The 144,179-nt window shown below is 35.4% G+C and overlaps 7 protein-coding genes and 1 long non-coding RNA gene across 27 annotated transcripts; 3 read left to right on the top strand and 5 right to left on the bottom strand.

Annotated features, from left to right (window-relative positions):
* Nucleotides 1–16,687: 16,687 nt before the first annotated feature.
* Nucleotides 16,688–21,794, bottom strand: LOC138190820 (uncharacterized). The gene is made up of 3 exons (XR_011176915.1): nt 21,758–21,794; nt 17,679–17,877; nt 16,688–16,817 (listed from the first exon to the last, which is right to left on the bottom strand). It is a non-coding gene; the product is annotated as an uncharacterized lncRNA (long non-coding RNA).
* A 366-nt stretch (nt 21,795–22,160) lies between these two features.
* LOC124217606 (probable methyltransferase TARBP1) lies at nt 22,161–31,385 on the top strand. Of its 8 annotated transcripts, XM_046623464.2 has the most exons (12): nt 22,168–22,444; nt 23,751–24,759; nt 24,868–26,606; nt 26,691–26,920; nt 27,551–27,767; nt 28,521–28,673; nt 29,153–29,317; nt 29,423–29,611; nt 29,699–29,876; nt 30,282–30,619; nt 30,784–30,920; nt 31,018–31,385. In XM_046623464.2, exons 2-12 carry the CDS (start codon nt 23,835–23,837, stop codon nt 31,166–31,168), a joined length of 4,422 nt encoding a protein of 1,473 aa, XP_046479420.1. In that variant the 5' UTR covers nt 22,168–22,444; nt 23,751–23,834; the 3' UTR covers nt 31,169–31,385. The 8 variants fall into 8 exon arrangements, with proteins under 8 accessions (XP_046479424.1, XP_046479423.1, XP_046479419.1 ...); XM_046623463.2 differs by having other exon boundaries at nt 22,164–22,307; nt 23,751–26,606; XM_046623465.2 differs by having other exon boundaries at nt 22,167–22,444; nt 23,751–26,606; nt 29,561–29,611.
* A 4,811-nt stretch (nt 31,386–36,196) lies between these two features.
* Cisd2 (CDGSH iron sulfur domain 2) lies at nt 36,197–43,786 on the bottom strand. Of its 2 annotated transcripts, XR_006882859.2 has the most exons (5): nt 43,611–43,786; nt 43,347–43,441; nt 43,065–43,181; nt 36,572–36,713; nt 36,197–36,511 (listed from the first exon to the last, which is right to left on the bottom strand). XR_006882859.2 is itself a non-coding variant. In XM_046623497.2 (4 exons), exons 1-4 carry the CDS (start codon nt 43,705–43,707, stop codon nt 36,627–36,629), a joined length of 396 nt encoding a protein of 131 aa, XP_046479453.1. In that variant the 5' UTR covers nt 43,708–43,785; the 3' UTR covers nt 36,197–36,626. The 2 variants fall into 2 exon arrangements, 1 of the variants encoding a protein (XP_046479453.1); XM_046623497.2 differs by having other exon boundaries at nt 36,197–36,713; nt 43,611–43,785.
* A 2,893-nt stretch (nt 43,787–46,679) lies between these two features.
* Efa6 (Exchange factor for Arf 6) lies at nt 46,680–127,303 on the top strand. Of its 2 annotated transcripts, XR_011176980.1 has the most exons (15): nt 73,823–74,257; nt 80,825–80,891; nt 88,058–88,111; nt 91,468–91,819; nt 92,868–94,071; nt 95,991–96,235; nt 96,504–96,697; nt 96,907–97,099; nt 97,274–97,443; nt 97,523–97,739; nt 98,578–98,722; nt 99,227–99,370; nt 101,987–102,162; nt 111,184–117,425; nt 117,638–127,303. XR_011176980.1 is itself a non-coding variant. In XM_046623470.2 (13 exons), the coding sequence occupies exons 1-13, from the start codon at nt 47,046–47,048 to the stop codon at nt 102,233–102,235; spliced, it is 3,369 nt and encodes a 1,122-aa protein (XP_046479426.1). In that variant the 5' UTR covers nt 46,680–47,045; the 3' UTR covers nt 102,236–106,094. The 2 variants fall into 2 exon arrangements, 1 of the variants encoding a protein (XP_046479426.1); XM_046623470.2 differs by lacking the exons at nt 73,823–74,257; nt 111,184–117,425; nt 117,638–127,303 and adding an exon at nt 46,680–47,180 and having other exon boundaries at nt 101,987–106,094.
* On the bottom strand, nt 56,768–62,592 carry LOC138190747 (probable tubulin polyglutamylase TTLL9). Its single transcript, XM_069134982.1, has 3 exons — nt 62,419–62,592; nt 61,059–61,839; nt 56,768–57,252 (listed from the first exon to the last, which is right to left on the bottom strand). Exons 1-3 carry the CDS (start codon nt 62,590–62,592, stop codon nt 56,768–56,770), a joined length of 1,440 nt encoding a protein of 479 aa, XP_068991083.1.
* Nucleotides 124,033–137,054, bottom strand: LOC124217612 (STAM-binding protein-like A). 3 transcript variants are annotated; one of them, XM_046623479.2, is made up of 9 exons: nt 136,793–137,054; nt 132,748–132,898; nt 131,535–131,633; nt 131,192–131,413; nt 130,496–130,675; nt 129,970–130,270; nt 129,782–129,894; nt 129,566–129,668; nt 124,033–127,842 (listed from the first exon to the last, which is right to left on the bottom strand). In XM_046623479.2, exons 1-9 carry the CDS (start codon nt 136,812–136,814, stop codon nt 127,780–127,782), a joined length of 1,254 nt encoding a protein of 417 aa, XP_046479435.1. In that variant the 5' UTR covers nt 136,815–137,054; the 3' UTR covers nt 124,033–127,779. The 3 variants fall into 3 exon arrangements, with proteins under 3 accessions (XP_046479435.1, XP_046479438.1, XP_046479436.1); XM_046623482.2 differs by lacking the exon at nt 136,793–137,054 and adding an exon at nt 133,678–133,835; XM_046623480.2 differs by lacking the exon at nt 136,793–137,054 and adding an exon at nt 132,989–133,226.
* On the top strand, nt 136,446–140,953 carry LOC124217613 (major facilitator superfamily domain-containing protein 9-like). Of its 5 annotated transcripts, none has more exons than XM_069135566.1 (6): nt 136,448–136,666; nt 136,898–137,029; nt 137,508–137,639; nt 137,903–138,032; nt 138,137–138,346; nt 139,055–140,953. In XM_069135566.1, the coding sequence occupies exons 2-6, from the start codon at nt 136,988–136,990 to the stop codon at nt 139,771–139,773; spliced, it is 1,233 nt and encodes a 410-aa protein (XP_068991667.1). In that variant the 5' UTR covers nt 136,448–136,666; nt 136,898–136,987; the 3' UTR covers nt 139,774–140,953. The 5 variants fall into 5 exon arrangements, with proteins under 5 accessions (XP_046479440.1, XP_068991667.1, XP_068991666.1 ...); XM_069135565.1 differs by having other exon boundaries at nt 136,448–136,742; XM_069135564.1 differs by having other exon boundaries at nt 136,448–136,835.
* On the bottom strand, nt 140,813–143,115 carry LOC124217617 (protein PET100 homolog, mitochondrial). 5 transcript variants are annotated; one of them, XR_006882856.2, is made up of 4 exons: nt 143,038–143,114; nt 142,411–142,660; nt 142,226–142,309; nt 140,813–141,280 (listed from the first exon to the last, which is right to left on the bottom strand). XR_006882856.2 is itself a non-coding variant. In XM_046623495.2 (3 exons), the coding sequence occupies exon 2, from the start codon at nt 142,648–142,650 to the stop codon at nt 142,411–142,413; it is 240 nt and encodes a 79-aa protein (XP_046479451.1). In that variant the 5' UTR covers nt 142,651–142,660; nt 143,038–143,115; the 3' UTR covers nt 140,813–141,278. The 5 variants fall into 5 exon arrangements, 2 of the variants coding, with proteins under 2 accessions (XP_046479451.1, XP_046479450.1); XM_046623495.2 differs by lacking the exon at nt 142,226–142,309 and having other exon boundaries at nt 140,813–141,278; nt 143,038–143,115; XR_006882857.2 differs by having other exon boundaries at nt 141,037–141,280; nt 142,226–142,660; nt 142,791–143,102.
* Nucleotides 143,116–144,179: the final 1,064 nt, after the last annotated feature.

The raw sequence follows: 144,179 nt of genomic DNA, 5'->3' as shown, positions 1-144,179 counted from the left end.
TAAAGGCGCTATCAACGAAACTGGAAGTCAAGTTACAAAAAGGCACGTCTGCTATGATTGGTAACTGAACGTAGAGTGACGAGATGAGCGATGATCCTGATTTTCGTCGAGCTGCTGTCACGTGATTCTTCCTCAAATTTGCGGTATTCTAATTGGACCAGCAGGTCGCGTGGCCTGGTCCACGGGTAGGCGGCGATAATCCCTCGCCGCTTGTTTTTCTTTTCCCTCGACGACAGTTATCGAGGTATCGGGACGTCGGAAGGTGGTTAGAGATGTTTTCCTTCAGCTATGCGGTATCGTTGGTGAGAGGGGGGTTCGTACTGCTCATGTGTTTCGATATTGAGGTGTGCGGCAATATTACGTCACCGGTCCTTTGGACTTGCGATCGACTGTAACTCACTCCTTGCTTTACTGGTACTCCCCGTTGTAGCTATTTCGTCGGCGCTGCATCCCGGCCCTCGCTCATCGAAGCCCTCATGCCGGAACGATCTGGTGGTGATGGCCCTCAACCCGGATCCCCACACTAGATCCACCAGATCCACGTGGTCAGCATATCATTAGCCTATTCCACGCCGCAGTCTTTCGATAAGACGGTTCGTGAAGAGAAAACCGTCTTCTATTGGATAGTCAACGACTTAGTAGATGTTAGGGTCGGTTCAGCTCCAGGCTGATAAGTATCGTCGACGGGAGGCTTTGTTGTGTTTTTGACGCACAGCCCTGTACGCCGCCTGACGATGCATCCGAGCGGTAGAAGCATTCGTTCGTGGTTCGGCTCCTGGCCGATAAGTCTCAAATAGTTGGAGGTGCTGTTTGTGCATCACGCACGACCCTGTTCGACAACTAGATAGGCATCCATCGGGAGTGGTTTCAGCGGTATTCGTTCGTCTGTAGTCGGTTGTGGTCGATGTTGAGCTGGTACGTGACCCCTGTCAGGCAGTGTCCTGGTATCTTGACGCGAAGGTCTCGCGGATGGTTCTCGAAGAGCATTACAGAATTAGAAAATAGCATACAATTAGCTTAGTAAAGAGAAATCAACTTAAAGATAATTAGTCGTTCATTTTTGGAGTATTGGCCTCAGACGTGCTTTCGTTATTTTTAGCGATATCTGCACCTAGGGGAATGCGATAATTAAATAAAGTGACGGGGTACGAAATACCACGTCACAATATATATATATATATATGTATATGTATATGTCAGATATACAAAGATAAATAAAGAGTATTACACAGTTTATTTAATTGAAAACCGCAGAGACCCGGAAAAACACAACTTTATTCAAATCGTTTTGAAAATAATTCTAAAAGAAGTAACTAAGTTAAACAAGAACAAAACAAATCCAACCAAAACAAGTTCCATCAACGTCATACAACCAGTGATCAAAATGTAACAATGACACAATATGGTGATGCGACACGGCCATACTGACTATCACGTGTCTCGAGTGCCAGTTTTTCATTCTTCTAATTCATTCCTGAAACAAAAAAAAAGTCATCGAAGAAACCTTCATTAAATCTCGTTCGGCTCTCCTGATCATACAAGCCTGGCATCTTTGCTTAGTCAAATCCCTTGTTATCTCTACATCATGTGTGCAACCATGTGCTTTGCTTTATTTGTTTCATGACTTCTCTCAAATTCCTTATCCAAGGCACCAATAGCTCTGCAGGCATGCCTTATGCATCCGTACACGTTCTAACTATTGCCTTCATCCACAATAGCTCTGCAGGCATGCCTTACACATCCGTACATGTTCTAACTATTGTTTTCATCCACAATAGCTCTGCAGGCATGCCTTACGCATCTGTACATGTTCCAACTATTGTGACTTGCCGAATCATTCTCAAGTTACATCAAGGCTTTGGGTTCAAGGATTCTGGGTGATCAAGTCCAGCGAGTCTCTAAAGCCAAAGTCACACTCTCGAAATGAAACAGCGATAGCCAACAAAGTCTCATGCTCTCTTCGGATTTCTTTAAGTAAATCCGGCTAAACCAATAAACAGAGTCCCCTGCTCTCTTCGGATTTCTACTTCTAAATCCGGCTCAACCAGAACCATGTTTCTGCAAATTATCGCTACATTTGTTTTCAACAACCGATTGTATTAACCCACAAGGGTTCATGGTTCATCTCAGCAAAACATGTTTGCACTCATGACTTTGTGCCTACAACAATTTTTTTTCTCTTTAAAACAAACAAGTCACTTCAGAACTTTGTTCTTACCTTCTTCACTTTCTGCGACACAGCTGTCCTGACTCGCGCCATGTCCAGGAGCTGCGATCAGTTTATCGTGAGACACCTTAATGCTATTACGACCTCTAAATCCGGAAGAGCCCATTTTTTTAACTAAATACCTATCATTCGGAAGCTCCATGACAACTTCCAAAGGACCGCGATATTTTGCATCTAACTTTGTCTTAATTATATCGTTGTTTCTAACCATAACAAAATCCCCAATTTTAAATGGTTTAACTGGTTTGTTCTTTCTATCAAACCGTTCTTTGTCTTTCATGGCTTTTGCTGTAATGCTACTTGTAGCCTCTGACCTGAGCTGAGTTAAATCTACATTGTCAGTCTTTACGCACCTATGCTTCACACGTCCTATATCTATTGAATTTATTTTTGTGCCAAGCAAAATTTGTTCAACAAGGTTGAATTTATTGCAAGCTGTACTTTACCTAACTCGGACTGCCATTGTTTCCCCTGAGCTTTGCATACTGATAACATATTCCTGATGGTTGACATAACTCTTTCAACTTGACCGTTAGCTCTAGGCGTTCCTGAAGCTATGAAGTGAACCACAATATTCTTTTCATCGCAGTATTTCTTAAACCGTGCATTTGTAAATCCTGAACCTTGGTCACAAATGATTCGTCTAGGAACTCCAAAAATAAACGAGTGTTTTTCCAACTGATTGATTGATGTTTCTGTATCCAAACAAATTATCAAATTTAGCGTTACAAATTTCGTAAATCCATCTATAATTACAAAACATACTCTTTCTTGTCAGAAGGACCTGATAATTTTCCGGATATATCTGTGTGGATCGTATACCACGGAATATCTTGTTTTTCTATAGGATGCAGCTGAGCTTGTGTCGGTCTTGACACTGATTTACAAGTTTGGCACAAAATACAATTTTCAACGAATCTCTTAACACGCTTTGACATTAGAGGAAACCAATACAGCTCGTACAACTTATCTAAAGTCTTTTCCCAGCCCAAATGGCAGATATTCTCATGTACGTGATGTATCAGTGACCACACCATCAGTCTCGGCACTACAGGTAACGTTATCTGTTTCGATTTTCTGTTTATCGTCCGCATCAAAATTTTGTCTCTAATTGAATATGTTTTTGCTCTCTCTGATCCTTCTATTACCTCACGGTGCAAAGTTTTTATTTCGTCATCTTTCTGCTGAGCTACCATCAACCAGTCATCAGCTAATTCAATTATTTTATTCAAATCTTTCTTAACTATTTTGAGTACACTTTTTTTTGTAACTGGATTTCTTGACAAAAAGTCCGCATGCTTCATTCGTTCACCCGCGCGATATTCTATTGCAAATTCAAATGACTGCAAATATGCCCACCAACGATAAACTCGTGGAGTAAGATCTTTTTTAAGGCTTGCGGCTTTAAGCGAATTACAGTCAGTCACAACTAAAAATTTATGTCCTACTAAATATTGTCTAAAATGTTTTATTGCGTTAACAACAGCAAGAGTCTCAAGTTCGTAAGAATGGTAACGTGTTTCAGCGTCTATGGTACGTTTGCTATAATGAGCGACGGAATGTTTTTCTTTTTCAACACATTGTAACAATACGGCACCATACCCGAGAGCACTAGCATCGGTATGTAGTTCGATTGGAAGATTAGGGTCGAAAATTCTCAGTAACGGTTCTGATGTTAAGTAACTGACAAGCTTGGCCCTGGCGTCAGTGTGTTCGTCTGTCCATGTAATCGTTTTGGTACTACCTGCAGTAAGTTTGTATAAAGGAGCAGCCACTTGTGAAAATCTCGGTATAAATCTACGAAAATAGGATGCTAACCCTAACAATTGCCTTACCTGGGTCCGTGTCCGAGGAATAGGTGATTGCACCAGGGCTTTGATTTTTCGAAGGTTGGGCCTCAACTCTCCATGTGACACAGTGTACCCCAGATAATTAATTTTTGTTTTCAAAAATTAAAATTTTTTTAAATTGAATGAAAATCCTTTCTCCGCAAGTTTTGCCATCACGACTGCCAACCTATCCAAAGCTTCCTGTGCAGTTCTACCGGGTTTAAGAACATCATCCAAATAAACAATCACAAAAGAATATCTCAATTCACCCAAAGCGTTATTGATTGCTCTCTGATATACGGCAGGTGCATTCATTAGCCCGAATGGCATTGTTAAATATTCAAACTGTCCGTCCGGTGTAATAAAAGCAAGCTTTTCTATTGAATTCTCTTTTACAGGTATCTGATGATAGCCTGCCGTCATATCTGATGACGAGAAATAGTACGCACCGCACAATCGATCTAATTGATCTTGAATCAACGCTAGCGGATAACGATCTGCTACTGTGTTGGCGTTCAACTCCCGAAAATCCACACACAATCTATCTGATCCATCCTTTTTCTTAACTAAGATAATTGGACTAGAAAACGGACTCCTGCTTTCTCGAACGATTCCTGCCTCGAGCATTTTATTTACCATATGTCTAACACTCTCACGCTCTAAAATTCCTAGCTTATAAGGTCTTCGCTGTACAGTTTTGTTTTCATCTTTCAGTCTAATCTCAAAGCTGCCAGATGTTACACGAATCTTAGGAGTATCAACACTCATATGTTCCACGTGCAGTCTTAACAATTTTATAAGTGATTCTCTCATCTCATCCACATCGCAATCTACAGTGTCAAAATTAGTTGTTGCAACACACGCACCAACAAATTTGTGTAATTTTGCAAATTTAACTATGGTTCCATCTAATGTAACCGAGATACCATTAGCTAACAATTCTTTACTCAGAATTATTTTTGTGGACAAACTTTCGTCCGGTACTACATATAAATCAATTTCAACATTGATGCTATTCAACTCTGCACACACTGAGATCATCTCACGGCAATCCACATACCCATTTCCTAAGCCCCTCAAACGCATACAAACGACTTGTCTTTTACCAGGCAGCCAAACTCTCTGTTACAAGAGAACAGTCTGAACCAGAGTCCAAGATGAACGTCAACGCCTTACCGTCAGCAAGCTTCAGAGTATTCTCAGTGGAGGTAGAATTAGAAAGCCTCACTACCTTCTCGTTCTTCTTAGGGCAACTCGGGGCAATGTGTCCCTCTTCCTTACAGTTGTAGCAGGTTATCGGCTTCTTTGACCCCAAACCTCTACTGTCCAGTTCCTTAATGACCCGTGAGTAGCTGCCACGCTGTGTCTGCAGAGCTGATCGACATTCGGCCTTCCGATGTCCTTTTCTTCCACAATTGTAGCACTCGATGTCAAAACGATGGAGGTTGCACGCGGTTGATGGAAGTCGGTCGTTCGTCCATCAAGGTACGCCATCGCTTCTTGTAGACTTTTAGGTGATTCACGCACAAAGATGTTGCGAACGAATCTATTTTGCGCCGAATAGGATAATCCCGTAAGTTGAGCTGCAGTCTCGTCCACCGTTTTTCTCTCATTCTTCATAAAATTTTCAAGTGTAAACTCTGCGTCTTCCATCCAAATCGTGTGCAGCTCCGACGCAACGTTCTTATTTTTTGCATACGCACTTAAAAACTCAGGACGTATTTCTACCCAGCTTTTTCCTGAGGGATCCATACCTGTGAACCACTGTGCCGCTTCGCCCTTAAATGCTTTCGCTAAGTGCTGGACAATTTCATATTCATCAGGATTATAACGGCGAATCCACTCGTCAACCATTTTCACCCAACCAGTCGCGTCAGTCGTTTTCGGATCAAATTTGATGAGATCCATCGGAACACGTTCTGGTCTGGAAAGCAGTGCAAGAAGTCGCAGATTTTCCTCCTCCAATCTTGCCTGACGTTTACTGTGCCTACGTCTTCCGTGCTTCCTTCTTTGCAAATCATCAGAATGTTCAGATTCCGATGTCGTCGGGGATCGGTGATTTCTTTTTCGTTTTCGAGAAGTTTCTACTCTGCCTGTGTCACTCTTTGCACTTCTCCTCACACTTTCTTCTACATCTTCTGCCACATTGAAATCTTCTTCGTTTCGTTCCATCTCTATCTCGAAAATTTACTTTTTTTTTACTTCTACACGCTTAAACGTTCTTTATCCCACTTCTGATGTCAGATATACAAAGATAAATAAAGAGTATTACACAGTTTATTTAATTGAAAACCGCAGAGACACGGAAAAACACAACTTTATTCAAATCGTTTTGCAAATAATTCTAAAAGAAGTAACTAAGTTAAACAAGAACAAAACAAATCCAACCAAAACAAGTTCCATCAACGTCATACAACATATATATATATGTCGCATCACCATATTGTGTCAGTGTTACATTTTGATCACCGGTTGTATGACGTTGATGAAACTTGTTTTGGTTGGATTTGTTTTGTTCTTATATATACATATATATGTATGTCGGGGTGAAGCCTCGGAAAGGCGGCGAGGATGTAGGATTTGCATTTCGTGGATTGCTCATTGTAAAAAGCGCGATGATCCCAACATGTCCGGTCAATTCGCTTGCTTTTCCGTGACTGTCGATTTCATCCAAGCGTTGTTATAAACAAACCATTCGTTTGTTACTAAGATTCCGTCATTCAGCTATATTCATAGCTTGCAAATAACGCTTGACGCTTGATACGGTGAACTCATCGAGAGTTCAATTCCAAATGAAATATCCTTTTATTCTTAAAAGACTAAATACATTTTTAAATGGAATTATTGAACAAAAATTAAAGATTTGTCATACTCCGACACGGCAATTCTGACCTATCACACGTCCTCGTGTGATTCATTTGCAAGAAACAAAACAAAAAAAAATATCAATAATTATTCGTCTCGGCCACCCTGGCCTTCCCATTCACCTTTTAAATTTTAATGGGAAAAACTGTGTATTCTGAAATTAATAACATAGTTCGGGCCATTCAAATGAGAAACATACTTTCACCCAGTTTCTCATATGAACTCAGATCACTTTAATTTAGTGATGAGACCTCCCGCTCTTAACCAGTAGCAGGGTACACGATACGTCAAATCACTTAAATCCAGTGATGAGACCTCCCGCTCTTAACCAGTAGCAGGGTACACGATTCCTCTGTCACTTCCATCCAGTGACAGGTACTCATTTATCATGCCTTTATCACGGCGCGGCGGCGCACTCTTTTTAATACAGTTTCATACCGCGTATTCCCTTCCCGCGTCCTTGAGGCGGATTTTTACGGGTTCAACATCCGCACGACCTTTCGGAGTACCATACACAAATTGATTCTTGAATTTGTTCAAGATGGATACTAATTTTAATTAAAATTCCAAAGGAATATCGGTGTCCACACTGTCGAGATTGAACTCATGAAGCGTTACATTTTACGTATTAACAACATGTGTTTTGGTTAACTTCTATGTGTCAACTGTCATTAGTACAGATAAACCCTGATCTAAGATTCCCGCATCTATCATAACGTCGTGACGTGATCATGCAGAACATGAAAAAGTATTTCATTAGTGATATTGTTAATGTTTACAATCGACAAAATTTGCAAAATGCTATTAACGCTTGTTTGCCCAATACCAGTCATAGTAACGACATTATTTAATCTCTTTCCACGAATTTTGCAAGAAATTGACTGCTTGATAAGAGAACATTGAGATCCTGACAATGAGTCATAGTAAAGTGAAAATCGCTCACCGGCTTGTTGTAAAACTACAGCAGGCGTGTTAATTACGCACATGTCGACACGGCGCTCTATAACTTTGCCATTGCCGTTATCAAATCCCTCCTTTGCAACTTTCTCAGGACAACGCGAAGCATAATGACCCATCTTCTGATATTTGAAACATTTAATGGAATCTGTAGATCGAACTGCAGAATTTTCCTTCCATAATTCCTCTTGAATACTAGTTTGTCTCTTCTTTCCATGATTTTCCTCCCTCGACCGACACGTTGATACTTTGTGGCCCATTTTTCTTGATACGAACAATTCTTTAAATTCGTTCCACGTTATCCCGGCATATGATACTTGCGACAGCCATGCCAAAGCCTGTCCCCTTAAGGCACGACTCAGCTCAATCATTAAAGATGCACCTTGCAATGGTTGATCAGATATACAAATATCCGCGGTTGTTATCCATGATCTCGCGTTCACTTCCGGCTTTAAGATCAAACTCCGGTAGACGCACATTATTATTATTATTCACCGAAGGAGTATTCATCACTTGTATTAACGCGAGAAAATTACGATTCTGTTCTTCGAGAAGTAATCACCATTTTTCTTCGTTATCCTCACTTGCTCCTTGTGGGGTAACAGATCCAGATCCCATTTCTGATGTCGGGGTGAAGCCTCGGAAAGGCAGAGAGGATGTAGGATTTACATTTCACGGATTGCTCATTGTAAAAAGCGCGATAATCCCAACACGTACGGTCAATTCGCTTGCTTTACCGTGACTGTCGATTTCGTCCAAGCGTTGTTATAAACAAACCATTTGCTTGTTGCTAAAATCCCGTCATTAAGCTGTATTCATAGCTTGCAAATTAACACTTGACGCTTGATACAGTGGACTCATCGAGAGTTCAAATTCAAATTAATTCGATGAAATATCCTTTTTATTCTTTTCTGACAAAAGACTCAATACATTTTAAATTGCTTATTTTTAATTAATTTAATAGAGTAAATGAACAAAGATTTGTCATACTCGGACAAATGTTAAATATATATGTGTTGATTGATGGTCAAATTGTCATAATCAGTCTAGATGCTACGACACGTCACGAGAATTTTGTTTCCAATAACAACTCATCATGTTGAATAATATTATTCTTGGATATGAAGGTCGAGACATCAAAACACTTTTTTATTGTGTTAACGTTTCAGCCCTGATGGGGGCCCTCCTCAGAACAATTTTATTTAAAACATCTGTCACGAACAGAAATAAAAAAATAATGTACAACTCCGTTATAACAAAATTAAACATAAGTGGTTTAGATAATAACCAGGAATGTTTATGCAGATATAAATGAGAGGAATTACCTAGTGTGGGATGACACTTTCAATTCCCGAAGAACAGGAACCACTAGTATGTAGTGAATGCGTTAGAATAATAGAATAAGAACAAAAAAACACTGCGATCGCGATACGTAACTCCCAAACATTCATCATTATTGTTCATTTAATAAAAACACACAGCGACCGTTTTAGGTTTGAGTCTGGAGCACTTTTGGACATGTGGAACGTCCAGTGTGTAGTGGGGGGAGATCGATATCGATCATTATCAAAGCAAACACAGAGTCAACGGGTTAAATGGAAACCAGAATTTGTTAAGAAGGTAAAATCGAGAGCAAGCTCAGTCGGTGATGGATAGTTACGTTGGGTGTATCACAGAGGTGTAAATAGTACTCAGATGTTCAATATCTTGTCTTCGATTGACGGAATTGGGATGTGCAACAATATTGCACATTTCTAACAATAACCTATTGTAATACAATGGTTCAACGTCAATAATGTTGGCTTGAGAATAATTGAATGAATGGTCGAAATCGATGGCATGCCTCGTCAGTGCAGTATAATTATCCTCGTGTTCATGGATATTGCGTTTATGTTCGGTTATCCTGGTGTGTAGTTGTCTACTTGTTTGACCTATGTAGGACATGTTGCATTGGTTGCAGGGAATTTTGTAGACTACACCAGAACGCATACCCGGGGGTAAGGGGTCCTTACCAGAATCAAACATAGAGGATAGATCATGTGCACATTTACCCACAAATTGGATTTTATACTTAAAGAATATTCTGTTGAGTGACTCAAACAAACCCGCAACGTATGGGATGGAAATAAAGTTTTTTTGATTGACTTGTGCAACAGATGCATCATTATTGTTGTTGGAACTGATCGATGACAAGATGGAATCATATTTGACACGTATATGTTTGTTGAGCAGACGAGTTGGATAGTCATTTTTTCGTAGTACCTGATGAATCAGGGACATATTTTTGTTATGAAATTCCATACTTTAAAGTCGAATCGCTCTATCAACCAAGCAATAAATCGTTCCAATTTTGTAAGATCTGGGATGATGAGAATGGAAATTTAAATACCTTTGTGACCAGGTAGTCTTATGGAACCAATCTGTTTTGATGAGCTGGTTATCATTAATGATCAGAACATCCAAAAAGCTGATTCGATGATTAAACTCTATTTCAGAGGTGAATTGTAATCTCGGATGGAATTGGTTGAAGACCGATAGCATTTTTTTTTTTCAGATAGTTTTAAATAAAATTGTTCTGAGGAGGGCCCCCATCAGGGCTGAAACGTTAACACAATAAAAAAGTGTTTTGATGTCTCGACCTTCATATCCAAGAATAATATTATTCAACAATTCACCAAGGTCAAGAAAAAAATCGTCTTCAACAACTCATCATATTTGTGAATCATGTTTGATTCCATGCAATTCTTCTGATACCTCTAATTTGCAGGTTCGGCGATCGAATTTCGTTGAGATGCTGTAAGACGGCTACGTGAAGTAGGCATCTCATTTTCCGAAAATGCTTTTCTTCCGGCAAATTCAACGGAACTTTCGCTCAAACCTGTATAAACCTGTAGAACTATTCGGGATACTTTCAGCAAGAAGATCTAGAATCCGATTTCAAAACCTTATCAAAAAGAGAATGAAAGAAAAATGCAAATACATGGCTTCGATCTTTTACACTTGCAAGAAAAAAACGGAATTCCCATTTCAAAATCCTACAAGGAAGAGAATGTCAGAAAAAAACAAACTTGCAAGTAATGGTACGGGGATTAGGCCTACTGTGGATGCGACGTCAAAAATAAAAGAACGCGCCTGAAACCTTACCCCGGTGGGGGTGTAGAAAAGGGTTATTTGAATTAAAATAATGTGAATTTTATCCCACAGAAGCATTCAGTTGGTAAATGGATCGTGAAAATATATTTTGACGGTTCCCTTTCTGTTTGTCGTTAGCGTACGACCTTGAATATGAACTGTCCTAAAAAATACAGAAATGCAGCAACCAAAACTGTTGAAAATTTAATTTCCTACAAATTACTCGATGTTGATTCATGCCCTAAGATTGAAAATATAATTTTACTTCGCCGCTTTTTTCAGGTTTAATCCAAAAAATATCGAGCTTTGGAAGAAACATGTACGGATAAAAGTTGTGGGAAATTAACTTTCTTACAACTACTGGTACTATAATTTTTTGTTCAAATTGAATATGGCCGAGTTATTCGAGAAAAACAGTTCTTCATAAAATTCAGAATGGTGGACGTAAGCAAAAGCCGGATTTGGTAGCCATTTTGAATTGAGACTGCCAGTCAACCCTCCCCATCGATTCAATTAATAAAGAGCGACAACAGAATTATCGCAAGGTTCCAATTACATAGTGACTGGGCTAAGTCCGCAATTCGGAAGGAAAACACATGGTGGTAGTAGATGTTACCGAAAAAAAGGATTGGCTCGATGCCTCGCGTAATAGAGCACTTGATTGCCCTATGCATGCTATGGTCATTTTCTTTTGGCACTGATTCCAAGAACTCCAAGTTTTATTGTTGTCCGAATCTTATACCTGGTTTTCGGGTATGTTTTTACCGTATCTGTGCGATAAGTGAATCGAATATACATATATCCACTGAATGATGGGCGAAAAATATTGAATTTTGTATGAATGGTGTATCACAGCAAAACTGCAAAAAATATTTTGAAAAATAAACAAAACGTGCGAGACAATTAGGTGTATCGGTAATATTTTCCACGTTTGTTAAGCACGCGTTGCAATCGTGAAAATTAGCTGTGTACTTTGTAGAAAATAGTTTTTTGCGTAAAATAAGCCATCGTCAAGTGAAACTGAACGAATCTACTAGATCTTAAACATTTTGAAGCGATTTCAAATTGGTCAGATTTGAATATTTGACTCTAAGCGGATTAGAAGTTTGAAATAAGTAAACATAACTCTCTTCCCCTCTGTTCGGAGGTCGCAATTTAAACGCGACAAATATGTTGCTTATAGTCTAGTCGAAACCGCTACAGCGGGAAGACCGTCTCAATACAGCCGCAACAGCAATTTACACCAGATAAATTCCTTGCATTATTGTAACTCAGCGTCGTATTCCACGTGATCCGCGACACCGCTATTTGTTTAGTAAATTACCTCAACAACCGAAGTGTTTCGAAGAGTTATTTTGATACCAGTGTAGTTTCCCACTTTTCCTCTTCTCCCGCGTTACGAACCGGCAAAATTGAAAAAAAAAAATCATATTAAATATAGTTCCCCGCATTTCGAAGGGCGAGCACGAACACAAATACAGCATTGAAATATGCACTTTTGTATTTCTCTACCTTTCGTTTTCACGTTTTCAAAGATGTATGCGCACAGCTTGTCAATATAACTATCTAAGAAATATGTACTTAGTTTACAATAATCTTGAAATAGTTGTTGGATTTATTTCACCAAAAGGCACACAATGGAATTTGTGATTTGTCGAAGAGGTTTATTAATATCAAATTTATCGGTTTGCTAGATTTAACGGTGTACATAGAATGTAAACAGGCGTATAGAGTATTAAGCCTCGCTTTTGAGCAGCGTTCGGTTTTAATGTACACAAGCGACTGACTTACTAGAGCAACTTTTGTTTTGCTCTATATTCGTTCTAGAACCTTCCAGAAGGTAGGGGAATTATTAACGTTATATTTTGGTAGCTCCAGTACACGCGCACTTTTGCTGTGCTTAACATTGTAGTAGTTTATTTGTTTTTACTTCAATTTGCCGTTCTTGTTCCTACGGATGTGCATGACTTTATTGGATCAATTCTTATTACAGTCGATAATATTCACGATACGTTAAGAACCTTACTTCACAGACAAATTTGGATTACCCAAGTACACGTTATTAGAAGTCCGCCGCGTCGACTGCAAATAGCTTCTGTGGCTCAAATTGTCGCTTTTTCTATTTCATTTTAATTGCACGAGCTGCTGAGTCTTACAATTGATCAATGAATTTTTCTAAACACCGGGTATCGAGAATTCCATCTCTTTATTCTAAACATTTAGAATTGAATCGTTTTTTGCAATCTCTGGATCTATGAATTTTTCGTTACACCGGCGATTTGGAATTCCAGCCCTTCCTTCTACTTTTGAATCAAATCGATTTTTTTTCAAACCTTTACTGTACCTATGAGGTTCGATTCACCCCAACTATGCTATTTCGTCAGGATGTGAATTTTGAAATTCGCGGGATCGTTTTCCTAAAAATGACGAAGCCAATCAATACGAAGTACGCGTTTGGGCCACACTGTTCCTAGACCTTAGAGCATGTACATTAGAGTGTCCCAAAAAAACCGACTATTTTTTTTTTTTCAAAGAACATTGAAAAATCGTCAGAGTATCTTTAGAAAATGACCCTGTGAAAATATAAGCTCTTAATATTAATATTTAGAGGTGGCGATTTGTAATTTTCTATTTCCCATTTAAATAACATGGGAAAATTTTTTTTTGAACTTTGGAATTTTGTGATGGGATAACGAGCTACTTCATAAGTATGACAAAATTAGGTCTCATAGGAAATTTGATGCTCTACAAAAAAGGTCTGATTGACATTTTGCGTAAATCCAGCCGTTTCAAAAATATCGAGCCTCAAACTTCGGACTGTTTAAAATTATGCTTTTTTTTCGTAAATACAACAAAAATTAATTTATATGTATTATAAACCCAGAATTATCAACTGAACAATAAATATATGCATATATTTGACGGAATGCAGATCCGAAATTATTAATAATTTGACAAATGATAATTTTTATTGATTTTTAGCGAAAAATATTTACTTACCTATTAATAAATAAACTGTCAAGTTAAACAATTATCACAATAAAATGTAATCAGTAGCGTAATGATACGAGAAGAAACGTATAATAGTACAAAAGCTTGGAAGGCAATTATGTACAATAGTTGGTAGAGGACGCAAATAACAATTGTATTATTAATCCTACCGAAATTGGGATTACTAATCCACTTAACTTAGCAGATAACAGAAGAAAATTGATATGAAGTGAAATAGACTATAAACATATGACTATGCAAATAGTAAATATATTATTAATACATAATACAAATAAATTTATAATAAACTTCTACGAATTTTTTTAGGTAAGTAAATATTTTTCGCTAAAAATCAATAAAAATTATCATTTGTCAAATTATTAATAATTTCGGATCTGCATTCCGTCAAATATATGCATATATTTATTGTTCAGTTGATAATTCTGGGTTTATAATACATATAAATTAATTTTTGTTGTATTTACGAAAAAAAAGCATAATTTTAAACAGTCCGAAGTTTGAGGCTCGATATTTTTGAAACGGCTGGATTTACGCAAAATGTCAATCAGACCTTTTTTGTAGAGCATCAAATTTCCTATGAGACCTGATTTTGTCATACTTATGAAGTAGCTCGTTATCCCATCACAAAATTCCAAAGTTCAAAAAAAAATTTTCCCATGTTATTTAAATGGGAAATAGAAAATTACAAATCGCCACCTCTAAATATTAATATTAAGAGCTTATATTTTCACAGGGTCATTTTCTAGAGATACTCTGACGATTTTTCAATGTTCTTTGAAAAAAAAAAAATACTCGGTTTTTTTGGGACACTCTAATGTACATTCGTGTAAGTGATAAACGGTACAGAGAGGGGAACAGTAAAACGAGTACCTTTCTCTGTCTCGTACGCTCGCGATTAGTTGACTGACGCCAGCGCGACAGTGGGGCAGAATCCCAAAAAGCTGGCCAAAAATCAGAAAGTGGCGTAAATGATGTTAAATTCTTTCCCCGGGGATTTTCGGGGTCGCTGATTACGAATCTGTTATCATAATCACGATTTTCAAAATGGCGGACCCAAAATGGCAGACATAACTCAACTAATTAGTCAAATTATTCAGTAAAAAATACCCAATCGTATTTCTTAAGGGTTTTTGGGATCGCTGATTATGAATTTGTTATTGAAATGTTAATTTTTAAAATAGCAGATGCGATATATGGTCGATTCCGTAAAAATTTTCAATTTTTAATAATTTTAAATAGAAAATATTTCATGATTTTTTTAGGTTTGAATGAGTAAAAAATCTCTTGAGCAATGTATTTATTTATCAAAAGTTTTTTGAGTACAAAGTTTGCAACAAATTAAATAACTCTTTATTTATTTCTAGTAACAAAAATCTTGAATGTCACTTTCGATGTTCGAATCATTCGATTCCGATTCTGATGTTGACCCGCTTGTATCTAAATCGGAATCGTTCCTTGTCTCTTGTCCGATGACTTCAGGTTGTTTAAACATCTCTCTAGCTTCTTTATATAGAGATTTCGCCGGTCTCTGGGGCAATTTCCTGATGCTTGAGAGAAATGGATCTTATGTTACGAGAAGCCTATTGAAAATGTCTCTTATATTCGATTCTCTGGAGCATTTTCTTGAATGATGTAATCTGTAGTTCTTAAAATTAAAATCTTGAGAAGTGGCTTTGCACAGGAAGCAGCGTTCTGCAGAAGTGGTACCGGTTACAGCGTTACAGACTTTGCCGTCGACATTAATCATCGTAAATGACGTACAATAGGTTACTGAAATTGATTTATCATTTTTGTCAGCAGTGTATGGTTCAAGACCCTCAATCTGCTGTTCTATGTCTGTAACTTCTTTCAGTGTTGATTGTACATCTTCATGTACAAACTGCAATCGTATTGGTCTGCAAAATCGAGGAGATGAAGGTCTAGGATTTTTCCACACAATAGTTGCTTCATCCGTTTCGTGATTGTTGTAGATTAATTGTAAAGGTACCAGAGAAGTATAAAAAATGCTTTCATCAGATTTTCCATCCTCAGCAAATTACTGCTTATAAACACTTTGACCGCTGCTTCCGTCACACCCCCATTTACAGCGAAGAACTAATTTTTGCAGAATTTCCGAATTAAGAGTATCGATGACATCAGCCTGAAGTTGCATAATTCTATACGTGGTACGATCAAGTAAAGCCTGTAGTTTTATTTGTGCGCACAACTCACTAACACTAGTGTACACAACTGATGGATAACAATGATATTTTGCTTTTTCTACTTCATGATACGATGGGTATAATTTGCATTTATGTGCTCTATCTGCATTCCTTGATAGCCGATACGAGCGCTTTGATTCTCCTTTCTCGATCATTAAGTAGAGTGCTTCGTCGGGGGTTAAAGGTGCTTCATTTTGTGACCGAGTAGCAGCTATATATTTTGAAGCTCTTGTTGGGCTTGTCGATGTGACATCTTGAAGAACTTAAGCAGCATGCACTTGACCAGAACTCCTTAAACTCATTTGAGCAGCATACGTTAATTCTTCTGTAGATAAAGTAGATCGTACTTTTTCAGTCTTTCTCCTCTTAGATCTATCGCTGGATAAGGCAAAAGATTGCGAAGGTCGCCCACGTGTTCCTTTTTCATCACTAATGACTTCTCATCCCCGTCTACTTGTATCACATCTTCGGTTTTCTTGAAAATTGCATCTTTCAAAACGTCAATAACGTCTTTTTGTTCGTTTTTTAAACTGTCTTTCACCATAAAAAAAATATCTTTTCTTGTCAATTCCATACTTGAAGATTTGGAAGACTCTGTAAAATACCAATATAAACATGTACAAAATTAAATGAGATTATTCTGAAATTATTTTATGCTTATGATTGTATATTTATAAAGAAAACGAATATTTTTAATATGAATGATGCATGTTAGATTGCTAACCGGTGTCCACAAAAAATATGATTAATTTTCTGAAGATACATCGTTTAGCGACAAAAAACGCATAACAAATATACTTACATACATTCCGTACGAAAAGAAAATACCGAACTCTCATGGATATCTGTCTTTATAAGCGTCACCTCTGTGTCCGTATAGAAAAGGTATAATAAAGTCTGAACAGCAGGCGGCTACATTTTTCATATATGGCTGCTCTGGGAGCCCCTCGTCAGCCTTGTCGAATCGCCGTCTACGTATACACTAATGCACCTTTACTGGCAAAGACCCTACAGTGCAGTCGAAGGGTGCTACCTACCGTTCTGCCTTACAAAGATGTGGGAAATACAGTTCTAACTACTAAGAGTTCTTTTAGAAATATTTTATAAAATTTTGAGATCATTTTCAAAATATACCAACGCGCTGTAACGTAATAATCAATGCATTACATTCACACGTCCGTTAATGTCACGCCACGTATTTCTCCCGAAAAATCGGTCTAACTATTCGTTGAGCACTCCTGAGCAGCCAGTTTTTTACTATATTATACTTTATACTATACACTATTAATTCCTTGTCGAAACGAGGCCGAGACTCGCGAAGACGTTTTTAAAACTCTATTAGAAAATCGATTTTAGAAAAAAAAAGTTCAATTTTTTATGTTTACTTGTTGCAAAATTTAAATATTTCTAACATACAATACGCAATAACTGTGCATAACTATATATTCTACATACCTTCAGAAAGTGATTCCATTTTGCAGAATCCAAATTGCGATAGTTTCGTTCGTTTCACAGCACTTTGAAACAGACAAGAATTTTTTGACGCGTATACTTGTTTAGTGCGTACCGAACGACGGCTGAATGTCGACTGATGCCGAGGCGACCCTAGAGCAGGTGTATACCTGCTAGGTCCGGAATTTCATGCTAAGACTACCTGTAAACCAGATGTTAACGTATATAGACGAATACATACAATTCAAAAATTTGATTTTCGGCCAGCTTTTTGGGATTCTACCTCACTGCGCATCGGTTCTGTTAATAATTCCGGTATTTTCTATGTTTGTATTTATGAAATGATCTTTGTACCTGACAAATCTTATAATTTAACAAAGGGTTTTACGTATACTTATAACTTTATACGGATCCCACTAACAATTGACGAGTTGAAAGCATCGCTTGAAACAATTAAGAATAACTTGTAGGGCAACTTCTTAAATTTTGCTAAATCTTTTTCCAGGACTAGATGGCTCTCTGACTATCAGGGACGTCTTTGAACGGCATCGAACCATCCATCAGGTGCAACGTATTTGTTGACTTGGTAGTCGAGCTAGACTTCGTAGTTGTAAACATCAGTTCCCAGCTGGTGCTTCATGCCTCATTGGAACATATGCAAGTGTAATTTCGTTAATAAAAATCTATCACGTGGACTTGTAACACTAAATATTCCGAAAAAATATTTTTATGTAATAAGGATCATTATGGTTTATGACAAAGTGATTTGTACATCCAATTCATAAATACGTGCAAATGGCGTCTCGGGTTATCTTCTTGCTATACTTATACTTTCGATTACCGTTTTCGGCACGCTTTTTACTTTAGGTGGCTACAAACCACATGACTCTTTTTAAACAGCCTCTCCAACTCTTTCAACTGCACCTTTCGGACACGTAACAATATAGTAAATTCTCATCTCTTGAAATTAAACAAATGTGCAACACTGCAAAATATAACTATATAACAGATTATAACTATGAGTATCTTTTGATTACGGTAGTATGTACAGCCGACAGGATAAAAATTGACTTTACGGATAATGTTGCGTTAGAAATAGGATCTAATAATCTGATAGGTATCAGATGATTTCTCTTGAAAATCAGTTATTGACAAACAGCCGTTGATTTTTCAATAATGTTATTAATATAATTCTGAACATTAGAAAATTTGCCTTGCGAAAGTCAGATTTTTCCCGTTCTTTTTAGCACTTTGAGAACTATGAATGGACAATCATGGATATTTAGCATTTCAACAATTGAAAAGAACAATATGGTTTCATAAATACGTTAATATTATACTGAAATTAAAATGTGTTTATTAGCTATCTTTCGTCACGTTTTCAAAATGTTGTATTACTGAACGACGATGTTAACAGCTTATCAAAATATTGTAACACTTTATTCAACCTGAACAACTAAGAACCATAAATAAATAAATTATAAATAAAATAGTCGACAAAATTGTAAAGATAAAACCGTAGAAATAAAACAGTTCAAATAAAAAGATTGCAAGAAAAGGTAGAAATAAAAGTGTACAGATAAAAAAAAAACAAAAGCTATACATTCATTCAAACATTCACACATACACACCATTTAAAAAATACGCCTTCGATACACCATATGTTAAAATCAACTGGTTCCTTGTCTTTGTCGTTGAATACAGTTGAAACAGATAAGTCTCTTGCCAATCCAGATATTCTTCTCTTTTTCACTCTCGTTCGATGGATAATTAGAGCTCTGGTGTTCACCTTTAGGTTTCGTCGTTTACCCACAATGAGATGGGGGATGGGAGCAGCTTGGATCGCGACGACATCGAAGATTCGGTGAACTTACTATGGTGTCTACGTGACTTTGTAAATCTTATAACTGGCTAGATTTTCTACTTCTGCGGAGTATTATTATTGTAGGTCTGTACCGGTTGGCGTCTTTCCGCAGAGTCCTCTTCTTCTCTCCTCCGGATCTGTTGCCGGTTCCGCCAGACTGGTCAACCGCGCACTTTCCTTGCGTCCGGTCAAATCCGAAATATTGCCGCCCATATTCGAATGCATGTAATCGTTACATTACCCCCCTTTTTTCATGGACGTCGCTTCGTTTATGAAAAACGAACACTGTCATGGCACTTTGTTTTATGTCACTATCGTCACGTTTTCTCACTCATACGTTCACGCATACACACATTCCTCAGTCATTTATGGTATCTAAATCCTTATAATCTATTTAACAAAATTTTTCAATATATAATCTTACACTTAATTGTTTCTGGGTGAGACATGGAGGATCAATCGGACCTGTGCGACCGTGAAATTTATCTACTAATTTTTTAGAAACATCTTGCATACTAGGTGGATTGACGATACAACCTTAAATTCACTCTATTGTATACGCCTTTTACTTTACTTTCATCATCAATTTCAACTAACAGATAAGCATTTTTTCCAATGATACTTGATATTTTAAATGGCCCTTGAAATAAATGAAAAAATTTCTGTGTCACCTTATCCAATAGACTTGATTGCATTGGAACCCTTATCAGAACCAGGTCACCAATATTAAGTTCTATTTTCGATTTTTGTTTTTGATATTTACATCGCTGATTGAATGCTTTTTCAATTCTTCCTCTAGCTAACTCAATTTTCAATGGTTTGCTTATCAAATCTGTTGGCGGAAATTTTATAATTTGCTGTATCTTATCGGTATGATCTTTGTCAAATTGTAGCTGATATGGTGTGAAACCTGTACTCTGATGTACTGTTACATTTAAAATTTTTTGTATATTTGGTATGAACTTTGCCCATTTCGTATGCTGCTCTGCACAGTAGACTCTAAAGAATTTTCCTAATTCTCTCATAACCCTTTCGGTAGGATTTGATTGCGGGTGCCTTATTGACGAATAGCATACTTTAATACCCATTTTTTCTAACTCTCCTTTCCATTTCGCAGCGGTAAATTGGGTTCCATTGTCGGACAAAATTCTGTTTGGTTTTCCCAAAGTTGGAATATAGTGTTCGGTAATTTTCTTTAAACTTATTTGCGCTGTTGCCCTTTTTACTGGATATAGTGTAACATATTTTGAAAATGCATCTAAGGCCACTAAAATATACTGAACACCCCCTATTGACCTAGGCAATGGTCCATAGTAGTCTACTGTGACGAGATCTCCCTGTTTTTCAGATCTCACCATCTGATATGCTCCTTCCATACTGTAAGTTAGATGTTTTGTACGCTGACATAGATCACAAGCCAACGCAAAATGTTTGACGTCGCTACCCATATACTTCCAATAATAATATTCCCTTAAATATTGACTTGTTTTATATACACCTACATGACCTAATTTAGAATGCACTGAACCAATCAATTGTTTTATTAATCCAGTTGGAATTACAAGCTTCCACTTTTCGTCATATTTGCCATTAACGAATAACACGTCATTGTATACCTTATATCTAACATTGCCTTTTTTTGAATTGACTGAGTCGAACATTACTTTTATTGATTGGTCAGCTCTTTGGACCCTTCCAAATTGTTTAAAATGAACTGGAAGTATGGTATCCATGGTCAAAGATTTCATTAAACTTGATAACATTTGGTGATTATTTTTCTCGTTTGGTAAAAGATTCGATGTAATTGCTGAAATTATTCTGTAATTGGGATGATCCTCATGAAATTGACTATCAGGATTACGACTAAAAAAATCTGCGACAATGTTGTCACTGCCTTTACAATGTATCGTTTTGAAGTCATACTGCTGGAGTAACAAACTCCATCTTATTAAACGCGCATTTTGATAAATTGTAGTTTTCAAGAAAGTTGAAGCTTTATTATCTGTTATGATTTCAAATTGATTTTCAACTCGATATTAAGGTTCCTAAATTTTGTGACGAAGATAGTTAGAATCCATTGGAATTTTTGTCAGAATTGGAAAATTATTTTAACGTTAGTAGTATAAGTGATGGACAACGATTGAGAATTATTAATAGTACATTAATAGGTGGAGCAAAAATTTGGTTTGATATGAACAAAGATATGTGTGATACTTACGAAAACTTTAAAAGGCTGTTCAGGCAAGAATTTTACTCCGTACAATATCAGGTTAAGGTAAAAAGTAGATGTATACACAGCTGGTCACGTAAAAAACCTTGAAAAAATAAATTGAGCATCTTAGAGAATTAGAGATGCGACTGCCACCTCTAAAAGATTGGTTATTTTCAGGTAAATATAAACGATACAGAATCATGTATTTGATTGACATTTATTTTTTCGTCCCATAATTTCTGCATACATAATATTTCTTGTACGAGATTTTCACAACTTTTCAGTTTCACGATGACAACGGTACATTACCAACGTGTTGCACGCGATAGTTGTCGGTTATGAAGAACTTCTTTTACTGACGTGGTCAGCTGCTTGGTTGATAATACGTAAAACTGCTATTACCCCCAAACCCGGCCAGACCCGGCAAACTGTTACGAAAAGTAACCCAGGGTTATAAGTCTTGCTTATTGCGTGAGAAATTCATAATTTATGTCTAAATTATATACACGAGGTTGTGGTTAATCACCGTGAGGGGAAATCCAACTCGTATCTAATAGTGAGTTCCAAAAATAAATTCATGAGAGATAAAGCGTTGTAATTTATCCGGCAGCCAAAAGTGATAAACTGTCAGTTGAATATTGAATGACTTATATTCATTTGTTATCAGAATTTGGGAGGAGAACACGTGGTCTGGTAAGCTCCGATTGAGTTCAGCCTTCACAGTGACAGTGAATAAAAAATAATAGAATACCTACCTGTTTCGCTGTTAGTGTCCACACTCAGCCCTTTTAAAGAAAATTTCTATGAAAGATTTGAGTGTTCTTGATAAGCCGCCCAGCATAATCCATATTCGATTGTATTGGCCTATGAGTTTGGTGTCTCAGGTCCAAGTATGAGTGGAAACCTTTTTCTCTTCATTTTCTCATCGATATCATTCAAGAATAATTATTATTTGTTTTAAATAAAAAAAGGCTCCCATCTCGTAAATCTAGGAACTTGTAAATAGTCAAACAAAAAATGTACAGTCAGCTGGGTTACAAAGATTTTATTCATTATTATTCGTGCTATGATTTTTGTGATTGTTATTACCACTTTACAATTCTAATCCAAGTATATAAAATTTCATACCAATTACAGTAAATCGAAATTTGTCACATTCCGCTAGTTGGAGACTGTCATTAAAAACATTCATGTACGATGTCGAAGGAAAATAAGGAGAAAAAAAAGAAATTAACTACTAATACTCGAATGTTGGCTACTACATCCTGGCTGGTGACACTAGCGAATCGCCATTGGCTTGTTTCAATATAGAGCGCACACTGAAATCTTCGATAGCAATTTTCTTGGAAACTGCTGCGTGTTAACATTCAATCGAAACAAGTGTTTGCTTATTTTCATTCTCTTTTAACCTGTGAAGGCGCAATTTGATCAGAATATACCACAGCTGGTATTTTCCACATATGTGATACTAATAAATTATAAGAGCGAATGAAATTCATAATAACAATTTAAAGATCAATTGTGATGAAAAATCATTATTATACCATTTTAGAATCGTTGTTACTGAAATCCAAAAAAAGCTTACAGAGTCGAACACACTTATGTTTCGCAAGCTTAACTTATTCAGTTATACCATAGTTGCGAAATCTTACATCTACCCCATAACTTATTATATAAATTTTAGTCATGGAATAGAATAATGAATTCATCATCTCAGCTGTCGACTTGTATTTTAATTAGAGTTCTTACTCATATCGATAGGTCTTATGGAAACAGATGTATTTCAGTAAGCCATTTAGAACGTTTGTATTTCCTTGGGTGGCTAGAACGAATCCATCTCAGTCGGCGCTAAATTTGTGTACAGAGCTTTGTTTACACTTACTGTAGCATCTTTCAAGATACGTCTGTTGTAGCTGCCCGACGAATTACGAAATGCGTCTGTTTCCACATGACATTGAATTTCAAAACTGTAAATAAATGAAAGACATTTTGTTTTCAGATTTTTTAACGTTTCGTGAGCAAAGGGCTAAATTTTACTGAGCAAATACCAAATGATGATATAAATCCCTAACAATTTGATGAAATGGATGTACATGAACGATTTATGGCACACGACACAGGGCAAATCAAGTATCTGCTCTTTGCTTCTACAAATCATTCATATATCTTCGACTCTCTCTTGGTTTCGTTTTCCGGTATTGTACAAAATATTAACCAGCATCCAGACAGTCTGGAGACTTTGGAAACTTTAAAAAGAATCCTCTGCTTCGTATACCAGGAGACAAGGTCCTTAACCGAAAAGAATGCTGACCTTGTTAAGTTAGTACACAAATCCTATTTGACAGCTCATTCTATAGATGTCGATGTATTACAAAAATATTTATATCTTTACACCACGGATACCAAATGCTTATCTTTGATACTCGACATTTTTATGCTACATATGGTACTTCGTTACGACACATGTATGATCCTGAAGAATTTGCAACATCTGCAAGAGTCAATAGATGAATATTTTGACACAGAAAATAAGATAAACGTCTTGGACGTGAAATTGATGGCCTGTTACGTGAATAGTCTTCTTCTGCTTCCAGCCAGCTCTGAATTGAGCGAGCAATCGGATGTTGCAAATCTAACCATATGCTTCAAGCGTCATATACGCCAGTGGTTGGTATCAAAAAATGATAACGAATGCCCTGCGCTAATTTTGCTCCTACCAAAAGTCATAAGTGTCACAAATCGAAAAGAGATGCTCACAGAAATATGGGAAATGATTTTCGAACTGAAATGTGATACGGGTGATATCCTTTATATCATGTGCATGACAGCCGATGCTTGGTTTTCGATAAAACCTGAATACCACGAACAGCTGCTTGAAAAACTTATCACACAGTCATTTTGGCTCGTATTATTGAAAGGATTATCGAGTCCAATACCACACCAGCGTAAGCAAGCTTTATATCTTGCGAAAAGAGTAGTTGATTTTCTTGACAACTATAAAATTGAAGGTATAAGACTTGACCAATACAAAGAAATTAGACCGCTGGTATGCACTGGAAATGAATCTCAACGAACTTCTTTCAAGAATAACGTAAACAATTTGTTTTTGATATTAGAAGCATTGGAGGAAAAGCAGAAGCATTTCGTAATTCCAGTTTTCCCACTTCTGAAAACTTTGGTCGATGAAAAATTCGAGCAGGAATGTTGCAATGCAGCTGGTTTCCACTTCGCATGGGTACGTTGTGCTTTTTCACGTATTTTTCAGCACAGTAATAACACTGTAGTCAAATGGGGGTTATTAAATGTATTCGCTCTCGACCCAGGTTTATACAACGATGATTTTCTGATACTCATTCTTCATGTTTTGAACAATACTTACCTGTACGAAAACGATACAAACGACGAACCAATCATTGTAAAAGAGCTCATTAAACTTCTAAATTCTGCTGAAGTAAAATATAGTGACTTTGTTACAAGATTCCTAACACATGCCTCGAAGATGACTTGGGGTCCTGTAGCGTTGTTCTATATTATTCATGCTCTGTCCAAAGTAGCGAGAGTGGGCAGCATGTGGAAAGAAATTGAACTAGAAGCTGTGAAAACATTAGCAGAAATCAATCTTAATATGCACTGCCGAGTTCTTCGCATCGGTTCCCAGGTGGAACTACTAGAAACTCTCACCCACTTTGTTACAGAGCCTTTGAATTTGGTAGCGGTAGCAAATACGCTGTCAGCATTTTCTATCCACGAATCCCTAACTCGTGGTCAATTATCTTGGAAACGAATATCTACTTGGCTATCAAAAACAGTGAAACGGGATGAGGCTCTGCGATTTCTTGAAAAAATCTGCAGCCAATTCATCGATAAGAATTCACTCAGTGATGTCAGTATGAAATCTTTATCATTGATGCTTATGCTTTTTCATGATGGGCACATTATCCTTGATTCTAAGTCGTGTGCAGGATTTACTATGCTACGAAACTTACTTCATTGTCTCATTGGCGCAGATTCCAGGCCTTACGGAAATATTGAGTTGAGAAAGAGATGTATTGAACTTATTGGTTATCTCTTCGACTTTACTTCGTCAAAAGATTATATTATGCGAGAATTCATTGCTGATTATGTTGATATCACTTTACGAATCGCATTCAAATTTATGCGAAACATAACTGACGAAGCTACTATTGATGAGATTAATACTCTTGTATTGGTAACACAGAAATTTTTCACAGATGAGAACTCAATCATTTCAAAAAGAGACGTACAGAATCATATTGAAAGATTTGAAGTAGAATCATGGAATATGATTAACGATGGAGGATACAGTAATAATCTTCAAAAGATTTGTGGGGTTAAAATATTATACGCTTGTCTAAAAGCAACCAACGTGAAACTCAGAAATTATAAATTTATTGGTCCTTTATACAACATGTATAAGACTCTAGCCGTACGATCATCTGATCACACGAATGAAATTATAAGTGAAAATAGAAACCTGGAAGGAAAAATTGTAGCAGAGTATTATGAGTTTGTGGCTGAGCTATTTTACATATATCTACAAGATGAACCAGTTGATAAATGGATACCACATATTGATTGGATCGAAGCTGTATTACACCTAGTTCAAGTTGGTGGGAAAAAAATATTCGTTCCAACAATAGGTGTATTGTCGCAATTATTTTATAAAGGAGTCGTTAAGTCGAAAGATATTGATCGTTTCAAGTCGGTCACAAGATTGTGTTGGAAGTCGATGCTTGAAACTAATGAATGTCGATTGGCAATGGACAAAATAATGGAATTGATTTTCAGTTCAAAATTTCTTGAGTGTGAAGATATGAAAGAACTCACAATGGAGGTGAGTTGAATCGAATTGGAATTTCAATTGTTATTTTTCAAGCAGCACTTGAAATTTGATGTATGAACGATTCATCACTTGTAGTTCACTGAGGAAATGGTGGAAAAAGTCGAAAAAATTCCTGGACTAAGCGTGGTTTTGGTAAATGGATTGGAACATATTGAAGGTGTACATCTTGCTAATTTCTACGATGCCCTACTCACTTGTTTATTCCACGGTATTGTTCCACGTCGTGATAAAAAAATCGAGCTACAGGCCCGGTCTTATGTTTTTGAGTTATACCATAAAGCATATCCGAATTGCTTATCCAACATGTGAGTCAACAGAATTGTGATTAAAAATGTTACTAATAAGTTATGTTATGCAAGTTATTAATGTTATTTGAAAAGTTGAGATCACGATGCCTGAGGTACATCAAAGAAATGTACACGGAAAAAAAGTGCATGCATAGATTGTAATTCTACACTAGAACAGCCTAGACTTGTTACTTCTTTTTGTTTTTATGATAGTTGATATTCCTGTTCATATTTTTCAAAGGTTTGGCACATTCTGTACCCTTATTGCTAGTAAGCCGCAAACAAAATCTTTTAAAAATTCCTCATTATTTAATCAGTATCTCAGAAAATATAATGCTGAAAAAGTTAAGAAATTTTTTGTGTCTATTCATCACTTGATATCATTTCTAATCAGTTTGATGATTAATTTGAGTCTCTACATAGTATTCAACTGATAAAAAATTGTTATGGGAGATCATAGACAACAGTCCTTTGGATTTTCCCTGGTTAACACTTTTGTTACGATTCGATCACAATTATTACTGGCCTTTATTTTATTGGTATATTTCCGTTACACAAAAAATCTCGTCCTTGTTATTTTGAATGACCAGTAAAAATTTATGCTAGTTAAATAGGAATCTTTCCCAGTATAAAGATATATATTATCAGGTACGTGAACACTGATACAGCAACAAGAGCACATGCTGTTGCATTATTGCATAAACGGATAACTGACAACACTGAGCATGCAGCTAAATTATTACCAATGATTATTGCAAGACTGAATGAAAGTCAAAATAAGCGGTACTTTGGAGATTCACTGACACACCGCCACAAAAATCGTCTTATACAGGCTCTCTTTGTACTACAACCAGTATTGAAAAAAGTTAGTGAATTTACTAATTGTAAGAATTGTTACATATTATAATTTAATGATTTTTCATAGGCAAACCTATAAATTTTCTTATTGCACTGTATCGAAGATATTGCAGAGTTTTGTTTGTTGCAGAGGCGGGTGCTATTGAGTTCAAATATAGAAAACTCGCAAGGGTGATCATATTTTCAAAAAAGCATTATTCTTGATAATACAGTATTAGTAGACAGGACTCAATTACAAGTGTAGATGGTAATCGTATTTTCAATTTAGTTATTTTTTTTTTTTTTGTCACAATCTCTTACGTTTTGGTTACAGTAATTGGCCATCATCAGAACTGTAGAAGCACAAGTGAATTGACATGGAAATTCTACCAATACTGTATGTGAACAAAGCTATTAAAACCAGGTATATTCATTTCCATTTGTATATTGATTTTTTAATTCCTTACCCTGTAAATGTTTAATGTTGCACAAATAGCGAATACTAGAGTAGACAATGAAAAGTTTCTTTAAATGCCCATGGCAATCTACCTATGCTTCCACAGTTGTAAGTATGATCGACCATGTGTCAATCAAAATGTTGAAGAAAAATTGGAAAAAAAAAATAATAAACTGGAACTACAATGACAGTCTACACATGTGATTGCTTCCTATCTATTGATACTGTGAAGCACACAAGTAATGTAACTTGTATTCAGTATGGAGTTAATGAGGATAATTAGTAGTAGCTCTGTAATTTTAGAGTACTTCATTATTTTTACAGAATGATATGGTGCTATTAAATTCGTTAATGTGCGAAAATATACTTTCGGAAAGTAGTCAGCCCAGTGTCAGAATAATGCAAGAATGGCTGATCATTAAAATATATCTTGAAAGCGAAATCTTGCGTGGTGGAGTTTGGAATTTATTTCGACAGGTCAGTTATAGTAAGTCTCTGTATTAATTGAGGTACAATTTGATTACACTGGAAATACTATGCCTTTGACCTGCAAAAAATTTATTAGAATTTTTTTGATCTAGATGCTCAAATTCTTAAATTCATGGGATTGAAGTTACTAACGTTATTATAATAATGGATGTTAGGAGAATTCGTTAGTTCGCAGCTGAGGATAATCTGAAATTCAGTTAACCGTGATAAATCAGTTGTATGTTAATATTTTGAAAATTTAACTCCTTCAAAGTTAATGTATAATCGCACAATAATGATTATTCTCCGAATATATCTGGTGGTATGTCAACGTTAGTAACTTCAAACTCATTTAAATTTACCAGCCATATATGACTCACCAATTTTACAAATAAATAATGTCCTGTAATACTGAATCGTATGCAGTATTTGCATAAAATATATCTTATAGCCTTCAAGTCATATCTATCAACGTTTTTTGTATGCAGGCTCAAGAGAAACGAGTCGGTAGCTTATGTTCAATAATAAGCATTGTGTACCATGTAGCTCGGAGCTTAAAATCTAATTTACAATCAGAATTCATAGATCTAAGTTTGGAACACATGATGCCATGCTGTATGTTACAACAGTTTAACGTGCGATTATATGCCCAGGTAAGAAATTACAGCTTTGCAATTCTCAGTATTGTTAGATATGATTTTAATAAATTTAAAATTTTATCATCAGTATCAGTGAATAATCGATGTTTCTGGACACAGGTATTAGCATCCAAGCTTTATGATTTGGCAAAAAAAATGTCCTACCTAGCAGTAACCGAAAAGTACAAGGAACTTTACAATTCACTAACAAAAAGTTTGCAGCTAGGAAACCTATTGAAAAATTCTACTAAATTACAGGAGGATTTTTATTTTACCGTTTTTAATCCAATTGATGACTACAGCTTACAGGTACCTCTTACATTTATTATAAACATGCCATTTATTTTGAATTACTTTGATGCCTAATTTACAAACCGTATTGCTCTTTATTTATAGACTATATTTTATGAGTTACCAAGATTATCAAATGTCTCTTCGGATGAATATATTCTACCACAGATGTTTAATAAATTTGGTTTCAAAGAATCTAACAGTCATCCGCTGAAAATTTTTAATCTTAAAAGCGACTTGAGTGAAGCTTCAGTTTCTGCCAACATGTTAAAAACTTTTGGAAGTAAGTCAATATCAATAAATGAACTGTTCCGATGTATTAGATATTTTGAATCACAATAGAAGTATGCAGTGAAATGACAGTAGTTTTGTACTAGTCAAAACTACTATGTGATAAGAATTATGATGATGTGCTGCCATCGATGGCTTTTTTTTTAAAGGAATAAGTGTCTGTTTTTATGGCAATTGAAAGGGATTAGCATGCAGTGTATTGTGATCCATTGCCACCCCAATCCGCGCCAGTTACATACTTAACACAATACTTCATTATTTTTAACAAGATCAAAATAACCTACTTTTTAATTATATTTATATGTGAAAATTTGTATCCAGGCCTAGAACTGTTTTATTCTAAGACCTACCTGCTGTTTCGTATTTTTCTTGTAATCTGCGACTTTTAATTTTAAAGATGAAGGATCCACAACACGAGACGATACTAATAACATCAGTGATTATTCTACTGACATTCAAAAAAAATTCATTCCATGGAAATCAATGTTACCCAATGAAGATGAATTCAATGAAACTTCCGGATGTTTGAGATCACATCGAGAAGCTTCAATAGAAGGAAATAAAATTATACTTGTTGCATCACTCGTCGAGAAACTACCAAATCTTGGTGGCCTAAGTAGAACCTGTGAAATACTTGGAGTTGCAGAGTTTGTTATGGCATCCCTAAACCACATAGAAGAGAAAGACTTTCAGAGTCTCAGTGTTTCGGCCGAAAAGCTGATTACCCTTGTAGAAGTAAGTTGATATATGTTCCATGTTACTTTATACAGTCGAATGAATTTAATTGAATGCATTTCCAAAGAAAAAGCACTTGATCTCCACAAAATTGTAAATCAAGATGTAGTCAAGTCAATATCAAATCAAAACTTCTAAGGTTACAAAATTTGATATAATTTCAGGTAAAACCTCATCAATTACAACAGTATCTGTTGGAGAAAAAGAATATGGGCTACCGATTAGTTGGCGCTGAACAAACAGTCAATAGCACAAATCTGATGGAAGCAAAGTTTGAGAAAAAAACTGTACTAGTACTAGGGTGAGACAATAAGTTACTTCCATCAGTTGTTTCATAGCCTATTCGAACTAAACGATGTTTAATCTTTGAATGTTTTTTTTTTTTTTTGACTGTACAGTAACGAAAAAGCGGGTATTCCGGCCAATTTGATTCCATTACTAGATGAGTGTGTGGAAATACCTCAAGTTGGCGTTGTTCGATCACTTAACGTTCACGTAACTGGAGCCATCTGTTTGTGGGAATGTTTTAAGCAACATCACTCTGCATGATTTTATCCACTTCTAAAAATATCAATTACCATCATACCTTTCTTTACGTGCTGTACGAAACAAGAAACTGATATATCTTTTTAAACTTAAGTATAGGGTTAAGCTTATTTCATGTCAAGTTTGTAGTTAACATGTTATATTTAGTGATGTGTTGTAGGTAAGAGCAGAAACCGTTATTTTTGTAAACCTTGAAATAATACTACGTTAACAAAATCCAGTTAATCGGATATGTTAGCTGATTTTAAGATTTCTGATTTTATACCTAACTAGCCCTAAGGGACTGCCATAGTCGATTTCGTCGTTGTATATGGGTCATTCCATGTCAATTCAACGAAGTTGCGACGGTGACCCTCTTAGATTTTTATGATTTTTTAATATGTTTTTATACATATAGAAAGAAGTCCTCAGCTAAATTTTTAGCTCTTTATCTCTTCTCATCGATTTTTAAAGAAATTATCGAAAAAAATTCATGTTTCTGACAGAAATTGAAATAACCTAATTAAATACAAAAATTTTTAAGTATTTTTTGATGCTCTTTCTGAAAAAACGTACAAAAATTGAAAAAAAAAATTTCTTGATGCTTTTTTGGCCATTTTTAATCGAAAAATTGGATTTTCCTTCAATGGGACACTATCGATTTTATCCAAAAAAATTTACCAAATTCTCCGTTAAAAAACAAAACTTTTCAGCCATAATAGAAGATGGGCTTTCAATAACTTCTAGTGAAAATAATTTGAAACACACATTTTTTTCTATTTATTTTCCGAAAAAAAATTGTTTTTAAATTATTATCGCTCGAAGTTATTGAAAGCCCATCTTCTATTATGGCTCAAAATTTTCGTTTTTTAAAGCAGAATTTGGTAAATTTTTTTGGATAAAATCAAAAGTGTCCCATTGAAGGAAAATCCAATTTTTCGATTAAAAATGGCCAAAAAAGCATCAATAAATTTTTTTTTCAATTTTTGTATTTTTTTTCAGAAAGAGCATCAAAAAATACTTAAAAATTTTTGTATTTAATTAGGTTATTTCAATTGTTGCCAGAAACATGAATTTTTTTCGTTAATTTCTTCAAAAATCGATGGGAAGAGATAAAGAGCTAAAAATTGAGCTGAGGACTTCTTTCTATATGTATAAAAACATATTAAAAAATCATAAAAATCTAAGAGGGTCACCGTCGCAACGTCGTTGAATTGACATGGAATGACCCATATACTTCCAAATATCAAAGTCCACATATCTCAAACGCAAAAGAGGGCCTAACAGCCCCATTTTATGTATATGCAATTCTGAACAAGAACACTCCAACACATTAAAGTTGCGAAGCTCAGATGAAACTACAATTCTCATATTGTTTGTGACCAGAAGACAATGGCTGTAATCAAGGTGACACTGAAAGTGATGTCCGTTTCTCCATGCCCTGTTGAGATAGCCAATTTCCAACCAATGAACGCTCATTAAAGAAACATTCAAAGTGCATTTCAGATACGTACAGTGTGATACGTTGTTAATATGCTGCACGGTGCCTACTCATAACTAGTAATGAAGCAATGGTAGTGTTTCGATACTAAGGTCGGTCCGAGGCAATCTGATATTAAGGAGTTCCGCGCTCCGTTTATGCAAGCACGCGCGGTATCATTGTTATCAATTGGTTCAATCGACTAAAATTATACTCAGTCCCATGGCTACAATAACAACCTTGTTACAACCGAGCCCTATTCACTCAATTCCTCGTTTATTATCGTACACGAGCGCACGAGACCCGCTACGAACCATTTAAATTAGTAGTACTAAGTAAAAACTTGCGTTCCTACTCACAATTTCAGAAGTGCTAACTCAAGAATAACTGTGTAGCGATATTTTTTGGATATATTTCGCAGAGTATTATCATTTGCTTCCACTAGAAAAGGAAAAGTTTTTTTTATGTGAAACAAAGTATTTTTCCTCTTCAATTTCTTTTCCTTCAAGCAATAGCAGTGTAGGAGATGAACGACTGTGTGATTTGGTATGAGATAGCCGATAGAAATACGCATGCACGTCGAATGATTGATTCGAATAAGTACCCATTTGGAATGTTGAATAAATTTAGATTTATACCATTTTTATAGCTAACAAAATACAGCTATCGCAGATCTTTGGAAAATCAATCGAGCGTGTAACAGACCCAGATTGATAAAAGGTGTGACCTCAGAATAATTATGTATTAAGTGTGATGTGCATTTCGGTGATTTCGCGAAAAATGGTTCAGGGCTTAGACTTGACCCGGATTCGAACCCGGGAGATTTCGCTTTTCAGGTGACGGATCTGACCACCGGGCTACCCTGGCCGACAAACCTTTCTGGACAGTTACCCAACTATCTCGAGAAATGCTACGTTATATAATATAAGAGAATATGGTGTTTTGAAATATACATGATGTATAACATTTTATAGATTTACTCGTAACTGTTATTGTTTCGGATTTTGAAGTGTGCCACAATATATATCTGAAAGTCTGAACTTTCAAACCTGGTCTTGGAGAACCAATTCCTGAAGTTTAGATACGTCTAGTGAATATAATTTTCAATGAAAAAATATATCAGGGTGGCCACTAATTCTCCATCACGAAATTCCCTGACTTTTCCAGGTTTTCCAGACAAAAATTTTATAATTTTCCTTGAACAATTTGAATAAATTCGTCATAACAAATTGAAAAAAATATACGTATTTTCCAAACAATTTTTTTTTTTAACGAAAGTACGAACCGTCACTTGGGTCACACTGTCCCATCCAGCTGATGCGCACAGTCGTTTGTAAGGTAATATTTAGGAATATTCAAAGTTTGAAGAGAACCTTCCGGTGATGGTAAGAAAATTGGTATTCGATCTAATTAATCTAAAGCTTAAAAAATACTGTGGGAAATATTGGTATGAAAAAAGTATATAGTAAACGATTCCCTGACTATTCGAGAATTGCAGAATTCTATGACATTTCCAGGTTTTCCAGAATTCCCTGACCAGTAGTCAGCCTGAAAGAGAACCGTCCAGTGATGGTAAAAAAGAAATTGTATTCGATCTAATTTATCTACAAATAGCAAGAAGGGATTGTTTGCTTCTATTTCATACGTGAATTTTATGCGTGGATAATAAAGGTCGGATATTATCTTTATGCACACACGTAATTATATCATCCACGTATCTTTTATAAAAAAGTTAATTCGAACGGAAGCGCATCAATGACTGTTTGTTCTAATTGTTCCATTACTAAATTAGCTACACATGGACTAATTGGTGACCCCATACCTACTCCATAGATTTGTTTGTAAAAATTGTTATTACGTATAAAATATGTTGAGTTCACGCATATCTCAATAGCTTTCACGAATTCCATCTTAGCAATGGCTGTGTGTTTTGTTATTTAAGCCCAGTTTTTCTTTATGACCGCTGTGACTAAATTAGTAAGTATGTTCGTATACATGTATAGAGAAGACATATCTAACGATATCAGCATATGTTCTACTACATCTACTTTGTGCACTATTTTACTTTCTAATGCATTTAGTTTGTTGATTTTGTTCAATCTAATTTATGTGATTAATCTGAGTCCACAAGAACTTTTTAGATTTAACGCTGATATTAAGAGTTCAGAAAAAACTTTTCTAAACATTAAAATAAACAACATCAACAAATTTAATGCATCAGAAAGTAAAATACTGCACAAAGTAGATGTACAAAAAAGCTGGTGTATTAATTTTACTAAGCACGAGATACCAAATAATATCCACAATCTGCTAGCTCTCGGTCCAAAACATGGATTACTGTATAGTGAAAAAGACATTCCTGTAAACGAGTTAATATGTGCTGTTGAGGCGGTTTTGACAGGAAAAGATGTTATAACAAAGGACAGACTTTGGTCAAACATAGCTAGGCAAATTTCAAATCACATTCAAGTCACACATGAGCATAATGGTAATTCTAGAGAGCATAATACTAATTATAAAAAAGCCCAAGAATTCCTTAAATCACACAAGGACGTGGTTATCACTAAAGCGGATAAAGGCAACAGCACAGTCTATGTAGTTTTGATTTTTAGAACGCCATATTGAATCCGCGATTTTGTATTTTTTCAAAACTGACCTCAGATTCGTAATCAGCGACCCTGAAAACCCTAGGAACAAAGTTTTTGCGCCAAATAACGTTTTTTCAATGATTTCATCCGCCATCTTGAATCCACCGTTTTTAATTTTCAAAATTTCCATAATTTTCTAAATTCAAACACTGAATCAAGGTTATATCCGAAGTTGAACCCAAGATATAACAATTAGCTCGAGAAATCAAGCAAGAAACCATTATTTGATTTTTACGTAAAATTTCACCCTTTTCGAGCCGCCATTTTGAAAATAATCGATAAAAAAAAATTCCTAACCAATAGGTTTTTAAACTACAGATAAAAATTCCACAATTTTTGCAGAAAAGAGTCTGATTTGAGTATTATAGAGGTTCGATATAAATAGTTTTTCAAAAAAACTACACCGGAATTTCGCTGTTTTTTTTTAATTGCAAATTTTCCATAGAAAATCTAATTTTCATGGCTTCCAACCTCGATATTCTGAAAGAGCACCCTTGAAAATAGTCGGGTACCAATTTTTATTAAAATCCCATTGTCCTAGCGTTGTTGGCAATCGGTCAAACATGACTATATGAAAAGTGTCATTTCGGGCGTTAATGAGTTAAGTCAATGAATGATCAGCAACACATACGTATATCGTATGAATAGGGTGTAATTAAACCTTGTCCAATGTACTTGAAAACTGTTTGAGCACTAATATCAAGTCAGCATAGCTAAACAGCTGTTTTTACTATTTCCGAGATTTTCAACGATAATTATTCCAAGTAAATTATGTGCTCGGAATCTGAAAAACATCCTGTGTAAATATTAACATTCAATCATATCCATAATATTGTAATGTTAACAAATGATAAATATTATGAAATCAGATATCAAATGGGATATTTTTGTAACTCAGTATTCCACATTGTATAACCCATTACCTATTGAATATAATCTGATTTATTCATAAATTAATACAGCAGATATACAACTTTTCTAGGATACTTCGCAACAAAAATAGAAGACAACAATGAATATCAAAAAATTTACAAATTTCGCCCGTTCATTTCTTACGTGTACAGTTTTTCTGATGATACTATGACAACTAGTAAACTCAGTTGCGTAAAATGATAATTTCGAAGATTTCTCGCTGAATATAGTGAGTAAGTCTCTTCCCTGTATTTGGCAACTCTCTCTTTATAATTCTGGTTAATCTGATTGATCAGTTGCAATGACTTGTATGATGAGATATACTGTCTGTAAAGGGTAAGAGATATGACTCGATATATGTAATTAACTACTTATATGATAACATACTCGCATGTCCCTGTGCGTAATGGGCCTTGATTTTCAGTACTTTGTTAAAAAGTCCCTAATTCTTCTTTGTGATAACAAGAGGTCCTACATTGTCACAGGTTTCCTTATTGTGCCGTCCGTGAGCGCCGTCGCAGTACGGCCACTGTAAAAACAAATACACCTTTTAATCAATGAGTGTAAACAAAAAATATATGTAGAGTTTTGCTTATGTTAAGCCCAGATAAACGATTTCAATTTGCAGTCAGCCCGGGAAATTAAACTTTGCTAATACAACTATTACATAGATCTAGAAAGTTTTTTTGATGAGCGGAAAACATTTATTCGGTTACAGTAGTTTTTTTCAACTATCTAATTTCTACATATGACCACAAATATGAATTTTTTTGAACAATGGTATCTTTTGAAATATGTAGGAAGAAAAAGAGTCACAACATTTCGTGATTGCATGAATTCCGTACTATCAATTTTTAATAACCTCACAGGATCCTGGGTAAAACTAAACTCTGTTGTTATTAACTCTAGTCACCTGCACCTATAAAAACTTCTACATTACTTACACGGGGTCACTCAGGCCATAGTCAATAACATTACGTTGTGTAGTTACGATTTGAACAAACTTCTCATACAAAATTTAACAATTCAAAAATGGACTCCAATGTTAGTTTTAGCAAAAAACCGATGGGGGATGTAGAAGAAATTCTTGAAGGAAAAAGTGAAAAAATACACAATACATACATGGGATTTCTCAGACTAAAAGATTTTCAAAATCATTTTTATTATATTTGCATAAACAACCCTGATTCAAGCGCGCTGGCTAAGATTGTACGTTAAAGTCGGTGTTGGGTTCAACTGGACCCGATGTAAGTGACTAGGGTTAATTTTGTACAGTAGGGGAGAATCGAATAAGACGGAGACGTTAGTGGGAGAATCGATATAATTTGGCTATTTCGATTAATGGGACATCGTCTACTCGTGTCCGTCATCTGTCGGCCTTTACCTGGCTATTTAACAGGAACATTTCGAATGTTTTATCATTGGACCAAAAAAAATTATCTTATCGTCGATTGCAAGAATTCCCATTCTTCTAAGATGGGGATTATAGGAAAATGATCAAAACTGCTATTTATTTAAAGTTGGAATGAGATATTGGACAATCAAGTTACACTTAAAATCGAGAAAAAGTTACAAAAACGCTATTTATTTATATTGATCACGATAGTCACAAACATAGTCTATGGTATAAGCGTCATCAACACTAGAACAATCTTCGGACTAGGACTGCTGGTTCGACTTCCTTTTATAATTACTAGGCATCTGAAATCGATGAATAATCTATTTTGGTTCAATAACCTTTGTTCGTTTACAGCATTGATAGCGCAAAAATATACGTGGGCGAATATCCCCATTTTACTCTGCACCAAAGCTCCCAATTTTGCCTGATCCTATTAGGGAAATACATGCATTCAAAGGTATACTGTCTCTTTTTCATAATCCAAGCTTTCATGCTACCCGGCATCCTTACACAGAGGGCTAACCAAAACGCATAATGGCTCTCCACATACGTGTCTGGTGTTTATTTTCATTATGCATAGCTAAAAACAAACCAATGACTTTCAGAACAAGCCTGTAGAGTCGACCGATAGATAGCACTACTCTATTAGTATAAAAAACAGTACATCCCCGTTTTACGCAACTCTCCCTTACGTCATTAATATATTTCCATTTGAATTTTGTTGATTTCAAAAAATATTTGTAAGTATTGATTGAGAAAAAAATATTTATGATTCAAATATGTGAATTTCACATGTTTTTAAGACAAAATTAGTAATAGTAATGATTTTCAATGATCGGAAGTAATTAAAAATAGCCCCGAAGCTGAGCTAGCAACCATAATTGGCAGTCGAGCATGCTAATGTTGATTGAAATAAGGCAGTCAAATCAACTAAGTGAGCTAAAAAAAAAAAACTGTACCACGTTATCACATCGAGTTGTGAGATTATGAACAAGTATTATTTTCTTCCTATCATGTTAGTTATTAAAGATAAGATTTCTCAGTGTGCTCTGCAGCTTTGTTTAATGTTGTGACGTGCACATAATGCATTACGTATAAAAAATATCCCCATAACACTAATCTGGAACATTCTATTAAATAAACAATATCTTAATCGTATACGTAAGAGTCCATCGCAAAATTTTTCTGTTGAAAATGTATCAAATTACAATTTATGTAAAAAAAAAAAAAAAAACGCCGGTAATTTATCAAACAATATAAAAATCGGGTCTGTCTATTTCGAGTTTTTGAGTAAGTTCTAATATTCATCTTTATTATCCTTCTTGATTTTTCGATTTGGATGAAGCCGAAGTTAGCTAAACATGTTAATCTTTTTCAAATAGAAAAATGTAGTTCAGTTTTATCCTCATAATTGTATAATGATTTTAGCGGTTTTAACTGGTTAAAAGTATTTTTTCGCGAGAAAATAAACTTACTATCTTCAAAATTGAGTTGTCGATGCAGATATTAGAAAAATAAATGCTTTTTTACAGATTCGTCACAGATGTTTTAAATTTGTTCCAGACTTTTTATCAATATAAATATGTATTTTTCATTATATCTATATCAAGTAGTCCTTACCTAAACTATGCGTAATCTTTCTACAAGAGTGTAACAACTATTGCGTATTATTGGAGATGACTAAATCAGTTTTTTTTAGATTTTTATACCGAGCATTATTTACACTTTTACTAATCTTTATTAAAACGTGCTATTTTTTGCAATAAATATCGAAACATGCTAGTTTTCGCGATGAAAATCGAAAGGTGCTAGTCTTCGCGATAAAAACCACAACATGCTTTTATCACAACATGTTTTCGTAAGAAATCTGAATCATGCTACTTGTAAGAGGCGTCGAGTTATTCGTAAATGAAGAGCGCTTGGTCTAAAGTTTTGACTAACAATAAGTCGAAAAAGAATGTTATTTTCACACGTTTCAGTTACTTCGACATTTAGGTACCGCGATAATGTGTAACATATCAGAACTAGTCTACTGTAGTGACTATAATTGACGAATTATTATACTTACAATTATTTGGATTTTTGTAAAATTTCTCACGTGAACATCAAATCCGTAACAAACTTTTATTCGGGGAATATTTTTTATTAATTTGGAACTTTCACATAAAATGAAATTGGAGAAATAAAAAATTGTTAAAAAAATGTATTTCGACGAAACTATTTCTGAAAAATCTCGAGCAAATGAAGCGAAGCTAAAACGACGCAAATTCGATGTTACCAAATTGTTGTAAACTGTTAAAAAAAAAAAAAAACACCTTTCGACGGAACTGTTTCAGAAAAACCTCGGACACGATACAACTCCGCCGGAACTTATGAGAACTTGTGTAAATAAAAATACGGCGAGCCGGCATATAACGGTTATTTGGAGTGCGACACTATAAAATTCCTACGAGAGGTTGGTAAATAATTTTTCTATCGTCAACTTTTCTGCGTTAAATCGCCTGGACTATCACTATAATGTATCAGGAACTACAGAACTTGGCTGTATGCGAAAAGACCTCAGGTTTATTTTTGATGAACTTTTTTGGGTTTAATCTCTAGAACCATCATGAATATGTATCAGGAACTATAGAACTCGGTTGCATGCAAAAATAACACCGTTTTATTTTTATTTGACAGTTGATATGCTAACTTCACGTAAATTCAGGGCCGGTGTTATGTAATGTAACATTTGGTGCCAATTTCGCAGCACTTTGTGACTTGAAATCTCTCCAACTATTTCAAATGGAATCACGGACATTGTCAGCTTATTTAAAGTCGTTTCAATTATTTCAAATTCTATCCACTAATTTCATTTCGAAATAATTTCTTTAACAGAACAGTCATTAAAAAAACTTCGGTTTAATTCGGGATCTGGTCTCCGGTAAAGAGTTTGGTACCATAAATAAACATCTGTTATTTCAATGTGATACTTAGAAATTTCACGATCATGCTTCATATTGGGCAATGAAACATTCAACACCTCATATCGCCTCATTTGAAACCTTCGTTTACAATTTCTGATTATATTAGAACTTTTTAGAATGTCACAATGCTCATTGTCAGTAAGATTGAAAATAATCAGTTGATTTACAGTCGTGGAAATTATTCGAACATCTGATTAATCTCGGGATCAGTCTCTTTTTTAGAAAAGGATGATTCTGCCGAAAAGAGGTTGAATGTATTTTGCTGCAAAGTCGACCTGTTTTTTATCAAATCTCAATTTTCACGGAATTAGATGTTGGCAATAAAAGAAGTCGAATGATGTAATACATGTGAGTTGTTGGAAAATACTTGAATCATTGGAGTTCGTTTAAGATCTTATCTTTTGAAATGCAGTGAAGCCTCCAGGGTGTTGATACAGTAACGCCGCTGTTAAGAGATAACGCAAGTAATAGCCTCTAAATACGACCGGGTCCAACTGTTACATAGTAAACAACATTCTATGCTGCAAAGCTTATCAACCAGTAGGGTAATTGATCAAATAGCGCTACGTTATGTATTAATTCTATATTTTTCAGATTAAATCTAGTTTGGACAACTCCTAAAATGATAGTGCCTTATCGTAGGTAAATTTAGATTTGGCGTAATCAACATTTTTCCAACAAATCGAAAATTGGATGGTTTTGAATCCTTCTGTATTATATTAATGATTACCTTAATCTGTTCAAAGAAACTTGAATTGAAATGAATCATGCATGCTGTTTTTCAATTGATGATAAACAAGCATACCAGTAAATGTTTAAAAACTTTTTGAGATCATAATTTTAGTATAAATTTGTCAAAAGCTTGTCACAAAGATTATTTTTATGCGCTATCTAGACATCAAGCTAAAAATAGTACAAGAACTGAAGTTGGCGATGCAGTTCATGAAATACGTAACTTATCAAATTACAAACCAGACAATTGACAATCAAATATTCTCATACTGTTGAGATGATGATCCGGAGTTTGATTTGATCATTATAATCACACTCTTTTTACAATATAAATAAATTAATATTTAGGTACTGTAAATCACTGATTCTGTATTGAAAATTTCAGAAAACAATTTCGGAGATTGGATTAATTTTTAACCCTAGGGCCCTACACTATCTATATGAAACAAATAACCTACACATAGCTTACGCACGCCCCAGAACTTCAAATCAACCCTGCTAACGGACTGTTTGTCGTAGGAGGTTTTTTTTTCTCATTCGATACAACAGTATATGCAAGAAAAATCTAGTATGAATATTTCATTGTCAAAAATTCGATTGAACAAAGAAACATAAATGATTTTAGCAGGCTGCAAGAATTATGTGGGGTTAGGGTACCCATATGTAGGGTCCTAGGGTTATTTTGAGTTCAACAGGATAAACCTACCATTGTAAATTTTTCCACAGAACTCGCATTGTTCAAAGCACTTAACGATATAAAACAGTACCAAAAATTTTTCCACAAATATTCTCAGAAGTAAATTCAAACTGCAATTAACCAATTCTTTATAAAAATCTGTACCTATTTAGAAGTATACATCCAAGAGTAAATTTCATTAACGATCAAATGTTAACAGAGACAAGGTATACGACTGCCGGGGAAAAAACCAATTTCTTGAATATTTTCATTAAAAAGTGTAAGGCATCTCAATAATTTATCATTTCTAGAAGTGTCCAAGGAAAAGAAAAGTTATCATCATTGTGAAAAATTATAGACATAAGGTTTAGATTTTACAGACACAGGTAGTTCTTTAAACAGTGCTGCCACGTGACAAATTATCAAACAAATATTCTATTACCATGTACAAATAGAAGGTGTCCCAGAACTAAATGCAGAGATTCAAGAAAGTAATATAGGGGTCAAGGAGAGTAAATGTACCTTGAAAAACAATATGGTCTCTGAAGTAGCATTCACAAAACATGACTAGTGTAAAGTATCGCACTTGGCACCAGCATATTTAGTCAGCAGTCTGGTTGATAAGTGTACTTAATGGCTGATGCGAGTCTACATTCACAAATGTGAAATTTCCAAACAAAAGTACTCTCAATATCCAACTTTCTTACAAAAACCAGTACTTACAAGAAGTGTTTGAAATTACGTCCTCTGACTTTGATGCAGAATCGAGCTCAACAAACGCATCGAATCAAACATATGATTGGATTAATGCGACTCTTTAACCACCTGTATCTTGCAAATGGCGTTTCGGACACTACAAGTTGTGAAGGTTAATTAACTTAACTCGACCTATTTTATTATCCACTTACATTTCTGAATTCAGTTCTAGAACACCCTCTAGACTCCAGGTGATTTGAACATGTATCTTATCAGTATCCAAATTTTCTCCGTTTGAATTTTTGATTATCACAGCAATTTTTGGTACATGCTAATTGAATAATCATTGCCACAGAAAGCATAACTATAGCTTATATTCTTCTAAATTCTCAATTAACATAATCGACTCACATTCTCACTCCGCCAGCAGCGGCACATAACAGCTTTTTCAGTAATATCTTCTACATCGATGGAGTCGACAACCTTGGCGGAGTCCTTCTTTATCTTAGGATTTATGTGACTGGAGGGCTAAAAAGTAAATACCATGTATAATGACGTATATTGGAAAGTAAAATAGTCAAGGATACGCAACAAGAATAAAATGAATTAAAGCGAGAGGAAATTGCTCAATGTCGGATAGAGCAATACGTTTTACCGTAAATATTTCTTCAGACTTCATTAAATTTTACCTACCGATGGCCTTCCATGAGGGCAAAACGCCCTGTATGACATGAAACCGATTCCGGCCATCAGGGCAGTTGGCGGTATCAGTGATAACCAGTCGCGAACTGAAAATAGAAACAGCAAGATTACTGCATTTCGAACGGTAACTTCCCATTTCTCGCAATGCAATGCAACACTTGTCAGTAATCGTGCTTCAGACAAACTGTCATCGGCTATAATCATGCAATGGTTCTTTATTTTTTGTATAATTGACTGGCAATGAGTAATAAATACCTCCCAGTCGAAACCATCCTCCGATCGACGATGGAATCGGTAATCCAGCCAAATAATTTGGAACTGAAACCTTAACGAGGTTTGCCACGGAATCCATGTTGCCTTACTGGCTGCTACTGCTACCCATCGACATAAGAGAATGGACCGCGTGTTTCCTATCTAAGTAGTGCACAGAATACGTTCGTCACAGTGGTTCGTCACTGTGCAAGCGAGATAGAGTATTACATAAGGACTGATACCCCTAGGTTATTTTGCGTAACAGTGTGCCGGGTTTGGCCGGGTTTGAGGGTATTAGCAGTTTCGCGCTTATCAACCAAGCAACTGACCACGTCGGTAAAAGAAGTTCTTCATAACCAACAACTATCGCGTGCAAGACGTTGGTAACATACCGTCGTCATCGTGAAACTAAAAATTTGAGAAAATCCCGTACAAGAAATATTATGTATGCCGAAATTATGCGACGAAAAAATAAATGTTAATCAAATATATGAACCTGTATCGTTTATATTTACCTGAATATATCGAATCTCCCTAAGATGCTCAATTTATTTTTTCAAAGTTTTTTACGACATCAACTTTGCGCTGCAAATATTTTGAAAAAATTTTGAGCTACTTTATTTCTAGTTTTAATCGTTTCAAGAATGTTCCTATGAAGAATTTTTTCTGCTTTGTTGAGTACTTTTAAAGTTATGAATTGAAAGAATTCAATGTCTCAAGTTTTGAAAATAACCGAAAAATTCCGAAACACTTTTTTCTTTGCTGGAAGTATGTTGAAGATGTGTCGAAGACATATTTTATGAGTTTTTCCAAAATTTAGAAGCTGTAATCGGGTTTTTATTAAGAAAAATTATGCAAGTTCTTGAATGAATATAAAAATTAATAAGGAAATTGAATCTATCACGAGGTAAGTAACAAATTAACTGGAATGAAGAATGAAAGTCTTGTGGATTTATGTTATATTTTGATAAGCTGTTAACATTGTCATTCAGTAATACAACGTTTTAGAAATGTGATGAAAAATTGCTAAAATAATTATTTCATCTTCGGCATAATATTGACGTACTTATCAAACCATATTTTTGTTCTCAATTGTTGAAATGCTGAATATTAATTATTGGCAATTCATAGTTTTTCAAAGTGCTAAAAAGGACGTGAAAAAATCTGTTTCCCACAGGCCAAATTCTGTATAAGTGTTCAGAATTATATAAATAACATTATTGAAAAATCAACGGTTGTTTGTCAATAACTGATTTTCAAGGGGACTAATCCGAAAGCTTTCAGATTATTAAATCCTGTTTCCAACGCAACATTATCCGTAAAGTCAATTTTTATCCGGTGGGCCGCACGTACTACCGTTATCAAAAGATACTTACAGTTATAATCTGCTATACCGCATCAAAGAAAATTGAAGCGAGTATAGTTATACTTTGCACTGTTGCACGTTTATCTAATTTCATGAAGTGAGAATTGAATACATTATTACGTGTCCGAAAGGTGGAGTGGAAAATTTTGAAAAGGTTGCTCAAAAAGATGTATGTGATTTGTAGCCACCTACAATAAGAAGAATATCGAAGGTTACCATCTTAAGGTGACGTCAGTCGTTAGTTTCGTCGAGTGAAGGTCAAACAATTTAAAATTTATTTACAGTATGTAAAATCGATGTTTCGGTCGGGCCCCGCCGACCATCTTCAGGCTAAAAAGATACAGAATGGTTTTGTTAAACATCCTTTTATTTATCTTTAGACAGTGTATTGATTAGTAAAATTTTTTACTAAATTCTAAATGTAGGTATTATTTATTATTCCGAACCATCCACTGTTAATTTATTGAGGGAAGCATGTTCATGAGGATTCGGTTGCATAAAACTATATTAGTTTATGACGTAGATTAAATATTATCAATTAATATATGAAAGATACGTTAGAAAAGGCAAAATTACAAGGTTTCGAAATGGAATTTAAGTTATAGGAGAGCGATGTTACAAAATTACTTACAAATAAGTGACAACCTTTTCAGCTTACAATTAGATGTTATTTAAACGGCATGATGGAAGGTAGTGACAAGAGGATTGATTGCGATCTATTACCAAAATCGATAGTTCAATATGATAGTGAATTGTCGAAAGTGAGATGTTACCCAAATGTCATTGAGCGTGAAAATTTTGAACAACAGTATATCGAAATATAGATGACTTAGATTTTGTATGTCTGTACGTCTATTAACAGTATTGTTATTTTTACTAATATGGATCATCTCTTTGATATTGCGTTTATACAAATTTGGTTTAGATGTTTATGACCTTTGCGTCAGTCAACGTGTTCACGAAGCACAAGTTGTAAAATGAAATATTTTAATTACATCCACCACTATACCACTTAGTCAATTTCACGACCTTCTTTTTGCTCCTTGTGTTGTTCTTAACGCACAAGCAGCATAAACAGTACGTATAAATACCGAGTCCGTGATACCGGTGATACATCGCACTGCATCCACATCCTTTGGCATTTATTCAATAATCAACTGGTTTAAAAGTGGCGCACAAATGGCTCCTATCAATATGGCTGCCGTTCTGATTCCCGTTCCGTCTTTTGGGACAGTCCCCGACCCCCGTGCCTACAATACCACTTATTGGTGCTCTGTCCGTAAGTCTGTGCTATAGACTTATAAAGATAGACTGAGCGCTCTTATGAGCCGCTTGAAGCAAATATTTCAAGGACAGAAATATGCCGGGAGTACTCCTTTCTCTCTCTTACGATATTTGTGGCGGGGATCGAGGCGGCAGAGGAGAATGAGGCGAAATTATGCGCCTGTATCTGTAGCTGTTCCACTTCCACTGCTCCGTTGACTCCCACCATGACGCCGATTGAAAAGAGAGGGCAGTACCCTTGGTATATCTCTGTCCTTTATATGTAAGCGTCAGTGCCTCTTCTAGGAGCGCTCGCCGCTCAGTCCATCTTTATAAGTCTATGGTCTTTGCCCGCAAACATATGGTTCATACAACGGCCGAAGAGGTTAGGTAACATACCGATAAGATGGCAGCAGGGTAGTCGTGTCGCTGACTCGCCGCCTTCCATCCCGTCGATCCCGTTTACCGTGGAGCTTATTGTTAGCAGAATGCTGTGGCTGTCACTGTGACGCGTGCGTGCTGTGCGTGTTAGATGCCAGTGTGTGCATGCAGGAGTGGCGTCCACCACATTTCGTCATCTGTTGATGCTCGTTAAAGAAAGCTGGGAGGTTACGTTCGGAACCAGCGGTCAGCGATCGGTGTGCACCAAAAGGTCTTATGTTTTTCTCCTTTGGCTGAGTTTCGTTCGTTCAGACTGTACTGGTTTCGTTGGATTTGTTTTGTTTATTTGTTGGTTGAAGTTTCGTCAATGTGTTAGTTAATGTGGGTTGTGCAGCAAATGGCAGTGGTGAAATCAATGTGGCTAAAACATGGCTGAGGAGCTACTGGTTACATTAAACCGGAGCGACACGTCTGGATTTGGTTTTTCGTTGCTCGGGTCAGCCGGTCTTCCACACATCGTTTATGACATCGTTGAGAATTCGCCGGCGGCTGAAAGCGGCAAGGTGAGTTACTACAGTCTCCTCCCCCTCCTCAAAGCTCGCGGTTCGTACGGACGGCAATAATCATCTTTGCACCCGGCAGGGGCGGATTTAGCAGCAGGTAGTCTAAGCTACGTTCTACGGTAGCGGATTATAGGGTAGCGATTTCTTACATATTTTTTCATTTTCATGTAGACGTATAAATTTTCATTGCAAGTACTAAGAGACAAGAATAGTTTGCAGCAAGTGGTTAAGAGAGGTAACTTTTGTAGAATGCCAACCGAAAGTGATAACGTTTTATAGCTACATATATAAATATGAACTAATTTATCAAGTCTATAGGCTCTGCCAAAACGAAGTTAGTTTAACGGGATAAAAAATAATTAAAAACTATTCCTGTCGATTAATCGACAAGAATGGTAATTGGCCTAGTTTTGTGGAAGCCCAGAACGAACAGTGGAATCCACATGTCCAGTTTGTATTCAAGCGAAACGAGTGTAGCAGCATTCTAATACGCTTAAAGCCTGATATATTCACAATATTACCCTCTCGATTATCTTTCAACGTTTGCTTTGTTATATGATTATTATTATTATTAAGGAAATAAGAGTTGTGGAGTTATCTAAATTGGAAGTAAACGTGACGTAGATCATGTAAAAATTATTAGTTTTTTCCTGATGATTCAAAAACTTTCTGTAATACTGGAACAATCGTTAAAAAAATCAACGTTACCTCAGCCTCTGAAATGGATATAATTTTATTGTTCATACTAATTAAATATTAAGGTAGTGATTATTTTGTTTTTATGCATTTATGTACATTTTAAGAACTAGAAAGTTGTCTTGTTCCATGCGTTACTTTGCAGTCTTATTATCCACACTATTCACTTCATATTGATAGCACTTCAGATTGTATTATTTATTAAAGAGTTCGACCCCATAGTAATGTGAAGCGAAGCAATTTTTTTGATAACTTGAAGGAGTCAAAAAATATTGAAGAAAATACTGGAGAAAATTAGGTATTCGCTATATGTAAATAGCTTGTCACTAAATGTTACCAAATCAGTCTGTGTTACTAACGTGAAATATAATGATTCTATTCTGAACCATTTTGTGGTCATGGTTGCTGGTATGCAGCTATGTAGGAAAACTAATACTGATAAGTATTTAGGCGTACATGTGGAATGGTGCTTGTGGTCGCGTCGCCACATTGACTCTTGATCAGAAGGACTAGATATTTGCTCTACGTTATTTCTTAGGCAAAAACCATCATACCTGTAGGTAAGCTTTGGTACCATATACTACGCACGGTTTATTCACAGTACTGTGACATATGGAACAGTTGTATTGGGGTGTGTCTACCAGGAACAAGTCGTTACCTATTCCTAAGTGTTATCAGAGGGCTAGTATGAAAAATTATAAATATTGTTCTGTGATAGTGTTCAATACTTCAGTTGAGAGGGTCAACAAATTTTTAAATTGAAAAGAAACAAATTATATACAACACTAGTCAACAACATTTGTAACAAGGAAGGTTACTTGTTACAAAATTTTGTTCACCAGTGTTACATACAATTTGTCACTTCAATTTTATCTACCCTCATTATAAAACCACATTGATTTTGATCCGATCAGATCTAATTTTTGTCTTACAGCTACAACCAGTAAAATTGAATTTTATCGTTTTAACTTACCTTTTTTGATTCAGGGTGTTTTGTTACTTATTCTAACTAATTAACTGGTATTTACAGTAAATAACAAAACACCCTGGATCAAAACAGCTAAGTCAAGCTGATAAACATTCAATTTTACTGGTGAAACTATATGCAATGGTTTGGTATTTAAAATGTATATGGTTTTATAATGAAGTTAGATAGGTATTTCAAAATTAGTAAGCACCTTCGTTGTTACAAAAATTTGTTGACCAGTGTTCTATAAAACTATATAAACTGATTTTTGTTCATAAAAATTGTATTTTTGAAAAAATTAAAAAAATCGCATTACAATAAAACTATCCGTATCTAAAATATTCTAATATCAATTCTATTATACGAAACCTCGTTTCTAACGTAACAGTTAAAAGTTTTCATGTTGCACACAAAAAGCGAATTTTTGTTGACCAATGTGATCAAGAAACGAGCGAGGGAGTGGATCACAAACATTGTGTAAACGGAAGCTTCTATTACTTTGGTTTAAGGAATACCTATGAAATTTACCTCTATTAAGCTGGCACGGCCATGTAAGAAATATAAAATAATTAAATGCCAATTAGATGCTAATTAAATGTTGTAACGACGAATTTGTCCTTCCGCATTTAAAAAAAAAATCTTACGGTGCCAGTTTGAATGCGAACTAGCAGCGCCGGATCGAAATATCCACTAAGGGTGAGTGATTGCGAAAAAGTAATTACACAGTAATTAAATGCTAAATATATGCTTAAAGAATTTCCCAAGCCCGAATTTGATGCTCGTCAATTTCCATTGTTTTTCAAATGCTTTCCTGCTATTTGTGGGATTGCTAACGCTGTTAGCGGGTGAATCTACACTAGGAGTGACAAATTCGACAAAGCAACTACACAGTATTTAAATGCTACTTAGATGCTCTACGAATATCCCAAGCCTGAATTTGATGCTTGTCATTTTCCATTTTTTTTCAAATGCTTTCCTACTATTTGTGGGATTGCTGACGCTGTCAGCGAGTGAATCTACACTAGGGGTGAGAAATTCGAGAAAGCAACTACACCGTAATTAAATGCTGTACTCCGAATTTGTCGCTGCGCCTAAAAAAAAAAAAAAACCTATGGTCCTGCCAACTTGGTTGCGAACTAACAGCGTCACGTCGAAATATCTACTAAAGGTGTGTGATTTCGAAAAAGTAATCACACAGTAATTAAATGCTAATTACATGCGCCAAGAACATGCAAAGCCCGAATAGGTGCACGTCTTTTCCATTCATTAAAAAAAAAAAAATTCAACTATTTGTGGGGCTGCTGACGCTAACAGCGGGCGAATCGGGAGAAACTAACTTGTAGGATCACCACATGTCGAAACGAACTTGTTGAACTGTTCACTTGTAGGACTGATCCTTGTAGAACCGATACCCTTTCGAAGTATCGTGGATTCAAGGTAACGTACATCATTTCGATTTTCGTACTTCACTTACGTTACTCGAATGACCGCTATGAATGAACATCAGAACGTTGGCTGCTAGCTTCAGCCTCGTGGGCTATACATATATGTAAGGAAATTGGTACAAAGCGGAAGGCCGGACTATTTTAAAAGTAAGTCGGTAAACCACGAACGGCTAAGCTAAGACGGAGCAATATACATGTATGGAAGACCAGCTTTCCCAGTACAGATTGTCATTTGTTGCGCAAATGTGCATTCAGGGAGTATAGTCTAGCGGGCCACCACTAGAGTGCGCGACGAGCGGTGTGTGGCGATACTTTTGAATCAAAAGCTCTGGAATCCAATGGCGAAAAGTGATTGATCGTACTTGTGGTCAATTTGAAGGGTTGCCGTATTCTTTCAATACATGTACTGCCGTAGTAATATTTACCACAAAAGCAAGGGCAAGATCATGTGTTCTTCGATAATTAAACCAGCACGCAATTTTTCTTGAAGATTTTAAGTCCCGTCGCTCTTAACAGGTAAGTGTATTGCTTTCATCGAGTTTGTTTTTATCGATGTTAGAGAAACATTCAATGGCTCAATGAGGGTTTTTTTCTTGTTATTGATTAATGCTTTACTCCCATTGAATTTACGTAAAATGGTTCATCGCGAAGACTGATTGTAAGAAAATGAGTATAGCTAATTGTACTTTGTATACATTTCTGTCTTACTGCGAAAATTAATATGTAATAAATTGAATCTTGTAATCATTAAAAGGATTTTTCTATTTTCTACTTTATTTTATCCTATAAATTATCCAGTCAGTCTCACAATGTTTTACACACTGTACCTGGAAATCGGTAACATTAGGGAAATATAAGGAAACGCATCAGCGATTGTAGCGATTAGCGGATTTCAAAATTGTTGCCAAAAAACAGGACGATCCCCAGAAATGCATATGCCTAAATTGAGTTCTTAAATATCAAAGATAATTTTATTTCCATCCGTAGCTGCAGCGAAAATCGTCAATAATTACATATATTTCTCTCGGAGAATCAGGACAGTTTATACGCAGATTTCAGTACAGACTATGTTACATCAGAATGGAAAAAGGCGGTAGTACTATGATCGCCATTCGATATTTCACAACAGTTTGTGTACCCTACAAAAAAAAATCTTGTTTTAGGTAGTAACGTTATCGTAACGATTCACGCTGAGGAAAAATCGTTATTTCATAATTTTGAAACTGTTTGAAATTTAGTAAACCATAATACAACGAAATATACTCATATCGTGCAATCCTAATGCCTTCAAAATCATTGTAAAAATAATAAAATACTGATTTTTTCTGAACGTTTCGTTATAGTAACGTTACTTAATTCAATCTCGTAATAAAAAGACAGGTGTACAAACTGCAGCCGATACAGCTGTATGTACCTGATTTACGGGGATTTTCTGTTCCGTCGGCTTTGAGCTACTTGGAAAGCTTCGAATTGCCAGAACAGCAGGATGGAATAAGACAGTATGGAATTCTCAAACCTTACGCAAATTAATATAATTGTTTCCACTAATTGTCACTGGACAAATCTTAATAGCTGAAAATGCCATAAAACTCTGAAGAGGATAGGGATCGTTGAACAAATTAGCGATGACAACAAGGCTGTAAAATGTTTTTTGCTTTTATTTCAGTATGTAATTCTAGAAAATATTGCTACATGTTTGAAAAATGTTTTACAGCCACAATTTATGGAAGTCTAAAATTTAACCGTCTGAAAATAATTAGAATACATGTTAACATGCTGTGATGTCCTTTTATTACAAACACAAATGATATAATTTACTCGATTCTATCGTTCAATACTTCAAATGCGTCAGTCGCGTTCATTGCCGCATGTACACTTGGGGACAATGAATCTGATACGGCTAATTTTTTTACATTAGACAGTATTGTTGGCAATAGACAGAAACTTACAGTGCCATAGTCGGCCGAGCGCGAAACAAATTAAATCTCAATAAACATAACATAACCCATGACGGTCGAATCTAACCTTAGAATACCGCGGGGATAATGACTTGTGGGATTGATACGTATTCTAAGGTTAGATTCGACGGTCATGGGTTATGTTATGTTTATTGAGATTGACTTTGTTTCGCGCTTGGCTGACTATGGCACTGTAGGTTTCTCTGTGTTGCCAACTTAATTGTCTAGTGTGAAAAATGAGCCGTCTCAGATTCATTGTCCCCAAGTGTACAATTTACGAAACCTATAGTCAAAACCGACGACAGCGCGGTCTACCGACGAGGCAATGAATTCTATACCCTGGCCGCGGCTTAGAGCCAAGCAGGATAAGCGTAGGTGTCCATCCCATTACATATTGCTTTGTGAAGCTACTGTACTCCTGATTTGAATCATGCCCACACATCTGCGCTGGCTCGCTTACATTTATTAAATCCATTTGCAAAGCCTATGTAATAGCCACCTAGAAGATTCTGAGCATTCTAGCTGGATCTAATGTTTCCAATCTGACTGGTCTCTGGAAGTCTCATTGGATTAAGGTCGAGTGACTGTTTTTTAAAACCAGCCGGGGGCACTTTTATTGTGAGCGACGCGAACGGTAGCCAGCGCCTGGTGGCCGCTCGCGGTATTACGGGTACCGGATTCGAGTACTAGTGAGGAGATGGCGGCAGTAGATCGGTTTCAGGTAGATATAGGATATCAGTAAACGGATTACCGACCCGGCTACCGGCCATATCGTCGCAACTTACAACCAGATCCAATTAGAGTTACTTTCTGTCTAACTTGCTTTCGTCATATCAATGCACGACAGTAAGATTGTTTTTTATCTCGGTAACGCAACGGGACATGGATTCTTCTCGTATTAAGAACTGTAGACCTGCTCTGAATTTTTTTTGAGGGTCTGTAGAAATTTGCGATTTGCAGTAATGGGATGCTAGTATAATTTCTTTTTTTTATTCGCCTTTTTCTTACCATGAACAGCTACAACTATTGCTCGTATTAACATATATCTATAGAACTGATCTAGTTCTGTTCAAATCGTAGAAAATCGAATAGCTATTTAAAAAAAAAGTTGCGCACCGTAATGTTGACAGCCCAATTGTAAACTAGTCGGATGAACTAAAATGCATAGCTTTTTTGCAGCAGACACGACCGCATAATCGCATTCGCAGCCTTCAAGCGGCGTGAATTTGTTGGCTATTGTATTCGATGTTTGCACTTGTATGACGAGTCGATTTATGAAAAATGGGGAAAAAATAATTTAAAAAAAATGAAATCTAAAGACGTCTTAACGTGTAATTTCATAGATCATTAACGGCTAATTATCGTCAAGGTTTTATTTCGATATGTGTAAGTGGTTGTGCTAACTAACGAACGTTGTATTGAATATAGGTTTAAATTTTGTCAGCCGTGGAGTGTATTGGTGGATTATTTAATTTTCCAGGAATTATCATCCGTTATCTGAAAATATGAAGCGACTTCTTAACAATATATGGCAATACCTCTAAAATGTACCTCAAAATCTTATAACAATCATCGACATAGAAGTACGTAGAACATACGGAGTGGCGCGAAATTTCAAACTCCATCAGTCAATTGACAGCGCAATATTATATTGTGTAGAAAGGAAGCAAACGCTGTTTTCGCTACCGTGCGCGAGGGTAGCAATACACCGAGGGAACGAAACGGTCCCTCTGGATGTGCATACGATATTTTTTTTCACTATGCACAGGGGCTGATTTTGCAGATCGATCATGTCAATGAGATAGAGGGTAGGATTCATACCCGTCGATAGTGTTGTTTTAAAGGCGGTGTAACTACTGTAGACAAAGTGACACTTTGGTCCCTCATTATAGGGAGCCAAATAGGCCTTTCCATACATGTAGATGTGGAAAAAAGTTCATGTAATCTTCCGTCACGTCTATTATTCAAGCAAAGAATTTGTATGTGACATCACAAACAAATGGAAATTTCCATTGGTTGAAGCGAACAACCATAAAATAAATCATTGATAGATTGAATTTTATAATAATTGACCACCATGTTGGACCAGCTATGCTGAATTCATTTCCAAGATATCAGGTAGTATTAATGAAGTATTTATCTACTACATAAGGAAATTTGCGTTTCTTATAGATACACGATAAAAAAAAAGAACATTTCAAGACTTGCATTAGAAAACCGTCGTCGCATATTGTTAAATTCGAGTAAACATTCTGAGAAACCAGTCGAAAGTACCTCTGAAATGATGCATTACTCACGAAACGAACTTCGACGAAACACTAATTGTGATAGTGTCACTGCAACTCGAATGCGTATACATCAATTGCGTTGGGTACGCATTACCTAAGAAAATAGGTCACTTATACAATGAATCAATAAGATAGCGGCGATTCCCTAGCGTCATTAATTCCTCAGTTTATATTGGTGAAAATTGCGACGTGCTCGCTTGATGCTCACGATTATACACCCCTGCCGTGTGCTTTAAATTTGATATTCTTCTAAACTAACATAAAACGTACATTGCTGTACCACACAGAAAATCGCTGCTAAATAAGGACTCTGCAAGATGCCGAGTGCCTGCGATCCATTAATTTCGTCTTTTTGGTTCGTGCATCTTATAAGTATCGCTGAAATATTTTCCACGACGGACGATGGGGCAGGGGTGAGAATAACTTGCAAGTGTACAAGGAGGCTTCGATGGTAGTTCGACTTATTTTCGAGTCCTGAGGCACAAAATGAAGTGTGAATGAAGTGTGTGCGGCATGGTGCACGCTTGCCTACCTTGGGGGGTGAACGCACGTACCTCGCAAACTTACCAAGTTATCTGACCCCAACGGTTATATTTAGTTTTTACCCGTAGGGTGTTGCAGCTAGGTGGAACAAAGATAAAAAAAGAGCGTAATGTAGCTTAAACAAGTTGGGCCGAACAGCCATCTGCTTGCTCGCCGACTTCGATGCAAACGACTTGTCGGTTCAGCTTCAAACAGTTGAAGCATTTTTAAGCACCGCAATTTATTGCTTCGAATTCGTTAATTCTTTCATCTTTGGGTGCATGCAGTAGACTTCCGAAGATGACACGAAATCAAGTCCGTCCGTATGTATTTTTTTCGGAAGCTCACTGTAAACCTACCTTAACCTATACCATATGAGCTGGGAATTAAGAGAGGCGAACTAATAACACGAAATTGCATGCTAAGGAGACTGAGCTATTTGAAACTTACGAGTACTCGCCTATAATTGAGAAAGAAGCCTATCGAAAAACAAACGAGATGCAGAAGAGGCCATAAGGAAATAATCTTATACCGCTGAATCTCTTTAATCCACAGTATAATAGGTAATATTGCCTGTAAATTCCCAAAACCTAATTTTAAGACTATCCATCAGCTTTGCACAATAACTGTGGAGTGACGGTGAAACCTTATATAGGGAGAATTTCATGCGAACCCGACTAACGTCTAACCTTCACCATTTTTTACTCTCTTCACAGTTTTTTATGCATTCATTCCAACTCTGAAACAGTACCCTGATCTTTTTCCGCTTTTTTACTTGACCGATTAATGATTTATAAACATTCGAAGTGTTTTTGAAAACGACGATTTTTTAAATATTCAAAAAAATCTCAAAAGCTGTGTTTCCTGTTCCAAACATTTCAAGACCGGGCTCAAGATAGGCCGATTTCTTTCCAATTTTTTTAATACTTTCAATTTTTTACAAAAGAATACTAACGTCGGATTTATCGGTGGGTTAAATGTCAGATTTTCTTCACTATAAGCTTCTCCCATTATCGACACATGCAGTGAATCCTTATGTATTTGTGGCACGTACAATAAATGCTATAGTATTCTCTCAAAAATAATATAAAATGAAAATACGAAAATATGAAGGGAATAGGTCGTACGTTAGCCAGATACAACCTTTTTTTTTATTAATAAGTATACCTGATAAAAAGTTCAATACAGAAGGTAGTGACCATTTTTTTTCGCAGACGCTCTATAAACCATTTTGTCGCATAAATAAATTGAAATCTGCAAAAATTCAGCAATCTTAAAACAAAATTTTCTTAAATAAAAATAAAAGGTCGTAACCACCAATTTTTTTTTCTTTTTGCAAACACTTTACAGACTACTGGAACATATGAAAAATTGAAACTAACCAAGTTATGATGCTATCAGGATGTCGATTTTCTGAACCTCGACTATCCATATCATCAATTATCGGAATAGTAAGAATAACAATAACAATTTCCAGCGATTACGAACCTGTGGAATTATTCGACATAGGTTATCATGGCTGAATCAGTAGCAGAAGGTCGTATCCACCAGTACATATGACCTTTTACTCTTAATCAAACTGTTACTCAATTTGTACGTTTCTGATCATATTTTCATGTTTGAAGCCTAGATACGATCAAAAGAAAATATACAACTCCTCACCTTTTTTAACTGCAAAAGGTCGTAAAATGGCGCTTACGACCTTGTGCCATTAGACACGCGGTATTTCACTATTACTTGTCAAGTTACGAGTCATTTTTACTGGATACTTTGAACTAAGCTGTTCACGTAACTGTCGCAATTGTGGTATCCTATCATTGTAGCTCCCCAAAAATATGTTGAATCTCCTCAATTCGAAAGATTGTTTCGAGCCAGCTTTTGACGCGGACGGTGTCGCGCCTGGGTAATTCGTCCAAACTGGACCGCCGTCCCAAAGAAGATCAAATCCGCCAACCCTCGTTTCGCTGCCGGTCAAAACTCCTTCAAAGTCCAAGATCGTCAACGCGTCATCCAACAAATCAAATTTCAATCTGTAATCCTCGCTGTCCGTCGCTGCGAGAGCTGGTGAAGCGTTGACCTCCAGCAACCAGGGCGTCAGATGTTCGTCCAAGAGGATGTCGTAGCCGTATAATTCGAACGAATTTTTTCCTTGCATGATCACCATCTTCACAGCCTGTAAACTGGCCATAATTACACCTACAACACATTAAGGATATCAATGTAAGGCTTTGTTAGACTAAAAAATAATGTTTCGCTAGTTGGATGAGTTTGGAGAAAGAAATAGCTGATACTATATGCAGCTTACAATTAGAAGGTTTTGGATATTTCTACATGGGCCGCTTTGGTTGCAAATAAAAAGCCTCAAATTCCCTCCGCGATCGTGATATTTACTTTTTTATTTCACCTCTTTTTTACTTTTCGTCGCCGTTAGTGATATGATGAAAAGTATTGGTTTCGGTTGAAAATCACTTTTTCTAATTTCAACAAATCTCTGCGTTTTCGAACCTCCAGAATCCGAAAAACAGGTCTTTAGAGAGATATTGGTATGTCAGTCTGTTAGTCTTTCCGAGAAACTCCCGCGTTGGTCTCAGAAACGGCTCAATAAAATAAATCTAAAGCTTACAAAATTTTATAACAAAATGATGGGCATGAAAAATTGCCATGTCCCGTTCAATTTGAACTTCCAGTTCTACCGGAAATAAATTGATTTTCAATGTTTTACCGACAAACATAGACCTTTTCCTCGTTGTTACTTTTTATAAATAAAGGATTATGTTTTTCCCAGATTGTATATTTTTTTTAAATAAAATGTATAAATTTTTTGTTTTTTATAAAAAAAAAAAACTTTTTAATTCTTCTTTCAAAACTTTTTCATTTGGCTCCCAAGTCCTATTAGTTTCAGATTTTTCACTCGGCCGTTTTCGAGATCATCGCGAAAGTTTGTCGGACAGACCGACAGATTCTTCCCTTTTCATGAAAATGAAAAATACACTGAGAGAAAAATTTGCGCATATAGTTAAAAATCTGTATAGTTAAAATATTATAGTCGGAAAGATAATTTTTATAGTAGAATTTATTCAAATTATTGTTTGGCGCACTATAAACACAATGTCAATTTTACCACACACTTCTAGTTGATCCAAGAACGTCAAAGGGACTATAATATAATCGTACAATTAACTATATTTTTTGTTATAATGTTCACCATACACAGATGTTCATCAGGATTATATTCGTATAGTGCGGTGAACTCTGTTCTGTAGTCTTCGATAGTACAGAGTATGGTTCAATTAACTAATTTATAATCAACTATTTACGGATAAGTATTTAGACCATCCGAGATGATTCCTGCAACTTTCGTCAGAGTTGAATGCACCATACATGGTTTGACTCGACTTAAATATGGTTAACGCTAATACAGTAATTATTCAGACAAGATCCTACGAACATAGTTTCAACAACTAAACATAAACTGTTGAAAATATTTAAAATTCTACGACACATTTATAACACAAAAGTGTAGTTGAATTACAAATTTCGTGTTATAAAGTGAATTACTAAGCATTTTCAATAAATGTGCATTATAATTTTGTCATTTTGCTTAACTTAGTTGGAAACACGCAAAAGGGTGTTTTGAATTTACTTCATTGTGCAGTAAATGTATCAGGTATATTTGGAAATTTCATTTACGGTACTTGGAATATACTAAAAATTCCGCTAAATTCACTTGATAAATGGAATAATCTTATTGATCAGTTTTCAGTGACTGTACCCGTACATTGTATCATCAATCAAATAACGTCATATATTCTCATAAGGTAGTTTGGCGTAGTAGGTAGGGTGCCCGACTTATAATCCGAACATTGCGAGCGAAAGGGGTTCGAGCCCCGGTAAGGAAAAACATAATGCGCTATGTTTTAATCGATCCCAAATGCGTTTTCAACTATTGTAGCTACTGATAAGCTGTCAAAATGGTTTCTGCGCTCACGAAAAATCATTGAGATGAATTATCTACGAGTTCCTCATCTATTTTTTTTCATTCCAGTTTTACTATACATTTACGATGAAGCTACTCAACTCGTATAGTAAAAGTTAACAAACTGCAATCTACAATTTCTGTATTGAATTTCCAAATTACAAATCGAGTAGCGATAGGTTTATCACGTTTATCGCACTAATGTTTAAACATGGTCAGGTCTTCATTATTCTACCGTTAACCATACAACTTTTGTCAGATGTAACGATAAGTTCATAGTTTGGAACAACATAATGCAATAAATTCTGTTAACTATGAATTCGTATTGTCCCCTGAGCACACTATTTTTTATGGTAACGACAACCACAATTTTCTCTGAGTGTACCATACCAAATCTGTTTTTCCGGCGATGATGCAGGTGTAATAACGACAAATTAATATTTAAATTTTCTTTCGATAATTACACATGGAATAAATTATTTCGTTGAACAGCGGATTGATTCTATCCTTTTACGAGGCTGAACCTAGCAGCCAAACGTTCTAATGTTCATTTAAATAAGATAGTAAAGTCCAAAAATCAAAATTTTGTGAAATACCTTGAACCCCGAATATAATAGAATTATAAAGATAAATTTGAACTGCATTTTTCAATTTCCAAAAAATTTAACACGTTTGTCTTCTAACTCTGGCTGCTTCTGACTAACTTCGGCTTCATTGTTCTTTTAATACTCAAACTAGTCCGCATTTGAGCAATAATTCTTTGAGTCATCTTTGCGATTCATAAAATCACCTTCTGGTGATATTTATGTGATATAAAAAACTCGTCGCATTTTTTCATACTATTTTGACTTTTGAAAAATGGAAAAAGTTATTAACGTTTAGAGGGCTGGCCTCGCTACTTTTGGAGCCAGCAGGTAACTCCACCGGACGTGTCGATTATTTATATACATAAATCATACCTCTAAGAAATATCGAATTTCAAGTGAAATATACCGGCCCTCTAAAGGTTAAGGAGATCCCCAACCTTCATTTCTAGCTATATGAAGCAACGATGTCCCAGAGCTGAAACTTTTTTGATATGATACCTCATTATTTACGTGGAATTCAACTATCAAAAAATAAAAAATTAAGCAATTGTGGTACGGTCTGTTTAATTTATTTTGCATCGAAAAAAAATAAGGTATCGCATAATTTTTAAATTTTTTAAAAAATACATCAAAAATGCCAAAAATTAATTGAAATATCTGAAAAAATTTGCAGGTGCTGTAAATTCGTTTTGGAAAAATTAAACGTATAGATTTTGCAATATCTGATATGTTTCGATGAAAAATAAATTAATCAGACTTTACCACAAACAATCGGTTCATTTTTTATTTTATGATGGTTGAATTCTCCGTACAAAATACCTCATATTAAAAAAGTTTCAGCTCTGGGACATCGGTGCTTCGTATAGCTAGAAATGAAGGTTGGGGATCCCCTTAAGTTTGAAACTATTCATATGTATTTATAATATAACTATCATTGTACCATATATTATGCCTCTTCTACGTCGGAAAAATATATACAGTCACAAAATGCGAAAGCAATAAATTTACAAATCGGTCAACTAAAAGGCTAATGAAGATTGAAATAAAATATTTTATTAGTGGACAGAAATTATCTGGCATATTAACAAAAACCATGGATTCCTTCCTATTTAAAATATAGTTTCCAGGTGAAACATATTGAAGAATGTATAATGTTTACAACGCAATAAAAGACTTTACTGTATCAGAAACTCGCATACAAAGGTACTGCAGAAATGATTCTGTGTGAATATCGTTGACAAGTCGTTGGCTGAGTATAATTCAAGGTGTATGTATATATATGTATATATATATAGCACACAAACTGCAAATCATCCAATACTGAGCCTCGTACTAAGCTTTGTCATGTGCACAGAACTTTAATTGTTGAATAGTTAGCTAATATTGTGCACTAAAAACGTAGTGAAACAAAAATGTACCAAACAAATTCTTTGGATTACCTGCAATACGTTGCAGTAGTTTATCCATTACTCCTCCACCGTGTCTAGCTGTCAAGTATTCCCTGACCCTACGAAGTGCCCATTTGCATCCTTGTTTGATTTGAGGTTTGTCCAATCTCTCCAAGTTGTTGCCATTGGGTTCCACCTTCAACTGGATCGACATATTTGTGAGGTGAACTCGGCTGTCGTTGATCTTCTGCAGTGAGAAAAGTTCACCGGACAATCGAGCAAATCCCTCGCGGGCTAGCCATACTTTTAATGGATTGAAAGAAGTCACGAGAACGTAAATCCGGAGATCAAACTTCCTCCCAGCCAGCAGGTAAGGATTATCGACATACTTTTGGACGACAAAGGCTTCCGCACTCCCGCCGTCACCAGTAACTTGGTTGGTCGATTCTTTGTGTTTCCACTCGACGAGGTCTTTGAGTTTTTGAAAGAGAAATATCCCTTTTCCCTGCGACCTCGCGGCTGGCTTCACTATCCAGGTCCCTCCCTGGCGATGATATTCCTCTACCAACATGTGATATTCGTTTGGCAGCTCAAACGTCACGGGCATGCAGTCGCACAGATTGGCTTCCAACGTCTTGCCTTCTCTAATCAAGAGTTTCTCGTATCGCTTGAGATTTCTATAGAGGTAATTCTTCCGGGTTAGTTCGTAGTGGTTGCGGAAATGTGGGATTTTCTGATCCCAGCGAAGTTTTCTGTCAATGGCAAATCGTACCTCATTCATTTCGCACCACCACAAGTTCCAGTCACCCGCATCTTCGACGCCATCCTCAACCTGCTTATACATTTCAAAGCACATATCAACTGTTAATAGGTGAACTTTACATCATAAAAAATATCGAATAGCCCCATGCGTGCAGTTAAAGTACGTTATTTGACGATGAACTTTTTAAGCTTGAAGCATTTCTGCGTTGAAGCGCAAGTTTTCCTTTTTTTTATCTCTGAGAAGCTAAGAATCACCTGCCTAACGGACATCAATAGTCTTTAACAGAATTTCAATTTCCAATGGAAAATATTCATTTAAAATTCGATAGTTGACTTTTCTTCTCCCTTGTTTATGGTCACATTATAATCGTTGAAAACTGGTCATATTGTCTAACATTATAAAAATCCGTCAGTGTAGGATGCTATATGACATTTTAGCGTATATCTCCTTATAACCGTGAAGCTGTATTTTACATTAAATGAGAAAACTGTCGCCAGAAATCTTGTTCATTCTTTGGGAGAAGAAAAATTACGTAATTATAGCATTTAAATAATTAATCCGTTCATGAATTATCGATCAGTTCATGAAATTTAATTAACGCTTCAGCAACCGAGTGTAAATGATGTTCCTTGAATTTGACTAGCTTACCTGAACCCATCCTCTGGCGAGCATAACCTTCGCCTGGGTTGATGGAAAATCACACCGAAACTTGATTCGCTTTGCTACACCATTTCTTGGTTTGTATTGCTTCTTATGTACTCTATAAGGCGGTGGTGCACATGACCTAATCACCATGTCAGTCTCGTGTTGACTTATCATCATCTTCAATCCCATCCCTGAAATCCATCACGTTTGTACGGAAGTTTCTATGAGATCCTGATCGCAGGCATCTTCGTTTGTTATTAACAAACATGTTGATAACTTCTCTCTTTATATCGACAGTCTTTATTCTTTATTGTATTGGTTATTAAGAAATCAGAAAGCATCATGATTGCGAGGATTTATATCAAGCATACTTCTGCAATATACACCAAATATGGTTCATATTATGTATAATAGTTACATACCGATATAGTCCAGAATTCTGAATGATGGAAAACTTGAATCTGTATAAATTCCAAATGGTCCAAACTCCGAAAGTTACCAACCTTTACATTTATGGTAAACGCTACACAGCATATGTGAAGGTTGGTAGTGTTATGAATTTTTACTCATTAGACGCAGTGCGAACGCCATAAAGCACAAGGCCTCCTGGGCCAAAATAGGTCAGTACCTACTATCACAACATTACAGCAACTCCAATTCGAATTACAACCTGTACGTGTAGTAACACACTATGAATCAACTTTGTTCCTAGTGTTCTCTGTAATAATAGATCAAATAATTCTCCGAGGATGAACGTTTTATTTTGAACAATGTATTTGGCGAAAAGTACAAAATTTACAGGATATACGAGATGCATATTCCGAAAACCCTGTTTTTTCATTGCAACTGCGGCAATTTCTTGCACTCGCACTTGTTGCAGTTACGGATATTGTGTGACAATAAGATCGACTAATGACTTACCCGTTCCTTATCGCAAACGGAGGCATTCTGTAACCTTAAATTGACTACTTCGAGGATACATAGATCGTAAGGGGTCAAACCGTAGTAGTTGGAAGAAGACCACAAATATTTTAGTTACAAGAATGGAATCAATACACTGCAACTATTCAAAATTTGCATAAAACGAACAATTGAATATAAAGCTGGCATTCAGAATTTTCCGCGTTTCTTACCAAGCATCTCATAATCTGGAAATTTATTGATAGCATTAAATCTGATTGCTAACCAAACTTGGCAATGATCAAGTTGAGTCATATAGGTGGCGAGGAACCATAACAAAATTGTGTTTGTCGAAATGTGAATAAAAGACTGGAGATAATAGTTGAAAACTACGACAACCGATCCATATTCAATTTTCGTTCTGGATTTGCGCAAAGTGTGAAAATGCAGGCTTAGGAAATCTATATCTTCGATCTTGCGGGTCCATAAAGCCACATGTGATTTTATTGTGCATTTTGCACTAAACACCGTAAAAATCTTAAGTCAATATTCTGTATAGAAAAAAAAATTTCAAAAAGAGTTCATAATGTTACGGGATAGAAGGAAGGATATTGACAAGCGGCTGTCAATACGTCTCTACATCCACCCGAGATGTTGGTTCGGTCCGATCTCGTCGCTGCACTCGATTCAGGGAATGGACGTCGGAGTAAAAGTTGATATACCTAAGGAAGGTATATAATTAAACGTATAAATGCTTCATTGGGATAGTGAAGAATTTAAATGTGTAGTTGAACGAAGTGGATTTTTTGTACGTTGGGATTGGGTTGATAGTTTGTTAATTGAAGGATGGGATGGAAGTTGACTTGTTGGAAAGGGATTGAAAGTATACTTGATGAGAGATGGATTAGACGTTCATTTGATGAAAGATAGAATAGAAGTGTCGTTCGATACAAAAGTGACAAAGTAAAAAAGGTTCGAGAATACGGAACAGTGGAGAACATAATTAGCTGAATGAATAAGGTGATAGCGAGTGGTGCGAAGCCGAATGGGTACAAAAAGACAAAAGAATTCGGACCTCTGCCCACATGCTCCTGGTGTTTGGCGGTAACGCCAAGCGCCTGACGGACACGATTGGCACTGATTTTGTAACGTAGAGGTGTCACGTATTTAAAAAAAAAAAAAACGTTTCTGAGATGCAGTGACTGGACAAAAAAATGTCCTCGACGAATATATTTTATGAACGACGAAACGTTCATCAGTTTATGAATAGCTCCGCGTTGAGAAGATTTTATGTATTGGCCTCCTTGACTGGATCCAACGAATAATAATACCGTATCAACCTGTGGCCCATATTTCTTTGTTTTATTTTTTTTTTTTTAGAGGTACTAAAAAATATGGGGTGCTTCATTATTTATATAAGCCACGTCGAATTCAGCAAATCTGATCAACTTTGTTATTCCTTAAATTGTATTCCTTTTACTCGAATACCTTAACACATATTTTCTCGTACCTACCTATATCATAGTGTTGCGATCGAACCATGAAGTGAAAACTTGACTTTTTGATCAAGTTTGACTGATCAAAACTTCAGGTACATGAAAAAGTGTAAAATGCCGATTGTATCTCGGTACGTTAAAAGGCAATTGTCTTTCTTCACTAAATCTACTATATTTGCGGAAGTTTTTTGCTGACAAAACTACGTAATCAATTATTTTCAAACTTTGTACGTCTATTTACTATACAAGGAGGTACTTATAAAAAAAAAATGTATCGTTATCATAAAAAATAATGCCTTACCTAATCTAATCTAATCCTTAACGACGTTGATGCCACGTTAAATTCCGCGGTCGTTAGTTGGCAAGGTTTCTCCACTTTCAAGTGATCTGTTAAAAAACAATCGTTCAGTAGGGTTTACTCCGTACAAATTAGGGTGCTCGTTATTTTGTTTATTTTAAAATTTTTTTATATCCTCCCCAAAAAATATGTTGATATTACAAAATCCCCTGTAAGTAATAAAATTTTTGGGTAATATTAACACGTGTCAACAACAATTTTAAATGCAAAACACATTGAGATTTTAGATGTTACTTCATTATTTTTCTTTTTATAAACTAAAATGGATTAATATAACGTGTTAATATACGTATCAACAACAAATTTAGATGAAAAGTACATTGAGATTTTAGATGTTATTTCATTATTTTTCTTTTTATAAACTAAAATGGACTGAAAAATCAATTCGACTTTTGAGAACAATATTTATACTCCCCACTAAACGTAGGACAAAAATAATTTGTTTCTAGTTTCAGCTTCAACGAGTTCAAAATGACAATAAATGACTCGATATTTTGAGAGCGCAAAATTGCCAAAACAGCAACAAATTATTTTGATTTGATCATTTGAAATCTAGTACTTTACTCGTAAGCCAAACCACCTCTCGAGTTTCAGCTCGGCCGAGTTGAAAATAGAAATAAATTAGGGGAAGTCCCCCAGTGCCGGACGCATACGGTTATTCGTTAATAAAATCATAACCTACGTGGAAACATAATGGTTTTTATTTTTATGTTCATCTTTGGAGTATTTTGAATGATACAGTAACTTTGTAAATTATTATTTAACTTTAAACTAAGTAAAAAATATTATTACATTCAGTAGTAAAAATAGTGAGTCAGAGAAGTGGCACTTGCAATTAGTACCGGACACTGATAGTATGAATGGAAAGAAATGATTAATAAATCTTATTGGTCAGAGAACTCAGGAATATCTGCGCACACTTCATCCACTAGTTCTTCGAAATTTCAGCACTGGATGATAGTTTTTGGTACTGTATATTTCAACGCAGCTTTTATACCCGTCATATTTTCACCCAAGACCTTTTGAACTGCCTTTTTTATATTTTATTCGGACCATTTTCCTTTCTTTTGTATTTTTGATTGGTAGGTTATGGTAAAATATCACTAAAATAAGGAGGAGCAAGTTTTGTATATATAACAAAAATATGAGAAGAAATGGGTGTCCGGTACTGAGGGACAAATCAAGCGTCCGGTATTAGGGATCCGTAATGCACGGGACTGTCATTGAACATTGGTTGAAAGAATTTAATAGATACCAACAATATCCCAGATCAAAAACAATACAATAGAACCAGTAATTTCTCAAAATATATGCATGTGAAAATTACGTGTTTCGCAAATTTATGCAGACTCCCCTTGCTGTATACCCCTATCGCTACATCCATTGTACATGTTCGAATCATGCAAGAAAACTGTAGGTACTGTTTTGACTTTGGGATACAGTATATGTGTCCTGTACTAGGTGCCGTCCAGCGTTACTTTCCTCTACTTGATATTTTGAGAGCACAAAAATTGCTGTGGCAGCAGCAAACTATTTGTACTGTACTTCACTCGTGAGATAAATCAGCCCTCTCGAGATTCAACTGACAAGGAAAGTATCCCAGGTCGATCTCTTTGATTTGGTTTATTTTGTAATATGTTATAGTAGACTAAAAACTAAGCGACACGTTTTTTTTTTCTACCTGCTATTAAATACTTTGAGTGGGTGAAACCACCGTCCAAAGTAAGGTATGTCAAGGGGTGAATTGATAGGTTATTAGAAAACTTAACCAGTTGGATTAATTAGAAATTATTATGTTGTTGTTGGTGAAACTACCAAATCGCTCCTTGACATACCTTACTTGGAGGGTGCTTTCACCCCCTTAAAGTGTTTAATGGCAGATAAAAGAAATACGTCTCACTTAGTTTTCAATCTACTATACCATATTACAAAAGAAATCAAATCGGAGAGATCGGCCTGGGCTATCTTCCTTGTAATTTTGAAGACATGCAATAATCTAAGAACCAAGACTTCATCGACTTGACGTGACTTTGAAGTGAACCGAGTCCAGCATGCCAGCGTCCAGAATTCTGGGTCGTACGTACATGATGCAATGCAACGATTTCAATGCTGAGCGAAATTGAACTACATGACCCTGTAATCTCGATTTAGTCCCAGCGCTCGAGCAAGCCGGACGAAGCTGCCAGCATTATTTTTATCCACATACGACATTGACTTTTCTGTACACATATAGATAAAGACCACTACTATTCTATATCGGGCATTTAGCAGGACGGAATTGGCTATCGTTTCTTTTTAATCGACTTCATTCCTTCGCAATGTCTATAATGGGGGAAACTTGCATCAGTTTCTCCATACTCGGTGTAAACATCAAGCAGCCGAAGATACGTACCAAGAGAGGGCGTCGTTTCTACATGAATCAGTCCTGCAAGAGAAAGGTTCTACAAGTTTGTTTCCCCAGATTCATTCGTACGTGCGGTGGTTCTCAAAATTCGTTTCTCCAGATTTATTTCTGAAAGTTCGTTTTTACATGCGGCGGTAACAAAAGTAGGTTAGGTTCATTTCCACAGAACGAGTCTCGGACCGATTTTATGTACAGAATTTACATAATTTACATGACCCACATAGCACACAATATTTATAGAATATTTCTGATATCGACTTTGATACTTGGAAATTTTTTTTATAAACATTGATATGACTTTGTTATAAAATACGCGTATCGATTGTTTCAACATTGTAAAAGTATTTTTTAAATTTGTCGGGCATATCGTGCGCTGTGTGGGGCACGTATATCATATATAATTTTTATATGTATGGTCGTTCCTAGCTTCGTTATTTGGAAATAAATCAGTAGCAAAGAATTTAACCTACTCCTGTGCAACCACCGCATGTAGAAACGAATTTGTAAGAAGGAACCTTCAGGGACGAATCTGGAGAAATGAACTTGTAGAACCTTTTACCTGTAGGACTCGTTCATGTAAAACCGATCCTCCCCTGAAATTTCAGCTGAGCTAAAAATGAGAAAAAAATGTTTTCAGGTTAAGTGTACTTAACAGCTGGGGAATTTGAAAACTGGTGCAAAATTAACGTGGAAGTAGTTGAGATACTTGTAATTCGATTTCGGTACACCGATAACACTGGTCAACAAAAATTCAATTTTTTTTGTGTAACATGGAAACTTTCAACTGATTATGTTAGGAACAAGGTTTAGTATAATAGAATTGATATTAAAATATTTTAGATACGAATAGTTATATTGTAATATGATTTTTTTTCTTACTTAACTTATGGGAATTATTGGTACACGCAATACTACTGACTCTACAGAAAAAAATGATACCTATAGTAATAACACAAATGAGGGTTCCACTGCTAGAGAAACCAATTCTATATAGGTACTGAAAAGAAATACCACAACGGTCAGAGAACAAAATACCAGAATTAACCCTTTAAAATGATTTTATTTACTCCAAATCTTCTATAAAGGTTACGTTGCGTTAGACTGTACAAAGAAAATAACCTGCACTCTATTAGTTCTCTATGATGATAATTTCGGGTTTTATTGGAAATTGAACAAGAAACACGCTGGTATTTTTTTCTTCAGGATTATAGGTCACGTAGACCATTGTGAAATATCTAGATGAATATTCGTACCAATGAAAGAAGACGTTTTGTCACCTGAAAAATAAAATCAAATTCGTGTTCCAAAGGGCAATTTCATTAGCTTCAGAATAAACTCCATCCGGACCTTACACGATAAATAGGTCTGGGGCAAAGACGACATGTTCAAAACTTTATATTGAAATTTAGAAGTATACATGTAAATTTCACCCCAAAAATGTGCGTTTAAACGTCTCATACGCGTCTTTCGTACGAGGTTAAACTTGGTGTCGTTAAAACAACAAAATACTGTGAATGAGAATCATTATTTCGTAAATTCGCAATGTTTTTGAATAAGAGTTCATATTGGAAAATATAAGTTCAATGTTTCACTTTATTTCAATTGAGTTATCTTTTTCGGTAGCGATTAATTAGCAAGTTATGTATTCCTAGAGTGAAAAAATATTCGAATCTCGACCATTGTATGGATATTGTGTTCCTGCGTAAAGGACGGAATATTCAAATTGGAGATGATTAGATGACGAAGACTACTTTTCCAGCAGCGTTTAATTGGTGAATTATTCCTCGAGCTAAGAAAATGTCGATGGCTGGTCACATTAGGAATATGCAGTATTTCTAACACGGAGGGTAGGGATATCTGGAAATGGGGTGTTGCGGAAAAAGGGAGACAAATTCCTATCGGCAGCAATTACTAATTACAGTATAAATCCCCCATTTTCGTTTTTCTGTTGTTTTTCAACTGTTTCTATTGCTTTTTCGAAGGGGCAAAGTTAACTCAATATCTGCAACTGCCGCGTATTTACCGAAAATGGCTGGAGTGAAAAAATTATTATTTTGGCAATCAGCTAGCATATAATCGGCGAAAAAATCTGATATGTATTTTTTGTCGTCCTATATCTGCATTGCCAGCTTGGCGGATCTCCTTCTATGCCTATGCAAATGGGAAAAAATTGCTGTAAAACCAAACATAATTTGCTCCGTATACCGTAGAATCTATGTTGTACGCTACGTTTTCCTGAAAACGCGTGTGTAAGTAATTATTACATACTGAATTTTTTACTATTTTTGTTTACCTATAGGGTTTCATAAACTTAATGAAGGCTATTTTCTACAGTTGTCCCAAATGAAACCTCTCTCTCTTCTATTTAGCGCTGTCTTACTTGATCACGAACCGCCATTTCACAAAGACGTCGAAGATACTATAAATTCAATTTACAATGATTCATCGCCAAGAGAGATTCCAGAAAAGTGTTTAGTAGATGGTCACACTCAATACATCTAGTATTTTCTGGCGATTCGTGCCCCAACATCTTCGCTGTGCCTTAAAAACCACCTAAATTGCTTTAGTTGATATACAGAAGGGACATGGGGTTCTGTCTGGAAATCCCTATCTTATCCGCTAAGTTAACTCTGTTGTACCGTCGCTTCCTACTTCACCTACAGTCGGTGTTACTTATGGGCATCAAACTACCCGTACCGACAAGGGTTCCTGCCATACCATTAGATTCAGATTCTTACCGTTAGGGGGTACCAAAAATCGAAATCACCCTCACTAATAGCTGATTTTTATCTCTATCAATGAACTTTTCAATCCATTTCGCAAAAAAAAAAAAAAAAAATTGCAAGTAATATTACATATAAAATACAACTAACAGTATAATAATTTTACTGTATTTTTTATTTTCTCGAGGTTATAAAGTTGATTTTTACAATTTACACAATATAAATCAAGTCGATTATTTCTAAATTAAACAAATCTCGTTGTATTGTTTTTTCTATAGTACTACTTACCGGTCTGTAGCTGACGATGCGTTCGTGCTAGATTATGCTAGGTATAGGCTGAAGTGTTTGGGGAAAGTTCAGCGCTAGCATCAAATCCTAATCAAATGTTGTTCACTTAGAGCATATACAAACGGGAAAGTATGTTGTACCGTTCCGTGCTTATACGTATACTCTGGTATTTATAAGATTTCGCAAGGCTCTGATCGTGATTGTCAATTTCAAGATTTTCTTATTGGTAGCACACTGTCTACCTCCGAATCATCGATGCACGAAATAATTTTCGTAACACATGCATTAAAAGTCCCTCTTTCGGTGCCTGTAAAGCGTATGAGAAGTGGTACTTTTTACAAGGATACGGGCTTCGCATGCGTAGATCGACTATAATCTTATTTATACTTATAGTTACTTTTTTGCACGCTATTTTAACACTATTTGTTAATTATTTAGTTAAATAAATATTGTGGCCAGAGTTGAGTCGTAAATAAAGTCTTATATGTAACACAGGAAGAAAAGTCGACTTTATTCCCTTCTTACGTAATGTACTATTTTCTACGCTTCACAGGCACTAGAGAGACTTTTTCTGCACTCTCTACAAAAAAGATCATTTTACACCAGACATGGTTGGGTGCTTAGAGATGTTATCAAGTAGCTAAATTTTCCTATTATCGGTGAATATGTGTATACAGTAATAACCACTAGTTTTTTTGAGCGTAATTCTAACCTTCTTAATGTCTTGAATTGTGGGATTCGAATCGATTTTGAAACATTGTTGAATTAACTAAGAACTACCAGTGACAACGACCCCAATAATCCTCGGTGAATTCCGACAGGTAATCGATCAGTAGGACACCTTCAACATCTCCAGTATCATTCGTTCCTTGCTAAACGAGCTCGTGTTCTCCGGACGATACTGTTGTTAACGACTCAAGTATAAGTTTACTAACCCTTCATAATGTTGGTGATGCCGACATTTTTATTTTGATCAATCAGTAATAATCCGTTACTTGGTGCAATCGCCTCCATTGTTGCGATACGGCGTTTATCCTTTTACAACTGATGTTTACTAACATTGACGCGATTAACCGCCTTAGCTATAGCCAGCAATATCCGCCAGAGTTCCAGTGGCATAAAGACGGGTCATAATTTGATCGACGGAAGGTAAAATATCACTGACTTTTTCGAACATAGGCAAAATATGAGACAGGCGTACTTTCTTCTGGACTCATCGCGCGGCCACACCAATACCGCTTAACGCCGACTTAATGGCAGTAGAACCCATATCCGTTAAATTTTTTGTCGCTTGATAAACCCTTCTTCCTCCGTCTCAACTATCGAAGATTTATTATATGCACAGAGTCTAAAGCATCGAGTTACTATATTACGTCTGTAATTCAGACGAATTGAAACTTGATCAAGAATATCATTTTTGATTTTTTGGTGTGGTGGTGCCAACTTAACGTAGGTTAGCTCATTGTCAGTTGACCTTTAGAGGACAGGAACACTCGTATACGGGGGTGACGCATGATCGACGCTTTACTCATGATAGTTTTAACATATTAGATACATTTTTTATGCATTTTCTGGAGGAGACCAAAAATCCCAAATCCCTGGCCTCTAAAGGTTAGTAGACAAGTTATATTTTTTACCAGCAAAAACGGGTCTTTGTTTGATCAGTTATTTGGATATACGACAATGGAATTATTCTAGCGAATCAAAAAGTATTCTTTTACTCGTCTCCGGCTTGGAACACGCACTCGATTAGCTCGTGCTTGCAAGCCTGCGACTCGTTTTGCAAACTCCACACGCGGGCAAAAAAGATCCACTTCTCGTCCTCGGTTCAGAATATACTATTTCTTTATAGTTGGCGTATGTACGGGAAAATCTTGATTTTCGCGGGTAAAGAGTTGGATATTTTACGTCCTAGTAGTCGTCAAGTAAAGGAAAATGTTCATGTTACGACTATACTAGGCTAACTAGGCGTAAAATTCAACTTTACACTCGTAAAACATGAACGTTCTCCCGTACTTTACGTTTACTATGACAAAAAGTATATATTTCTTAGGTGATACATTTTTCAATAATACCAAAGAAAGTATAACGCATAGTCAATACTTAACACAGCACCACAATCGTGAGTGCAAGACTGGACCTGAATGTGTAAATGGTTGGGGTATTTTCTTTTGTCCTCAAAAGAAAGGAAAGAGCGTAACAAAATCCCAGATTTGATATAATACTCAACGGATGGCTGCTTCGGTAGCAAAACTATTTACGCTGCTGAGCTGACAGTTCTACTCTTTCGCTCTCCTGGCCGTAATTTTGCGAATTTTTTCGGAAACTGAACGGCAAAATGTTCTCCAAGGATAACCCTCCTGCAATGTATAAAAAAAATGAAAACTGATTCTTGTAAAATTTCAAACCTCCATAGTCCCCGAATTAACCCTTTCAGTCACATATTTTTCAACTCAATATGTTGGCCTGAATTTTTTTACTCCATGATTTTTGGAGGCGCTGATCAGGAATCTGAAGTAAGTCAGAATTTGACAATTTCAAAATTCAAAATGGCGGATCCAATATGACGAATTTATAATCGAACAAACTATCAAAATTCGATGATTCTTACCAAAACTTGTTACTCGAGGGTTTTTGGGGGTTATACGAAGTAACAAAAATCAATTGAAGGTGTGAATAAACTGTGACAAGACTAAGATATGGAAATTTTCGAGTTGGTACGTTGAGCATCCTACTGTGAGTGAAAGGTTTAAATGTTGGTACCACTGAGAATTTGATATTGTAACCTTTCTGTTCTCTGACCACTCTCCTTTTTGATTCCGCGAGTTCATACCGCCTGGTTGTCTTCGAGATTTTTCGTCTTATCGGAAAAATTGTTGGCAGAGCAATCTTTGACCTGCCTGAAGATGTAACATGACACAAGATTACAGGGGCGGTCGCCGGGAGGCGGGTATGATGTAGGTCAGTACCACTTGGTCGGTCGTCCTGCGTTATACAGGTTGGGATGATAACGATTTGTTGATGCGCCGCGGTCCCGCAGGCGGAGAAGGACTCGCGTCTCGCGACTCCCGCGCGGCGAGAAAGCGAATCGATACTGATACCTCTGCCTACTACTCCCATGCACAGTAACGTCCGCGAACTCGCGGTGCTAACGGCGCGATGCGACTCTCGGCCTGGAGGAAAAGTGGCGGGAGTCTCGGCGAACAACCAGGTATCGAGCTAGTCGGTTAGTCGCACGGCTCTCCTCGAGCTGTCGCGTATCTTGTTTACCTGTCCTTCTTCCTCTCCGCTCCTCTCCGCCTTGGAATAGCATGGCGTCGCGGTGTCCTCCTTAACCAAAATATCTGGCGTCTTGACGCTTCGGGAGTGAGGAATTTCTTCGTCATACGTTGCAGACGCACCCGCGTGCATGAAAATTCTTCCCACTCGTCGCCCTGACCGCGTTGCACCGCAACCTTCTCCTACTCCCCCTCCTCTTCCTCCGACTGAACGCCGTTTCGGGATTCCCGGGGTTATTCTTCTTGGACGCAAACCTCCCGGTTCCCCGCGCAATTCTCAAGGTGACCCCAACGTCGCTCCTCCCGGGTCTTGCGATCTAAGTACCAAAGACTTGAAGAGTAATTCAGTTCTTGTCCGCAAGTGCCGACGCGGACTTGACTCCACATCGAGTACTGTGCGTAAAGTTTTCACATTTTTCGAATTCCTCACGTTTTTGTGGACAAACAGGCATTATAGTATATACAGTTAGTTACTAACAGATGACGGGATAACTGTTATTGTCTAATATCCCAAATTCGCTGCAATTCATTCTGATATTTGGTCCTTTTCAAGCACGCGTATAAAACGGAATGCTTATTGTATTTATCATCGCGAAGAATGTCACCTCGTAAAGATTCTCTTGGACTCCAAAATACGTTTCATCACTCTCGCAACCATTGGCTGACATTTTCAAATATGTGCGTGTACGCAGAAAATATTTTCCGAATTTCGGGAAAACGGCCTAATCGATTTAAATATATTTTTATTATTCTGTACTACAGATGAATAGCTTGACCGAAACTGATGAAATTTTAGTGATATATGAAGTATTCGGTAGAGACGTGTCACAAAACTTCTGAAACTTTTACTAATCTCTGCTATTTATATCCTGAATCCCGAATAAACGGCCAAATCGTTTCGAATGAATTCAAATAAAAAATCAACTATTTGATAAAGATTCCACACGAATTTTTTTAATGCCCATCGACTTCCCTTTACGAAATGGTGGTAGTCCTAACTGCCAAAAAATTTGTAATGTTCAAAATGTCCCACCAATTTTCATGGAATCTAGTTCATAACGTTTACTTTCAATTTAAATGTTATTGGGGCAGCCCATGCCAACCCAACCTGCTGCGAAATTTGACATTTTTGATTCGGCCGCAACTTGGTTATCTTTTTGCATTATGTAAAAACACATTACATGATTTTTTCAAACATTTTTTCATCGAACCGTTCATGAATTATGAACTTTTTGCAATCTTAATAGTTTTTTCCCATGCTTGTTATGGGATAGATGATTGTGAAAGGGAAATGAACGAAACTTGCATTGAAACAGTTGAAAGATTGGTTAAAAAATTGATTTATTGTCAAACAAAATATGGAGAGTACAATGAGAAGCTGTGGAGAAGTTGTTCGTGGAAGGGAAAAGTGAACAGTTCAGTTTGGTTTCGGGACAGGAGGTGAATTTAGATGTTGGCTGAATGAAAAATGACGTAGAAGTGAGTATATGGGAGAAAGGATATAAAAAACTGCTAATTACAGTTTAGAAGTAGAGGAAGCAATCTACCGATCCGATATGAGAACTGAAACAACGAAGTGATGATAAGATGAGGACGCAGAGTTTATGGAGGTATTGTAATTAGAGCGCTATTTTGGAGGCGATTTTTAGGATAGAATAAATTATAAACTGTTCCAGTTTTCTTTCTCAAATTTTGTATACATGTTTATCGATCCTTCAAGAATACGTACAAATTAAAAAAAATGTTTTCATTATCGTGTACTTTAATACGATTCTTTATAACGATGCACGGAAAACACGTCCAATTGGCAGCCAGCGTAGCGGACGTTATATGGATCTGAAAATAAATCACACATATTCTTAATCTGTACGAATGTTGTGATGGCGGTACCAGATTCAGCAAAAACAAATCAAAAAAAGGCGGATTGCTAAACTTGGATTATGAAATTTTCCTACATTCCTGACCATTCTACGAGTTATAGTAAACAAAAACACTTATTTTAACTGAAATTTGCTACCAAGGTTGAAAAATAATCTACTGAAGGTACATGCCAGATTTGAACTCAATTGGCTTATCGGTTATCGCGATATTGTGGCTGCTAATTTAAAACCGTAGTTTCGAAAAAAACGCGTTTAATGTTTTTATACCCTTCGATGAGGTTTAAATGAGACTAATTGCTGTTTACTGGTTAATCAGCCAACCCAGGTCCGTAAATGGCTTTTTTGTCATTCGAAGCGTAGTAGTAGAATGTTGTTATTAGGTGTCGGAATAATAGGGACGCGCGCATTTGGACCGCGCCCATTTTGATATTTTTTATATAACCTATATAGTTTCAAAAAGTAATCTTTGAAGAACGTGCAAAGAAATTTTCAAGCTAAAATATTCAACAGTTTATTTTTCATAACGATATTTGTCGCTCGGGTAAAAAGGACTCCAGTGTGTCAAGTATGTGAGTCTACAGAAGTGCGTCAAACAAGAGTTAAAGTGGCTGTAATAGTGTGAAGAAGGAAACTGAGGACTGGAGGACGCAACGTGCTTATAACGTTTTGAAGAATCCCTCAATTTGAAAGTAGTTCTTTTTTGAAATTGTGTGTAATGTACTTTTTGAAAATCAATTCTCAAAAATACTACTGTCCATACCACAAATTTGGAGCCTGGTCTCATTGTGTGGAAACGATTCTTCCTATTTTTATCGAATTTTTAACGTTACTTAAATCTTTTCTGTCATTTAAAACTTTAAATAGTACTTTGAATGTTTTATACAATGGCTCATTAAACATGTTAATAGTAAAAAGTTGCAAATTAAGATAATTGGAAGTTGGAAAAATAATAAATCACCATTTTGAACGATACTTTTTATTCTTAAATTTTTTGTTTACGTTTTTGTTCAAATATTTTACATAAATGAGTTTGATTTTAGCTTGTAATTACTCAATTTCGAAGATCGATCCTTGTCCGGAGTCATGCAATGAAATTTTTGCGCTCCTGTTATTCTTTTAGCCGTTCTACATCGAATACTGAGATTATTGGTACCTTTATTATAACCTTTAATTTTTTAACAAAATATAAGAATAAAAAGTATCATTCAAAATACTGAAATATGTTTGATGAAACATTGTATAACACACAAAATCACGAAAGTGGCAAATTCAGTCTGAAAATTTGGATGAAAATATGTGTAAAGCTAGATCTGTCTGTTATAAATATTCAAATGGAGCATGCTTAAAATTTAAAATTACGTTAATTAGGGAGTTGTTCCATTTTTGTCTGATAAAGTAAGAGCTTTTTTGTAATAAAAAAGAAATGAAACTATCCAATCAATTGCTTCCAAACTTTCAGCATATTTTCATTATCATTTTAGGTGTTAATAAAAAAAAAGTGTTAATTAATCTTATGAAAATCCAGCTGCTAAATTGCCTCGTTCGTGACCCAGCGCAACCGCTGGTATTCAGGATTTCTTCACTTCTGGTACTCTGAGAAGAAAACTAAACAGCATATTAGTTCGTACACATGTAGCTATTGTTCGATGAAGCATCAAATGAAAAAAATTTTTACATACAGAGATTATTCATCAAATTCAATACTTTTAGTAATTAACCAATTGCAACTGAGGCTCGATTAATTATTTTTCTGTATAATTCTCAAAACACATGATTTGATTTTTTTTTAATTCGGCAAGAATGGTAAGAATGAGTTCGGTTTAAAATAATTTCCTATACGAGCCAAGCAAAAACATGCCTTATACTTCCTTTACCGATAACAATCCACGACCGAATCAATTTTACAATCGACGATATAGCTTCTACATGAGAGTAGAGTTCAATTCTACGATACTTATTGGGACTCATACCCTAGAAGCTTTATTAGTCGTAGGGGGAAGTCCCCCAGTTACGGGCACCTAAGGTTATTCGTTAATAAAATCGTTATTTAAGTGAAAACATAATTATTTTTATTTTTGTTAGAATCTTTAGAGTATGTTCAACAATATAGGAACTTTTGGAATTAGTATATAACGTTAAACTAGGAATAATATACAATTTTATTTAGTAAGAAAAACTAGGGTGTCAGAGAAGTGTCCCCTAGTACCGGACACTAATACTACGGATGGAAAAAATGTCTTAAAATTTAATGAATTTTGCAGTGGTCACATATATATTTGTCAGAGCACTAAGGGATGTCCGCACATCTCATGCGCCCATTCCTTGCAATTGCAGCACTGAATCCAATCCTCATCGTTCTTCTCTACCTATCACTCAAGACTCTTTGAACTGCCTTCTTTATATTTCCTTCGGACCATTTTCCTCTTTCGAGTATTTTTTATTGGTTAGCTATGGTAAAACAACACTAAAACACGTCAGAACAAGTTTTGTATAAATAGTCAAATTCAGAGAAAAAATTGGGTGTCCGGTACTGGGGAACAAATCGGGTGTCCGATATTAGGGACCCGTAATGCACAGCTAAATAATGAAATATGTGCTTGTTTGCAAATATATCAACTTTTACTGACCATTATCTGAAAGAATACATACCAACGAACATCCCAGACTAAAAATAAAAGAACAAAATCATGCGTTGTTTAAAATAAACAAACGCGAAACTTAGGCGTGACCACGACGTGACGTAAATTTATGCCAGCTCAAATGTTCAACTGTCCGTTGTGCAGGTTCGAACCACACAAGAAAACTATCGATACTTTGTTTACTTTGGGATATACGACGTGTGTCCGGTACTAGGTGCCGTCCGGCGTTACGGGACTTCCCCCTAAGTGAAGCGCGAAACGCCAAGTTCCTCAGGAGTGCGCAGAGATCTTATAATTTTTTTATCGTTTCCAAAGCATTCCGAAATATCGGGAACAATAATTCATAACTTACAAGATAATGAAGATACTACTTTTTGTAGGGTCTTAAAATTCTTCTGTTTTTTTAGTAGAATTTCCTGTAATTGTGTTCAGATTTTCAAAAGTGGTCGGAAACTGCAAAGTTTTACGACTTGTAACTTGGAACCCGTTAGTGATCTCGAAAAAAACAAAAATAAGGGTAGTCGTACTTGACGATTCTAGCGATAAAATATACTTGAGTCACAACCAGATTGGACGTGATATCGGTCCAAAGCTCGCCGAAAACGTATGAAATTCGCTATGTATACATATAGTATGTATGTATGTGTGTAAGTATGGGGCTATGTAGGCAAGCATTTTGAGGTAAGACACTCATGGTCGGAAATTCCTCCGAACTGCTGTGGGAGGGCTTTGAAGAATTTGGTGCCGCGCGCTTGGCCTTAGTGTAAAGAATCAGATGTGATCACTTTCGACCCAATGTTTTATTCAGCCATAGACTACAGTACAAAGTTCTCGTGTAAAGTCAACGAAACTAGGTAGCGCCCCCACACACCCTAGAAGTATGTCCAGAATTAACATAAGCACCCTGCATATGTACGAGGATAAAAATGGTAAAATATTTCGGGAATAATGCGTTGCACCGAGGAACATTTCCTACAAAAGTTGTTGAGTTTCAAGAGGGCTATGAGAAGATCATATCTAAAAACTTATTTCTACGTGTACCAGCTGTTTCTTTCTTGGTATAGTTCATCACTTAGAAATTTTTTACCTACCACAGTTTGCCCCAGTCTCTCCTGTTCGAACATTCAGTGAACTAAACTGAGCTATCGATGACTAGAATCGCGATCGTCCGATCGTGCCTATTGTAAAAAAGCTCAGCTTTCTTGTTCATCCAGTTAATTAATTCTTGCCATGTCATGGTTAGAATGTGAAATCACTTCCCGTGCCCGATCAATGGAAGACACGAGTAGTCACGTGATGTATTTTTAAGTCTGGCTGCAATCTTGGAATCAACTTGTCGAGGTAATAGAAACAAAGTGATGTCAAGTCTGATGAAGATTGTACAGCATAGATTACCGCTACATTCGTGTACTAATTATCTCGACATCGCCGCAGCGACGCGTAAAGATGGTATTCAGAAATAGTACTAATTAATTATCTGTACGTGTAATCATGCTGTGTTGAACACAAGGCAGAATATGTGTTCGAGATTCCTGTACCGGAAACCACTGCACAATTCATCATTCTCAAACATGACATGTCTCACAACAGTATCGAAATTTATAAAAGTGTAAGTTTGGTTTTATGAGGAGCTTTGTTCATATTCAAGCGAATCACTGTTATCATAAAATTGTTTCTGTTGTTTATTTTTTTTTTATTTCTGTTGTCAATTGCTTCTTTACTGTGATCTGGTGCCATTCTTCTAACCCAGCATACATTCGATTCATATTTTAATGGTAATCGTACTTGACCGCTCTATCGACATATTCTGCTTTCGCTGTGTTGTGGGAATAGACAAATTTTGACATCTGATTACACTACAAGCGAAACAAAAGCATACGTATGATCATATTCTATATTTAATTAAGGATAACGGTATACATAAGTTTTTCGACTATACTGCAAACAATTGTTAACTGTGTATTTTGAATAATAATTTGTAGGGAATTTAACTGTGAATGAACTGACAATGAGCTATATTCGTCTCAATCTGGAACTAAATTTTTTTGCTGACGAATATTGAATAATTTTATTTATTTAACCTTACTCAACATTATGTCTGCAGTTGAATTCATCAATTTTAAATTTACTTCTGAATCACAGGGGAGTTTTGATTAACCTCAACTTGTTAAATTCATTTGCACTTTTTAAACTTTTGTTTTGTCATGTTTGTTTGTGTCTCTTGATCAATATTATCAGAATTACATTCATCTAGAATATTAAAATTTACTATATTTACGTACTAAGGACTGTTGTTTGAAACCAATTTATTCAAATGTAACAACTATTTGTCAGAGGTAAATTAATTGAAGCTTCTACATCTCATGGATAGTGGATGAATTAGGGGATATGATATTCATTTTTGAGATGGTTAATTATCTATTGTTTTTCCTTTACTTTCCAGGTTGAAGCTGGTGATGTTATTCTCAGGGTGAATGAAGTTGACGTAAACAGATTCAGTACAAAAGAAGGTATGCATCTCCAAAATAGTGCTAATTTTAGAGATCTGATGTTCACTCTAAGTAAATCGCATGTGCAAAGGCTGGTCGCACGCAGAGGGTTTTCTCCCACTTTTGCAATCCAACATTATATGATGACAATAGCAATGTAACATTCACACAAAAAGTAATAATACAACCAGCACGATGATTCATTGCAATAACTGTTTGAACCTGCTTTTCCAAAAAAATAACGCCAGCAAAGATGAAAAAAGAACGAAAAAGCATAAATTCGGCACAACGGCATATTATAGATTGTACTCACAAAAATGGTTTTTTGTTCACAATAACAGAATCTTCAAGTGCCTCAAGGCTATACTGTATCAACCAAAGAGAGCCGAATCATTGGAAATCAAATTTTCTCTTATTGTCCTGTAAATCGATAGTAAAACAAATTAATTTCTGTTCTTCGATTTACAAATTTAGAGAGATATTGACAATTGTACAGTTTCTTAAACCATCCACTCACTAAATTTTTTTTGACAATCCTATTGCGGATACCTATTCAACCGAATTCAACCGGCTCTATCTTTTTTGAGTCGAGGTACAAACGATTCTGAAGTGGTCCCCGTTGGAAAAAAACGAAATTTTGAAAAGTGGGGCGCGGATCATTTTTTGAAAATGTCATATCTTTTTTCTATTCGAGGTACAAACGAAAAAAGTGTTACGAATCAGTACAACCGAAGTACAATCGATATCAGTTTTCGAATTATTATATTTCCAAAGTCGGGTGCCAGGTTCGCATAGGTGCTGAATGAGCTGTTCCTGCAACTTGACTTGAATTTATAATAGCCACTTGAAGTGCCAGCTGTTGATTTATTGTGGTACTAAGTGTATTCACCGACTCCGGCACTTCTCTGATTAAGAGAAGCCACAGTTTCTTGGTTCTATGCATGGCTGTCTAACTGCTTTGGTCGTTACTGCGATGCAAGCAGCTTCCTTGATCTTGCCTATAGGACTGCGTTTGTTTCGTTGAGCGACACTTTGATGTCATTCCATGTTCTCTCTCTGCCCAAAAGATTTTTCACCGGAGCAAAAATTGACACCGTGATTACGTGTCTCGTGGTTACTTACATTTCAAAAAATGATTACGAGAGTTTATTTGACAAAGAAATTTCACTTTGATTATGTGATTTCTCATGATATCTAAGATTTCATATGATTTCCTAAGTTTACAAAGAGATTCCTGTAATCCTAAATGATTTCTCATAATTACCAATGATTACCACGATGCCTACTAATTCAGAATTTTATTTCAATATTACCGATTTCAGTGTGATTTCGGAGATTACAAGCGATTTTGGATATTACGAAATGATTTCGAACGATATTGACATCTCAATCGCTTCGGTGAAACACCCCTTGTGTTTTCCACTATTATCTGCATCTGGATTAATCGCAGATCTTTACGTTTTTTTTTTTTTTTTTTTTTCCCCCTCATGTTTCTTGATTCGAACATCAAGTATTCCTCCCGTTTCTGCGATATAAAAATCTTCGTAATGACCTACGAATTCTCTCTTAGACGCTCTTACAATTAGTTTATCCGTTGTTGAAAGGTTTTGTTGTGTCAGCAAGCCGCGAAGACTATCGATTGTTGTAAACTGATTTACCTAAATACCGTAGGGCACAGTGTCGACGGATTTTTCTTTGGTACTGGCGTTGTGTGGTATCGTCATGGTGTTGTATCGATGATGACTTTCTGATACGCTTTTGGAATAATTCTTTACGAATAGTTGTTATTCCTACAACATCCTTCTTTGTCTTGAGTTCTGAGTTCAGACTTTGTTCTATGGTGCACCGCTGTTAATTTCGTCGACAGACAAAAGCTTAACCAGCATCCACTGTTCTACTCAATGTATGAATGTCCCTTATTCGCGCACGTTCTCGTGTATGTCCATATGTTTGTCGTTACGGTTTCTATTTGAAGATGAAACTCGGTCGCCCGAAGTTTGTTAAAGCTTAAGAAATGCAGGCAGATCTGGCTCTATGCCAAAAAAAAGTGACTATACTTTCATGGTTGGTGAATGCATCTTAAAATTATAGAGTTGCTACAATTTATTTCAGTTTATGTTTTTTTTTCATGTGGCCAAATTTTGTCTTTGACGGTCAATTTCGGTAGAGCTTGTAAGGTAAGGCTTGGTAAGGTACGGAGAATTGTTTTAGAACAAAATCATGGTTATTTCAAACTGAAATGATAGTAAAAAATTTATGTATTGTGGCTATTATTGATTCATCAATACGTATAAAAAATGAATGAGAACAGATTTTTATTAGACCGATCCACTAATATCGCCTAAATATGTCCTAGAAATTTTGGATCACACTTTAAGAAGTCTAAATTTACCAACTATAAATTTTTGGCGATGAAATAGTTGTGTTAGGTGCAAATTTGAGGCAATTACTACCTGTTAAAGTCTCGGCATGAACCGAAAATGAAATGGTGAATTCATCCATGAAAATTTTGTTCATTGTGAAAATATTTCCGTAAAACTCCGTTGACACAGAGTATACGCGCTTAGCTAGAAGAAATAATTTCAAATGATAGCACTGACAATTTATAAACTTCAGAACTTTGTAAACCCGGTGATAGATTTAGGTATTATAGAATAGCCATACAAAAATTTTATCACAGAGAAGCGATATAAAACATGAGCAATATTCCCAATACATTCAACAAGAATTTTTGGTGCAGGGAAAATTAATAAAAGAATTGCCGAATCATTTGATAGAGCAACAGAATGAATTAACACGAATGCAAACAGTATGGAATCACGGGACGTTGAAAATATAAATGATGTTATTCTACAAGAATATTTGAAAACACTTAGAATCAGCCAAATTTTTCTTCCATACAAATTGCAATTAAGAGTGTATTCTGTGATTATACTGATCAGAAATCTTGGTACTAATAAAAATTCATGTAATAGTACAAGATTACTTTCTCTAGAACGTACCAATAATCTTTTATGCTGTGAAATTTTAACCGATAATAAAGCAAGAGGGATAGTCTTTATAAATCACATTATATTTTATTGTCAAGATATGTATTCTGTCACATTCTAAAGGAAATAATTCCCAGTTGACGAGGTATTTACATTAACATTAAATAAATCTCAAAGCCAAGCGAAAAGAAAGATTTTTTTTTAAATCAAACCTAAGTACCGATTCATGATTCCACAACGTAAATGAAGTGAAATCATCTTTCGTATTGTTGGAATGAATCGAATGATCCACTTGAGGTTTATACCATATTTTCACCAGGACCATTTCGCCAGCCAAAATTTCTATCATCCCGCTCAAAACCAAAAAATCCGATCGGTATTTTTTAAACGAATAATTTTCACTGAATGATGTCAATTTTAACAATAATATAAAAAATGTATAGTTTCATCGTTTGCTCACCTCTCTAAAACTCATTTGACTACTATTCAACGATCGTATGAACCAGAATATGTTTATGACGTAGTGAGAACCGCTGAGCGTGTGAAGCGCGCGCTTATTTTCTGCTGCGAATTTTCTGCCGACATAGAGCATTCATATCCCCTTTTCAATAGGTTGACTAGAGTAAATGCCTAAAGATAGGCTGTGGGCATTTTTTTTAAAGCAACCGAAAGGGCACCAAAACCGCTGGGAAGGTAATAACAATGCCCTTTATTTGCCAATTCGCTTATAGCAGTATAATAATTATCGGGTTGATAAGGGTAACAAATGTCGGTACGGAAGCTCTCTGCCCCGTCCCTCAGTCAACTGTCCCGACCTCTGTGAACCGGCACCTCATTATTGGGAAAAAAAAATTTTCGCCTCTACAAATTCTTTTAAAGAGCTTTAAAGTTCCTCATCTTTTTCTAAAACAGTTCACTGACAGGAAATGGGATGCCAAGTTTGCGCGGTAGCTCAACTTTCAAAAATGATACTTTATTATTCTTGCATAGTACTGGAATACTTCTGTAGATCTATGCCAGTATTGCTAATTTTTTACGAAATCTAAAGTTTCGTATAAGATAAAAAATTGTCTTACGTTATGTTGCCGAAATATTTAACAATATATCGACGTGAATTGCTTATGACGAAAATGAATAGTAAGAGTTCTGACGATAATTTGAATGAATTTAATCGATCAAACCGACGATACATAAAAATTTCTGGATCCCAACTGAATTTCCATTAGGTAAAAAAAACTTCTTTTTCGCAAATTCAGTAATCCCAAATAAAACCTTGCTAGCAAATCAATCATTATCAGACCAGGCGGTGGAACTGTTTAGATGTAAGTCATTATTTTCGAAGGGAGAAAAACATGAGGAGGATCAGTAGTGCTGTTTTAACAATAATTCTATGTTTGTGAAAAAAGTTGCGTACATTTATATTTAAAAAAATGCGAATATCGCAAGAAATATGTAACACAATTGTTAAAAAAAAGTCAGTGATAGAGTATTTCTAAAGTGAAAACAGCGTTAGTATTGAAGGTACGTAAACTTGTGCCCGAGAAGGCTAGGTCTTTCGCAGTTTCGTAGTATTTCAAAATTGTCTATCAGCCAATTTAATTGTTATCTTGATCGGTGCGTAGAGATGGCTACATTGAAAACTCTGACGTCAATTCAGAAATCTAATTCTGCCTGTTTTTCCTGACAACCTGATAACTGGTAACTTGCAATCTCTTTAATCTCCAACCAAAGCAAACATTCGATGCAGTGTACAGCCACCTGCATTGCAGTACCGCACTTTTCACTCCAGTCAGACTATCTCCATTGTACAGTCTCGACTTTCAACATTCGAATTCATTAACCGATACCCGGAACGCATAGGCTAGCTGACGTAAAATCAGTTTTTATGCACTTCGGTTCGGTTGCGGCGTACGACACAACAAGTGACGTCATATCGAAAATACATTCGCATCAGAAAGCATCGGGTTTGATACTCACTTGAATATATCTCCACTTCCGCCTAATATTTTCAGTATGATATTGAAAGTTTCAAACTGCCAAAGAACCTCCAGGATCGGTACGCCAGCCGGTGCGACTAACTCAAATAGACAAATTACAGACGCGCTTTTGGTAAGCATGCAATTAGTGTACGTACAGTAATGTTCATTAATGCCTTCCTCTTCCGGCTATCTTGTTTTCGGTCTGAAACAAAATGCGAGTTCGATTCTATACGAATTATGTGACAATGACTGGCGATGCAGCCCACGTGAGAGATTGGGAGTCATTGTCACACAATTAGTAAAGAATCGAATACGCGTTTCGTTTCAGATAGAAACCGAAGTAGCCGGAAGAAGAAGGCATCAATGTACATACATACATTACCATGGGGTAGAAGGAATCTAAACTGTAGGAATAAAAACGGGACCAGAGTATAGGTGGCGCTGTTAATAGTACGGAACTGCTCACTTCCAATTGACTATAGTCATTACACTTACGCATACTGTACCTATCTCGATGCAACATAACCGCACTAAATGACACTAAGGGTTGCATCGTAGTTGGATCATGTCATATGAAGTGTTAACGAATGAAACTTTTCGTTAATGAAATAAACAATGGGTAATACGTACGTAATTACCCGATGATATTTTAATGCTATTCATAACAAAAAGAAAGAAACAGCTAAACTGTTACGAAAGCAGTCTAGACTTACCTAGTACAAAAAGTAAAGTAAAGCATATTGCATACTTGAATAACGTATACTTTTTTCACAAGTATATTTTATATATGTATATTTTGACTTAACGAGCTTGCAGTTAGTAACGTTATCGTAACGAAACATTGGGGAAAACGTCACTATTTTCCTCATTTTAAGGAACTGAGATTTCGGAACATAATAAATTTCAGCCAATTCCAAAATCGCGAAGTAACGGTTTTACCTCAGTATAAATCGATATGGTAACTGTACTAACTTCAATATGATTTTATTTATCGATAGTAAATTAAACTAATTTGTCTGATCAACGCAAATTTATTTTTATTGATTCTTCTGAGCCACGGCCCACAGTGCATCACCAAAAAAAGTAAATTCACATTGCAGCTAGCTTCTAACTTACGTTGACACCAGTTGCATGCTACACAAATTATGATAAATTTTACGATATTCATACATAAAGTTGTATATCTCGTAGTAAGAAACTTTTTTATACAATCACCAGAAAATGGGTGATAGAGAAGTCGATACATTTGTTAAATTATAAGATTATACGTAATATAGTTGCGTACTATACACCAATTGCGTTCTATACTACGTTTTTCCGTAAGTTTTATGGGTTCTGTATTGCAAATTAAATCTATTCAAATATTGCCGGTAGCCGGAAAATAGAGTTTTCACACAGTTAACAGCGCAATCTTTTTTCCGAAAAATGGAACCACTTTCTGATATCCACATATAGGAGAAATTTGTCTTCTACTCCATGAACATTACTGTACACTTGGGGACAATGAATCTGAGACGGCCAATATTTTACACTAGACAGTTATGTTGGCAACACAGAGAAACCTACAGCGCCACAGTCGGCCGAGCGCGAAACTAACTCAATCTTAATAAACATAACATAACCCATGACCGTCGAATCTAACCTTAGAATACCACGAAGATGATGACTTGTTGGATTGACACGTATTCTGAGCTTAGATTCGACGGTCGTGGATTATGTTATGTTTATTGAGATTGAGTTTGTTTCGCGATCGGCCGACTATGGTGCTGCAGGTTTCTCTGTGTTGCCAACATAACTGTCTAGTATAAAAAATTAGCCGTCTCAGATTCATTGTCCCCAAGTGTACACGTACGACTGCCAGCGCCATCTATTAGGCTCTTTGGCGTGACTGGAGTAGAAAGCCAACATGCGTACGTGTGTATAACAAATGATCCGCCATGGCCTCGCATACTGTACTTTTTCTTGAGAGCTTACTTTCCATATAGAGTATACATATCCATATACGTACTGCATAGGTACACATGTATCAACATGGAGTATCATGACAGTGCGCACGTTTGCAACACGATCCTCTGAAATCCGATCTGATCCAATCCGATCCAACGATGCATACGGCCCAACGCTCGAATGTTGTCTAACTATATAGACCGATTCCTCCTCCTTTTCCTCGTTGTAGACACTGCTTATTCCCGCGCAAACTATTCTATATCTGTTTCAGTACTAAAATGTCTCCGGCTCTCGTCAGATCCAGTCACCCTAAAACTACGAAGAGGTAAGTTGTACTAATACCTGCTTTACTCGAGTTTTAGCTATTAATCTTAATATATACCGTGTGTCCATAAGGAATGTGCACACCTTATGCGCGTGCGTGAAGTCGTTCGAATTTTATTGACAGTTACCGCCGGATTGAGCAGCCGACGAAATACCAATCGCAACTGTCAGAAAATGTCCCTAGGCCCCCCCCCCCGCCCCCCCCCCCCCCGCTACCTGTGAGCTCTGACCATTTTCTGACAGTTGCGATTGGTATTGCGTCGGCTGCTCAATCAGGCGGTAACTGTTGGCCAATAAAATTCGAACGACTTGACGCATGCGCATAAGGTGCGCTCTTTCCTCATGGTCACACGGTGTATCATCGTTTGTTTTAACGGGATGCTATAAGTAAAATGAAACGGCGTTTTTACCGACCGGACAACGAAATGACAAATTCACCCGTCACAACGATGGGTATGTGTAGATACAGTCATCTCGCTCTGGGTGGCACGGGTGCCCCCCCGCCGATCTAGCAAAAATACTCTGTGAAAAATTGAAAACAAAATTAATAAGAGAAAGAAAAACAAAACCAAATAAAAATATGTATATTATTTAACGCAATTAAATTTTATTGGATATAATTCATATTTTTATTGGCAGCCACGAGTCATTTCCTAGGGATATAGTCATCGCTATTTACACTTTGAACTTCCATAATGACTATTATAAATCGCGAAAATAACTATGACGCGAACTGTGAAGACACACTAGCGGTCATTTTATCGTGCGATGCGCATCAGGATAGCGTTGTATTCATTTGAATTTGAAATCATTTATTTGAATCATTTGTTTCATGTTAAATCACGCATCTTACTAATTAGTTTCTATTGTAGTCATAATATTGTGTTATATTACGTGAAAACATTTGTTTGAATCATTCGTTTCACGTTCAATAACGCATTTTAGCGACTTTTAATCTTACGCCTAGAGCGTAAAGTGAACTTTATGATGCATATTCGAGCGTACTTTATGCCTACTATGGCGAAAACGGACATTTTTCCTATTTCAACCCGTTTCTCCGTCTACGACGATACTATTATATGCATTATACGTCAAATGCCTGGGCGAAAATACATTCTGTGGCTCCGTTGTGGAATGACAGAGTGAATTTGTCATTTTGTTGTCCGGTCGGTAAGAACGCCGTTTGTTTTACGCTATTGCATCCCGTTAATCACGTGCTATTTACCAGGTGCCTTTATCCGATGATAATTTTCAATAAGTTGTTCAATTGCTGATGCAGTGCCTTATGAAATGAAAACCAAATATACTAACGAACTTGTTCACTCGTCGATAATCGAGGTCGCTATTCCTAACAATAAATCCAAGTTTCAAATTGTGCAACCCAGGGTAGCGGAGCCAAGATGCCTACCGACGTCAAATGTTGTGGGTGACAGATTTTAAGATCGGCTATTTTCTAACGTAACAATAACAATATTTTCTTCCAAATTACGCTCTTAACGTATTAAACAAATGTAAAATTTTAATTTTAACGGTTTTTTGGGGTAATCATCTTATTATGATTTACAAAGTACAGTGAAGACTCGAAACATCAACAAATATTCCATAAAATGGAATTTAACAAACACTACTTTACCCAACAGTCTGCCCCCAGTTTTCAACGAAAAGAAAATCGTCAATTACTTTTATTTTCATCGAAACAATAGTCAAATTATAGAAAATGTTATGTATATTTAAAAAAAATTGACATAACGTATTCGATAAATTATAAATCCTTTCGAAGGGTTTGTTCAGGATATTTCTTATATTGGATAATTTATTGCAAAAAACAGCCCAATTTTCAGGATATTTTTTCATATTGTATAATTTAATGCAAAAAATAGGGAGAGACTTACGGAAAATGTAACTTTTATAAAACTCAAGGCAGTGCCGGATTATCGACTTTAGAAATATTTGAAAATGAGGACACAACGGATGAGGATGAAGTTAGTAACGTTACTGTAACGATGTATATTTAGTAAACCATGATAAAAAAGACATACTCTTATTTTAAAAAACCGACTCTTTGAAAGTCATTTTAAAATTACGCAATAACGATTTTTTCCTAACGTTTCGCTACGATAACGTTACTAATTTCAGTCTCGTCACAAAGAAATTTTGCAATCAAATCGATTTGATCCTTGAAGGCCGTTTAAAGGCTATATAAGTGTTCTGTCTCCGCTGTCAAGATTTGCTCAAGTCCTTTACATCTTATGGCTATTCAACATTCAAACTTCATACGTATGAAAATTGATGGAAGCTCTTGTCGCTACCTTTACTCTGTCTTCGTCCAAGATTTTACTCTACCTGCACCACAAGATAAGCAGGCATTAATGCACCGTAATATATTTGACCAACAATTTAAGATATGTTATTTATTAGTTAAATTCAATTGATTGTTAAAAACAATATAATTTGATATCAGATTTATTAAAGCTAAAACTTCTTAGGAAAAAGATGAGATTTATAAATTTCTCATCACTATACAAAATTTCTAGTACTGCATTTTAAATGGTACTGTAAATGTAAATGTACTTTAATAAGTAATGCCGTTGTGTCGGCTATTTCATCACATCAAACCGATCTACGGGTATATTCAGCCAAATAAATATTACTAGTATAACAACATAGTAACATACGTTAAATTGTACAACTAGAATGTGCAAATAACACAATAAAATTCTGACAGTTGTACGAATCAGTATAATTAATGTAGCTTACAACCTCTGATGATGGAATAATGGAATTCAAATTTACTTGTGACAGGTATATTAGATAATACTCAAAGATCCGGCGAGTCACAATCTTAAGACACGCTTTTTCAGCTTTCGAAAAATAGAAAAGGTGGTTGACCAATGAATCGGATAGCTTAATTGGTTTCCGAAATAGCGTCTATTGAATCCGATGATTAGTTACTCAGCTGAGCATCGTTAGAAATTTTATCATCCTGTGTCATCAACTTTGATATAATGTTACGTCACAGAATTGTGCGGAGCGGCAGGGTACAAAACAGTGCGCTCATTACAACAGTAACGAAATGCAATATAATGAACGTTAAGAGTCACAACAAAATGAGACTAATTAGGTATAAATAATTATTCCGCGCGTACATTGTTTATCGGTATATGGCGCAGGTAAACGCGAGGGTGGAGAGGGAATGTCACGTGACCAAATATAATATATAATATATTAGATATTCCATTATCGGCTTAAGAGATACCTTGATCCGTTACAAAAGAGAATTATTAAACTGGGAATAACCGGTATTGACTCAATTATAATTGGCATTGCTTAACAAAATTTCGTATTCCTTCCCGGTAGATCCTGCCATAAAAGCCCGAGTTCGCCGGCTTCTCTCACCCGGGCATCCAGCCTGCGAGGAGTTCGACGCATCCCGGACCACCTCTGACACAAATTCTCAGGAAAAGTCTTCCAGCAACCACGAAGGCAAGGACCACCGTAAACCAGGAACACCGGAACTAGCAGTGAGCCAGCCGCAGGCGCCTCACGGCCCATATTATGCAACTCGCACAAACGGGTCATACAGTGATGCCTCGTGTTCCTCGGAGCTCGAAGCTCTTCTTCCACAGGTTGATAGCTTCAAAGAGGAGGAACGTGCCCAGTGGGAGCCACTATCCGCTGATAAATTCAATCGCCAGAAAAATCCCCCCAGGTCAATATTACTCAATAATATAACAGGCAATTTCAAAAAATATCGATTACTACGACAAATTATAATTTATCCGTAAGTTAATAAGCATTTCCTGTAATTTATTATTGATGTCGGTAAATTTTTTCTCACAAGCTCAACCCTTTGAGGGACAGTTGGGCGTACGGTTTTTTTCATATGTCAAATATATTTTTGCACCTTTCATGTGCACATAAACACTTTTTATACTCTTGGGTGCCTAAGTCATTGAAATTTCATAAAAAATAAACGTGAAAAAACTCGTTTATATACATATATATATATATATATATGTAAAGCAAGGCAGTATGTTCTGACCAACAATATTGCAAAGAAAACTTCCAGGCAAGATAGAGTTTTGCGTTTTGTACTCGTAAAGATGACAAAAAAGCAGGTGTGTGCAGGGTTTTCATATCCATCCTCCCATAAACGCACTCTCAAGTCATCTTTCATTCGGCCAATACCTAATTTCACCTCTCAGCCCTTTTTCCTCCTACGAACAATTTCGCCTCCACATCTTCTCACTTGACTCTACATATCATTTACAAGATATCAATTATTTAAACAATCGTTCAACTTCTCTATATTCCTGTTATTTCCCCTTAACTTTTTTACGTGCTCGTGGTCAATGGGTTACAAACCCAAAATAGGCCATAATAACATCACGGTTGGGTGCAGATGCGGTCATTGAGAGCCTCTAATCGTGATCACAATCATCCATCCCGTAACATATTTATGGTGTTTTTTTTTTTTTTTAACAGCGGGTTTACTAATTTTTTTTGGAGAAACTGGTTCTTCCGAAATATCTTGAAAAAATTTGAGGCGCGTTTTTTTTTCTTATAGGTTGAATAGGATAAAAAATAATGAAACAGATCGTAGAGGGCCAGGGTCAAATGCCACCGCGTTGGCGCGGAATACCTCATATGTATCATATAATGCTGTTTGTATCCACCTTTTTAATATGTCTTAAGGGCGCATATTTGATAACTGGATGAACTTGTATATAATGATAATTTGTTGTGTTGGATCCCAGGTTTGAGGCCTACATGATGACTGGCGATTTGATGTTGAACCTATCGAGGACGCAGCAAAGTACCGGACTCCTTCCGAAATATCAGAAAAAAGTGGATTCTTTGAGGTACAACAATCACCACATACACCATCATCACAATCACCATAATCACCAACATCATAACTCGGTACCTACGAGTCCCAACGAAATGCTGAGCCACCGAATGCACAGGGGTGGGGCTGGCTCAAATTCTGCCAGCACCTCGCCCGTCGGTATTAACATCAGGCGCGAGTGCGGACAAGGTGCCGGTAGCGATAGCAAATCCAACTCGAACTTCGGCTACTCTAGCAGCTTCGTGCGGACATCCAGGTCCGAGGATCACCTGCAATTCCAGAAGGATCCGTCAATGAGCGCCGTGGACATTGACATTGACGACGATGTTACGTCAAGTCTTAACACGCTCCTAGACACCCGACCTGACAGTGGTCAAGGGATATCGAGCGAGCGAATCGTCTGGACTTACAACGCACCTGTTAGTTCACCTTCCGCCTCTGAGCGGACTTCCTGCTGCCAAAATGGTAGCTCTTCACAGTCTTCGAGTAGCTCTCGTTCCTCGACTGAAGGAACCAGTCCTCAGCGTTCCTTGTCCCCCGCCTCTCCAACCTCTGTATCTTCTTCCGTTATGTCCTCGAATTCTGGCTCCCGCAGGTTTCCTCTACCAACGGCTACCACTGGCGCATCTTCTGGCCCAGTGGGCGATGGGACACCCACGGGTAGTGGAGTCGGGAGCATCTCAGGAGCAGGTGGATACTTTCATCCGACAAATGGTGACCTCAGTCAGTCTGAGGCCATTAGCAACATGTCCAGCCCCGATTATAATGACGAAGAAACAATGGACATACTTAGTGCGCGTGATATTATGATGGTTAGTGACCCTAGTGACAGTGATTCCACAATATTAGCGAGTGAACCTCCTCAGAGGAGACTCCAAAACCCCGGTTATGGAACTAACCAAGACAGTACTGAGCATAGGATAGTTATTCAAGTTAAGGGACCCGATAAAGAAATCACTGGTAGTAGAAACAACAGCCTTCGCCAATCCCGCCGACGAGGGAATACCGCGACATCGAATGCGTCAGAGCTCATACCTCCTTCGCAGAATACCCAACGGTTTCAGTCAACGGTCAGCTCTGGAAATGTCACACCGGAGTTTGTCGGTTATCAGGTATTCCAATATCCACACTCACATTTCCACGCGTCTCTCACTTTTTTACTGTCAGCTCATTCAATATCACCCAATGGGTGATTGAGATTGAAGTTATGACGAAAAATTGAATAAAAATTACTGTTTTGCAACTTTAGAATAACCTTGGTAGAGTTAAAGCCTCAATTAACAAATTCATAAGATGTGAGCAGCACCATGTAGGAACTCTTGAACCTGAGCTCCAAACTTGAGAAAAAATTTTTTACATAAAATGATTCCTAAACCGTTTTGATCCGGCGATGAAAATTGAATACTGGAGTCCCATTCATGTGTACTTGGATTGATGTAATTGTAGTACATGAAACCATATTTATTTTCGACACGGTTACCTGTACACCATTATAAGGATCAGGATCTACTTATACCGAAATTTTTCACACAAACGGACAATAATTGAAAAGAAATCCAAGATTTTCATTTTTATAATTAACCAGAATAGTCGAAGGATTTACGACTTGTCCTCTGATGCAAGTCAATCTTTTGTATTTGTTAGTTACATGTAAGTACAATGAATAATGTGCGCAAAATTTGTAACATTAACCATAGAACGCATGTATCTTTTTTTCTACCTTCTAACGCATTGTTAAGAACCCCATGCGTTTCTCGTTTGTAAAATCGTTCTGAAAGCATTAATGGGACTTGTAAGTACATAAATATTTTCGTTTTTTAATAAGAAAATTCATGTTGAACAGTAAATTTTATTTTGTTGAAGTTTAGTTGGTGAAAAATTCAATACCAAAAAGTGCAGAAAAACGGCAAGAACGTCATTTTTCGAACAAAATTTCATATCTGTTTTTGTAATGAACCGATTTCCAAATTTCTAACGCGATTTTGAAGAGGATACATCAGACTATCTGGGAAAAATTACTATTCTTATGTCCTGTGGAAAAAACATATATATTTTGGGATATGAAAATGAAAAAAATACGGAACACGAAAAAAGTCAATAAAGCAAAAAAAGTGGTTGTAAAGGGTTTTCGTCTATTTTTAAGTTCTTTTATTTGGAAAATAGTATATTATTAGTAACAATAAATCACGGAAGAAGTCGTATAACTCATTCAACTGCTGTAGCGAAAAGGCAACAATGCGCCGTTCGGTGCTCCTTGTAGATGGCTAAGTAGTATCTTCGAGCTACTTTCTGCGCAAAAAAAATAGCATACAATTTATACAAAGCCACCAAGTTGATGTAAAAACAATAAAGTGGCGTACATTTATTACAAAGCATCCGAGTTCATAGAGAAAATTGCTTCGGTATGTGAAATACATGGCTTTCGATATAATACATTAGACTATTGACGCTTAAATTACATAGTAACAAGTAAAATATTTTGATTTGAGTACAAAAGTCAAATTCACTTATTTCTACGAAACACCAACGGCAGCTACAGAACGGGGTATTTAGCGACCCCAGCTGTTCTTTTCAATTATTTTGCACAATGACCAGTGAACAGGTGATGCTACTGCCAGCCTAACCTCACCACCAGATAGTGAAACTGAATGATGGTCCCAGTCCCCAGCCGATAATGTAAATTTTTCAGTCGAGAGCGCAGTTTGAATGACTGCTGGGATCATTAACTACCCCATACATGCGTTCTAGGGTGAATGTAGCGATACATTTTTGCGTGAAGTTGTTATTTCTCCACTGTAGGGTTGTTTGAACTTTAGTGCATTGTCATAAAGCGAAACCTACTCATATTCTGCAAACTTAAGTCCTCTAAAGTCATTCCAAAGTTGCATAATGGTGTGTTTTTTTTTTGTTTTTTACTGTAGCCGAAAAATTATATTATATAAAATGTTATGTATACAAGTATGTGATTCAATGTTAAAATACATGCTAGAAACGCATGCCGGTATTGAATTGTTGCATTACTATAATTCAGGAACTGAAAGAGAGCGAGGATGAGAAGGAGGTACCAACCGTGGGCGATTACGAGGAGCAACAGCACATTGTCAAAGGTTCATCGCCACCACAGTCTGCGGATGAAGAAAGTGACATTGAAAGTTTGCATAGCTTCCATTATAGTCCGAAAGCTGTTGATCTCCCATCAGCAATAAGACTAGCAAAACGATTGTATTCACTTGATGGATTCAAAAAGTCTGACGTCTCCAGACACCTTAGTAAAAAGTATACAAATCTCTTTAATAAATTATCACCTGTTTTGCTTCATACAAGAAATAACAAAATGACTTCTCCTCACTTTATATTACTTAACAACTAGACATTTGTCTTGAACATTGACTTCAACAAGATCTTCAAATGTTAAGTTATCTGTATAATGTCTCTACTTCGAATTTGCGAAAGTCGTATAATTTTTTTTGTTGAAGCGAAAACGTGCTGTAATTTTAAGAATTTTAATAAATTAATTTTAATTCACTTTATCGGTTATTTCCAGTAATGACTTTAGTCGAGCTGTGGCTGAGGAATATTTGAGGTATTTTAATTTTGAGCAAGACACGCTGGACGTGGCTCTCAGAAAGTTCCTTGCCCAATTTTCGTTGACTGGTGAAACCCAAGAGAGAGAACGAGTCCTTGTACATTTCTCAAAAAGGTTTCTCGACTGTAATCCGGGTACATTTAATTCTCAAGGTACGTGTATCTGTTCCTGAATACTGTTTTGCAAGCATTTGAAAAAACTACTGTTCCAACCCTCAACATTTTTCTTATTATGAAATATCTATATCTACAAAACAAAGGTACATCTATTTAAAAAATTGCATGAATCGATTTTAGATCGACTACCTACTGTATGTCATATCTTAAATACAATTTGTTGAAACGGACGATTCTCTTTGTAGATGCTGTACATACATTGACTTGTGCTATAATGTTGCTCAATACTGACCTGCATGGTCAAAATATTGGTCGTAAGATGTCATGTTCGGAATTTATTGAAAATTTATCCGAGCTAAATGACGGAGACAACTTCCCTAGAGAGGTGCTCAAACAACTTTACAATGCTATAAAGTCATTTCCTCTGGAATGGGCACTGTAAGTAAACTGTTATTAACGCCTCAATTCAATATTGAATGTTGTTTCGATTTATAATCATATTTCAATCTAGGTACATACTTATATATTACATAATTAAACTGCCCAACAACAAATGTTTATTTTTCCACTATATTTGCATAGCGCTGACCATACAATTGTGTGTTCATTCAGAGACGATGAAGGAGACGATGCTGCATCCCAAGTCATGCAACAGGGGGATGGACCAGCATTATCCGGAACTGGTAACCCTTTTTTAGATGTCCCAAACGTAACTAGTGCTACAGAATTCAAGAAAGGCTATGTAATGAGAAAGTGTTGTTATGATGCAAATGGAAAGAAAAGTACGTAGCTACGAATGTATATGTTACGAATACTACTGTACAAATCATCAAAGAAATTACAACCAAATTTTATGTGCAGCACCATTTGGGAAGCGAGGTTGGAAAATGTACTACTGTACATTAAGAGAACTGGTCTTATACCTACATAAAGACGAGCATAGTTTTCGCAGCGATAGCTTACATAATGCTATAAGAATTCATCACGCACTAGCAACAAAAGCCGCTGACTATACAAAAAAGCAGCATGTGTTTAGACTGCAAACTGCTGATCAAGCTGAGTACCTCTTTCAAACTAGGTAATAAATTATTTTTTTAAGTAATGAATTACCTCATTTCATGAAAAAAAAACATTCAACACTTAGATTTGTTGCAACTAATATAAAACCTTTAGATTTTCATATATTTTGAGTAGTCCAGTAAGAATCTGGTTATTTTTGGATGCGTGGCTTTAAACAAGATTGGATTATACACTTTATCACTTAAGGCGCACAAAATCATGATCTCACCTTTTCCGTCTGGTTTTAGTTTAGTTCTAGTTTTGTTTTTTTTGTTTTTTTAATATCATAAAAAATTTATGGCATTTAGTAATTCGAATATCCGTTATTGAGACACAGACCTGTATGGTCTTCTACTTATCTTCATTAAAAAACTGTAATCTATCATTATGTGAGGTATAACTTGTGTATAAAGTGAATAAAGAAGTTGTAAAATCTGAAATATCAGCACCTTGTCAAATCAGAGGATAAGCACCAAAGTTCACTAAAGCATTTTACTTTAATTTTTACTTAAAAACGAAAATGTGCATTCGTTTGAATGTCCATTTAAAATACAACACAATGAACTTTTCTGAAGCCAGATTTGTATTCAGTGATTCCATATCTATGGCATTTAACATGTTATGTTCATGTTCAGACCGTGTAGAAAAATGTGATTTTATTCTATATTATTACAAGCACACTCTACATCTACAACACTTTCATGTTGAAGCTGTTTCAATTAACATACTAGTATTCTTTTCTTCGAGTATATAAATACTCTTAATACTCTGATGTGATTATAATTTAGAATATCATCAAATAATAACAATTATTCACAGTTGTAATCACAGTATTTCAAAAACTCCAAATGTTACAGTGATTCTAAAGAACTGCAGTCTTGGATCGACACGATCAACTTTGTATGCGCCAGTTTTTCTTGTCAACCACTCGCAGGAGCTGTTGGATCTCAGCGTAAATTTCAAAGGCCTCTGCTTCCATGCAGTCACACAAAACTGTCTCCTGTAAGTAATCTTAAAATTGCTGACATTAATATTCATTCCGTCCTCAAAAAATTAGTATTATACCAAAAATCAAATTTATTCCTCGCTCGATCATGTGTATGAAAACTTATTCTTTAATTGCCATTGTTTTTACAACCACAATATAAGAACTGAACTTATTACTTATTATAAGCCTCTTTATATTGAAAAAATCATATTTGTGAGATGAAATCAATAATAACGGAGGTTAGAACTAAACAAAAAATTGTAAATACTGAAAACAACATATTAAAAAGACTCACAACAAGATAAACTTTCATCCCCCACCTAAGCATTTTGCGAGTACGGTTCAAAGACGTTGACAAAAATATGAATTTGATGGTTAAGATGGTGTTACGCAACTAGTGCGAAGTGCCGACGATGCCTGAAAGCAGCCGCAGGTCTTGATTTCCTGCAGCAACAGGGGCAACCAATCTACTCAAACAAATGATGGCATTGAAAGTAATAAATTGTATTTATTTCTAGAGAGAACAGTTGCGAGACCACGAAGAAATTGTCAGTCGACTGGAAGCAGAGCTCGATGAACACAGAAGACATCCGCCAGAACGAAATTCAAAGGCTTTAACTGTACAAAACTACAAAGAAAAAGATGTATATTTACATTACGAGGTAAGTTCATCATGATTCATCAACTGCAAATCTCAACCACAAGTGACAGCCCTATTGAAATAGTATATTTGGACATGTATGCGCAAAGTACACGATTTCATGCGTGTTTTTGGTGGAAAAAGTAATACTTCTACGCTTACTATGCGTAAAATGAATATGCTCACTATTTGAACGTTTTCTAATTTACACATACTGTGCATACTATTACATATACCCATGCAAAAAACGATGTTCGTTACACAGGCGTTAGATTTTACAATAAATCCTACTTTACACCATTATAACGGTAACTTCTAATTTGTCTTATAAATGCTACAAAGGGTATTGTTCACACCTTCTACAGATAGAATTTGAGATATTTCCCAAAATTTCGACTGATTCACGGCTCTTACCCCTTTCAATTTTCAAATCAATCTTGTCGTATAAAAGATCCTGGTCCACGATTTTTCAGGTGATTCTAGTTTGCAATCAAGACGTTACATAAAAAAATTTGTAATATGTAGGTAACCTGTCAAGGTGGCAACGATTTCTGATACAATAATTATTTCCGTTTTTTGTCCGATGTGAGGAGTATCGATGTTTTCGTAATGAAAGAATTTAATTATTAACTGCAGCAAAAATCCTGTTCCCGATTTTCATTTTCATACAAAGATCTGTATTAAAATACAATATTTTCAAGACCTTAGTAGAGATGCACCAAAGATTGGTTCACGAGTTATGGCCATTTCCATTTTGGAACATCGTCATAAAATTAGCTGAGAATCTCACGAAAAATCTTTTATAATAGTAAAAGAAGGTGGAGACTTTAGAGAAAGTGGTCCGGTCTGAGATTGAGTTCTGGTGATGAAATCATGAAAATTTCTCAAAATAATCCAAGGATAAAAAATTATTTATTACGAATGAATGAAAAAGAGTTTGGAGAATTTATAAGAAAGAATTTCACTTCTCATGTCTACCTGACATTTCTTACTTTCACTTACACGTCAGTGATGTTTTTCAATCGAGTACATTCCGAAATCTACACCTGTGGAATAATGCCTTATAATAACCGTTCCATTAACTTCAAAAATTATATACAGTAGAGCTTCGATTATCCGAACAAATTGGGACTGGGCATCATTCAGATAATCGAAAATTCGGATAACCAAACCGTGTGAAAAAATCGCTGATTCGTTTAATGTAATAGAATAATTATGTGTATTTGAAACAGATGAAAATTAATATCTTAGTAGATAGTCCATTTTAGTTGACTCGAAAGTAACGCATACATGTTCATAATAGAATATAATACATAAAATATACGTATCGAAAAACAAGTATCTGTACTAACATTAAAATTTTACAAGTGGTACACGTATTTGAATTATTTCTTTGGAAAAAAATCCACGATTGTACTTCTGTTTTCCAACGAAGGTTCGTTTCTTTACTGCTAAATCCCGCAATCGTTTGATCAGAAGAAGTTGCATTGAACAAATTTAAGCTGCGTTTCGTACCACTCCATTGCTGTTTCAAGAACTTCGAAGGCCTGACCACGAGAGGGCGGCATTGATGCTTCCACAATTTCCTCACTGCTGTTTTTATCAGAATCTCTTTCTTCGTCGTGGAAAACTAAAGATACGATTTGATCGTGAGTTAAAATTTCGTCGGCCAGGATCGTTCACGTTATTGTTGTCACATTCCGTGAATCCAGCGATGACGTTGAAGAATTCAACGAATACTTTTATGCGACATTACTCGAAATTAGAAATATCAACTTGAATCTCGTCCTGCATTTCTGCAGAGGTTGGCCATAGTTTGTTCTAAGCATTCTTCTGGTTTCTTTCTGTTAGCATTGCCGACACATCAGCAACAGTGTTTCAAATTTATTGTTTTCACCAATTGAAGGACACTGTCTTCTTTTTCATACAGTCTCTTCATTTTGTCTATCGCACCCTGGTCCATAGGCTGGATTAAAGGTGTTACGTTCGATGGAAGAAATCTGACCTAAAGCATGGATCGAGACTGTTTAAGACCTCAGTAGATGGATGAGAAGGCACGTTATTTAGCAGCAGCAACACTTGACCAGTTTTATGTTTAGCCTTGCACCTTTCTTTAACATCCTTTATAAGATTGCTTTTGTACCAATTGCAAAACAATTTTGAGTCCATCCAAGCACTCTTCTGAGCTTTATAGATCATCGGCAAGCAATTAACTTTTCTGAAGCAGGCAAATTTCTTTTTTTTCCATTACTAATTTTTATATTAAGCAATTTATCTGAGCCATCAGATGCTACTGGATTGGCTAATACCGAAGGGCTGTAATTCACAAATGACGAATTGCCCATGAGAAATAAAAAACGTTTCAGTCGCAGATTTTCACAAGGAATAAATTTTAATCTTTGGATCGATAATTCTGACTCACCCTATATAATAATGAAAAAATCAAAGAAATTTCCAACCGAAAAATCTGTCGCTCTTGGCCGTGGCCTAGTTGGTTTGCCCCTATATCCATCCCTGGTAAACCATCTTATCCTTTTCACTCATCACCACACAGATGGACTAAGTGTGGAACTCGGATGACCCTGCACTTTTTGAAAAGATTTTGAAAAGGGCCTCATAAAATATTTTTATTTTTCAGTTGAAGAGGTATAAGACCTATGCATATTTGCTGAGATCACGGTTGGCCTTTACGGATGTGGAACCTTCACTGGTCGAAAGCAGTATCGGTGAGGTTGACGAAGGGACTGGAAACTTGGCTAATACTGACGTAGCACTAGTACCACCGCCTGTTCCAGATCGACTACCTACAAATAGGTACAGTTACAGGGCTGCAATTTACAATCGTAACTTACTAAATGATCAAGATTGTGGGGAGAACCTTGGTTGATGGGTAGTGGGTGTATTTATTCTCAACATGCATTAAGTGTATCATTTGCTTATATAGACATGATTTCGCGTTTAAAAGAAAATTAACTAATATGTAGAGCCAAGAATGGAGAAAGCAAATCATTCACATGATGATGTAATCGAAACAGGAAGCATACTCTGCCAAGTGAATCACCTTTAATCAAGCGTGACTGTTTTCATTACCAATCACTAACATCGGGCAATACTCTGGCTGAAATATCAAAGCATAAAAATCCTTGGGAAGTCAGAAGTTTTACCTACGTATTTTTAGTAAAGTTATCAATGTTTGCAAAATAGATCTTAACAAAATTAGATGAATTTAGAAATTTTGCATCAAGATGCAAGTTTCGGATTTTAGATTGATCGAATATTGCAGGAACTGACAATAATTATAGTAACTATAGCAGAATACATGTAGCAAATATTTTACGCAGAGTGCTGGTCGAGGTAACTCAATGCGCCTGCAGCAACAATCACATTTGTTACATGAATCAAACGCAGTTGAGAACCTTGACTACTAGTCTCGACTCGTACATCAAACCGGCTGTTCATGAAAATCGGTGGGATCATAAGATGCAAGTCCTGTAATTTTAAGATATTATTCTCGATTATATTAACAATCACAAGCTCATTTTGTTTGACGGTAAAGCTCGTGATCGTATCTGTTTTTGCAAGATACGCTGTTTGCGAAGTTTGAAACAGTAAAGTCGGTAGCCCTTGCCAGTTGTCTTTGATTCACGTAAAATAGGTATCTGAGGGTGTTTGCGCATGTGTACTGAGTCGTCTTGACTGGCCCTTATACGAAATATTTCCCATAGAGTTTCTTTCTGCGAGGACTAATGAATTTTAAATACACCCCAATTTTCACATCTATCTGTGCGATACAGCAAACTGACACAGTAAACAGAATTATTTTATATTTAAGATCAGTCTGTACTGTATGATGTGGTGTTCGACAACCCTTACAGAAATTACTACTACAGTACTATTGATGTTTTCGCCACTACTGGAGAACTCTATCATTGGAATGCTGTACTATCTGCCTTTGTAGAGTACACAGTGATCTCCCACCACTCCCCGTCATTAGACATGTGTATATGAGAAACTCAGTAACTGACGAGGAGATACCAGCAAATGCCAGTCGAGTTTCATGATGAGTCCTTGTATCAAAATAGTGGGGACAGATACAATTAAGACCTTAACTGATTATATCTTTTAAGGCTTAACAAACGAATATCGGAGTTGGTAGCAGAGCAGTTAATACTTCGATCTTCCACCTGTGCGTTACATGTTCAGGTTTCGTGGTGGTTTTTTTTTTTCAGCCTGATTGAACAAACAATCAATAATATTTTCGAGTTACGTTATTTTGTTAACACATAAAGTGACGTGTAAAAATATTTTAAATCAAGTACTCGGTAGGATATATGTATCAAATACACTTTGCTGCTTTGTTATTATAAAATTCGGGTATCCGTAAATCGTAATCTTGATTTTCAGTACAAGTTTCCTAATACAATAATACAAGGCTGAAGCTAGCAGCCAGAATTAGCAGCCAAACGTTCTAATGTTCATTTGAATAAGATAATGAAGTTCAAAAATTTAAATTTAGTGAAATACCCCGAAGCCCCAATACTTTCATACAATTATGAGGATGAAACTAAACTACATTTTTCTATTTCCAAAAACTTAACACGTTTGGCTACTAACTCTGACTACTGGCGTTAGGTTCATTATAAAAATAATTACTTTAAACGACGCAATCTCGAAAAAATAGTGGATCTTACTTTCATTACATAAAGTATCGTATGCACCACCTTTTTACACCTCGAATATTTTCTGCGGCTGGTATTGCAAACTTATGCTGATAGTACTATTATACCTGGCGAGATCCCCGGCAACATTGATTTGACGAAGTTCATGAATGGCCTGCAACCATTAGTACTTTTTACAAAAAATTAGGAACAGGATTACCCGCATAACTCATCTATAATATTTGCGATTAACGGATGTCGGAAGTTTGTGATTATAAAGCAGCACGTTTTATTTGATCCTCATACCTATCATAGCAAGCACTTGATTCGAAATATTCCATACATGTCACTTTATGTACTAAGAAAATACCGTAAATCGTAAAAATTGGCGGTTTTTTGTTTGATTGGCACGTACGAAAAAGCCAGTACGAGAATTGAACATGGGATGCATAACAGGAAGATCGGAGCCTTAACTACCTGGTTAACGACTTCGACGATAACTTGTTAAACTTTGAAAAATATAACGAGTCGCAACAACTTCCATCTTCAAGTTTTCGGTACTAGCCGCGTATCTACCCAATACATTCATGAGAGGTCACATCCCGAAAAAACTATCAGTGATTTGAATTCAATGCAAAACATTTATTGAAAAAATGTCACACAACTCCCAATACCTATTACTAATGAAATTAGCACCAGTGGCTTACAACAGACTCTAGTAGATCATTCGAACCTTCACTACTTGAATACCAATGCTCCACCAGCTAATACCAATACCGCAGAATATCAGAGACTGTTAGTAAATTCTCGTAAGAAAACGAAAATGGTACCGCTGTATTTTAAGAATGAATCACTGAGCAAAGTATGTTTTACAGATTTTTTTCGCAGCACTTACCTTCGATATATGGTACTAAAACTAAGGAGCACATTAACGAATTGAAAATTGTGCAGTATAGAGTTTATCAAAGAAACTTTAATTTGATAGAGAAATTCAGCTGTCTTTGAACTATCGGTTATTCATGAGAAATTTTCAAGATTTCATCATCACGTCCATAAACGTCATACTAACTTTTCATAGCAATGACAACAAGTAACTTGCAAAAAACAAAGTGCAAACTTCTTTACTTGTTTACAGTGTTTGATAAGCATTTATTGGTACCATGTATTCTTTAATCTATTTTCAACAAACTTATTCTAAGATATGATGCTCTGCTTCTCAGCACTGGGCCGTCATCGTGTTCTATCAAATAGTTTTGGATAACCTGTGCTGTCAAAATAGTATCCAATCATATGGGCTGCCATGTGTATTTGATATTTCATGTTAATTTGTTTGTGTAGCCTGAACATGAGTCGTTTGTGTACAAATCGCTTTTAATGCACTGTAATATCTGCTAAATACACATAATTTGGAGAGATAGACCACCGTCATTTTCAGTTGAATGAAGCAGTCGATACACAAATTTTCACATACAATTCATGTATGAATAATTAAAAGTTTTCAGTAATTACTCGAAGAACTTTCAAACCATTCTACGATTGAACAAAATGAGGTATTGTGAATTCCACACTACTTTCGCGAACTGAAATTTTCAAGATGCTTGGGAATTTTAGGATCTATCTTTTGATTTTCTACACTCTTGATGTATATTATGTGAGAGCTTTCTCATTTTTTCTATAAAAAAAAATCGTGCAATGCATATTTTAGTTTTGTTCATCTGATACCAATATTCGATGTGACATTTGTTTATCAACATCACGAGTGTCTGTATGTTTTCATGAGTGTACAGACCATTATTTTTCTCGTAAAAATTGCATCAAAAATGATGAAAAGAAAATAAAAAATTTGAGAATGTACCTACACTTTTAAAAAATTTGATCGATAAAACCGTGATCACGATTAAAAAATAATTTTCATCTTGCTCAATGATTTCAAAAATTCGAAAGGTTTCGAAGTAATCATTGAAATTGAATTGTATACGAAATTTCATCCACACACAATCACTATGACACTCGTAATGTTTCACATAGTTAAAATTGAAGGTGGTTTAACTCTACAATTTCTCACATGATTCAAAAAAAAAAAAAATATATGAGTTATTCAACTGCTGGTATTGCAATACCTAACAAATTCATTCCAGTTTCTAATGAATCCAAATATCCAGTTGCTTAATTTCATTCATAGCATAGTTTATTAAAAATCGCTTTAATATTTGATTGAATCACGCGTCATTTAATTGCGTAATATGGCATATCAAATCCAAACAAAGCAATCTCCGCAGTACAATCGTGAAGGCAATTTCTTTCACATCATGAAGGCTCAATATGTTTCTCTATTCTCGACTCTCTTATAATATTATAATTAACTTATTTCATCTGTGATGAGCTACTAAATCAAGACTTAAATCTTTATCTGAAAGTACTTTGCAAAAGTAATACATCTTTCGTGAAAATGAAAACCTAACATCTCGGTAACCCTTAATTGTAAGTATTTGTTGAATCTTCCAACTTTCCACTCTAATGTCTTTCTCATTCGATATTATCCGTATATTTCTTACTGTATACTTGGTATTTATTACAATTTTTGTGCAACTTCACTTTGTTTAATAAATATGGGAAAGAAACTTCTAAACAAATAAAAAATATTGTAGATATAGCATTGTTAGATTTTTATTAATTTTTGATTTATAGTACATATATTAATGGATGCCTATTATAAATAATAGTTAATCCTGAGGTGATTACAACAGATAAATACATAATAATATAGAACTGTCATCTTTGACTTTCTTCAAATTTTCATTCAATAATGTATCATACCATCTTCCTCATCAAAAGTCAATAATCAGTAACAAATAGAAATACATGTTTGTACGCATAAAAGGCATTATGAGTATGTGAGGCTTTATTATATTTCTTACAACGCCTGATTGGAAAGTTCGATTTTTGTTGCCTGTAAAGCGTGCAGCGTGTGTAAAGTGCCCAACTTGCAGTCAGTGCTGTAAAACTACTGAAATACTTCATTTTACACATTAAGGCTTTCTGTGGCACTTGCAAACTTCTGAATAACGCAATCTTACGTACTATGTCATTGAGCGTTAATTACTCAACCCCAATTTTACACAAGGCTGAAGTTGGTAACGTTAACATAACGAACCATGATAGAAAAAATCGTTGTTGTGCAATTTAATAACGACTTTCTGAAGAGTTGGCTTTTCAAAATATGAACATGTTTTTTTTTTTTGTTACGATTTACTACCTGAACTTCAGACAATTCTAAGGATTGAAGTAACAATTTTTCCTAAACATCCATCGCTAAAGTAACTTTACTAACTTCAACCGCGTAATGTTACGCATTGTCAATGACACCTTCGTTCCTTCTGAAATCAAACTTTCCTTTACAGGTGCTGGAAAAAATTGGATATCTGACTCGTGTGATTACAGCGCTCGCCTTGGCTCATACTGCGATCACATTAGTATTCGTGCGAACTGCGATTGCAGTACTTGCCGTTGGCTTTTGCCACCAAATTCGCACCTGTATTCTTGTGAACGCAGTACTCACTTTATGGCTCACGCTGCAAACCTCGCACTCATCGGAAACTGCATACTTTCCACACTTGTAATACGACATTATATTTTATACATATGTTTTTGTAATTCGTTGGTTTTAGAGCTCTTCTTGCTTATCACATATTTGGGTAGATTACTTTGCGATCGGAATTGGTATATTATTGCTAATAATTACGACTATCAATGGTCACTGTTATGCTACAACTTATAGTGATAGTGTATGTAATAAAGTGCTGACGGGAGGTAAAATAGTATTTACAATTTCTATAGGAAGTCGTTGTACTTTCAGTGTACATAAAATCTACAAGACTGGTTTCGTTATTGTTGTTTGGTAATTATTTATCGATTATTCTAACATTCTAAGTAAAAATATAGTCATTATCAAATAATTAATATATTATTAAACATATTAGCTCTTATTAACTATTATCTTACGAATGAACGTTAATTTCATTCATTAGATGCAGTTCAATCAATAAAATGCGAGTCATGTTATAGAATTTCAATTTTATTCTTTCGAAGTGCATATTCTCAGGCATTAATTGTCAGATAAAACATTGAAACTTGATTTCAGAATGTTTTTGAAACACTTCTATACACGAGCCAATAACTTATTACTTGACTTTTACTGGTATTACAATGGAGAACAGCAATTATTGAGCAACATTAAATCTGACATGTTACGAGTTATTTGACAATTAACATCAACTAGTTTGTATTATTGGAAGTACACAATATTATTGAACATATACTCACTGACCATACAGTATAATCTATCATTGTCACCATTCATGTACATAAATATTGAAATTCAAATGCATTTGGAAGCCTATGAGTAATTTTCTCTCCTAGGCCTGAAAACTCAGCTTTCTTTCATCTTTCTTAATTTTTTATTGGAGGATACACTTAACTTCTACTGATGTTTGCATTTAAATTTACCACATTGAATTTCTGTACTGCTGTATATGATTGAATTGAATTTATGATTGAAATACATTGACCTCATTTTCTCAAACTCTGCAACTAGTTCAAGCATTTATGTACCTCAAAGTTGATTGGCAGCTTCCATGTGTATATTCGTTACTGAATTATCACATTTACAGTTAGTTACTTTGCTTTTCGTATATCTTATACCGAGGTGAATCTTAATTATTCAAATGATGAAGCTAAAGCTATAGCACCTAAAGTTAACAATCGAACATGTTGATTTTAAGTAAATTAAGGCAGTAGAGATCAATAGTGAAAATTGTGTTAAATCTCGTACTGTTCTTTCAAATATTGAGCTTCAAACTACAGTGCGTTGATTCATTAGAAGATCAACACATTGAACTGCTAACTGCCACTGCTAGCTTTGGCTTCATGGTTGGCTACTTCATTCGTCATAGTGCATATTGTTTTGTCTGATATTACAATGGTTGATCACAATTTATATACTCATATAATTTTTTAAACATTAATCTCACATCTTTTCTGCATACACATAGTTTTGAATAGCTTTGGTTACCATATTAAAACGATATTGCTTATAATGCTATACTTTTTTGTTTTCTGCTTTATAATATAATATTAAGCTAGTTTATGGTTGGAATGGCGATAATATACCCATTCCTTATTCATCAAACAATACCTTGAATTTTTTTTTTTCCTGTGATGAAGTAGGTAAGGATTTCAGCTCTGAAAGTACACACGGTGGTATTGTTATTTGTAGAAAGACTGCGTGGTGTACGTATATTTTTTAGTTTCTTCCCAAGGTGGGATTCTACTCTGTAAGATTAGTTTCAAATTTTCGATTTGACTGCAGCTTTCAAGAGTCACGTCTGTTACAGCTTGTTGATCGAGGAGTATTGAAAACAGACAGCTTCACGGTGTATTATGTGATAAGTAGAAGAAGGCAAAGTGCACTGGAGAGTCACTAAAATATACTCGGAGCTGACTGTCTTTACCTACTCGTCTATCAATGTACCGTTATTACCAATCGTTGCAAAATGGTTTTATAGCTTGTTTCTTGCATATAATAAAGATGTTTTTCACTGTTATAACAAACTGCTTCTGACACTAGTTATCCGAATTTTATTTACAGAACGTATAAAGTGTATTTCTAGATATTTCTTTTTCCTTCAGGTCTAATGCAAAATTATTAGGAACCTAGAAAATTGGGGATAGTCAGGGAACTATAGACTAACTAGAAAATTGACAGAATGTTTATTGTAGGTGGCACATTGTTTTATTCGTTTTACGAATCGCAAGTTTTCTTTATACTTTCCTCTCACAATTTCAAAATTATGCACACGTTAAGTTCCCAAGCCGTGGAATCATTGTTGCTGCGACAATGCTATGATAATATTAATCTCTAACCATTTTGACATTGCCATATACTTTATTTTCATGTACTTAATTACCTTTTTCGTTTTCGTCCAATGATCTGAGAATTTTTAATATGTTATTAATCAAGACTAATTTGATCAAAATCACATTTTGACATTCTGTAATTTTGTAACATCTCACACACACGTTAACACTTTTTTTTATGTGAACATGCTACTTCATCTGTGTGAAGCTTGAGTCTATCCTCCGTCTTAAAGTATACGTATATATCACAAAGGTTTGATCAAGTGTACCCTTCGTGCTAATAAGAGTGCTAAAGTACAGCATTCAACACACAGCACGGAATTCTCACTGTATTTATTCCACCTACAACTTCTCGATAAAACTTTGATAGTTCAAAATATTTCAACTCCCTGTATTAAATCACATTTGTTATACATTTCAGCTTCAAGTAATGTCAAATGAATTTAGATAGTCAAGAAGCATCGCTCTTTTTATCTAAACATCCTTGTTTCATTATTCTTACCCTACTGAAAATGTTCATGTGTCAAATGATATAACATTTTGAAAGAATTCAGCATGTAATTTATTACATGATTTATTTTGTACATGTGATAAAATAGTATAAGAAATCACGTAATAAATTACAAAAGCTCAAATCACCAGAGATAATAGATCGAAAATAATATAATCAACTATGTAGTGAATTATATGAATTTTGATCCAGTATATCAGATGATTCGTGCTTTTGTAATCTGTCGTGTAATATCTTACATAGATTATGAAATGTACAAGATAAATCATGTAATAAATCACACGCTGAATTGCTTCAAAACATTTTATGATTTAACAGACAAATATTTTCAATAGGGTAAAACACAGTCAAACGCTGAATTTTAAAATTAATCGATATGCAATTTGGATCTTACAAACAGTCTTATAAAGAGGTTGGATTGATTGGTCGTTTATAAGATGAAGACTTAATAATATAGGGATATTTTTATTGGAGGAAATGTATAACTTTTAATACATTTAACCACATCGTTTCTGGAAAAAAAATGTTTAAAATGAGCTCTTACAAACAAGTTCTTATATGGGCGAGACAACAAAAATTTGTATCTGCAAGATAGAAAGACCATAGTTGGATTTACGAAATTAATTTTAAAAAACTGTTGCGTACGAACAGCTTTTACTTAAGACGACCTTTACATTATTTGAGACAGCTTGACCATATGTTTCTCAAACAGTAAACGAACCTACCAGCAGCTAAAGCATTAGTTTATAGGTTCTGCGGGGCGTGGTGCTGCTTATGGGGAAGGACTCAAGTGCCCCTAAGTCGCCTTGCCTGAAGAGCAGTCAAACCTTTTTGAGGAACTCTGGTGAAAATCTTCATTGAAAATTTTTCTACACAACTCTTCAGAATACCTCTGCAGAAGACTGTAAATTACTGAGTTTCTCTCGTAACCTCTACGTTTTTATTCCAAATCTTGCAATTGCTTGGTATTTCTGAACATCGTTCGATTTTATTGTCACATTTTTAAGAGAAACTTTGAATTTTCTTACATTTTATTTGGTACTTCTCTCGAATTCTGACCTTTACATTTTATGTTATTTGACTACAGAATCCTACATTGCAAATCAAAAATAGCAATTCTCTAATCTACTATCTGGATCATTACTCATTACTTTCAACTTCTTTTTTATCCGGTGTTAACTTTGTCTGTATAAATATCAATTAGTTCAATCAGCACATATAAACCGAAATAAATTGAATCTGTGACATTGTAGTTAGTAACGTTAGTGTAACTTACGTGTAAAAAAAATTGCAGAATAAATCATTGTCTTGCAACTACTAGATGATTCTAATTGTAAGAGAGTAAAATGGACAAAATATGCACACATTTATTGTATTATTACGGTTTACTGAATTCAAAAACATTCTAAGTAAGAAAATAACGACTTTTTCTAAAAAAAAAAATGCATCGTAACATTAAACGTTACTAACTTCAACTTCATTCTAATGATACACAACACTGCTTACATGCTTGAAACTTGTAAAAAATGTCCTCAGAACTAATTATTTGAAAGAGAAAAACCAAATGAGAATCCAGGGAAAATTATAATCATCTCGAGAAAATTGACGTGCACAAAAACTAGATACAGAGAAAACAAGTATGCTGACAAAATTCAAAATACCATGTAGATTTGGAGAAATTTCTGTAGAAGAAACTTGCGGCAACAAGCAAGAAATGTTTTCACGAAACTCTATAGTTCTATAAGAAGGTAAAAATTTCAGAGTGACTATCCTACATAACTTTACCATGAAAGACTGCAGACTTTCAACAATCAGAAAGCTCAGAAACAGTCTTGTGTCCGTGGAGTATGAATCTTTCATAAATCCTCAAGTCACGTGCAAGTTTAAAAACTGCCCGTTAGATGCCAAAATAATTACTTTTCTGTTCCTTATCGATAATTGTCTACGTCATCTGAATATTTGTCATTTCATTTACATATACGTTTCTTATGAAATTCTCATTCTAGAAGTGTTACAGAATACGATGCAAAAACACTGCTAATACTTTTCAAAAACCAGTCACGCAGCTGTGAAAATTGACTGCCAATATCTGTCGTGAAATTAAATAACAAAATAAAATTATATACTATACTTTTGCACAAGTATGTAACGTGAAGGCGGCTCCTGGTATTTGATGTGATAACATTAAAAAATCATTCTCCGATCTGTGATATAGTTGGCAGATACATTCCTTAAGAGGATGTTATAGTCAGTCTTTATCGACAGAGGAAAGTGTCACTTTTTTTACTTAACTATTATCAAAGCCTACGTAGTACTGACGTGAAAATGCTGCAGTGACCATAATTCTACACGCAATGCCGAACAAAAATATCGTAAAACTTTGGTTTTTCAAGAGCGAGAATAAGGCCGGAAAATGTATTCCTGTAATAAGTGGTAATTCAATCACAGGAATACATTTCTAAACACAATTGTTGCGTAGATAAGTAACATTTTTACCAACCGTCGTAACATAAAGCGTAGCGTGCGAGACTGTACAACTGCGTTTTTCGGCAGTTTTTCTTGTCCCTTTTGCGAATGAGGGTGTTTCTATTGAACCTCTTAAGTCTGCTGAAGACGCATGATGATGGTCACTTAGCCTTTCCCCCATCACCATATGACGGTTTTATAATTTACATGGTCTATAAAGACCAACTATAGCATCCTCTTAACTTCCGACCCCTTCTGCGTATTCAGCGAATAAGGTAACTTGTGATTGTTTCACTTTTGTGTGCAAGATTTTTGTGATGTAGGTTCATTTTGGCTCTACAGCATAATTAGAGCAACAAAGGGGTGAAAAATAATCACCACTTGATCGCAAATACGATTACTGCTACTGTGTTGGCATTGAACATACAATTTATATAAAGTTTTAAGAAAATCGTAAAACATTGCTGTATTGATCAAGTCATTTATGGATATTTAGGATTTTGCAATGATGTAACTTGACAGGATAAAAAATAAAAGCAAGGTATCAAAAATCGTTCTAGCATGGAACGAAAATTCAAAATTGAATTGAAAACAACGTAAAAAATACGAAAGGCAAAAATAATCTGCAACATTTAAAATCATTTAACAATGAAAAAGCTAAGCTTTATTTTTCGATTTCGCAACAGAAGATAGCTATTGATATCGACCATTGCTTGGTGGTTTTTCCTGAGATATTTTGTGTAAATTATTCCAAATTGAACATTATTTGATATTTATAATATCTTAGAAATGGTGGTGATTTTACATAAATTTCTAGTTTAATGTATGATCGCACTGGCCGAGACTCCCGTTCATGCGAACTTCATACAAAAATATGTCCTGGTTACGAAGATTTAATACAATCAGTGGGGAAATTATTTTGAATGCGTAAGCTCATATTCCAAATTTCATGTTTATATGTATAATGGAGTATTACAACTACGTAAACTCATAATAACATACCTAGTATTTCAATGGCTGAAACAAAGTAAAGACGAAGTTATGCTTCAGCACTGTTGATGCTTGATGATTAAAGAGCCACTGGAAATGACTGGAACAAAATTTTTAGTATGCATTTTACCGGCAATAATTCATGTTTACGTAAATTTCATTGCAGAATATTGCATAGTTTCAAAGATTCCTTATGCGTTATTGAATGATCGATATCCATAGGCGTGTAGTTTTCGGTTGTATTAACTAACCATGAAAGTGTCACTAAAATCGTTGCGATCGTTAGATTTTGCCTACATTAAGGTGGTTCTCCTGCTACGGAGCGTATTAAGTGGGTGCCAAACACGGATCCTATGTAAAATTGTCAATAAATATCTAATTTTCATTCAAACAACATTAATATGAATGATAAATTTGATATAAATAATATTGTGCTGATTAACAATGAATTCCAAGAAAAAATCATAAGGTTTGTCACGATTTCCGCGGTATTACGTTCCTGAGAAATTAGAAGTGTGGCAGCGCCGCCACTTTTTTTCGTTGTCTAATCATTGGCCCGTTTCTGCTCTACATAGTACAATGCTTTTCGATAATCTATTGACTGCTTATATTACGAAAAGTGTATCAACAGTATTATTCTTATATCGATACGCATCTTCTACAGATTGGATTTCTACTATTAATTTCAAATCTGGCGCGACGTTGATCAGAGCCCTTATATCATAGCGACCTTGTCAAGTATCTATAACAGACTCACGACCAGACGCGTTCTGTATGTATCTTTTCCTTACTTTATTATTCAATATTTCTTTAGAAACTACGATTATCCATATTTTCTTCGTAATTTATAAAATCCTGATATTTCCAAGTGAAATTATCGTGTAAGTCTTAAGTTGTTCAACGTGACAATTATTTAACTCTCTCACGGCAACCCTACTGAAAATTATTGAATGATAAATCGCATAATGTTATGACCAAAATTCGGATGTATTTTATGATGCAATTTAAGATGTGAATACGACTTAATACATAGCAAATAATACAATAAATCATGAAGTATAGATTGTAAAATAAAATACATAACAAATCATATGTCGAATCATGGATTTCGCTTTATGATTTTTTATGTATTTTATCTCATAATCTATACTTTATAATTTATCATGTGATTTGTTACGTATTAACTGGTATTCACATGTTGGATAACAATGATAACAAATTAATCAATCTCGTGATGAAGTAATCTACGGTTTCTCACAGTCAGGGTGGCGACATACCGAGTAATTCGGAAAAACCGGGATTAGTCAGGGAATTACGATGATCCACAAAGAAAAACGTACTTTTTTTTTATAAATTATTTTCAAACTTCAACTCTGCTTTTGTTGAATTATATATATTATTCACGGTGATATTAAAATTAATGTAATATTATGTTTATACATATTTGTTTGAAACGAAGTAATACTATGTGTTCCTCCATTAAAATTTATATACTGAAGGTGCACAATTTCTGGATCTTTTTGTCGTATAAGCCGCCCAACATTGTACAAATTTGGTGAAATAAGGCCAGGGAATGCTGAATTTTTTGACACGGAAAGTCAGGAAAGAGTCATGGAATTTTATTTGAATAAAATTGTCACCAGCCTGTTTGTTATCCAGGAATGTCACACTAAAATATTATTTGCATGTTCTGTACTCTAATATACCTTTAGCACTGAATTTATTCCTGACATAACACCACTGCCTTGCCTGTATCGAATGTACAAATTGTACCTATCATAATAAAATTAGTGAATGTATTCACTATCGATGAGTTACGCACATAGGTAATATCCTGTATTTATGGCCACAGCCAGAGATGACGTGCAGCTGTTTTGTAACTATTTACTTGTATTAAACAACTGGAGGATTAATATTTTATTGAAGATTCTAATATGACTATATGCTACAGAGCGATACAATGTTAATGGTAATTAATTTTGATTCATTGATTTCTGTTGATAGTCTGCTTTCAGAGTTATGCGCACTTTTTATTCTCTATTCGACTAACGCAAATAATGCCTTAGTGATGGCTCTGTACATCGTATACCTATCATTACCCTGTTTTGCTGAACATTTAAAATCATTTTATCAAACACACTTCAATGTTGCTAAAAATTCCATTTCCTATTATTTATTTTCATGTTTTGGGCAGCTCTTAATATATACTCGATATTTAACTTAATGCAAACACATTATTATACATATTAATTATATATATTAATGATGATCAGCTCCTGTAATTAAATTTGTAAAATATGTGGATAACATAATGCAATTCTAGGCAAAGGGAAAGTATGAATGATAATGAAAATAAACAGCTTCTGGATTACGTGATATATGAATTTTTAGATTTAAACCCAAGGCATAGATGCATCCAGCATGATTGAGTTTTGAATGTTATCTGTACTCCATAATGCACGAAATGATAAAAAGCATGACTCACTTTGATACATTAATTCAGAGTTCACAGACATGTATACAATTTTACCCTTACGATTACTTCATATAAAAAGACTATTTAATAAAACACGTACATTTTTGGCAACCTCGGTAATTCTGGCAAGAAAGTCCCAAAATTGCTGTGATTTTGGGAAACGTATTGTCATCAAAATGGCGTTTAGTTTCAAATCTGATTATGCACTTCTTAACATTTTTTGCTATCCACTTTTCTTCTTGTACGAAATTTATAGATATATATATACAGTGGTAGATTCACCCTAGACGATTCGTTGGTGAATTTCATAAATTATTTTTCAGATGAAATACCAATTCAGAAAATAATTCAATCAATGCAAATTTAAATCCGTTTATCTCTTCATATTTCAAATATGCAAATAGCTTCGTGTTCTCGAGCAAGAAGTTTTAGTTATACGTTGTACTCGTATTCAAAGCACCTTGAGTGTAACAGATTGAAAGAGTAATAGCTCACAGCAAATAACAGTCTTCTGTCTGATTGCTGTCAATCTCAGTTACCAAAAGCACATCTTGTCACTAATTTGCTACAAAATTGTTCATCAGAAACAATTGAGGGCCGCATCTAATTAAACAGATAAACAGAAGCCCCTTGCTTAAAAAAATCCACCATTTTGCTATCTGGGTATCTACATTTATCAAGTCCTCATAATTACATGTTCTCAATTTTGATACCTCCTGTTGGACAAATCTGAATCAATGTAACGTGTGAATCAAAAGGACTAGAGACCAAGAGACCAAACTCGGGTGGTAGGGATAGGCTTGTATATAGCAGTCGCTTGGCAGCGATACTAAGCGCAGAATACTTGCGCAATGCGGTACTGCGCAATCAAATGATTCAAAATAATTCGAGTCTGTCCCCTAACTTTGAAACAAATGAATGTGGAGATGCGCAGTATCGGATTACGCAAGTATTGTACGCTTAACAGCGCCGCCAAGGGCCTTCTATGTATTGGTCCACTTCAAATTACGGACTTGGATAGGAGTTCGGTCTCCTGGTCTCTAGTCTTCCTAATGTAAATGTAAGTTTACAAAATTGTACGAAGTTAATAATGGTATCGCCAACGTATAATATTTTGCGCTTGAAGAACTGTAGAGTATGCCACCAATACGTAATGATAATGTGTATATAAATATGTCGATTAGCATGTGACGTCACGACGCATGAAATAATATATAGGATTTGGTACAATGTAGTAAAGTAATGAAGAATGTTATCTGTTGCATGCCACAGGGAGGACCCACTGATGACCTGATTCTGAGCAGCTTCGATACAAGTAACGCCATTTCGTCACCCTGGTCAAGCTGAACTGGCCTTATTCTACTAGCTCACTGCAGTCATCATCCATTGCATACACAAGGCTGCATTTTCCATTACATTACCATAATAATATACAAACGAGACATCACAAGTCGAACTTTTCATTCTGATTTCAGTTAAATAATAATCATAGCAAAATGATTTAGATTTTACGGGAATATTATAAACTTTATGATATTAGTGATAACAAGTGTTGTGTTCAGGCGCGGTACAGAGCAACTGTTCAGAAACGACATCAACTCATTCGACTCTGTACGGCGCAAATAGCAACGGACAGTATATAACCGGGTGAACTCTTGAGGACGTCTGTAAGTGGTTTCACTTGTTGCGTTTCTATGAATTTACAATCAAGGTGACTTTTAGAGATCAACAAACGGGATACACAATCGCCTGTAGACGGTCTGTGGATACATCGTATTTTGCTATCACGAAACATTGAAAAATACATAGTTTCTTTACAAACTGAAAAATAGCCATTGATCATAAAACTTTAGATAATGATAACAATTTATAAATACCATTCATTGAACATTCTTTAGTAAAATACGTTGGTATCGCATAATTAGATTGCGATCGCTGTATGAAACAAAATTAATATGGTTTCAGAATACTAAATATTTATTTTCTCTATGTAATATTGTCCTCTTCAGCGGATTCAGTATGAGGTATTTGAAGTTATCCTTCAGTTGAAAATAAAATTTTATAATTCCACTATATTGGGTAAAAAATTTACACTTGAATTTAATATTAAACACTATCAGAATATAAATACTACGGCTTATACAAGAGAATTAGATATTAGGTCATGTTTTATGTATATTGGATGATACGTTTGTAATCTGATTATATCGGACTTGGCTCCAGAAAATACTTATGAAATTTAAGTTTGTAATTTTAACTTGTCGAAATATATTGAGTAAAAACTAGCACATTGCAACTTGAGAATCATCTTAAAGGAGTAAGATTTCCAAAATATATCGGTACTGTTTTGCTTTATTTCAATTTACTGAATTTCCGGCAATTCTGAATATGATGGAAGAACGATTTTCTCTAGAAATGCATTCTTACAGTACTATTAGAAACTTCAACCTCGTCTTACTTTTACGGATATAAAAAAAATTATCGTGCTCTGTCTTGCTGTAATGGAACACGTACTGACGTTATTACCATGTGAATATTCTACTTGTGGTACCTCGTTCGTGTAATTGTATATATTTTTTCTGCAGACACATTATTTTACTATCACAAATATTATTACATCGACATTGTTCATTTTCCCCTCCATAATTATAAAATGTATAAATGCCAAAGAATTGCATTTAATTACTTGTACTTTGCTGACTATCTCATTATTGTGTGTATATTTATATATACTTGTTAATTATGACGGATCAATTTGTTTCGTAATTTTTATATGACTTTATATATGTGCTTCTCTACAAATACCTAAATTACGTTTCTTTCCAGTACAAGATAATGTAAGAATCCGATTCAATTCGCTTCATTCGCACCGTAATTTTGATTCATTTTTTCTTGGTGTTACGCAACATTGGGGACAAATATTATATGCACGGTAACATGTACAAAGTTCTACGCAATTCCTTTAATTACATTAAAAGAAACTTCAGAAAGCACTACGTATTTTTATTATTTACATCAAACGCTGGAACTCGGAAGCATGTGCATACTAGGAACTCTGGAAGTAAATCAAATTTATCCACAGCGATTTCCGCTGGATTCGAAAACTTGAAAAGTCAAAATCTTTATTTTTATTTAGAACGAAATCTAATTGACTTCCGCACATGCGACTATAATTTTTTCATGTTATTATATTTTATTCAGTTTCCGAAAATATTGACAAATGTAGGCAAAAACGTTTAGGTACTTACCGCAGTTGGTACAAATTTGAAATTTTATAATAATGTACAGTTCATACATTCATATTTTATTTCAAACCGTTAACGCTTCTGATTCCCTAACGACGTTGTTCTATCCTTTTTAGTACCATGCTATTGTTTAACGCAACCTTCACAAGCGGTAATGGCTTCTAACTCACCTTTACAGAAGAATTGTGCAGATTTGTAACAGTGGTATGATTAGTAGTAGTTCACTTATAAACTATTCGAAGTGGTTCATAATATAATTAATGCACTAATTGTTAGCTGAAAAAACGCAATTATCAATTATCAAGCATCATCACAAATCTTATCATACATTTATATATATATTCGTTTTCCGTGTAATATTACTATAAGACTGAATGAAATGTCAGAGGATGAAGAGATATAGTGTAATTGTTTCCCCGATATGAAAATACATGACATGATTTAAGATCTTGATTACTTTTCGATCAGAGATAAATTGAACTATTGTAGGCATGAATGGAACAAAGTCCTGAGTAGACTTGGACAGACTTACAACTGATATCTATGTACATAAATTTTTTTTGCTGGCTAAATTATCAAAAATATATTCGTCGAATATTTGATTTAGAAATTGTCGCTTCGGTAAAAATTTTTGGTGTAAATAACGTCCGACAATTCTAGGTTCGCAATATCGAGAAAAACATTGTTACTGTATTCGCTTTGTGGGATCGAACTGTGGCGCAAAATCAAGATGACAGCTGTTGACTCTGCACTTGTAACTTCATTTAAACCCTACATTGAGTTTCCGCGGTTGGTGGATATCATTTGATATTTGACGCAAAATAAAATGACAACTAGAGCAACTGAAGTGTAATTTCACGTTGAACTAGATTATAGTAGTGGATAATTTAGTCCGCAAAACTCACTTGTACGTTTGTACATTTATCACGAACAAATAGGTAGGTATAGCTTGATAAGTGCATCGCTTAGTTCTAGAAACCATTTGAAGATTGCATCCGTGAGTAAAGTTCATCAATGGGGAATGTGGAGATACATATGGATGCGCGTCTTATCAGAGAGTTACACGATTTTGAAAAATATTTCAACCGTTGTATAATCTACTAAAATACATGCCAATCGTTTTCCGAAACTTATAAAAAAACAATTGTTCACAGAAACCCACTAAAACAACATAAGCATTTTGAATATATGCAATTACAACTTCCACAAGCACTTTTGTTTCGGAAATACGATTTTCGATTTAGGCATCTGTTCCATCCATGCCTTGAATTGTTCTAACAGTTTCTTTAGTTTATCTGGGACATTTCATATCAACTCCGCCATTTTTCACTAACCGACGTTTAGATTTTCATAAAAATTTGATGTGCCATTACTAATTGCAAGCAACATACCAATGGCTGAACAGCCATACGAAATGAAAGCTTGTCAAGTCGTAGTACCATGCTTGAGATATCCAGCTACTGGCACTTTTATCTAATGGAAAAAATAAACAGACCCCTCTTTTACGAATTCGTTGAATTTTGACTACCCTGACCAATGATATGAATATGTATGAAATTTTTTATTCCAAATTATTGAGAGAAATGCCACAAATTTAAATTCATCACAAGTCTCGGTAAATTTCGTGCTGACTACGCTAATAAATAATCTCGACTTGAAGAAAACTACTATGTAAAGTGAGAAATACACTAGACCACGACTTTACATCACTTGGTTGTTCAAACTTGTCGAGTCAAGGCGAGTCGAGTCAAGTCGAAAAAAAACCGGATAAGTGCGAGTATAATTCACGCTCTGATGGTTCCGAACAAACTTTATTTTATTTTTTTAAGTGATATAACTACAAATGAACTATTTTCGGATTATTTCGCTTACATGTGCTGTGAGACCTTGCTTCTCTCCAATTTTCATGATTCTAGGTCAACAGGAAGTACCCTATAAGTTTTGATTAGCGAGCTTGCACGTTTCAAAATATGTGACATAAATGGCTGTATCTTTTGACTGCATTGAATTACAAGATTGAATTTTTTACAGCTCCAAGAGACCGTAGACCTTAGTATTTAATATTAATTTCAACTTCATACTTCTATCCATTCCTGAGAAAGAGGGTTTTGACAGACGGCCAGACAGACAACAGACAAGTGGACAATGAAGTGATCCTATAAAGTTCCTGTTTTTTCCTCTTGAGGTACGAAAACCTAAACATTGAAGTCCAACTTATACGAATGCGCATTTTGAATAGTAACCATAGACTACACCCTAAATGTCTCACAATTAGAAAAAATAGAAATTTCCTACACCGCCGAGGTTTTGACAGAAATAACGTATTATGTATGTATGTACATTGAAGCGCAATGACTGCTACGCGTTTTTCTAGACTTGAGGGGGTGCTGTGATTGACTTCGACATTATCGTAGATATCTTGATTTATCCAAGTCCGTGTGACTCAAACGCAAAAAGGGACATAACAGCCTCAACACTCAATTCTGAACAAAAACACTCCGACACATTTTCATTTGACGCAGAAATAAAGAAATGGCATGAATTCTACAAATTTACTATTGCGATTTCCTTTGAACCACTTGGATTTTCAACGAAAATTTTTACGATCCTGGATGATGCTGGAATCAATTCTTTTATGCGCTATATCGACGTAGTTGGGCAAGAGGAATCGATTAGGCGCAGTCCGAATACGTTGCAAGCAAAGGATCAAAAGTTACATCCAAAATACGTAAAACCTACGCAGAATTTTCACAGAGGTATGGGAAAAAAATTAAATAGTAATAGCCACACAGGTTCAAACTCAGTTCAGTACAGTTTATTCAACATACCTTAATTCTAGTGCAAGTGTTTGGGTATAAGTGAATAGCAATTTAACAAGTTCACGAATATAATTAAAGTATAGATAAAAAGAAATACAAAAATATGATTAAACATTACACCAGATATCTCATTGTGATATGAGGAAATGGGTGTACAGCATATATATTGTCTTAAGCAGAATATTAAAAATACTCTATCGGATGGTGATTATTGTAGTTTTCAAATATAGCTGAAGTGTTGGCCTGCATACAGGTGCAAACTAGGAAAAAAATCGAATTGTCAAAATTGATCAAGAATCGTAGTTTTTTTGTAGTTTTTTCATAGAAACCTACGATTCTTTATGAATATCCATGAAAATTAACGAGAATTCACGAAAGTATGCAACTTCCTTAAAAACATAAGTTTTGCCTAGATTTTGGTACAAAAGTATGAATATCTATAAAGATCTACAATTGAAATCATGAGATATAGTTCCGCATATATTTCGAGAAAATAAAATATAAAATCTATGAAAAAAATCACCGTAATTGATCGGAATAGTTTCTTTCGATTAAGTAGACCAAAACTACGTCGATCTACGAAATTCTGAGCCTCAAATTCGCACTAAATCTAGAGATATGAAAACCTATGGAAAAATTACAACCGTAATTGAATGGAATAGTTTCTCTCTACGAGGCAGAACAAAACTACGATGATCTACGAAAATCTAAGCTAAGAATTTGACATGTTTAAAACTACAACTTTTCGTAAACTCTATGAATTCTCATAAGAAAGCACAAATTTTTATGAAGAATTGTGACGATCGACAATTTTAGGATACATTTTAAATCGATAGGATTACGAATATGTATGAGAAGGTATGAAATACTATTTTTGAACCACCGCTAGATGTCGCATTTCTCTCACAAGGAAAATTTATTGCAGACAAGTTGAGTTCCTAGCAAAATACAGGTCTGCGTCCAAAGACTGATCTCATTTTCTGACCGTAAGTATCTGGACGGACATGAGAATCTGTCGTATAATTTTGAACTCACCTTATCTCAATAGGTGAGTCTTATGAAAAAATTAATAACATTCATGTGATTCTACTAAACCAGGAACCGTGGTGAGAATAATTCCATGACGTTCTACGAAAATTTCTACGGATTTTCTATGCGAATTTCTATGCAAGAGTATAAGATATGGGCCGATTCATAGTTTTTGAACTTGGATTTCGTAACAATTCGTACTTTTTCGTAGATTATAATCGTAAAAATAATTTTAAATATTACAATCAACGAAAAACTACGACATCCTGCAAAAAACTACGAATTGTTATGTAAATCCAAGTTTGAAAATTATGAATCCGCCCGAAATCTACACTTCTGTGTAGATATTTCCATGAAAATTCATAGAAATTTCATTGAAATTTTTATGGGAATTCATAGAATTACTTTTACCAGATGCCTGAATTAAAATAAATAAAAAATCCATTTTCTTCTTGTTTCCTCAGCTGTCGGTCTTTTGCTGTTCTAGATGTCTTTTTCACATTCCTGAGGGTCCATTAATCTAGAAAGGTTCATACAAATCGATTCTGAGACGAATGATTTTTTGCTCAAAAAAGTAACTCCTTCGAATTTTTGGTGAATATTTTAACTATTTTGAAAAATGCTGGAATCAATTCTTTGATGCACTATGTCAACGTAATTTTGCGAAAAAAATCGATTGGTCGTAGTCTGAATACACTGCAAGCAACGGATCAACAATTACAGCCGAAAAACAAACGATTTCCTTCGTAACTTCTCTGCAGTTGGTCCCACGCTCTTTTTGATGTGATATATTGATGAGTGTTTATAATTCCGACGCAAAAATATCGTCTAAGTTCACGAGGTACCCGCAAATTACCAGTCAATATGGGGACTCTTGTTACAAAACATCTTGATGATAATATAGTTCACTTTCTTTAAGAAATAAACTTCACAATTTACACACTATCTCACAGGCAAAATTCAGGATTTTAAATCATTACACAATTGTATTCTCGGGGTAATATGACTATTAGAGGTTACCGGAAGAGTGCTGAAATTCTGGGGAAAGTAGTATCGACTTTGTCGGGAATACATAGTATATACTTAGACTCGAAATTCGTAATAATCAACACGGGTTCTGCCACAAATGTATAGTGGAGCGGACAGATATGAGCAATTATAATCTAGGCTACTTAGATGATAACCTTCGGAACAATCTTGTGTTTGGAGGTCAATGGACAGAGTCGCAATCTAACTAGGTAATATAAGTAGAAATTGAAAAAAGCATTTGTTTTTCATTGCTCTTGAGATAATGGTTGTATGAGGTTCGTCGAGGTTTGTTACAGCATGGACTTGAACATTAGTAACAATCGAGTGTTATCTAATTTCCAAAAAATATTTACAAGTAGTATTTTTGTGGAGTGGTCTGAATTTTCCAATGCAAATAAACTGTATTTTTAAAAGATCACATATGTCTAACGTAATTTAAGAAATTATTTAATTAATGAACGTATGAGCGCGATTGAAGATATACCTATACGGGACTTTCTTTTACAAACCGACACCTTTCTGATCGACATATTCTTGATTTAGCTGAATTTTTTTTACGGATTCTGTAGCGAAAAAAGAGATACGTATTTGAAAATTTTTTTGTCACATATTTTGGAAAAGAGGGGGGATTGAAAATTTGAAAATTTGGTGATTTTCGGCTTGGAGACTCATTTTCAAAAATTCATAACTCCGGTTCTATTTGAGCTAGAAAGTTCTTTTTTTCCATTTTAAAACTAAAAGAATGAATTTTAATAAAATAATAGTTTCATTAAAAATTATTAACAAATCAAATTCATATTCTTATAAACAATCAAAATGTTTAACCCTTAGTGGCCACACCTCAGCCAGGTCACATAGCGGCCACACGGGGTCATTACCCCACGCTGAAAAACCTAGTTGTACAAGACGTATGGGTGTTTTAAAGACTTCTTAACCGTGGTGTGAGTATACATGGTGTGCCCATAGACTGTGCCTAGGAGTGCAGCTTCTCTCTCTAAAAAAGTTTGTCTCTCGCGCTGGACTGGGCTGAGTTCAGAAACCTTACCCGACTGAACTCTGATATCATACCGTCTCTGTCTAACACATAAGATTGAACAAAGACACAACGATACTCGAGGGAGCTTTCCAGCAACGACACAGAGCAACACTGTGTCGAACATGGTGCTTTCCAACAACGACACAGAACGACACAGTCGGACACAGCTGCGGAGCATGGTTGGACACTGTGTCGGATTCATTACTGCCAATTTTTTAGTTAGAGATTTTATTTTCGACGCATGGTATTGTTTATATTTATTTATTGAATGCAATGATAATCTACACGCGTTTCACAAATGTTTTTTTTTCCTGGAGCGCTCGATGTTCCTAGATTTTTCGTATAATGCATGAGCGGACTCTAGTGACTGAATTAAGAACCTCAAAGCGTTCCAACAAGCACCAAGGCACAGTGTTCGACCGTGTAACACAGTGTCACACTGTGTCTCCTTGCTGGAAAGCTCCCAGTGTAGTATATACGACCGTGGGTTCCCCATTTATTATCCATTGTCGGTTACGAAAAAGCCCCATTGGGCTAGCAGTCTTTATCCTTTGTCAATCAACGCTCGAAGTTCATGAAATCGCGGTTAATCTAGGGGTTAATCAACGGGATGAGTTTATAACTCTGAACAAATGACATAAAAAGTGATTCTTCACTTTTACCAAAGCTACAGCTGCTTTTCTTCAGTACGCGCTCATTACAATTACTTTGTGTTTCCTATTAAAAATCGAATTATTTCCTGTACAATATAATCCAGTCTGATGTCCAATTTGCCATCGCACTATTCGAAATTGTATTATAATATATAATTGGAAATTTATTAGAGTAAATAATAGAAAATGAATGAACAGTAATAGTAAGTGGTAAGTTGAATTATATTGAATTATTGAAGCCACATTTAACTTTAATCAAGAAAATATAACAAACTTGTTGATCATAGCATAAATCATTAATATGTGAATTGCATGTGCCAACCTATTTCATATAGTCCTTAAAAGCCACATTTAACTTTAATGAATAAAATATAACAAACTTGTTGATCATAGCATAAATCATTAATATGTGAATTGCATATGCCAACCTATTTCATATAGTCCTTAATATTTAGCATAAATATCACAATTCAATTTGTAAAGCTACTAATACATTGCGCAATTACCGTTTGATGGTTACATATCAGATATCTGTTATATTATATACATAGTGTGAAAACTGTTATAAAAATGTAATAAATAGTTAACATGAAATATAACTTTGCTCAAGTATTATGCAGTACATTAACTGTCAATGTATTGCAATCAAATTTCAAAGCTCAAACACTCTTTGCTCTACATGGGGTATTCCATATCAAATCGAACCTACTTTTTTCTCTGTTGCTCTATTGAAATTTTCATCCTTGTTTTCACCCTCATCTTTTACTTACAAATAATCACTTGTGTCCAGTAGTACAAAGTACCAAAGCACAGTAGAGCAGAAATAAGCACTGATGGTCCCCAGTAGTGAGGAATACTAGAGTCCAGTAATGCGGAAGTGATCGCCACTGTTCTCCAGTGATGCTCCACTTTAATAGTGACAAATATTCTACGGCAGTAAAACACTAGTACTTCAATTGTGCAGCGGTGCACTTATGTACGGCGAAAGTTATGAGACCAGTGCCTAAATGTCATTTTAATACAGTCTCTGACTTCTAGTACTCTTTTTTGCGTTTTTACTCATTTATGTCATTAGCTAATGAGCTAAACAACTGAAGTCTGATTACTCTACGAGCAGTAATAGTAAACCACACGGGCAAAAATGCCAATCACATCAACACTATACAAAGTCAAAAAATTTATGTTGGAATGCCCCACATATTATAAACTTTACTTACAATCTATGTGGTATTTAAGCTTTGCAATGGTATAAGCTTTAAATGTTTATATCTAAATATTTCGTTGTATCAACCGTATTCGAGTGCATGTAAAAAAAATTTGTTTAATTTGATTACTCACCTATGTATATAAATATATTATGACTCTATTCTTATTTATTTATGAACAACAGATAAAAGAGTTACGAGATGTAGTAACGAATTTGGTACTACACATTTGAAATACTATGAACAATCAGAGTCGTCGACGACACATCAAATTGCCCAAATTCAATTTTTACTTTCAAAAGTATTGTTCCATAATAATAATGTTTGGTAATAGAAAAACAATTGACAGTACATCAGCTCAAGCCAGCAGGTAAGACGACATGTATGAGATGCACATTTCATTTCCTCAAATCTACCATATTTATAAGCGCCATTGAATCCAACTTACAATGTTCAGCTACCTGTAACATTTTTTATATGTAAGAAGATTTGTAATAACTGTGGTACAAAAATCATACTTTACACTTCATAAGCATTTATCAATTACTTTTTGAATAAAGAATTCATACATGGAGAACCATCAACCGTTTTGAAACCAATTTACGGAAACTCACAGGTTCTCTGTGTGAAAACCATATATGTATGCATGTGATGGCAAACACCATAATCTTGGAAAAGCTTACTCAATATATTCTATGTCATTGTATTAGTATTAGTAAAAAGTGCTAAAGAAATTTTTAAATTTGTAGTAATTGATTCTTGCTTATCAGCAAACTGGGAATCAAATATGAACAAGAATAATTATAGTTGTGAATAATATAATAGATTGAGATTTATCTGATTAATTCGTTTGAAAGAGAAAATAATAACTGTTGCAAGAGCTTGATAGTGATGTGTTTAGATTCAGAGTTATCCAAAAACAAGAGTTATGGTTACTCAAAGAAATATTACAACAGAGCAGAATATGAGAATAATATGTGCTCGCCAAGTGTATATCAGAAACTAGAATAACTGCGATAAAGTGAGTAGCTTTTGTAAGGGTATGAAAACCACTAAACAAAATTCCCGGGTTTTTGCTGAATTTCTTAACAGGACATTTTTTCTCCGATACCTTGACATCGATTACTGGTATCACTAAACCTTCTATCAAATCAATAACAAAGATTTAATGTGTTCAATTTTTAGCGATGCGTTGATGCAGCACAGCTTCAGTTACATAGTGCTAAGTGTGAGAACTCTTCATCGGTATATTACTGATTTTAGAGTATATACTTAGAATTTGCAAGTCATTTTACCGTATAGCCGTTAATAATTCACTGTGTTATCTCCCGGACGTTTTCGAGATGATCGCAAGGGACAGGCTGATAGACCGATCAATCGACAAAACGGCAGACCGGCGAACCGAAACACATACTGATATTTTTTGAAAAATCTGTTTACCGTATAGTAGAGACCCAAGAAAGTAAAGAGTAATTAAATTCAAAAAACGTCATTTCCGACCAAAACAAATACATTTTCTATGTCACCGTGGGTGATGGAAAATACAAATGTTCTATATCGATCTATTTTTGCAGAAATCAAACGCTTTTCATATACTGAAAATCATCAGATTCCGAGAAGAATGAATTATTTCGCAATTGATTCTGACAATATAAGAGATCACAGACTACCGTTTCACTGATTTTTTAGAATTCCATAAGTAGTGAGACGTTTAAATTTAGTCACAGACCATTGATATCAGCTTGGTCTTCCATTGATTGCACATTGAAAATTTAAAAAAATCTGGGTTACAAGAATAAGAATATTTTGTTTCTTCTCTTTCATTTTATGCATTTATAATAACAAATTAAAAAACACAACTAATATAGAGCTTCTGTGAGCTGTCTGATTATATTACATGAATTGTGAAGAATTTCTTGCAAGATATCAATTTTTCGCTGGTTGTGCAAAATTTCAATTATTATCCGGAAGTATCAGTAAATTTTCCAATTTTTACCGGGTTTTGTTCTGGTTCCAAAAATTCCAGGATTTTTCCTGTTACTCCCGTTTTTCTCGTAGCAAAGACACCATGTAATCTATCTACATATAATAGCCAGCTGAATGAACCCAAAAAGTAGAGATGATTTCTAGCATTGTTTCTTATAAATATGCTTATGAAAATATACTTTGTAGATAATTACTTACAGTGTAAAGGGCTGGTTGTGTTGGATGCGGATGAAATCCAGATGTCCGACAATTAGCTATAAAATCTAATCCATAGTCTGCTGTCAAAGTATAAAATCCAGTACTGTAACAGCAATGAGAATAAGTCAGTTAATAAGTAGCGCAGAAAAGTGACACGATAAGTAATAAAGTTTATATAAAGTTCAATCATTTTTAAATAATGATTATATAACCTACTCTTGATACTTTGGCGCACACACAACAGCTATTGCTTCAGGCATCATTAGTTGATAGGCACAATGAGTGTGAAGATCTACACTAGATAAAAATGCTGTCTGTGTAGGATGAGTCTGAAACATAATTTGAACATTCTTAAAACTTATCAAATTACTCTTGGAAAGAATGGCAATATTTCATTAACTCACATGGATCCAACCAAGAGTGATAAGATTATGCTGGTCTTGGTAGTCAAAGATATCCTCTTCCTTATGCGTTGTACAGGAATCTGGTGATCCCGTTTGTTGAGGGATCAGTACATGGGTGACGAGTAATTTATTACGTTCCAATCTGCCAGCCAATATCCCGCAAGTTTCTTTGTTTAGCATCGTGTTGCGAGAAGCCAGTAACAAGAATTCAGTCATCGCTTTGTTGGGTAATATTACATCTCTCAAAGCATGTTTATCCAGTAAACGAGGTTTAGTAGATCGGTCAACTTCTGGTATTGCTCTAAGTTCAGAAAAATAAAATTAGAGAAAAAAAAAAAAAAAAACACAAACCGAGCTTTTGAAAGAGAATCCAAGATATCTGGATTATTCACTGCATATTTCAGGCTATCGAGAAACTAATAACAATAATAGGTGACACTCTGAATTGCTGTATCTAGCTATCAACTGATTTCCAACAAAACTATTTTTCAGTTCCCAGATGCCTCAACTAACATTATGCGCTTACTTTTCTTCAGTTCGGGGAGGCTTTATATCCTTAATTGGAGATTGGGGTCTGGTTACAATCGGTTTTTTTGCAACAATGTCTTGATCAGTCACCGATGAAGTTGTACCAAGCATTGCTTTAGCAGCATTTGCAGCTGTCCGAGCGGCTAATTTATTTTTTCTATCTTCTTCGTCCTTCAACCTTCAAACAATGTTGGAGTAACATTTTACTGACTATTATATTTATTGTTACGATACGTAATAAACTAAGCAATTTAACATGTTAATCAATTTATAAGAACAGGTTTAAACGATAGCTATCAAAGTGACTCGCACATAATTTAGTTCATATCTCAAATTATGGTGGAGGTAAAAAATATGGAAAGTTGAGATAACAGGAGAAAAACTATTTCGTAAAGTTTGTTGAATACATAAAATCAAAATATAAAAACCCAAAATTTAGAAAGGTTAAGTTTGAAAAACCTTAATATAGAATCATTCGAATAAATATAAAAATATTACAGGATACTGACAGTTCTATGTTTTTGTTTCCTATACTTTACCTTTGTACATTTTAGCGTTAATATATTTCCATTTTTTTCCTTTTGAAAATTCTACAAATTAAAGAATACAGCAAACTAACAGAATCAATGCACTTTTAGCATGGCATATAATTCTTGTGTACTTATATTATAGGTGAGTGAAAAAAATAAGTTACCTCTGCTCCTCTTCTCTTTTAAGTCGTTCCATTTCAATTTTCTCCCGTTTCTTTGCATCCTCCAGATATTTGATCTGCTCCATTTTATACTGAGCAAGTAATTGCTTTTTCAGTGCTTCAGCTTTTGGGAAAATTTCCCGCAACTTTTGTTGATTTGTCGCACGATCTTTTACAGGCACTGTGTCATATTGTGGATGTTTTCTTATTTTTTCTAAGAAAATTCTGAAAACAAAATCTAATAGTTGACTATCATTTCCAGGTACGAGCTCAAGAACAAATTGTTGCATCCATTATTAAAACTGAGTTTCAATTTCAAGCCTCACATAAAAGTTTGGTAACTTACGTCATAAATTTCATGAATAAAATATATGCATTTTCTTGACTGCCCTCTTCCATGTATACGTTAGCCATTCTGATCATTTCAATTCCAGAACGATAATATCTGAAACATTTAATTAGAATAGTTTCACATCTCGCTAATAATCTCACTACATAGTAACATAAAAAGTGTTTCATTATGAAGATGAAGCTGGCAGCCAGGATTAGCAGCCAAATGTGTTAAATTTATTAGAAATAGAAAAATGCAGTTCAGTTATATCCATATAATTGTATGATAATATTGGGGGTTCAAGGTATTTGAAAAAAATGTTGATTTTTGAAATTCTCTACCCTGATCGAACAAACATTAGAACATTTGGCTGCTAATTCGAGCTACTAGCTTCAGCCTCGTATTTTATTATACATATTCTACAACTGTATATCATTATCCTACAGTGAACACTGGTTCATTGGCTGAATATTCATATAGATCAATCAAATAGCCAAAAAAAAACAAAAATCCAATAAGCTAATGTTTGTGACGTTAATGTAATAATGCATTTCTAAGAAAACTTGATATTTCAAAAGATTGGTATTGGCTGAAATTCAGTGCATTAGAATAAAGTAATACATAGTCATTTCTTGCTAACTCAAATCCATTAGTCATTTGAAAGTTGCAAAATAGTGATTTTTTTAGGAATGACTTGTATTAACATACTAACTTTCAAAGTCGAAAAATTTAATGCTGTAGGATGTATAATAAAAAATAATTTAACAGGATGTTTGCGCTCAGGATTAGGTGAATGAGTAGAAATTGTGATCATGATGGTGTTAAAGAATATACTGCAGAAACTGACCGATGTACGATAAATTAAAGAAATTGCAAATGTGGTTACATCGAAAAATAGACAACCAGAAATATAAAACGAAGATTAAATGAAAAAATGGACAATCTCATCATTTATGAGTCTGAAGTTAGTATCAATAACTTAGGTGAATGTTAAAATAAAAACCACTATTTTGCAGTGCTTAGAAATAACTACAAAACTTGAATTTACAAAATCTGAGTTGGTGCTGTATTATGATTTATTGAATTTCAAGCAATTCTAAAGTTGTGAAATAACGAGTTCTTTTAAAAATATCTGGTTACAATAACGTTAGGACATCAACTTGATCATTTATGGTGATATTCCATTTACAATTATGAGTAACTAATTCAAACTGAGTGGATGTCATACCTTCGCGGTGGAATATTAGGGTCTATGTCAACAGCAGTCCCATAATCTGCCAGTGCTTTAAGGCGGTCCTCTGGATCAATTAATCGCATGTTTTTTACAGAGGTATATTTAGTGGGTTTGTAGTCGACCTTATCCTTCATCTTATCTCTATCTGTATCCATATTTGACTTGTAGGTTATGATTATGTTAATAACACAATTTACATATATTCTTCTACCAGAGTACGCATAACGTTCTTTACATTGTTATCGTTGTGACTGATGTAAATGCAATACGTCTTACATATACCAATATTTTTTAAACAAATCAATGACTGAAAAGTTACAAGTTTATCATTCGCATGCACGGGACTATACAATATTAGAGACTAGCACTACTAGCAGCAGCAGCACTCTTGGCAAGTTGGCCAACTCTGGATCAACAATAGTCACCAAACCACGGAGATAGAAAGAATTATCTCCATAAGAGATAAAAGATACGTTCCGAAATTATTAATAGTAAATTGGATACATCAGTCTTTCATAACTTGTTCTTCTTAGAGGTGTTACCAAGATTCCAAATTACCAAATACAGGTTCCAACCAAGTTTTTCAAGTCTGGAAAATTTTAACATTCTCTTCTGAATTTTAGTTTGTACTGTTTTTAATGGGGTTTGTCTATCGTTCGTAGGAAAAAAGACGATGCACCTCAGTTCGCAGACATTCACGGCTGTCCTGTTACGAAAATACGGTCACGTAATGGGTGCTTTCCATTTACTGACTCAAATCGACTTGTGTCGCTATTTCTGGTGTAACCGACCAATCTGGACAAAGGAATACACCAGAAATAGCGACACAAGTCGACTTGAGTCAGTAAATGGAAAGCACCCAATATTGCCACCGTAGTCGTTCAAGTATACCTATGTGACGCTGATAGTAGTTACCCCTATTACCTGTTCAAGCCACTTGATTACCAGCGCCACTAGCGGCCGGCAACATTTCCACGTCTGCCAAAATTACTGTGTGTCACCCTCGCCGAGTAGTAGGTAGGAGACCAAGAAGGACAGGAGAACGAACTCGGGTGGTGGGGATAGTCCCATACATGACCGCCGCCTGGCGTCGCTGCTAACCATAGCGTACATGCGCAGTTTGGTACTGCGCAGTCAAATAATTCAAGTCCCCCGTGGTCTAGAAACAGAATGAACAGAATGAATGTCAAGATGCGCAATATCGGATTGCGCATGTACCCTACGGTTAGCAGCGACGCCAGGCGACGGTCGTATAAGGGCCCACCTCAAACTCACATTACAATAGGAGTTCGGTCTCCTGTTCTCTAGCCTTCTTGTAGGAGACTACACTCACTGATATATATATATACACTGGATTGGATATTACCGTATACTCTACGTGTAAGCTCGTGTGTCCAATTGAACACTTGAATTTCCGCCATCTTGTACAGAAAGTTGTCACAGAATGCGCGCTAGATTTGAACTGCGTAAAATATGCTATTTAAATCTAACGATATATTCGTCACACAAAAAAGTTTTTGACGAGTAAAATAATGTTTGATACATTAAATGAAGAACAAATCATTTTTTCGAAGGTATATTATTATTTACAATTATATGATGTAAAAGATCATTAAATAATATGACGAAAAACTTGTATTTAAGCGTGATTTTTCTTTATGTTCAAAAGAAGTCCTCAATTCTAAGAAGTTTCCGTCCATTATCCTTTATCCTATGGTGGGCTGAATTTCATACGGATTATTCAAAAATTTGTATAACACTAATTCAACCGTTAGGGAATCCATTTACCATCCATTGATCATCAAAGTGGAGCTTAAGACATGTAAAAAAAGTTTTGAATTAAACTATATCGAATTGGGTGAGTAAAAACTTTATTCAAAAATATGGAGAATAAAACATTCCTTGCAAACGTTAAGGAATTTTTATAGAGTTGCGTGCGATAAACCACAACAATATAATTAGTAGTATCAATCCACAATCCATTCACATGAAGAAAAAGTTACAAGCACAATCAAAAGAAAATAAAAAAGATGTACATATCTGAGCATGCAAATCAGGTACAAATGTGTAGGTGCTCATGTAATTTGGTTACATTCACTGTGGTGGGCCGATCGGATTCATCCTGAAATTCGGTCTGCTGCAAGTTTTCACCTACAGATAAGTTACTAATAAATAACGACAATGGAAATACACAGAAATGTGTCACACACGATTTTTCTGTAACAGAGCACTTTATAATCTGTAGGTAATTAACCGCTTCGACGACATTGACGCAATAGTGCATCACATCAACGTGTCTTTATGCACACTGAGTTTTCTCTGACCTAAAAGGGATTAATAGTTTCAGATCTTACCAAATAACGTTGGGATACTGCCTTTTCGTAAAGTTATATAATTTTTACTTTTCTTCTGAAAGCAAGAGAGTTCAAAGTGGTCGGAACACAGAAAGCTATCACTTGATGGAGACCACGGACCAATGTTTATATTTGCGATCCACTGCTTCATAATATCAGGTTCATCCAATGGGAACCTACATAACAAGCAAAGTTTAAATTTATTAATTCACACGTTATGTTGCATTGAGTAACCGTACTTACTTGAAGAATGAATAGCCACGTCCATATTCCCTTAATCGGTGACAAGATGAACACTCTGATTTTGGGTTGTCAAATATAGTTGGTACACTGTTCTTTTTCAATGTAATTAGGAATCCTGTCCTATCAAAGCAGTCATTTGTAAAATGAGCCGAACACAATGTGCTATTTCGGTTTGGCTTCCAGTCCTTCCTCTTCATTTCTTTTAACCACTGCTGAAGGTGCAACACATCTTTCACGGGAAATCTACATATAGAATTATAATTTAATCCCTGAGTCAATAATACCCGAGTTTTCAATTTCAATTATAATAAGATCGGTTCATAATTCAAATATTGTGAATTTTTACTGACACGATTCGTACGTTATAATACTCGTTAAATATAATTAGTAAATACTTCGTATGCTGACATAACCTCTGCAAGTTATCATTTGCAGAACGCTTCAGCGTTGTATACTCACTTGTGAAATGATCGCCCACAATATTTTGATTACTTTGTTTTGCAAAAAACGCAGGTACTCATTGTTACCTCAATAATTGTTACTGTAATTTTCCAACACAATCGATTATATACACATACATATATCACGTATATATTTATATATATCTGAAGTGACAAGAATCTGTACAAAATGGCTACCGTTCAATTGGCGTGACGGCACCACGCTTAAATCCAATCCAGTGTATATATATATCAGTGACTACACTCGACCACCGCTCGGCTCAAAAGTTGGTCCAGTTTTTGGGGCTCCCCCTTCCACCTATGATCTTGCGATTCGCCGTTTGCCATGTTTCCTCGGATTTAATGTCGGTTGACATTGGTAAAGCAATTACTCGGTTTTCACTGGTTTTCACTCAGTTCAAATGCGTATTTTAAGAATTTACAGTGTGTTCATACATGCAGGTTTATAGAGTACGATCTTAGAGCATATACTGTATGTGCTCGAAGGGCAAGATCGTCGCTCTTCTTTTTTTACATTTTGTAGCGAAAAATCCACTTTTTTCCGTAATAGGCACTTAAATCGCATTCAAACAATTCTCACGTTACCCCAAACCTGGGGACAAGCTTTATCGTATAGGGTGTTGTCTCCTTCATACTAGTCGCGCCCCCCCTTTGGCGGCAAGCGACCATTTTCATCGAGGGGCTAGGGGAAAAAAAAATAAATAATTTTACTCAATTATTTATAAGTGAACTAATTACCGACAAACGTTCACGTTGGTCCAACCATCACCAAACAAACCACGACAATTGAGACAGATAAGGGGCTAAATGTAAGGAGGCCAGCACAAAACCGATTGATAAGTTGAGTGATAAAAGGTGCGCCGATTAAGCGTGGCATTCAGGTGGCAATATAGGTATTAGCCGTAGCAAGCGTATATCCATGTATACAAGCGTACGTGAGACCCAAGTATTACACACGCATACACGTATATGCATACTTACGTTGTACCAAAGAATAATTCATGTATACAGACACAAGCTAATTGTAAGTGTTTGTCACTAGATTGAAATGATTTTTTGGGAAATCAGTTATGTAAATGATTACAGAACAATAAAGTTATCACCACGTGGACATGAGTTGACGATTCACCTCGATTTTTGCTATAGAAATCAGACTTTTCCGACGTATAAAACAAAATGAAATTCAATCCTACATGGGTTTACGTCGTTTCATTTGTGGTAAGTGTGAAACAACAGCTGAACCTGCTATAGTTCCTCCTTCCACTTGAAACGTGTACCCAGTGTGCCCGATGTTTCTACGTTCATTTAATTTCGGAAATTATCATACATACTCAATATCATACATTTATCCACTAAAAATAACCAATAATCACAAAAATAAATTTTGCAACTATCAATTTACGAGTCTTCATGCCAAAGTACATATGTTCAAGGAATCCAAAGATACTAATTGTGAATTGTGTTCAGTGGTATTTCTTATATATCTGGCGGGACGAGAAGAACAAGTTCAAAAATATATGTATATCACCATCGCATTCCAGGAGACTCTTTATCCATACAACCATTGATAAATATATTACAGTGAACTTTCTACATTACGTCTATAAAGAAGCAGTTTAAATTGAATATAATATGTATTGATAGGTTTTTCCAATTTTTTGCGTATGATCAGCTAATTGAGTGTTCAACTTTTCAGGATTTGTTTGCTGTTAGCCTGTCTATACCTCTGCTATCTACACATCTCAGGGCACTGGGAGCATCTCATATTGTAATTGGATTCTTCAGTTCACTGTATGCTGGAACTCAACTTATCAGTGGGCCTATTATCGTTAGTACTTGAACATTTGTGATAATATTTAATCTTCGGAAATTTGAATAATTTCAATAATTGCCGAAGAGAATGTCGGATTGAACTTTCACTGCATGAGATAATCATGCTGCAGTGGAACTGTCATTGCAAAACTACTTGTATATCAAACCACTAAGCATTCAAAAGTTTGATCGACATTATAACTGTGCTCGCCTCGAAATGCTAATTTAATAATAACTGTAGGGGTTTTGATATTTTGTATGATAAAACCATTATTCCAGGGAAGTTGGAGCGACCAAAAAGGACGACAAGCAATCTTATTAATCAGTCTGACAATATCTGCAATTTCTTACATTTTCCTGGGCATTGTAAAATCTCTATGGGTGATATTAATAATCCGAGCTGGTTTGGGTAATGAGTTCTATTGTCTATTTATGAATTCAGGTCGCTTACACCTAAAACTTAGTATATAGTTATTGACAAAGTTTTTCAGTACAATTGAATTTATTGTCCAGGTACTTTCAAACACATCCAAGTCTTGGCACGGACCATTGTAGCTGACAGAGTATTACTAGAGGAACAAAGTAAAATCTCTGGCCGCTTGACTGCTCTGTCAAGTGCGGGTTTCATTGTTGGGCCCGCAATTGGTGGACACCTTGCAGAATTGGAACATGGATTTTCTTACTTGTGTTACTGCACTGCTTTATTGTTTGCTGTCAATATTGGTATGCTTAATATATCACTGTATACACAGTTTGCAACAGTCCAGTTTGAACATATTGCCTTCACCTTCCTAATAAATTCTGAGTAGACCATTACAGGATTTCGATGTAAAATTAGCTGTCAAATTAATTAAAAGTGAATAACATCTCAAAAAGATGTATTCAACTTTCTACGTGAATATATTAAAAAACAAATATTTTAAAATTTGAGAGGAACAATAATCTTTTTCTAATTGGTTCATTAATTTTATAAGTACAAGTTCGTTTCGTGGCTGATTTTACAAGGAAATTGATGTATGTGACTTTAAAGGGGATTCCATATAAATGAAACGCGAAAAAGAGGTCGACAGCCCAATTCAATACACAGTTCTGAACGAAAATTACTCCAATGCACTTTCATTTGATGCAGAAATATACAAAATAGCACAGACACTACGAAATCGCAATAGAAAATTAGTTCCTAGAATCGATGCCATTTCTTTATTTCAGCGTCAAATGAAAATGTGTTGGAGTATTTTTGTTCAGAATGGCATACCATTTTTGATTTTTGGACATATATACATCGACGTCGAAATCGACTAGGGCACCCCCTTCTTTTACGATTAAAGAAAGCTTTCGTACTAATAGGAAAAGTTAATGCCATCGATCCATAATAATTTTTGATCATTTTAGTAGTTTTATAATTACTTAAAACATTCGAAATTTTTTCAGGAACGACGTATTTCTTTCTTTATGATCCACCCGAAACTGGGTCACCAGATGAAACCAAGACGTCTCTTAAAAAAAAGCAGTACTTGAGTATGAGAGAGCAAATGTTGTGTATAGTGCGTCATTTAGTCAATGTTGATTGGATAATTTATGGGGATGTATTTGCTCTAAAGTTCCTAATGGCTGTTTCTAATGCAATATTCACATCAAATTATTTTGCCAATGTTCAGGAGACATACAATATTTCGCCTCGATGGGCAGGCTATACGATTTCTTTTCAAGGTCTAATAGCATCTTTAGCAGGCTTATTAGCTGGTTGGATAGACCAGAAGTTTTACAAAAACGATCTAAGCTTCCAGCAGCGTAATTTACATGGATTTATAATCATAACAATATCTTATGTAGGACTTTTCACTGCCCCAACTTTGCATCTTTTCATGCTTAGTATCATACCACTTACAGCAGCTAGCTCTTTAGTAAGAATAGTCGGAATGGACATGGTCTTAAAACGATGTTCTCCAACGCAGCGAGGCTCTTTGGTTGGTACTAGCAACAGCATATCTAATATTGCCCGTTTTGTAGCACCGTTGCTTGCAGGTTTGATGGGAGATCTGTACGGGACTAGAAGCGCGACTTTATTATGTATATTATTATCCAGTTTAGGTATAATTGTTTCACTGATGGTCAGACAATACAAACCCATTCAACTAAAGGTTGACTAAGTTGAAAGGTTACGTGCATGCATGTGCCTTCATAATATTAACCAAGGCTTCTGTTGCTTTTTATACTTTGAATTCTATTATTTTCTAAGGGTATAACCATACCGTGTGAAGAAAAAAATTTGGTCATTTTTGTAGCATCAGGTATTTTGACCAGGTACACATACATAAGATGTTGCATTATTTCATTTTAGTTATTCGCTCAAAATAACTACAGTTGATCTACAGGAAGGGTCTCGTAAGAGGATCCATTCTGATCCGCATGGTCACTAGCAGCCCCAACAGATGCACAACTTTTAGCTGAGCCAAGCGTAGCGGGTCAATGTTGTGAACGAATACTTTTAGTTGTTGTTAGCATTGGCAGTGACTGCGTGGCTCGGAACACGCCCTTTCACAAGACCCTCCTTGTATGTTGTGGCATACGTAGTTTCTGCAGTTTTGTTAAAGATAAAATTTCATCATTGTAGTTCTTACTACTTGTCACGAAATGCCACATTGATAAATGCAGACGAGTTTTTTATTGATCCTGCTTAAAATAGATTTTGCAATAAATTTCATGTCTGTCTAATAATTCCATATACCAACGAAAGTACTGCAATAATACCTGTAGTCAGTTAGAACTATCATCGCCTATATACACAAATGATTTTCAATTCTCGAAGTACTCTGAGGTATTTATTGACTGTAGCAAATCACAAAACATATGAATAAAGGTTTTCATTTGTTGGACGAAGTTAGGTAGCACACATAATACAGGACGTGAAGCAATATTTAAATTTTAATTATACAAATAATTTTTCTAAAGTAAGTACAGATAGCTGATGTATGTGAAATATCTATGAAGTTGAAGTTAATAAAGTTAACGTTACATGAACCGTTAGGTAAAAAATCATTATTTTGCAATTACAGATTGACTTTGTAGAAGTCAAGTTTGTAAAATATTACCATACTTTACTTTATCATGGTTTACTGAATTTCAAATTATACATTGGCTATGAAATAATGGATTTTCTTAACATGCATTGTTACAATAACTCAATCCCATAAATCTCTATTTTGTACATATGTACATATGATCAATATAATTAATATGTAGAAATTCATACAATTTTTATGAAATACAGCTGTACATTTTAGTCTAATAAGTCTTTTATATTTCGGGATTAACACAATAAAATAATATGGATTAAAAAAAAAAAATTATGCTACTATGAATAAATGCTGAAAAATGATTTTTTATTCACATACTTATTACAGAAATCTATATTCGAAAATCTGTTCGGCTTCAAGGGTTAATAAATTGTCTGAGTTCTCGGAGGCTGGGCATGCATCATCGTTGGCTTATTGAAACATCAGGTTATTGATTTATTATAGAGTCTGAGCCTCGGTTGGAACAGCCCGTTGGTGAATGCACCGATCCCTTTATATCGCCAGCACAGTCCGGTTTGCATGAGAACGACGTACAAAAATAACATCGAACTTCCCTGTCAGCTACGAATTTGCACTTCCTCTAAATGCAAAAAGTCAGAGTTTGAGGGTTTACAATTCGTCGCGATTGCATGGTATGATGATGTGAATTTTTTCTCATATAGTAATACTAATGACCACCAATACCTCGCAGTTACAGATTGTTTAAACAATATTGCTTTTATAATAAAATATGTACTGAGAACGTGTCCGAAACACGTATATTTTAAACAGGGAAATTCACCCTGTTGTTGGCACAGGTTAGAGATGAGATAAAAGTTTGATAAAATTTGGCAATTGTTTTTGAATCATTTGAAATTTATTTGGAGGGTATGTTTGAAGAAGTTCGTCAATACCCTATATATGGGATACCCTAATTAACATAATCATATTTGTGAACAACTCTTCTGAGTTATTTCAAAATTGTGAAAAGGTGAATTTTCTTGCAACATTTTTTTACCTTATGGTGACAAGTTTCAACCTTATAAAAAATATGACTATGAAGTCTGCGTTAAAGGGTGAATATACCAGAACTTTGCATGTTCCAACATTGGTTACGAAATATTTAACGTAAATGCTGCCGAACAAATTTAGAGCAGATCATTATTTCTTATGGCCTCATTAAGAATGAGTACCTAATAATAATCATCTACTTTAAATGCTTCCAGTTAGTGTGATAAAACATAAAATGTATAGATTATGAGTTTTTGTTTTCTGCTTTACATGACTTTACATCTTTTATGATACAAGAATTCGTGCAGAGGTGATCAAATTTTATAGCAAATATAAGGACTTTTCACAATTTGTATTGAATCTTATACTAAATACAAATATCTCTGCATTGCTATCATGAGTGTTGAAAATAGTCTATGGATGTTAGTTATATCATATAATTTATTAAAGAAAATCAACAAATCATACAAGCACCAAGAACACTGATGGTTGTAAGAAATAAATATTTATAATATAAATTTAATTAATAACTTACATCAGCAACGATAAACATTACTTCATATTTGAAACTCATCGGCTTTTTAGAAAAGTATTTTGAAGAAAAACAGCTTCAAAGAACCTAGTTGAACCAATAATTTTGAATATATTCTATTGGCTGTAGAACTCGGCATTAAGAAACGTTTAGTGTCAAATAAATGATGAATGACAAATACTAATTACCTATTTATTTAAACTAGATTCCAGCACCTCAAAAGCCTTAGCGTCCTGTTTTTCACGTATTTCCCTAATTTTTCGTCTCAACGCCTCATCCTCTTCTTTGTTGACCATGGGGTAGATTTCACGTTTCGTTTTTGTGACCCAATTTTCATAAACTTCTGGCTGGTTAAAGTAGTGAAACATACCCACTGGAAATGCCATGTACAACACCATTTTAGCGACTTCTAATTGCCAGTTCCCCATTGCATTAATTCTAAAAAAGATAGGAGATTGCATAACGCAACTCAAAAAACATACATAACCTCCAAGTACCCTTATATTTAAAATGAAAAAAAATTAATAAATGACATTGGCCAGTAAAGATAAATATGCAGTAACTTTACATCGTTAGAACCCGCTGCACTTCAGCACAAAATTTTTTATATCTTGTCAACTTCGTGTCGCGCCCTAGCCGGATAGTTTGTCTTGAGAGTTAGGTTAAATTCACCGTGAGATTTGCGTTTTGAGAATTTGTATTCACAGGTCGCATTAATTAATTCTGGAATGCCGTTGAAAATTCTAGAGTTACTTGAAGTGATGAAATTTCAATTTCTGTTTCTTTCATTGTGGTTAACTGAACGAATAACATACAATTGTCGTTGACTGAAGAATGAAGATGTGTAAAGATTGCTAGCCTTTTGGGGCTTATCGTAATCAAAAATTGCAGAGATGAATTCATCGTTAAGTGGCGCCCTCTGCGTCCCTTCTGCCCTGCATGCGCAACTCAAGTCCAAAGAGTATAGTAACTCGGGTCGGCACTCGGTCGGTACGTAGTGGCAACAAGAAGTGATGCTTCCATTGCTGACTGCGTGTACCCAGATCATGCAGAGTCGAATAATATAATGTCCCTGACGATGCCTATGTACTGACCACCAGGAACCGCCTGAAATTTTCATACTGGGATTCTCACTTTGCAGTATGTCATCTGATGTAAAAAAATCAAAGTAATGCAACCAGGCTAACAGCTGACCTTTGACCGTGTTTATTCGTGTGCGGATGGTAGAACAGGTATATTATTGTCTATGTTTAATTAATTTATGTGACGTGAGTAATTGGAAAACCCAAGAATTACGATTTGCCTCCAGTAAAATTAAAAACTTCGGTTATGTAGTGATAAAATGGCACCGACTACCAGGCTCTGACATCATAGGATATCTTTCAAGAACGCCCGTATACGTTTCAGTTATGCAAATTCATTTAAGCCAAATTCAGCAGTGTTAATCTAACAGAGGGTAAAATAATCCGAGATTTGAGTTCACTCACTAATTTTTTGAGTTGAAATAATTCAAATTAATTCATGCAATTTAATTTACAGGTTTTTTAAATTTCAAATTAAGTTTATTAATTCATATCAATTTTTTTTTTTAATACATCTAACACGATTTATTTAAAATCATGGGTTTCAATTTTTTGCTTTATAATTCGCGAGAATTCACAGTAATGCAAGTAAATTTAATAAAATTTCAGTTCATTCTTTTGTATTTCCTGTTAATTCAAATTAATTCTTTAAATTGAACTTAATTCAAATCAATATGATTTAATTTTCCTCGATTCAGTTGTTTCTCGAGTCATTCTTAATATTTCAGTTAAATTTCATAATTTAACTCAGTTCTCATTAATTCATTGAATTATTGTACGCATGTAAACGTAGGGCGAAAAAGACGTCCGATAATTTATAAGAGAGAATATTTGTTAGTAAGCGCGATTAATGTTATAATTGCGAGTTGTAATAG

This window comes from Neodiprion pinetum, chromosome 4, assembly GCF_021155775.2.
Source record: "Neodiprion pinetum isolate iyNeoPine1 chromosome 4, iyNeoPine1.2, whole genome shotgun sequence".
Lineage (NCBI taxonomy): Eukaryota > Metazoa > Arthropoda > Insecta > Hymenoptera > Diprionidae > Neodiprion > Neodiprion pinetum.
This window is presented reverse-complemented; position numbering and strand designations above follow the sequence as displayed.

Bases quoted from the DNA above. Each gene is read 5' to 3' on its own strand.
- LOC124217612 (XM_046623479.2), bottom strand. From the start codon at position 136,814: ATGAATTATTCTTTGGTACAAC. The intron at 130,271-130,495 runs GTAAGCGCATAA...TTCTGAACTTAG, and splicing joins CCTCCCCGAACTGAAGAAAA to AGCAATACCAGAAGTTGACC. The intron at 129,669-129,781 runs GTAGGTTATATA...TTGCTGTTACAG, and splicing joins TGTGCGCCAAAGTATCAAGA to TACTGGATTTTATACTTTGA.
- LOC124217613 (XM_069135566.1), top strand. From the start codon at position 136,988: ATGAAATTCAATCCTACATGGGTTTACGTCGTTTCATTTGTG. The intron at 137,640-137,902 runs GTTAGTACTTGA...CCATTATTCCAG, and splicing joins TTATCAGTGGGCCTATTATC to GGAAGTTGGAGCGACCAAAA. The intron at 138,347-139,054 runs GTATGCTTAATA...AAATTTTTTCAG, and splicing joins ATTGTTTGCTGTCAATATTG to GAACGACGTATTTCTTTCTT.
- Cisd2 (XM_046623497.2), bottom strand. From the start codon at position 43,707: ATGGATTCCGTGGCAAACCTCGTTAAGGTTTCAGTTCCAAATTATTTG. The intron at 43,442-43,610 runs GTATTTATTACT...TTCTATTTTCAG, and splicing joins AGGATGGTTTCGACTGGGAG to TTCGCGACTGGTTATCACTG. The intron at 36,714-43,064 runs GTGAGTCGATTA...TTGTTTTTACAG, and splicing joins GCTGCTGGCGGAGTGAGAAT to TGGCCGTACTGCGACGGCGC.
- LOC124217617 (XM_046623495.2), bottom strand. From the start codon at position 142,650: ATGGGGAACTGGCAATTAGAAGTCGCTAAAATGGTGTTGTACATGGCA.
- Efa6 (XM_046623470.2), top strand. From the start codon at position 47,046: ATGGCTGAGGAGCTACTGGTTACATTAAACCGGAGCGACACGTCTGGA. The intron at 80,892-88,057 runs GTATGCATCTCC...TATCTGTTTCAG, and splicing joins CAGATTCAGTACAAAAGAAG to TACTAAAATGTCTCCGGCTC. The intron at 88,112-91,467 runs GTAAGTTGTACT...CCTTCCCGGTAG, and splicing joins CACCCTAAAACTACGAAGAG to ATCCTGCCATAAAAGCCCGA.
- LOC124217606 (XM_046623463.2), top strand. From the start codon at position 23,835: ATGGATGTACATGAACGATTTATGGCACACGACACAGGGCAAATCAAG. The intron at 26,921-27,550 runs GTGAGTCAACAG...ATATATTATCAG, and splicing joins CCGAATTGCTTATCCAACAT to GTACGTGAACACTGATACAG. The intron at 28,674-29,152 runs GTCAGTTATAGT...TTTTGTATGCAG, and splicing joins TTTGGAATTTATTTCGACAG to GCTCAAGAGAAACGAGTCGG.
- LOC138190747 (XM_069134982.1), bottom strand. From the start codon at position 62,592: ATGATGATAAGTCAACACGAGACTGACATGGTGATTAGGTCATGTGCA. The intron at 61,840-62,418 runs GTAAGCTAGTCA...ATGTATAAGCAG, and splicing joins TCGCCAGAGGATGGGTTCAG to GTTGAGGATGGCGTCGAAGA. The intron at 57,253-61,058 runs GTAATCCAAAGA...AATGTGTTGTAG, and splicing joins ACTACTGCAACGTATTGCAG to GTGTAATTATGGCCAGTTTA.